The 144,179-nt window shown below is 39.2% G+C and overlaps 2 protein-coding genes and 1 pseudogene across 18 annotated transcripts; all 3 read left to right on the forward strand.

The window, feature by feature from the left end:
* Nucleotides 1–8,913: 8,913 nt before the first annotated feature.
* LOC148872179 (uncharacterized) lies at nucleotides 8,914–64,598 on the forward strand. Of its 7 annotated transcripts, none has more exons than XR_016107533.1 (6): nucleotides 9,069–9,820; nucleotides 26,343–26,492; nucleotides 35,865–36,152; nucleotides 36,397–36,585; nucleotides 36,669–36,799; nucleotides 63,518–63,701. XR_016107533.1 is itself a non-coding variant. In XM_088971220.1 (5 exons), the coding sequence occupies exons 1-4, from the start codon at nucleotides 9,595–9,597 to the stop codon at nucleotides 36,756–36,758; spliced, it is 798 nt and encodes a 265-aa protein (XP_088827346.1). In that variant the 5' UTR covers nucleotides 8,953–9,594; the 3' UTR covers nucleotides 36,759–36,799; nucleotides 63,518–64,598. The 7 variants fall into 7 exon arrangements, 5 of the variants coding, with proteins under 5 accessions (XP_088827348.1, XP_088827347.1, XP_088827346.1 ...); XR_016107532.1 differs by having other exon boundaries at nucleotides 36,669–36,793; XM_088971220.1 differs by lacking the exon at nucleotides 26,343–26,492 and having other exon boundaries at nucleotides 8,953–9,820; nucleotides 36,397–36,590; nucleotides 63,518–64,598.
* LOC148872180 (uncharacterized) lies at nucleotides 37,808–66,086 on the forward strand. 11 transcript variants are annotated; one of them, XR_016107529.1, is made up of 6 exons: nucleotides 37,817–38,521; nucleotides 43,802–43,820; nucleotides 62,616–62,763; nucleotides 63,528–64,037; nucleotides 64,278–64,466; nucleotides 64,548–64,999. XR_016107529.1 is itself a non-coding variant. In XM_088971216.1 (4 exons), the coding sequence occupies exons 1-3, from the start codon at nucleotides 38,206–38,208 to the stop codon at nucleotides 62,761–62,763; spliced, it is 483 nt and encodes a 160-aa protein (XP_088827342.1). In that variant the 5' UTR covers nucleotides 37,817–38,205; the 3' UTR covers nucleotides 62,877–62,995. The 11 variants fall into 11 exon arrangements, 4 of the variants coding, with proteins under 4 accessions (XP_088827342.1, XP_088827343.1, XP_088827340.1 ...); XR_016107531.1 differs by lacking the exons at nucleotides 62,616–62,763; nucleotides 64,278–64,466 and adding an exon at nucleotides 65,454–66,013 and having other exon boundaries at nucleotides 64,548–64,861; XR_016107526.1 differs by lacking the exons at nucleotides 43,802–43,820; nucleotides 62,616–62,763 and adding an exon at nucleotides 65,454–66,013 and having other exon boundaries at nucleotides 64,548–64,861.
* Nucleotides 66,087–70,578: 4,492 nt separating this feature from the next.
* LOC148872181 (wall-associated receptor kinase-like 22 pseudogene) lies at nucleotides 70,579–72,052 on the forward strand (annotated as a pseudogene).
* The last annotated feature ends 72,127 nt before the right edge of the window (nucleotides 72,053–144,179 follow it).

Here is a 144,179-nt window from a genome sequence, read left to right on the forward strand (position 1 = left end):
AGTAGGGTTATGTGAGCACGACTTCAGATTGTTTCTTCTAGCAAAAAAAACAATATCAAGAACAATTCTTGATCACTCCAAGAGGTAGAGATCAAACTTTGTAGGGCAACAAGAACAGAGGGAGAATAGGATAGTAGAAAAGAAGTGATCTTTCTATAGAATTTGCCCCCTATTTATAACCTTCCTTGGATCAGCTTCCTAATCCAATTATGAATGAGTTTCTTGATTCAAATCTAATATTTGGATTTGGACTCTCAAGTGGATAAGACTTATCTTGTCCAACTACTAATTCTAATCAGATTATAAACCCAAGTTCGCCCATTTAATTAAAACACTTAAGCCTAGTTCGAAATGTGCCTTAGGCCCATTAAGTTGTACCACTCACTTTACCCTTTAAATGTTGGATAGTCTGGCTCTCTTTGTATGGTGTAGGACCCTATCATTGATCTACACATCAGCCACATGGGTTCAACCCAGTCTTTGTTACAAGGTATGACCAAATTCACTGTACAACACAGTGAACCCCTGAGTCCATCAGTATGGCCTCTTAATGGGTCCAATATTTACACTAAATGATCATTGGGTCCAAGGACTATGGGTAGATACAAGATTAATCCATCAGGTATAACCTTCAATGGTCTTACACTTAACCTCTCATCCCATAATGATCAAACACCGCCCGACAAGAAAGAAAATCTCTCTTGGCTGCAAGGTACAGTGTTGCACTCTCTACTCACATGGATATCGAGATTTAAAACATTTTGTGAAGTCATAATATATATGTACATCTCTATATAAATATATTTTGCAAAACAAATCTTAACAAGTTTGAAATCAACTGCCAGTAGTTAAGGTTTCCATCAGAGAGAGTGCATTCACCGGTCATCCACTTTGTCCGACAAAGGGGCTGATTCTATCACTATGATCACCCATTCAAATGAATTCTCAGACTACCCCAACATACCCAAGTTTTGACCCTTCTAAGGATCTCACTGATTGGCATATCAAAGGCAGCCCAATCCAACACCTAGTGAAGTACCATAATCGAGTGTAGGGGTTAGGTGTAATTTTCCAATTTTGCCTATCTGTCTCCAAGGTCCGAGGCATAACTCGAAAATGGTCCGATTCAGAGTTTTAATGAAACCCATATTACATGTGCTTTGGGTCTTACCCTAGCAGTTGAGACAAGCCACCCCAACCTTCTTGGCAACACATTAGTGTCAGCCTTGGCAGGATATACCTCCCCAGGTTTATCCATCGGTTGTGAAGATTCTAAACTAGCACGAGTTTCATAAGTGTCCAATTTAAGAGTATTACATAGAAAACACACCATAATAATAAGAATCAATTATGCACTTTATTCATTTACAATAAATGCAATAAGTACATCAATCTGATTGGAGCTAAGGGCATAATTGTCTAACATGCTTAACAATGAATGTTTATGGAGTAAAAACAAGAAAAGTTGTCATCAAAGGGGGCATGGGACACATTGGCAAATGTTGGACAAGGATTCTAAAACACCTTTTTCTTTCAACTTTTATCTATTAGTAAATGGATTGTTTTTGTTATTTTGGTCCCGATCTGCAAATCCAATTCCGTAATGACTAGTTAATTCCATTAGTGTATCAGGGTGGTTAATGTTTCAAAATTTTGGGCCATTTGAACTTCAAAAGAACAATGATAGGACACAAGTTTCAAGTTTTTGTAAGGCTTTTAAGGATTTATTCATGAATTGTTGGAAAATAATAAAGGTAGATAGAACTTATCGGTAATCACTTTCCAAACTGAGAACTTGCAGGAGTGTGGTGTTGCAGAACTACGACACTGAGAGGAGGGCTGAGTTGTGCCACTTGGTCACTCTTCTTAAAACCACATTAGCCCCCTACAGTGCAGCTGGGTAATCACAAATTGGTTACTATGATTAAACAGCCCACAGGCCACTAGTAGGCATGCACTCACTTACCAGACCTTCGCGAACCACAGAGAATTGATGATCTGAAAAACCAGAGAAGAAAAGGCAGTCGAATGAATTGTGTGAAAACTGTGTCAACCAACACTCCTTTTATATAGAAAGGGAGGAGAGATATTCTTGAAATTTTGAATCTCCCTCCAACATGAATCATGTTCAAAGATTAGATAATGTAGTACTAATATCTCTGAAGTAAGATGCAAGGTCACCTGAGTCTTTATGCATGCTTAGTGATGAAAGGATACTTAGGTTTGCACATCAACAGAAGCATTATCAATCAAGAAGGTTCACAAGAAAAAATTTCATTGCTCTTGACAAATTTCCAATGGCCAACTTTGCTTGCTTTTTCTGTGGGTGAACCTACTTGCTTTCTCCACTGGATGATGATTTGGTTTAGGCATGGGAATGTGAAAGAAGAAGAGAAATCTAACTAGGGTTAATGGGTAATACATTTTAAAAATACTTTGGGGGCATTTTAATAAATCTATATTTAAATTAATAGATATAAGTGTAAAATTGGTACTTTTAGAAAACAAACACATTAGGTCAAGGCTTTGATGATGGAAAGGAGGTAATTGCATATTTTCTCAAAATTACATGGGGTATTTATTAAAGGGAAAACACAAGGGAGATTTTTACGATTGGAGGTTTCTACCTTTTTCCAAAGTAAAACCTGGATCTCATCAACTTAGGGCCATAGTATCAAGGCGGCACTGAAACAAGATGTGTATAATAGGTTACAATAGGGTTTTAAAAGTAGATACCAATAACACCCTTGAAGGGAAGGGAGATCCATCATATGGATGGCCGAACCATGCAGGGTGGCTGGGCGAAATTTGAAAAAATTTCTTTCTCCCTTTTGAGAATCATATTCTTAGTTTTAGAAAAATTGTATTTTTCAAGGATCGTTCTTGAAACAAACCGGATCATATCTGAAACCAAAATAAATGGAGGGTATACCTGATAAGGAATCCACAACGTAGCTCTCAAGGTAGGTATTCATGCCCAAAGAGGGTACCAAATCCTACCTCCACTGAAGATGGCACAGTTTGAGATGAAGCAGGATTAGCAATGCAGTCCCTCCACAAGAACTACAATCCTTCAGCAAGGATCAAGCAAGGGAGGTGAGCATGAATTTAGATCTGATTTTTCTTGCAAAAATCATAATCAAGATCCAATCTTGATCAGTTCAAGAATGGAGATCGAACAGGGTATATGGCGGCAAGAGCAGAAGGAGAGGCGAAACTGAAAACAGCGTGTAACCTTTTTGCAGTTCGCCCTCCTCTATTTAAATAGATCTTAAAGAGCTTGACTCCTAATCTGATTAGGAGTTTCCTAATCCAAATCTTTATTTGCATCTAAACTCTTTAAGTGGATAAGACTTATCCTCTTATCCTTATTTGATGATCCAAACCCATATTTAAACCTAGATTTTCCCACATTGATTAATCATATTTTTCTTGGGCCCTAGGCCCATTAAGTAAGTGGGCTCACCTCCCCTTTTAATTGTTGGCTAATTTGGCTCTTTGTATGTCATGGGACTGTAAAACTGATCTCACAAAAGCCATATGGGTTCAGCCAAGCCTCTGTTACAAGGCCTAACCGAATTCACTATTGTACACAATGAACCCCTAAGTTCATCAGTATGAGCTCTTAATGGGCTCAACATTTACACTAAATGGTTATTGAGTCCAGCCACCTTATGAAGGCCCAAGGACTATAGTTCTTAAGTGAGATTAGCCAATCAGGTATAAAATCCCTAAATGGTCTTACACTTAACATCTCAGCCCATAATGATCAAACATTGCCCGACAAGAGAGGACCTCTCCCTTGGCTGCAAAGTACAATGTGTCACTCTCTGCTCGGATGGATCTCGAGAATTAAAACCTTCGCAAACCATTTCCATAAAAACATAATATACATATATTGCAAAACAAATCTCAAACAAGTTTGAAATCAACTATTGGCAGTTTAGGTTTCCATCATAAAGAGTGTTGTCCCCGATCATTCACTTTGTCCAACAAATGGGTTGATTCTATCATTATGATCACCCACTCGGGTGAATTCTCAGATTGCCCCAACATACCAAATTTTGACCCCACTAAGGATATCACTAATTGGGGTTAGGTGTAATCGAATCAAGGGGTTAGGTGTAATTTTCCAGTTTTTGCCCATCAGTCTCCAAGGTCCAGGGTACAATTGGAAATTGGCCCGGTTCGGTGTTTCTAACAAATACACACTACATGCACTTCGAGTCTAACCCTAGCAGCTGAGACAAGCCACCCCAACCGAATTGGTAGCACATTAGTTTCAAGCTTGGCAGGATAAACCTCCCAGGTCTATCCAACAGCTGAGAACATTCTAAACTAACACGAGTCTCATAAGTGTCCAATTTAAAGGTAATTACACAGAAACATACCAGATATAACATGAATCAATTATGTGCTTTTATTCATTTATAATAAATGTCAAATGTACATCAATTTGATTGGAGCTAAGGGCATACAGTATCTAACAACTCCCACTTGCACTTAGCTCCAATCGAGTACAAGCGGGAGTCTCATACTGTCTAGATGTTTCTCAAACAATTTTTGTGTTAGTGGCTTTGTCAATGGGTCTGCCACATTCTCCACTGATGCTACCTTCTAAATCTAGACGTCCCCTTTACCAACAATCTCCCATAGTTTCAGTGTTGTCACACAATAGTGGAATGGGTGATATGGTAGGATTCCAAATTCTAGAATGAACCACTTCATCCATTAGGCAGCCTCACTTACGTTAATGTGCTTGGCTTGGTTCATGGACTATTTTTCTTACTACATAGGACCCCATCGTGAAGATGTAACCAGATGTAGACATTTTATCATCTGGGTCTGAGTAGAAGTTGACATCAGTATACCCTAGGATCTGTAGTGAACTATCATCGAATACTAGACAAAAATCTTTTGTCCTTTGAAGGTATTTGAGTATGTTCTTTACAACTGTCCAATACTCTAGTCGTGGGTTTGATTGATATCTACTTACCATACTCACGGCCTGAGCAATGTCTAGCCAAGTGCACAACATGGCATACATGATGCTCCCTACAACTGAAGCATAGAGAACTTCTTTTATGTCCTCAATCTCCTCAGGAGTCATGGGAGACATACCCTTGGAGAGAGTGACTCCGTGTCTGAAAGGGACAAATCTCTTATTGGAGTTCTCCATGTTGTATCTTTTGACAGTTTTTTCAATGTAAGTAGACTGAGATAATCCTATTATCCTTTTCGATCTATCTCTATAGTGTCAAAGTCCCAAGATATAGGAGGCTTCTTTAAGATCTTTCATGGAGAATTGCCGTGAAAGCCATACCTTCACCATAGTTAACATTCCTACATCATTCACAATGAGTAGAATGTCATCTACATACAGAACCAAGAACGTAACCTTATCTCCCACTACCTTCCTATAAACACAGGGCTCATCCGAATTCTGCTCAAAGTCAAACTATTTGATGGTAGAGTCAAATCGGATGTTTCAACTTCTAGAACCTTGTTTAAGTCCATAGATGAATCAGTTAATTTTACACACCATGTGTTCCTGACCCACAACAATGAAACCTTGCGGTTGTTGCATATAGATATCGTTAGTAAGATCTTCATTCAGGAATGCAGTTTTAACATCCATTTGCTAAATCTCATAGTCATAGTATGCTATTACATTTAGCAAGATCCTTATGGATTTAAGCATAGCCACTGGAGAAAAGGTTTCCTCATAATCGATTCCCTCTTTCTGAGTAGGGCTGTTCATAAGAAGACCAAATCGACCAACCCGGTCCAACCCAACTCGAGTCGGCTGAGTTTTCTTTAGCGTCGGTCGGTTTTGAATTTCTAAAAATCATAAACTGATGGGTTAATTCGGTTTTGATTTCCACACATGAAAACCGAAACCCAACCGACCCGAACCGACTTAGTTCCTAGTTGGTACTTAGTAGTTAGTACCTAACTTAGTTTCTACTTTCTAGTTACTTATAGTTTCTACTTTCTAATCTTCTCTTTAGGAATTCCATTAATGGCAAGCATTGCAAGACAATAAATTCCATTAATGCCATTAATAGCTTCTTGCATTTTTTTGGAAGGTTTAAAGAAAGGATCCTATTCTCTAAGGTCTTTTATACCAAATAGGTAATTACAATTAGGTGTCTTTTTTACTTAGATTAGAAGCCTTCTTAAAAATTCTAAATTTTAGTCTTCTTTTTCTAACACAATTTGACTTTATCTTTTCTTGGTAACTTCTAACTTGGTCCGCCCTTACTTCCTTAGCTCCTCAACTCAAGCATTCAAACCAACCCAAACTGACTAGGTCAGTTTTGCCTAACACAAGGTCGGTTTTGTTTTCATTTTCAGGCAACTCGACCAAGTCTGGTCGGTTGGAAAAATAGCAGTAAACCGACCCAACCCAACCCATAAACAACCCTATTTCTAAGTGTACCCTTTGCTACAAGATGAGCTTTATCGATCTCAATCTTCCTATCAGGGCCCTTCTTCCTCTTGTAGATCCATTTGCAACCAAATGCTTTCATCCTAGGGGGTGGGTCTACAAGAGTCCAGACCTTGTCGGTTTCCATCGAGTCCAACTCGACTTTCATGGCATCTACCCCAGTATGCTAAAAGGGAATACTCCAAGCCAAGTCTATCCCAGCTCCAATACTTAGGCAAGAGGACTGCCCCAAAGGCAACCTCGGACGGAACCACCTCGGGATACCTCCAGGAGCTCGCTACAAGGCAGCTTGCTATGGGATAGCTCGATACAAGGTAGTTTGCTATTGAGCGATGTGGCATTTTCAGGAAGCTTCTTATCTGACAAGACCGTACCCGTCAGACTGCACCACGTCTCCTGACTGACGGTGCAGTTCCTGCCAGCCCAGCAGACCGCACCCACGTCTCTCGACAGGTGGTGGCGTGTCTGTCCTTTTCGAGTCATGTCTCTCATCTAATTGGGCAGTACTCTGCAACGGTTACCTGTGCAGCCCTGGCAAATAACGGCTGCGTCAGAGGGCCAGTGGTGGTTACACCCGATTTGACAAGAACATCTGTATTTAAAGGCCCCAGTTTCGAAGGGGCAGAGGTAATTGAATTGAATTGATCTAGCGCTATCTGCACTCTTAGCTCTCTTTGCATCCTTTACAACTCTCTCAAGTGTTCTAACTTAAGCATCGGAGTATTCCCACCAGGTGAGCTCCCCGGGAATCCTTCACCTTCCTCTTCTCAAGTACTGTTCGTCGCTAGCTAGGAATGCTTGGATCGCGCTGCATCATAACCATTTTAACTTTAGACCTGAAATGTTTGTTTAACTATTTAACAAATTATTTATAATGTAATTGGTAAAAATAATAAATAATTAAATATTTTAAAAAATTGAGAAATTATTAATTAATTAATAGATATTTAAAATAAATAATTGCACAAATATTAATTAATTTTTATTATAACTATTAATAATTATTTTTATAATTAATTTCCTAATTATTTTTAAGATATTAATCATTAATTAAATAATATATTTTAAAATTTTTAATAAATTATTATTTTAATTAATTACGAAATACATAATTGTTAAATTTTATTTAACTAATTAATCATATAAATTACTTAATAAATAATTTAATTAATTAATTAAATAACAATGAAAAATAATAGTTAATTAATTTAAAATATTAATAATTAATAATAAATTGTTAAATAATCTATTAAATAGATAATTAAATAAACAATGATCAAAATTTCTTATTAATTAACATTTAACTTATGAAATAGTTAATTTTTAATTATTTAAAATAATGAATTAATAATATTTTAATAATTAATTTTTATTATCAATTAATTATTTCTAATAATTACTTAATTAGTTATTAATTAATTAAAATAATAAATTTTTAAATAATTTAATAAATAATAAAATAAAATTTCTAGATAATATAATAATTAAATAGATAATTAAGTAATACATAAATAATAGTAGTAATAATAATAATAATAATAATAATAATAATAATAATAATAATAATAATAATAATAATAATAATAATAATAATAATAATAATAATAATAATAATAATATGTGAAAGGAAGAAGCTTTTGGGGTTAATTTATGGAAAACAAAAGAGTGAAATTAGTGAAAAACAAAGAATGATGTAACATTTAATGTTGAAGTGAAAAATGAAACCCAATGCTCTTATTGCCTTTGAAATAGCCTACCTAGCTTGCAAAGGACGATTTTATATTAGATATAACTCAATGCAATGTGCTCACATAGAGATAATAAACTTAATAAAAGAAATAAAAATGAAAATACCATTTGTGCCCCTAATGAATAGGGATGTCAATGTGTTGGGTTAAATGGTAAAGCTAGCTTAATCTGACCCTATAGGGTCGGGTTAGGGTTTTGATCTTTTGATCCGAGTTGGGTTCAGGGTTTGATTGATCTGCTCCACCAGGTCATGATACCTTGCATATATATCAAGTATTCTTGCAAATTTTTGACTTCTAACTCTATAGGCTTAAAGTTTATAATTTATTTATATGTTGATTTTGATTTCTTCTTTTTCTAAATAAAAAAAATAATACCTTAGAATCTATAAAACAATTTCCTTACTTAAACTAATATATTTTAGATATTCAAAATATGTTAAAAAATACATTTGAAATTATATGGGTCAAGTCGGGTCAAAATCGGATTTAACCCCATAAGATCAAATCGGGTTCAGGAACCATATATTTTTATGTCAGTCGGATTCGTGTTGGAGTGCTGGAGGGTCGGGTTAGGGTTGAGACAAACCCGTTCCAAACCCGACCCGTTGACATCTCTATTAATGTTCTATTTTAGGTTACTTCTAATAAACCCCATGTCCCCATGTCCTTAATGTCCTTAAATTAATAAACCCCATGTCCCCATGTCCCCATGTCCTTAAGGCTTAAACAATTTTCCGTTTAGATGATCATGATCCTATGACAAAACGAACTTTTTAGTGGGAAAACAATCATGGGCCTGCAACTTGTCGTTGTTTATCTGTTTAGGTAGTAAGATGACGAAACCCGATGTTTTTGGAGATTACCCTATTCGAGGTCCGGCCGGGCAACGGCGGCCCGGTCAGAAATGATCAACCCTAGTCTCGAGTCAGCGATCGGTTGAAAATAGTGGGAGCAACGAACAACAGGCCACAGAGCAGAGCAAATGGCCAAATCTTGTACCTGTAAGGCTGTAAGCCTGTAACTAGACGGAAAGTCTAATAAACAACACCCTTTCTTCTTCTTCCTTTTACCAATGATAATACCTCATTCAGTCGTTTCTTTGTTTTTCTCATCTTGGATTCCTTTTTAAACGAGGAATAGACGAAACGCGAAAGAACACGTAAATAAGTTGCGAGAGGAGAAAATTTCATTACGTCTTTCATCCGCGTCGTTTTTCTGTACCCTAATTCTTTTAGTAATTGAGTTCGTTGTTCCTTCAGACCATGATTTCATTGTCTTCATCTCTATGAAATTCTCTGCAAATAAGGTCTTGTCTGGCAGAGCTGTCCCTAGTTTCTTGACCATTTCCATTCGCACGGCAGTGGAGGTTCTCGGGCTCCTGATTCATGTGAAATGGCGGACCTGGACGAGGGCATGGGCAGGTTGACGGCATCACCGCTGGAGTTCGCTGATGATTATACATCAGCTCCTCCTACTTCTACTGCCTCGTCGTCATCTGCTTCTGCTTCTTATTCGTCTGTTGGTTCTGAGAACATTCGAGGGGTTTCTAGCTATGCTATCAATCAGGGCGATCAGTTCCTCAAGGAAGCTGTGCAGAACCCTGGCGAGCATCTATCGAGTAAGTATCCTGCCTATTCTTGGATTTGTAGGCTGAAGACCCAGTCGTCTTTTACGAACCTATTTGATTTTGTTGGTTACTTGTTGTAGATAAGGATTGGGATTTACATGATGTAATACTCTGTTTTATACATAAGGTTCCTATCATCTATAGATTAAGAGAACTATTTGTTCTTATAATAACTATCTCTTGGATGCGAGGTAATGAGATAAAAAAATTTGAGCCTGTGTAGTATATGTTGTTAAAATTAATAAATTAGGACCATCGTAACATTAAGTAGGGAGTTGCGTATATTTTCTACAGGCTTCATGGGGTAATTATTTAATTGTTATAGTGAGGTGTTTTTACTTTCGCTCATCGACATAGAAGCATGAGTTGAGAAGGTGATGCTATGATTACCTAACCATGAAAGTATTTGGGGGGGGGGCGGGATTTGCAAGTCTAACGATTTTGTATTTATTTTAGAGTGGGGAAGGGTGCAAAAAAAAGTGTTGGCACTTTGGATGCTGTTTTCTAGTTTCTTTTGTCATTTTGGATAGGACTATTTGTTTGATGTGTGTATATGGCGTATTACTTCTGCATAGAACTTAATAATAGAAGGTGAATAAATTGATTGGTTCAGATTCTTGTAGAAGCAAGAGCAGGGTTTCAAAAGTAAACAAAATCCAGAAAGAAATGAAAAAAAAAAAAGATGTATAGTTTGGTGACTTGGTCTAGAAAGTAAGAACAGAGGAGGTTAGGAGACCAAATGAGAAGAAAAGGGAATATAACACAGATGAGATAAAGAAGAAAACCAAATAAAATAACAACAACAACAACAAGTCGACAACAACAACAACAAGTCAACAATAACAACAACAATATGAAGAATACAAGGATATATGGAAAATATTGATTTCTTTTTTTTTTTTATATATTTAATCTTTTACGTTTTCTGAATGAAGTACTGAAGTTCAGATAGTTTCAGTTAATGATTGGTTCACACCAAGTTGAAACCCAGCTTGGCATCAAAATGTGCATGGATGATAGCAAGATTTTGAGAGGGAAGCCCTTTGAACATGGATTGCAGCACATCCCAGTCCTATTTGTAAAACATCATTTGGAGTTTAGGGCTTCGTGCTACCTCCATGAGGCTGTTCTTTGTGTTGACTGTATCACTAGAAAAGTAATTGGCAATTGATCAATTAATCGAAGAAAGTATCTTTCTTTTTTTTGATAAGTAATTGGAGAAAGTCTTTGTTTTCATTCAATATCTGGTCATACAGTGAAGGGGAGAAGTAGAGAAGAGAAAGGGAAGAGAGGAGAAGAGAAAGAATGTTTATTTATTTTTTGAGTGCCAAAATCTAGGCTGGCGGTGCCAAATTCTTTATTTAAATGAGGACATACAATTATAGTTCTGCTCTTGGCAGCCCAGACTATTAAAAGGAGCATAAAGCTTCAAGAAATGAACACAATGACAAAAGTTGGGCTGTATATGTCAATCATGCTCAACTTGCCACAAAGTTCATTGTGCCACAAATAAGGAAGACCTCTTGTGAGAACATCAGCTAGTTGCTCCCTAGAGTTAACATAGGGAGTGCAGACTTCATCCTTATCAAGCTTCTCTCTCATGAAATGCTTATCTACCTCAATGTGCTTTGTCCTTCTTGACAGTGTGGCCGGCTAGAGATAAGGAGAAGAGGTGAGAAAAGAAGAGAAGAAGAAGAGAAGAGAAGAGAGGAGAGAAGAGAGAAGGTTTGCAATGTAATAGTACTGGCGGCGCCAGTCTTTATTTTACTATATATAGGCGACAGAAATAACAAGGGAAAAGACCCTTGTGCCCCTGAGTACAATAACAAACATAACAGAAATAAAAAAATGAAATAAAAAACATTTTAATTTGCCAAACAGGCCCTAACATCTGCAACTAAGTTGTTTTAACATTATTCTAACACTCCCCCCCAAGTTGGAGCATAGATGTCGATCATGCCCAACTTGTCACACAGATCTTTGTGCCGCACATGATGAAGACCTTTGGTGAAGATATGTGCAAGTTGCTCTTTCGAGCTGACATATGGTGTGCACACTTCTCCACTTTCAAGTTTCTCTCTGATAAAATGCTTGTCCACTTCAATGTGTTTCGTCCTGTCATGCAGAGCTGCATTAGTAGCAATATTGATGGCAACTTTATTGTCACAGTAGAGTGACGTAGGATTGCTTACTACGAAACCTAGTTCACCTAACAGATTTCTTATCCACATGATTTCTGCAACCCCATGAGCCATCGCTCTATACTCTGCTTCAGCACTGGATCTAGCCACCACACTTTGTTTTTTGCTTCTCCATGTGACAAGGTTTCCTCCTACAAAGGCACAATAGCCATTGGTAGACTTTCAGTCATTGACTGCTCCTGCCCAATCTGCATCAGTATATACTTCCACTTTTAAGTGACTGTGTTTATGGAACAACAAACTAGCTCCAGGAAACTTCTTGAGATATGCCAAGATCTTCTCTACAGCCTCAAAGTGAGTTGTTCTCGGGCTGTGCATGAATTGACTAAGGACACCCACTGCATAGGCAATATTAGGTCTGGTCATAGACAAATATAGAAGTCTCCCCACGAGTCTCTGGAACATCTTTACATCTTTCAAAAACTCTCCCTAACTGTCTCCCAGATGGTGATTAGGTTCAATAGGTGAATCAGATGGTTTTACCCCCAACTTGCCAGTATCTTTTAGTAGATCTAGGACATACTTCTATTGGGAAATAATGATGCCCTTGTGAGAGCGGGCAATTTCAATTCCAAGAAAGTATCGTAAGGGGCCTAGGTCCTTCATCTCAAATTTAGTGGCTAAGAATTTTTTTGGTTTCTAGATTTCAGCCTCCCAATCTCCTGTGATCACCATGTCATCCACATACACAATAAGAGCTGTAATTTTACCTTCACCTCTTTTCACAAACAGGGTATGATCTGACTGGCATTGTTTGAATCCCATCTGTTGGACTGCTAAATGGAACTTACTAAACCAAGCCCGAGGTGATTGTTTCAACCCATATAGGGACTTTTTTAACCTGCACACCTTTTGTTCACTGCCTTTGGCACAGAACCCTGGGGGTTGGGTCATGTACACTTCCTCTTCCAAGTCACCATTCAAGAAGGCATTCTTGATGTCCAATTGGTGAAGATCCCAGTCAAGATTTGCGGCCAAGGAAAGGAGAATCCGGATAGAGTTCATCTTCGCTACTGGAGAAAAAGTCTCTGCATAGTCCACTCCATATACCTGTGTGAAGCCTCTTGCTACCAGTCTAGCCTTGTACCTTTCAACAGTTCCATCAGCTTTGTGTTTCACTGTGAACACCCACTTGCACCCCATTGGTTCCTTCCCCTCAGGAAGATCTACCAACTCCCAAGTACCATTTTTGTGTAAGGCATCAATTTCTTCCTACATTGCATCTGTCCATTCAGGTTTTGACAAAGCTTCTGCCATGGTCTTAGGAACGGGGACACTATCCATTGAAGAGAGAAATTCACGGTACGAAGGTGAAACATGCTCATAGAACACAAAATTAGAGATAGGATGATTAGTGGTACAAGATCTAACACCCTTTCTCTTAGCAATAGGAATATTAAGATCATTGGTGACAGAGGAATCAACATTTAAAGGGGCAATGGGAGCAAGTGTACCTGGCTGATGAGACGGATTTGCCTCGGGTGAATCCGATGATGTTGATTGCATAGTGTCCGGCTCCACGGCTCTTGAACTCTGCTGGCTCTTATGGCAACGATGAAAAACTCGGAACGGAGGAGGATCGGGTAAAGGAGGTAGTTGAATCTGAGTCGTCACCTGTTTCTCCTCAACCCTACTCTCCCCCTGAGGAGAAACCGAGAAGAACGGTTGACTCTCAAAGAATGTGACATCAATGGAAACATAGTACTTGCAGGCAATGGGATCATAGCAATGATACCCCTTTTGAGATGGAGGGTAACCAAGAAAAACACAAGGAATAGCCCGAGGGTCAAGTTTACCACGAGTAGGTGACAAGTTGTGGACAAAACAACGACACCCAAAAACACGCATCGGAATGGTGGACAGCGGGGCTGTAGGGAACAAGAGCTGATGTGGGGCCTTATACTCTAGTAGCCGAGAGGGCATGCGATTGATGATATATGTCGCACACAATACTGCATCCATCCAGAACTGTTTTGGCACATTCATATGAATCAACAAGCCACGAGCAACTTCGAGAAGGTGACGGTTTTTTCGTTCAGCCACACCATTTTGTTGGGGTGTCCTAGCACAAGAGCTTCGCTGAAGTGACCCACTCGAAGCAAAGAACGTCGTGAGATCACTATGGAAATATTCCTTTGCATTGTCCGACTAGGAGATATGAATTTCCGTTTGGAACTGAGTGAACACCATGCGTTGAAAATCTTTCACAATTTGTGGCACTTCATCTCGAGATCGCATAGGGTAAACCCAAGTGTATCGAGAATAATCATCAATCAAAGTAACAAAATACTTATAGCCAGCCGTAGTAAGTAGAGTAACAGGGCCCCGAACATCAGAATAAACAATATGAAATGGAAATTCAGATATTTTATTTCGTAAAGGTAAAGAACTTCTACAATGCTTACTCAACTAACAAGTTTGACACTGTAACTGACTCACTGACAAGGACTCAAACAACTTTGGGAACATAACTTTTAACGACTCAAAAGAAAGATGACCTAAATGACTATGCCATAAATAGGCCTGACTCTCACTCGACGAACTTGTGGACTCAGTCGCCCTAGACCAGCATTATTCTCCAACACGTAGAGATCATCCACCATGCTTCCTCTACTAATCGTCTTCCCCGAGGTCAAATCCTGAAGCACACATGAAGACGGAAAAAAGGTGACTGAGCAGTTCAAAGAGTGAGTAAGACTACTAATGGACAACAAATTAATAGGTAATTTCGGAACATGTAGGACATTAGGAAGAGTAAGGCCAAGTGGGAGAGATATGGTGCCTCGGCCAGCTATAGTAGAAAAAGAAACATTAGCCAGTCTTACCTTATCTCTCCAAGAGAGAAGGTTATATGTCTGAAACAAATTTGACTTACCAGTCATGTGATTTGAGGCTCCGGAGTCAATAAACCAAGGTGAATCAGTAGTATGAGATGACACATAGAAGGCTGTGGTATTACCTGATGTAGACGCAAATGAGGTAGGAGTAGGCCCAAAATCCACTTGGCGGAGAGTCCTACCATACAATTCCAAATATTCACGGAAGGAGTTGATAATATCTTCCTTAGGGTCAAAATCGGGATGTCTCTCTTGAGTTACGAAAGGACTAGTCTCTGTCGATGCCATATTAACTGAGTTATACCTTTTTTGATTCTGTTGGCTTGGTTTCTTGCCCTGATCCGGTGCTGACTTCTTACCCAAATCCTGTGCCCATTTAGGTTTTCCATGGAGATCCCAGCATGTATCTTTTGTGTGTCGTGTCTTCTGGCAGTGAGTTCACCAAAGCTTGCTTTTATCTTATGATTTTTTCTGAGTGTCACCCCTTTTAAAGCCACCTCCGACATTTATATCTGAATTTCCTCGGACCGCTGGGGCAACTGACTCCCCTTCTACACCATTCATCACACTTCTTCTGCTTTATTCTGACTGCACCAAGGCATACACCTCCTGGACTGATGGCAACTCTTTGCTACCCAAGATTTGTACCCTGATGGACTCATATGATGGATTCAGCCGTAGGAGGAAGGCAAACACTCGTTGCTGTGATACAAGTGACTTATAGGCCTTTGCATCTTCATCACACTTCCAATTCACATTCTGATAGTGATCAAGTTCTTTCCTTATTGATGTCAAATCAGAATAGTACGTCGAGAGACTCCTCTCCCCCTGCTTGCAAGTAGAAGATTCAGCTTGTAGTTGATATATCTTGGCATAGTGTCTCTGTTTTGAATAAGTGGACTTCGCTTGTTCCCATATCTCACAAGCAGTTTCAACCCACATAAAAGTCTTCCTTACTTGTGGCAGCATTGAAACCAAGAGCCAAGACATCACCATACTGTTCTCCTGGTTCCACCTATCATGCTTAGCACTTCCATACTTCGGTTCCTTTACTCTCCCATTGATGTATCCTATTCGCCCCCTAGCAGTGATGTAGAGTTTTATTCCCTTAGACCACTCAAGGTAATTCAGACCATCAAAGGGAATGACAGCCATGGGAAAGCTCATATCCATTTGCCCACTCACTCCATTGTGGCTCCCTGAGATCTCTGAAGTAGCAGAATTCTCAGTCGACATGGTCAAGCAGTTAATCAGTCCCAAACACCGGACTTAGGACCCCTCCTTACTCCACAAAACAATGCTCCACTCTGTTCACACCCACACACTCGGGTTTACCAACCAAATTGAGCACAAACAGTACCAAATTCTAGACAAAAACTGAGGTAATGTTCGACAGATTTAGGACCTGTATAGTTTTAACAGTCCTCACCTACCAGAATTCCAAAATGTCTAACAACCACTAATCACTAGGAGAGATCCTTTTTACTTATAGTCAACTCAAACCATTGAGAAGACAGGTCATCCTTGACCTACAGTTGTCTTAACACATGAACAGGATCACACGATCCAAGAAAACTGGGGTTACATAGGGTTTTCACTCAACAAATGACCAAGGAGGGTAAAGAAGAGAAAAATAGGGAGAACTGTACCAGTTGTAGCTATTCTGTAGTCCAGAATCAGATTTCTGTTCTGCTAGTCTGTTCGATCTATTCTTTGGGTTGATCGGTCTTCTCTTGACAGTAGGGTTGATCGATCTGCTCTCTTTTAATCAGCAATTCCACTCTGATACCATCTTGACAGTGTGGCCGGCCAAAGATAAGGAGAAGAGGAGAGAAGAGAAGAGGAGAGAAGAGAAGAGAAGAAGAGAAGAGAGGAGAGAAGAGAGAAGGTTTGCAATGTAACAGTACTGGCGGCGCTAGTCTTTATTTTACTATATATAGGGCGACAGAAGTAACAAGGGAAAAGACCCTTGTGCCCCTGAGTACAATAACAGACATAACAGAAATTAAAAAAAACGAAATGAAAAAACACTTTAATTTGCCAAACAGGCCCTAACATATGCAACTAAGTTATTTTAACATTATTCTAACAGTCCTATCATAGAGAATAGGATTAATCGCAATGTTTATGGCTGCTTTGTAATCACAATAGAGAGACATGGGATTGTCAACAGTGAACCCAAGCTCTTCTAGCAGATTTTTCAAACAAAGTACCTCAGCCTCTCCTTGTGCCATAGCTCTATACTTAGCTTCAACACTTGACCTTACAATCACACTTTGTTTCTTACTTTTTCATGTCACCAAGTTTCCACCCACAAAAGTACAATACCCACTTGTGGATTTTCTATCATCCATAGCACATGTCCAATCAACATTTGTATAAGCTTCCACCTTCAAATGATTATGTTTTCTGAATAGCAAACCAGTTCTTGGATACTTCTTTAAATACCTAAAGATACTCTCAACAACCTCCAAGTGTGGAACCTTAGGTGAATGCATGAATTAGCTTAGAACCCCAACAATATAAGCAATGTTAGGGCGTGTCATAAACAGATATAACAATCTTCCCACTAACCTTTGAAATTGTTTCACATCCTTAAGAGGTTCACCATCACAATCACCTAGTTTATGATTAACATCCATAGGGATATCAACTGACTTTGCACCTGGTTTGTCTATGTCTTGTAAAAGATTCAGGATGTATTTTCTCTGAGAGATGAAGATACCCCTTTGTGAACAGACAACCTCAACCCTAAGAAAATACTTTAGGGGTCCCAGATCTTTCACTTCAAATTGGGAGGCTAAGAGCTGCTTCAACTTTTGTATCTCAAAGCCCTAGTTCCTTGTAATGTGATGTCATCCAGATACACTATCAACATTGCAATATGCTCTTGACATCTCTTAGCAAAGAAAGCGTGCTCAAATTGGCATTGTCTAGACCCTACTTGCTGAATTGCCATATGAAACCTACTAAACCATGCTCTAGGAGATTGTTTTAAGCCATATAGAGATATTATCAATTTGCACATCTTATTTTCACTTCCTTTTGGATAGAACCCCGATGGTTGAACCATAGACACCTCCTTTTCCAAATTACCATTTAAGAAGGCATTTTTTACATTAAGTTGGTGCAACTCCCAGATAAGATTTGTAGCCAATGATGGAAGAACTCGAGTCGTACTCATCTTTGCCATTGGAGCAAATGTTTTATCATAATCAAAACCATATACTTGAGTTTATCCCTTTATAACACTTTCGGGTATGGGAATACTATCAACAACATACAAGAAGGCATGGTAAGAGGGAGAAATGTGGTCATAGGATACATAATGGGTAATGGGGTGTTTGGTAGTGTATGGCTTGACCCTTTTTCTTTAGGCAATAGAAATGTCAAGATCATCTACAATTAAAATGGGGGCAGAGGAATCAACAGGGATAAGGATATTTGGTTCAGTTGGACTTACCTCTTGGGATTTTGATGGTATCTGTTGCTTGTTTAAGTACATTCATATGTAACATCAGCCTTTGCGCTACTTCAAGAAGGTGTCTATTCTTTTTTTCTTCCTACAATACCAATCTATTGTAGTGTTTTTGCACACGAACTCCGATGAAGTGATTCATCTCAAGGAACCGCTCAACCTAAAAGCTTAAGCTATTAATTGAGGTTCCTAAATAGGTTTTTATTCTCTAACATGCCCCCTCACGTGAAAGCCATCGGGCTTGAAGTATGGACAAGCACAGGCCCACCCATACCTTGTGCTGAAATTTAATTAATTATAATGGGGCAACAAGGATCGAACACTAAACCACTTGGTCAAACCTGGCTCTGTTACCATGTTTTCATTCAAGATTTGGTTGTAGAAAAAGTGAATGTTTTTGGAGTGCCAAAATTTGGGTTGGCGGCATCTCATTCTTTATTTATATTAGTAATAAATAAAAGACATACAATTACATTTATGCCCTTGGTAGCCCAAACTATTAAAAGGAACATAAAGCTTCAAGAAAAGAACACCCTGACAACATTGTTACTCTGATAATAGGCTGACAACCGTCTCTTTATATTGTAGTCATACTGTCCTCTGTTTCTTAGTGATGTGCAATCTCTACATTTTTGCATTGTAGTTTTATGAGGTGAGGCGATGTTTGATCTTATCTTGTTTTCTTACATTGCATATTGGGTCTTCTAGGAGTTTTCTTTGAAGTGAGTATGCTATTTACTAAATGTTTGATTGTTCAAAAAATTAAGAATTATTTGGTAGATTGTTAAGTCCTTAATTTTGCTGGACTAGGAGCATGTTAATATGTTATTAAGCTACTCCCAATTACGGCTTAAAGAAAAAAAAGAAAAAAGGGGCTTTCTTTCCAACCTAACTTTTTATGCCCAGTCAGTCCTATGGATGGGCTGAAATAATTTAGCAAAGAAAGGGGCCTGTGGTCTAGTTTAGTTTAATGGGCCTACAGTAGATCCCATTTAATGGGACGGTAGGCCCTAAAATATTTATTTGTGTTGATTAATATTTTTGTGAGGTGTCCCACTTATTTATAAAGGGGATGCCACTTGTCCTACTCTAACAAGAGGGCTATTTTCCCTCCTTTAACCACTTGAGGGGGGGGGGGACACATGTCACCCTAGGGAAGAGAGTTATTTTCCCTCTAACCACTTAAAGTGGGGGGACACATGTCACCCATAGTTGTCAAGGTGGCGCCTAGGTGACAAGGCGCCCTTTGAGGCTCGCCTCGCCCAATCGCCTAACAGTTTTCTACTTCCTACTATAAAATACTTTTTATTCATTTTTTTTAGATTATAATTATAAAATAGACATTATTAAATTAAAATAATCATTTTGTGTGTTTTTATACTAATTTCTTTTTATTATTTTCTTATTTATTAGGGTTTAATCAACACAAACATTGCTAAATGCTGTATTGAACCCTCAAAGACTTAAAAACCTGAACCAATAAGTAAGGAAGAACTAAAAATTTTATCTAATCAGCACATTTTCCTCTTCCATATATTCTTCTTTTACTTCTTCTTCTTCTTCTTCTTCTACTACTACTACTACTACTACTACTACTACTACTACCAATACTTTTTATTTTCTACTTTTCCTATAACAAAAATAAGGGTTCAGCCCCTATATTTTTTGAATTTTATTTTCCTTCTTCCTTTTCTTCTCATGAATATGTTGATTTTCTATACTTTAATATGGAATTTATACTTTTCTTATGAAAACCATGAATAATTATTAAAGAAATATGGTTATGGTACCTAGGGAACTACTCTAGGATCTATTTTTTAACATAAAAAAATCCATTGCCTAGGCGACTAGGCGACTAGGCGCACCCCAGTCACCTAGCCTCGCCTTGGCACCTTGAAAACTATGATGTCACCCTAGGAAGAAGGATTTATTTTCCCTCCTTTAGCCACCTGAAATGGAGGGGCACATGCCACCCTAGAGGAGAGAGTTATTTTTTCTCGTCTAACCACTTTAAGTGGGGGGACATTTGTCGCCTTAGGAGGGAAGAGTTTTCTTTTTCCTCCTTAACCCATTTTAAGTGGGGTGAAACTTGGCACCACCTAAGAAGAGAGGAGTGGGGAGTTACTTAACCACCTCCCTCCACTATATAAACCCATCTCCTACAAGGAGAAGGGGCTAATGCCATTTTGTTGGCTAATGCTATTCAGTTGATAGAATTTATAGTAACAAGAGACAAATCTAAGGAGAAAGAAATGAAGATTGTGGTGTGGAAGAAAAGGAATAAGAGGAGAAAGAAGAAGGTAGGGTTGCAGTATTCCTCCTCCACCTCTTCATTATGACACTCCTACAACTTCCTCTATTAGATCTATGTCTTTCCTTATATTCCTTTCACACTTTCTTTCCTTATTGTTATTATTTTCTTTTTTTCTTTCTGCTCGTCTCGTTTTTAATCATATGTGAGGGAGACAACCATCTACAGCCTTGTTCATGAAATTTAGTTGATTATGGTTCTTCATAGCATATTAACCTATGTGTGAGGGGGAAAACCATCTACGACCTTGTCCATGAAGTTTGGCTGATTATGATTCCTCACACCATGATAATGCACACAACTACAATTTAAAGGCCATTTGTAGCCTTATTGATGAAATGTGACTATTTATGATATCTATTTTCTTGTTATGTATAAAAAGTTTATTTATATTTGCTGGCTTTCTCTCAAACAAAGAGGCAATATATACCAAAATTTTCAAAGGAAAATTCTGTAGAAAAATGATACTTAGTAGTTTCATTTGCACTTTTGAATTAGAATCAAAAGGTTTTCTTTGCCCCTAGCAGAAATGTAATTAAGGGAATATCTACGTGATTTCTTGAATGGGGCTTACCCAAATAACAAAAAAACCTAGTTATTAGTCTAATTGGGTGAATTATGTAATGCGAGAAATTATATTAAAAGAATTCTTTCCACTAACATAGATGAACCCTTTTTGTGAACTTATAGAGGATTGGTAAGAAAGGAGTACGGGTTCTCTTTGAGAATAGGTGTGGATCATAGAAAGCAGTGATTGGTTTCTGTTTAATGCAGCTGATTTCTTGGGTTTCATAAGCAAGAATTTGAAAGGATTATCTTTTATATAGCTCCAAAGGTAGGATGGGATCCCTTTTTTGCATCTTTTGAAAAATGGGTGCCACTATGATGTGGAAAAGATATGATATCTGAAAAGCAACTGACCAATAAAGTGGAATCATAAACGTGGTAGCAAATAAGGGCATTTTTATCAAAATTCATGGATGGGTTTTGATTGTCAAAACTCTTTCCATACCATATCTTTCCTGCATCATAGATTTACCCTTGAAAAATGCCATTTTTGGATATTATAGCATAGCTTTTGTTTTATATGCTATTGATTGCAAGGTTTATTGTCTCCTTTTCTATTATGTAAAGAATATGCAAATCCATGTTTTGAGGGTCCTATTCTTTTTTCTTTTTTTTTTTGTGACGAAAAGGTAGCGTATTTACTTAATAAAACACAGGTATTACAACAAGCACCTGGACAACCCAGTGTAGGAACAATGTAACCCCATTCTGGACTAGGAAACATTACAAATCCCACAGGCCTTTTAAGTTCAGCAGCAGAAAAGTATTCTGGTTCTTGAACTCATTTACAACAGATTGTCCCAATCATAGCTGCAACTGGAAAGTGAAGTGCATCTGGATTTTCTCTAGTCCTCTGAACCAAGAAGGATACCCATGCAAACTATTTGCATTTTTCTCAGTCAAATCCTTTGCATTCAATTATGAAGTCCCTTGGTGATGGGGACCAGTCCAATGAGAAAATAATCTAGTTGAAGATGACAAAGTAACTTATAAAGCAGTTGTCAGGTGGACAGCTTAATAAAACACAGGTATTACAACAAGCACCTGGACAACCCAGTGTAGGAACAATGTAACCCCATTCTGGACTAGGAAACATTACAAATCCCACAGGCCTTTTAAGTTCAGCAGCAGAAAAGTATTCTGGTTCTTGAACTCATTTACAACAGATTGTCCCAATCATAGCTGCAACTGGAAAGTGAAGTGCATCTGGATTTTCTCTAGTAATCTGAACCAAGAAGGATACCCATGCAAATTATTTGCATTTTTCTCAGTCAAATCCTTTGCATTCAATTATGAAGGCCCTTGGTGATGGGGACCAGTCCAATGAGGAAATAATCTAGTTGAAGATGACAAAGTAACTTATAAAGCAGTTGTCAGGTGGCTTAAGAATAATGCCTTGGGAACATGGACTTACAGATACATACTAAGAGATTAAATCTTTGACTTCAGAATTGAATTCTACTTTTATGTAGACTCCAAGAAGTGGGAACATGTTGGTAAATGGTTTGGCCAGGCAAGGGTTAAATGGGGAAAATTTGTATTGGGGAGAGATTCTAGGGGGAATCTGTTGATTATTGTATTTTACACAGCAGTCCTTGTCCCTTTATCTGAAATAATCAATAAAGTTGATCTTTGTTACCGATCAGAAAAAAAAAAAGATGACAACGTAACTTGCTGCCATCCCCTTGTGATATACTTAACAAAGAAGGCATCAAAGATAGGCATAGGTTTGACCCAATGCCCACCTTTATTGTTATATTCTCGATCAAGACTACTTAGTATGTTCTTCTTCCCTAAAAATTCTTGTATTCCCTTCCTTCCAAATGGGAAAAAGCACAATTGCTTCTGTGCATCTCATGAAATCTTTCCTCCTCTCTTAATTGGAGATAAAAAAAGTGTCCTTGTAAATACTTTTCCCAAATACTAGGGAGCTGTTCTCATGTATCCAAAAGGATGCAAATTTACCAAATAGAAGAAGCATAAGGGTAGTAGATTAATAAATGAATGGTAGTTTCACCACTTACTAAGCATATAAAACAAATATGGAAGGAAATGAACGAGCTAGGTCTCCTTTTTTGAAGGACCTCAGCAAGTATCTTCTATTTTTTAACTTCCCAACAGAAAACCCTAACCTTTAGTGGAGTTGGTCCCTTCCAAATGTCTTCGCCTATAAAGGCCTGAGGAGGTGAACAAGTTTCCAGAGTTGTTTGAAAGAAGTTGGTGAATCTCCAAAATTTACCAAATAGCAGAAGCATAAGGGTACTAGATTAATAAATAAAGGGTAGTTTCACCACTTACTAAGCATATAAAACAAATATGGAAGGAAATGAACCAGCTAGGTCTCCTTTTTTGAAGGACCTCAGCAAGTGTCTTCTATTTTTCACTTCCCAAGAATCCCAACAGAAAGTCCTAACCTTTGGTGGAGTTGGTCCATTCGAAATGTCTTTGCTTATAAAAGCCCAAGGATGGGACACTCATAGGAAGTACCTTCTAGTAGATGAATGATTTCCATGGCTAGGGTCATTTCATGTTCCCTTAACTCTCATATAAGTCCACATCCCAATCTGACCTCGAATTAGAAATTTTGACACCTTTAGTGACTTATATTTTTATTCTGTAGAGAACACTGATGTGGGCCCCACAGCTGTGGTCCCCACTGTGTTCGTAGAACAGTATGTGTAATTACTTGTTTCAGTCATGTTAGTGTCAGTTGGTGGTCAGTTTGTTATTTCAGTTATTTATTTCAGTTTTTTATTTGCTTTATTTGTCATGTAAGTAATGAGGGCAGATCTGTCCTTTTCCCCTATGTACTGAACATAACCTATAAATACTAAGAGAGTGGCGGCGGCAGATCAATCAGAATCTATCCCTTCCTTCAAACCTTTGTGTTCTCTAGTTCTTCTCCTCTCTTTTCTTTCTTTCTCTTACTTTTCTTCTACCTTTCCTAATCTGAAATTTATTAGGATTCAAGGCTGATTGTAGTCTTGATCGCCCACTTGGTATCAGAGCCTATCTAGGGTTTCTCATGTGAGTCTAGTCCAGCCAACCACATGAGAACTATCTAGGGCTGGAAGTTTATGAAGAAGTGTTCGTTGGCTGATTCTTGGAGGTTACCAGAAGAGTTTAGTAGCTGTTGAAGACTTGCCACGACTTGCAGAGTATTGGTAATTGGGAAGAATCAGAGAATGCTAGGGTTCAGGCAACCTTGGAAGGTAGCGAACAACATTCTCTGGGTAAGTCTTATTTATTTTCTAGAGATTGCTATCGGTCAAGATAGGTTGGACCTATCTAGGAGCGACCGAACTGTTTTAGGGTTTTCTCTCTATTCTAGGGTTTGACATTAACCGTGCAGCAAACCTAACTGTTGGGCCGAACTCTTTTATCTTCTTGGAAAGTGCTTGTTTTAGGGTTTTCTCTTAGAGGTGATCAGTTTTAGGGTTTCACATTGACCCTATGACGCTTGGAAAGTGTGGCTGAGCACTTATTTCAGACCTACGATTAAAACTCTAATTCTGTTCCAGCATCTCAAATTGCTATCTAATTTGGTTTCAGACCTATTTTTTGGTTTCAAGCTCTTTTAGGGGGTGAAAAACTTGTACGGACTGCTTGGTACTGTGATTGCCGATTGGTTTCAGATCAGATTTACACTGGTTTCGTGCATATACTGTGATTGCCGATTGGTTTCAGATCAGGTCTGCATTGATTCCATACTGATTTCTAATTGTGATCGACTGTCCAAGTGCTGTTTTCTGTTGTAGTAACCGTAACAGTTCGTAACTACTGATTCTTGACCAAAGATGGAGTTTAAAAATCAGGGAGAAGGTAGTTTTGGGAACAATAGTTATGGTAGTATATCTGAAACTGGGTTTCAAATTACAACTGTGAGATTTGATGGGTCAAACTACTTGGAATGGGCCCAATCAACCATGATGGCTATTGGGGGAAGGGGAAAACTAAGCTACCTCTTGGGAGATGTGAAAGAACCTTCCAAGGAGGACCCAATGTATGCCAAGTGGGTTCAAGAGAACTACTTGGTTATGGCATGGCTGTGTAATTCTATGCAGTCACATATCAACCGAAATTACTTGTTGGCAAAGACAACCAAGGAGATATGGGATGTTATGAAAGAAACCTATTCCCAACCCCTTAATGTTGCCAGAGCTTATGAACTGAAGTGTGAAATGAATAGTCTTAAACAAGGAGAGAAACCAGTTTCTGTCTACTTCTCTACCTTGAAATCCCTGTGGCATGAGATTGATCATCTAGAGACTCTTGAGTGGGAGAATTCCAAAGATGCACAGACTCACAGAAAGCAAGTCGAGACAAATAGGGTATTTGAATTTCTGGCTGGCCTGAATTCAGATTATGACATTGTGAGGCAACAGATATTGACCAGAGAGAGTGTGACCCTCTCTCAAGCATACTCCCTGGTGCATAGTGAAGAGACCAGAAGGAAAGTCATGATGCAACCTCAACCCCTTTCCCCAGCCCTGGCGGCTGTTAAACCTAAGTCAGGGGTGATCCAGAAAGGGACAGGAAGAAGGAAGATAAACGGGACCTGGTATGTGAACATTGCAAGAAACCCAAGCACACAAAAGATACTTGTTGGAAGTTGCATCCTCATTTGGTCCCAACAAAACTGAGAAATAAGAAGGGTAATGCTCATGTGGCTGTGAATACTGATTTAGCATCCTCATTAGGCACAAAAGGCACACCCCTAGAGACCTTAGCTGCGGTTCGGGCTGCCCTAATACAGTTGGAAAAGGAAGTTGGGAGTTCAGCTTAGCCATCTCAGTCACCTTCAGCCCCTGCCACATCTGCATTTGCACATTCAGGTACTCGAGCCTTAGCCTACCATGCTTCAGCTCCAGGTAATACTGAACACTGTTGGGTAATAGATTCAGGTGCATCCGACCATATGACTAGCTTGTCGTCATTGTTCACTACTTATCACATCTCCTCCAGTAGAGATAGAGTATCCATTGCTAATGGGATACTATCTCTTTATCTTCTGTCTTGCATGTTCCTAAGCTTGATATTAACATGCTTTCAGTTAGTAGTATTACCAAACATATGAACTGTTCAGTAACCTTTTTCCCTAACCGATGTGTTTTTTCAGGACTTGGAACGAGGAAGGTGATTGGGACTGGCCGTGAGACGAACGAGATCTATCTGCTCGAAGAGAGTTCTCGTTGGAAGGAGCCAGTGGATAAGAAGTCATTTGTTTCTCAGTTTGTGAGTCTGGTTATGCTTTGGCATAATCGATTAGGTCATTTATCTTTCCGATCCTTGAAGAGTCTGTTTCCTGCTTTATTTGAGTCTGTTGAGTTGTCAAAGTTGAGATGTAAGAGTTGTGAGTTTGCCAAACATTGTAGAACATCTTATTCTTTGAGTAATTAAAGGAGTCATAATGCTTTTGATATTGTGCATACTGATGTTTGGGGGCCATATCACATCTCTTCTATGGGTGGGTACAGATATTTTCTGTTGTTTGTTGATGACCATACCCGTTTTTCTTGGGTCTATCTTATGCATTTTTGAGATGAGGTTCCCGCTTTGACCCAAAATTTTCATAAGATGATTCTAACCCAGTTTGGGGCCAAAATCAAAGTTCTTAGATCTGATAATGCAAATGATTACTTTGCTAAGCCATTGACCTCTTACCTCCTTAATAATGGAGTTATTCACCAGACACTTTCCCTCATACACCACAACAGAATGGGGTTGCCGAAAGGAAGAATAGGCACATCTTGGAGTTGGCTAGAAGCATTATGTTTACCTCCAATGTACCTATTCGCTTCTGGGGTGATGCTATCCTCACGTCAGTATATCTCATTAATCGGGTTCCTTCCCGGGTTCTTGATATGAAAACCCCTTTTTCCCTTCTATACCCAAACGAGGAGTTGTTTACCGTTCCCCTTAAAACCTTTGGTTGTACTTGTTTCGTTCAGCTTCTCGTGCCCCATCATTTCAAGTTTGAACTTAAGGCCTCCAAATGCATTTTCCTCGGTTGTGCACAAACTCAAAAGGGTTATTATTGCTGTTATGATCCTGTTTCAGGGAAGAAGTTTGTCTCCATGGATGTCACATTCTTTGAGGAGACACCCTATTATCCTAGGGTTTCTCCTCAGGGGGAGAGCAGTGAGAGTAGGGATTTGGGTCTCTTTCCTCAGGGGGAGCGCAGTGGGAGTGGGGCTGTTCCTTTACCTATTCCATTGGGTGATGAAGGCTGTAATAGTGAGGGTGGTAAGAGGGATCAGGAGTTGAGAGTCATCGGCAGGTGATGCAGGCAGGTTGATCCCAGTCATCGGCAGTCCAGGCCAGCTTCAGTTCCTTCTGCGGCTCCAGATCCAGGTATTACAGTCCCAGGGCCCATTGAGACACCTTCCACTGTTGCCACTTCCCCTCCTGCGGATGACCTTGACCTCCCTTTTGCCGTCCGTAAAGGGAAACGACATTGCACCACATTTACAACTCACTGCATTTCCTAGTTTTTATCCTATGATCGCCTATCTCTCTCCTACCGGTCTTATTTCACTTCCACTGCCAATGTCCCTATTCCAAGAACAGTGCAAGAAGCCTTATCAGTTTCAGAGTGGAAAGATGCAATGCAAGTTGAAATGGATTCCTCGTTGAAAAACAATACTTGGGCGCTAGTTGACCTACCCAAAGGAAAAAAACCAGTTGGATGTAGATGGGTATTTACTGTGAAGCATAATGCTGATGGCTCCATTGAAAGGTACAAAGCCCAACTGGTTGCAAAGGGGTTCACCCAGACTTATGGTATAGACTACTTGGAGACCTTTGCTCCAGTAGCCAAGATAACCACCATCCGAGTTTTGTTATCCCTTGTAGCAAGTCATTCTTGGTCCTTGTTCCAGATGGATGTTAAAAGTGCTTTTCCGAATGGAGACTTACAGGAAGAGGTCTACATGCAGTTGCCTCCTAGATTCTATGATATAGAGACAGGTAAGAAGGTTTGCCGACTGAATAAGGCATTGTATGCTTTGAAGCAATCAACTAGAGCCTGGTTTGATAGATTTAGACTAGCCCTTGGAAAATTCGGTTATGTACAGGCCCAGTCAAATCATACACTGTTCATTAAAAGGGTGGACTCCTCTCTGACCCTGCTTGTTGTATATGTGGATGATATTGTAGTGACAGAAAATAATAATAGTGAGATTGAGTCCCTCAAATAGCTCATTCATCAAGAGTTTGAGGTGAAAGATCATGGTGCACTACGGTACTTTTTGGGTATTGAGGTTGCTAGATCTAAACAAGGGATCTTTATCTCTCAGAGAAAATATGTTCTAGATCTGTTGGCGGAAATTGGAAAGTTAGGTGTTAAGCCTGCTGATACACCCATTGAACAGAATCACAAGATTAGTGCAGAGGGCGGGGAGCCTCTTGAAGACAAAGTTATTTTCCAACGGTTGGTTGGAAAGCTCTTATATCTTTGCCTCACTCGGCCAGATATCAGTTATGCAGTTAGTGTTGTCAGCCAGTACATGCATTCCCCTAGAACTACTCATCTTCTTGCGGCAGAGAGAATATTAGCATACTTGAAGAGATGCCCGGGTAGAGGTATACTGTTCAAGAACAATAATCATATGAAGGTGGAGGTCTATACAGATGCCGATTGGGCTGGGAGTGCTGATGACAGGAAGTCTACCTCTGGATATTGTGCCCTTGTGGGAGGTAACCTTGTCTCTTGGAGGAGTAAGAAGCAGAGTGTTGTTTCCCGCTTTAGTGCTGAAGCTGAATACAGGTCAATAGCTAACGGAGTGGCTGAAATCCTATGGTTGAGATCACTACTTGAGAGTTGGGTGTTGATTATGAGAAGCCCTTGATGCTGTATTGTGATAATCAAGCGGCTATTAATATAGCCCACAATCCGGTGCAGCATGACAGAACTAAGCATATTGAAGTTGATCGACATTTTGTGCGAGAGGGGGTCTCATCACAAGAAGTGTCTCCTGTATATCACATCCAACATGCAGCTCGTAGATATCCTCACCAAGGCTGTACCAAGGAAGAAGATAGAGGCAGACCTATCCAATTTGGGAATGATGAATATCTATTCCCAACTTGAGGGGGAGTGTAGAGAACATTGATGTGGGCCCCACAACTATGGTCTCCACTATGTTCGTAGGACAGTATGTGTAATTATTTGTTTCAATCATGTTAGTGTCAGTTGGTGGTCAATTTGTTATTTCAGTTATTTATTTGCTTTATTTGTCATGTAAGTACTGAGGGCAGATCTGTCATTTTCCCCTATGTACTGAACATAACCCATAAATACTAAGAGAGTGGCGGTGGCAGGTCAATCAGAATCTGTCCCTTCCTTCAAACCTTTGTGTTCTCCAGTTCTTCTCTCTTTTCTTTCTTTCTCTTACTTTTCTTCTACCTTTCCTAATTTGAAATCTATTAGGGTTCAAGGCTGATTGTAGTCTTGATCGCCCACTTATTCAAAGAAATGGCATAAATACTAGGGAATTTCTCCTTTAATGGCATTTCCTCCTTCCAAAAGTTTTCCTAAAATTTAACCTTCTTAGCATTTGAGGCATCATGATGAACCTAAATGTGAAAATCATGAGGAATTACTGAAAGTGATTTCCAAAGAGAGGCAAGGGGCTTTGAAGTCCACCCTTGCATCCCATTCATTAGGTGGATTGTCCATAAATGCTTTTAAGAACAACATACCATAGCTTATTAGTCCATAATGGAAGTATCGACGACCACTTACTGGGTAACAAAATGTTTCTAAGCACCATCTTGTCCAAACCCAGTACCCCAATTATCTTCTTCCCATACACTTTGTTCCACTTATTTTAGATGAGTTTATTTTATTCTCCAGTTCTTATATAAAGTCTTTGTAGGAAACTGTGGACCCACATTAGTGTACTCATGTGACAGCCTGAGTTGTACTTAGATTTAATTAAGTCATTGATTATGATCAACTTTCCTAGTAGTGTTAGTTTTAAACTTATTCATCTTATCTAGGATTAGTTTTTAATGATCTTATCTTGCCATGTAAGTATTAAAGTTCTTTTACAATTAGGAAACTATGTATATAAATTCAAAGGGTGGGGCGGCTGTTTTATCACACCAACCATTCTCTTTTCTCAAAAGTCCTTCCATGAGTTCTACTTCTCTATCTCTTTCTCTTCTTCTCTTCTCTTCTCTTCCTTTTATTTTCTGTTCAAAATCTAAAGAATATCTATAGTCTTGTACAACTACTTGGTATCAGAGCCAAAATTAGGACTTCTCATGTGAGTTTGATCCAGCCGACCACATGAGAATTGCCTAGGGCTGGAAGAATAGAGAAAAAGCTCTCTTCGGCTGATTCTTGGAGGTTATCTACAACAGCATTCCAAAGATTGGACCGAATCTTCGATAACCAAGAAGAATCAGAGGAAGAGAAAAGGATCAAGATCAGTCCTTGATCAGTACTAGAGGTGGTGATCAGTATTTCAGAGGATTTCTGTTCAAGATCAGTTTTTTTTTTCAAGACTAAAGGATCAAGATCAGTCCTTGATCAAGACAAGAGGCGGCAATCAAAATTTCAGAAGATTTCGGGTTCAAGATCAGTTTTTTTCTTCAAGATTGAAGTCGATTATCAAGATCGGAGTTTCTCAGAATTTTCTGGTAAGTTTTCAAGCTTTTCTTGAAATCGGCAGCAAGGATACCTTGATATAAGAGGTACGGTTAAGAAAAAAATCCCTCCTTTTTGTATTCCTTTTAGGGTTTAAGAGAAAACCCTCATGTTTCAGGGCTGGTATTACTTCAGGGAGGTAATCAGATTTGTCTCCCTCGATTTCTTTGCTCTTTGGAAGATTTAGGAGACTGTTACAGTTGTTTACTGCTATCAGTCTCAATAGGCCGACTAGGGTTTCTGAATCAGAACCCTCCATCTAGAACCACTATTACCTGTTACAGACCCAGTAGGCCGATTGGTACAACAATTAGGAAGTATTCTAATTAATAATGGAGATTAAAAGCCAAGGGGAGGGTGTTTTTTGGGGCTGGTTCAGGTAGCATGATTGAAAACACCTTCCAGATTACAACCGTAAAGTTTGATGGTTCAAACTACTTAGAGTGGGCCCAATCAGCTATAATGGCCATTGGCGAAAGAGGAAAATTGAACTATTTGTTGAGAGATATGAAGGAACCAACCAAGGAGGATCCCACTTATGCTAAGTGGATTCAGGAAAATTATTTGGTGATGACATGGCTGTGCAACTCTATGTAGCCACACATTAGCCAAAATTATTTATGGCAAAAAAAAAACTAAAGAAATATGAGAAGTTGTGAAAAAAACCTACTCTTAGCCCCTCAATGTTGCTAGGGCTTATGAGCTGAAATGTGAGGTTAAAAATCTCAAACAAGGAGAGAAACATGTCTCTGTTTATTTTTCAACCCTAAAATCTCTATGGCATGAGATTGACCACTTTGAGACAATTGAATGGGAGAGTCAGAAAGGTGCACAAACTTACAGAAGGCAAGTTGAAACTAACGGAGTATTTGAGTTCCTGGCTGGTCTAAATTCTGAGTATGATATTGTAAGACAACAGCTATTGACAAGAGAAAGTGTGACTCTGTCTCAAGCATATTCCCTAGTGCACAGTGAAGAGACTAGGAGAAAGGTTATGTTACAGGAGCAGCCTTTCGAATCTGCCCTGACAGCATTTAAACCCAAGTCTTGTGATAAGGAAAGGGATATGGAGAAATAGGCTAAAAGGGACTTAGTTTGTGAACATTGCGAGAAACCTAAACACACTAAAGACACTTGTTGGAAGTTGCATCCACATCTAGTTTTAGCAAAACTCAAAAGCAAAAAGAGGAATGCCAATATGGCTGTCAACATTGATAGTGCAGCCTCAACGGCCTCAAGAGGCACTCTAGACACCCTAATTGTTGTCCGAGCTACTCTGACACAATTGGAAAGTGAAGTTAGTAACTCTGTTTCATCTTCTCAGCCACCATAAGCTCCTTCAACCTCATCCTTTGCTCAGTCAGGTAATCGGGCCTTAGCTTGTCATGCTTCAGCTCTGGGTAATACAGAACATTCTTGGATAATAGATTCAGGAGCATCTGACCATATGACTGGCTTGCCATCACTTTTCTCTACCTCTCATTTATCTTCTAGTAAAGACAAAGTGTCTGTTGCTGATGGATCCCTTGTTCCTATTTCTGGCAAAGGAGACATCAAGTTGTCTGGTGCCATTTCCCTATCCTTCGTCTTGCATGTTCCTAAACTTAATACTAACTTGGTCTCAATTAGTAGCATTACAAAAAAAAACAGAATTGTTCAGTAACCTTTTTTTCCGGATCGATGTGTTTTTCAGGATCTGGAGACAAGGAAGGTGATTGGGACTGGCAGTGAGACAAATTGAATCTACCTACTTTGTTTCTCAGTCTGTTGTTCAGGTGATGCTTTGGCATAATAGGATGGGTCATTTATCCTTTCATGTTTTGAAGAGTTTGTTTTGTAGTTTATTTGAATTTGTTTAGATGTCTAGCTTGAAGTATGAAAGTTGTGAGCTTGCAAAACATTGCAGGACAACCTATTCATTAAGTAATAGCAGAAGCAATATTCTTTTTGAAATTATGCATACTGATGTTTGGGGACCCTATCATACCATAACCATGGGGGGGTACAAATATTTCCTGTTATTTGTTGATGACTATACTCGGTTTTCTTGGGTTTACCTTATGCGTTCTCGAGATGAGGTTCCTGCATTAACCCGGATCTTTCATCAAATGATTTTAACCCAATTTGGGGTTAAAATTAAAATTTTTGGATCCGATGATGCAAAAGAATATTTTGCAAACCCATTAGCCTCCTACATGCTTGATCATGGGATTATCCATCAGAGTACTTGCCCACATACACCATAGCAGAATGGGGTTGTTAAAAGAAAGAATAGACATATATTGGAGGTAGCTAGAGGCATTATGTTTACCTCAAATGTGCCTATACGTGTCTGGGGGGATGCTGTTCTTACAGCAGTTTACCTCAAATGTGCCTATACTATGTATATAAATTCAAAGGGTGGGGCGGCTGTTTTATCACACCAACCACTCTCTTCTCTCAAAAGTCCTTCCACAAGTTCTACCTCTCCATCTCTCTTCTTCTCTTCTCCTCTTCTCTTCCTTTCTTTTATTTTCTGTTCAAAATCTAAAGAATATCTGTAGTCTTGTACGACTACTGTCTCTCATGATTTTCCTCTTGGGTTTTGGTTAGCTTCTTGCTTTGGTTAGCATTTTCCCACCAAACTAACAGGCTTGAAATCCTCATGGGATCACTGTTTAATGGGACCCATGATTAGAATTTACTGTTTTCATTATTTTTTTATGGTTTTTGCATTTAAGTTTTATTATTCATTTAGTTTTGCCATATGGATATGGTTTTTATATGGGACCTTGTTCTAATGAGACAGTCATTGATGAATTTTGAGTCCTTAGTATCTTTTTATTCTATGTATGTGGAACCATGGTTCACAATATCAGTGATATTTGGCAAAATTTACCCTAAATACCCCCATTTTGCTATATGAAAATTTCCAGGAATCATTTTTCCCTAATATCTTTGAAATTTTGTTGATATGTTAATGGCATTTCAGCTTTCATTGATAAGACTATATATTTAAGGTTTAAAGTTTTGGAATATTGTTAATTTTTAGATATTCCACTAAAACCATCATAATTTGGGGAATTTGTGATTGGATCATTGATTTACTATTTTGATATGATTCGCTTACTAAGTCATTATAGTTCAAAAGAACAAGAAAAATGGAGATACGGGAAGAAAGAGATTCACAATTTTTTTTTCAGATAAGGAAAGAACCACAGAAAACCTAATAGATTTTATACTTTCAAGGGTTGCTCATTGGCTGAAATCAATGGAGATATTCTCTGAATTCTCTATGGCAGATTTGCTGAGAAAGTGGAAAGAGGTTGCTACTGCTGCTATGTATAAGAGGAACTGTAGTCCCACTTGGACCCCCCCTCCCGCCGGATTCATAAAACTGAATTTTGATGGATGTAGCTTAAGGAATCCGGGGCCTTCTGGGATAGGGGGTGTTTTCAGGAATGAGGAGGGGTATATTACTGCCATGTTCTTTGGGCCAATTGGAGAGGATGACTCTCTTAGGGCCAAAATTCTAGCAGTTCTTGAAGGAATCCAAAGAGCAAGAGAATTAAGCATCAGATGCTTAGTGATTGAGGGGGACTCAGAGGTGGTGATTGGGTGGCTGAAAGGAGATATCAGTGGCTTGTGGAGCTACAGCAATGAGAAGAAAAAACTTAATTGGCTGTGTAAGGACTTAGAGGTGTAATAAAGCTGGGTGAAGAGAAGTGCTAACTCAATGGCTGATGGTTTAGCTAAGCAAGGGGTGGCTAAGGATTCTTTGTTTTGGGCACATTTTTAGTATTTTTTTGTCATTTTGATGTTGGGGAGTTAGATAGTTTACCTCCCCATTTTCTGTAATTAATTTTCACAAGTATTATTTATTAATAAAGATTTCTGTTATTGATAAAAAAAAAAGAACAAGAAAAATGCATATAACTACAAAAGAGTAATCTCAATCTAATCGAACATATAATAACATAAAAGACAAAAGTCAAAATGGCAAGTAAGTTACATATCTAATGAAGACTTGAAGAGAAGATGGCTAAAAGACTAAAGGGGAGACAGAGAGAGATACCTGTTAAAGTCTCTTACCTTTCTTCTATTTGATTTATTTAGTTCTTTGCTATGGTTTTTTGAGCCTTAAATTTGCAATTATACTTCTAATAATTCCTTGGAGGTCTATTAACCAATTGCATGTTTCTAGAAAACTTTCTTGATTTTTTAGATTTTTCAAATATCTTAGCGAAACTAATGAAATATCTCTGAAATTTCTCTATACGTACATGGTGTCATCGATATCAAAATTGTGAATCATGCGTGGGACCAAAAACACCTGGATTTAAGCACCACAATGCAACAACATCCATCGTGTGTATTTATCCCTTTTTTCTTATGTATGTTTATGAATTATAAGTTTAGCCAATATATAGAGTCATGAATCAAGATCTACTTAGCGAAAGATGGAAATGCCTCAAGACTATGTGGAGCCAAACTGCCTCACCTCTAATTGAAGTCAAAGGCTTAGGTTTTAGGTTTCACACTTCAGGAGGCCCTTTATCTTTTGCCACATCCCCCAATTTTTACCTGGCTTATTGCTAAATTGGGGACTTGATTTGAATAGTTTCTACTTCTTCAGGCTTAGGCTCTTTGGTAGGGTGTTTTAAAATTTAAAATATGTTCAATTCAGGCCTGCCCAAGTTTCTCGCATAAAACTCATGCTCCTATGTTTAATGAATATCCTTAAAGTTATCTATTTATTTATGTTTTACATGCCAATTTTAATTCTTTTGTTGTTGGGTGCTTGGGATCTAGGTATTGATAGAGTTTGTTGTTGTAAGTTTTTTGTATGTGTGTGGGTATGCATAATCTAATTTTAGATTATCCACTTTTAGGCATTTAATTTGCCTTTATTTATTTTCATTTTTTGGAGTTGGATTAAAAATTTGGAACTTACAATTCTGTTTACTTTGTTGATTATCATGCACAACCACCATGCACAACCACCAGTTGGCATATGCAGTAATATAAAAACTAAAAGTTCTAGAACTGATGCACAAAGAGAAAGACGAAGACTGTTACAACGTATACGTCGTCAAAAATTAACTGACGAGGAAAGAAGAAATTTACTTGAGCGGAGACGCCAAAAGAAATTAAATGAGCAGCAGAGAGAAAGCCATCGAATAAGAAATAGATTGAGATATCAATCTCTGACAGATGAACAAAGAAAGCGTATAAATGAGGCTAGGAGGAGGCGGAGACATGCCCTAACGGCTGAAAAATCTCTACCTAGCAAAGGTAATTCTTTTTGTTTGTATTATCTTTCTTGTAAATATTGTATACTAACATCTCTAATTTAGCAATATTTATGAATGGATCAAATTTAAACAAATGAAGAGGACCATAACTCTTTAACTTCATAAATACAAGAGATTTCTGATCGAACATAATTGGAACCATCTCCACCAAATGATTGGATCTTTTCTGTTATTTTTTACTTTTTTTATGTGAATAAATCTATTAATACTTAAGGCATATATAGGCGAAATACAAATTTTGCTAACCGAAGGAAGAATGCGCTTAACTGAATTACGTCGCTACGCTCGGTGTACAACTCATCCCCCAATACAATCTATAACTATGGAAAATTGTATTGGGGATCAACAGATTGGACAAGAAGTAGGTATTAAAAATGGTGGTATATCTTCACAGATAGAAGGGATGGTTGGAGGTAAGGTACGCTCTTAGCTAGTTTATCTTATCTATGATATTTTTCTACTTAGGATACTACTAATTTTACTTTTTCTTTTGTAGAAAATGTTAATGCTATTAATGCAGCGAACAACATTGGAGATGAGATTCAAACATGTGCATCATGATGGAAAGATCTTCATGGTTCATTAAGAGGATATTTTGATTCAATTTCTCGCAGGCTTTTAGTTAAGGTTCTAACCCTCAATGAGAGCATTAATTTGATCAATTAAGAAATTGCTTGGTAGATTGTAAATTGCATAATCTTTTTATATGGTAAACAATGTAAATTGCATAAGAAGTTGAAAAAGGGTGTCTGTTGCTGCAGCTTTGGTTTTGTTTTGTTTTAGTTGGGGGGTTTATTCTTTATGTATTCTTTTTAATCGTTAGTCTGATCAATTGACCGATTTAATCGTTAGTCGAAGCTGGGCATTCTGGCCAATCTTGATCTCTCTATATAAATAGACAACATTTGCATATAGTTTGGTAGTTTTATGGGTGCATGCTGATGAATCACTCATTAACCCCACCGCGAAGAGGGAGAGAGAGTAGTGTGGTGGGCCAGTTTGGATTTCTAAGAAAAACCGGTGTTTTCAGCTGGAGTACTCGGATGGTTGGATTAATGACATGGTCATAATCCTGGTTCTGACTTGCCGTTAGGGCTGCAATTGATATCCATTTACCTGAGTTTGAATCCGTTTAAGAGAGATTCAAATTTCATCAGTTTGAAATTAGATCGAATCTGGATCAATGCGTTATTTTTAACCTGTCATTGACCCAGTTGGTGGGATGAATCCATAGCGTTATTTTAAACCTGTCATTGATCCAGTTGGTTGGATAGGTGATCCATTGATTCCATTCACAATTATAATTCGGGCTTTATCTTTCATTGATCCAGTTGGTCGGGTAGATGATCCATTAACAATTCCAATTCCGTCTTTCTTAAACCTAAAGAAATCATTGACTTGATCAAAGATTTTGACCTTGATGGAAGGACCATCAATCCGATTGACCCATTCATCACAGGTTGACACGTTGACCCAGATGGCCGAATTACTTACCAGAGGGAAAAAGGGATTCAATGTCCGGGTCGGGTTTTCTAATTTGAGACAAAATTAGCGTTCTCCTGGAACCGGGTCAAACGGTCGGATCTCCCGAGACGGCGATTGGTTGAGATTCTTGAGAAACTGGAAACGTCAGTTGATCAGTGCGCTTTTCCAAATCCTGTACCTGCGCGCAATCAGATGGAAAGTCTAATGAACACTTTCTTCTTCATCTGTATCGATGAAAACACTTCTATCAGTCGTTTCTTAATGCTCATCTTAGATTCCATTTTAAACGAGCAATAGACGAAAGAACACGTTATGTAGATGCTGTGAGAGAGATAAAGAAAGAGAATTACATGCCATTATCATCTTACTATATCCTCTTTCATCCGCGTTGGTTTTCTGTACCCTAATTCTTCTAGTTCGTTATTCCTTCTGACCGTGATTACGTTTATCATCGTCCCCATGGAATTTTCTGCAATTAGGGTTTGTCTGGCAGAGCTAGCCCGAGTTTCATGACCCTCTCCATTCCCAAGCCCTAGAATTTTCCGGCCATGGAGGGCTCTGTGGAGGATTTCGGGGCAGCTGATTCATGTGAAATTGCGGATCGAGAAGAAAGCATCTACAGGTTGATGATCTCCTTCCAGGAGAATTCGACGACGGCACCACCTGTGGAGTTCGCCGATGATTCTGCAGTACCTCCTTTTCCTACTTCTACTGCTTCTTCCGTCTCGTCGTTTTCTGCTTCTGCTTCTTCTTCTTCTTCGTCTGTTGGGTCTGAGAAGATTCGAGAGGTTTCTGACAATGTTATCAATCAGGATGATCAGTTCCTCAAGGAAGCTATGCAGATTCCTGGAGAGCAGCTATCGGGTAAGTCTTCTGTCTATTATCTGATTTTTAGGGTTAAGCCCCAGTCATTGTTTAAGAACCTTCTTGATTTTGTTGGTTTCCTGTTCTATATAAGGATTGGGAATCTGGGATTTATATGATGTAACATGTATGATTCCTGTTGCTGCCTAGGATGGGCTAGGGGCAACACTGTCAATTCGCTTCCTAGCCGAGGTGTGGCCAAGTAGTCCGAGGCTTGGGTTGGCTGAGTGGTGGTAGGTCCGTCTTGCGAGGAGCAAATGAGAGAGAACGTCAAAGGCCTCGGGTGAAGATCTGAGGCAGAGACTCCCATAGTCAAGTTAGTTCGAGTGCAATACCAGGTGGATGAGGCCTGAGGTGGGAACACTCAGACGAGGCCACAAGGAAATTGGAGAGTTCTCAAAGTTCTTGGGTCTAGATTCCAGGTGTTTACCTTGAGGGGGTTGCCCCCTATTTATGCTTGAGGCTGCTAGGAGGTAGGTGGGCTCGGACGGTCAGGATGTTGTCCTTTCTTAGGAAGCACATCCATCTGAGGCCGCCGCGTGCAGTTGCACCATTGGCTCCGAGTCGCGTGACGACCTCTGCTTTGTGCGCCCTTATTGGATCCGTTCTGAGCGCCGCTGCCTGCCACATGCGCCTGCTACTAGTTAGGGTAAGGTGTGCTTACATCATTTGCCCCTCTCCCGAGGCCATGGAGGGGGTCCGATCTATGGACCTCGGACGTCGTTGGGCCTTCTTGATGAGGGCTTTGGCTTCACCTAAGGAGAATATCTTGCCTTCAATGGGGAGCGCCGGGAAGCTTCCTATATCGAAGGCCTCGGCTTGTTGGAGATGGACTTGGTGCTGCCTTCAAGTGTCCTTCGCTTCCCAGAGCCTTTGCTTCCAAGAGACCTCGGCATTCCTTTTTTCCTTAGAGCCTTCTAGACCTTGTCTTCTCTAGGTAAAAGCTTCTCTGCCACAATGTCTTGCTCAGACTCCGACCCTAAGTGTTACGAGCTCCCAGACCTTTCAGGGGCTAGTTCCTACCGGTCCCCATCACTAGCTAGTGACAATGGAGGCTCCTCGAGAGTCGAGGTCCCTATGCCGAGGCCCGAGGTCGAGGTGTTGAGTTAGAGGGCTGCCTCCATAGGTGCTGAGAGCAGCCGAAGGGGCGATGAATCTCCTCATGAGAGTGTTGGATCAACGAGGCCACCAGAGGACGAGGGATCCCCTAGTGTTTTAAAAGTGAAAGGCACAAGGCGAGGCGTGTGCCTTTTTGAGGTAAGGCGCACAATTTAAAAAAAAAGCTAAAAAATAAAAAAAGTCAAAAAATTCAAAAAATGCCAAAAAATTCAAAATCAAAAAATTATAAAACATAATATTAATAAAAATATAAACTTAAATTTTAAAATAAATGTTTTAAAAAACCTATTATCTAAAATTAAAATACATAAACATAATATGTAAAGCATATTCAGATGAGAATTTAAAAATGAAATCAAACATATAAAACATTTTCAAGCATATAAAACCCATAATCTCTTTTTTCTCAATTAGATCAAGTAGCTAATGTGACATATTGCATTCCTAATTCTATGAGCCACCTTTGTGCCACACCCCTCGAGACAAGCCCGAACAAGTCCATGTTAGAGTCTTAAGTTCTGAGTTTTCACACAAAAAATAATGATTTTATAGTTTTAATTGCTTTTAAGAAGATATTTTATTAGGATGAATGAATGGACAACATTACCAAATAGGGGGTTCTCGAGGGGCGTGGCACGGGGGTCCGGGATAGCCGCTAGACTCAAAAAAAGGAAAAGCGTCAAATTTTTAAAAGGCGCACACCTGGGCTAAGGCGCAAGACGCACTAGGCGCACGCTTGGGCTAAGGCGCAAGACACACTAGGCGCATGCCTGGGCTAAGGTGCAAGATGCACTAGGCACACTAGGCGTGCGCCTTTTGAATGGGTCGCGCCTACGACCTGGGCGAGGCGCCTACCCTAAAATGCGCCTCACCTGTGCGCCTAGGCGTGCCTTTTAAATCACTAGGATCCCCTGCGGTGGTTGGAGGGGAGGAAATCCCTAAGCCTAGCCTGAGGACGGTGGTTGAATATGCTGCCCGAGGGGTGACGATCGATTGTCTCCCTCACTCGGAGTTAGATAATACCCTTGACTTCAAGCAGGTGTAGACCTTGGGTAGGAAGTACTACATACCTCGATCTTACAGGCTTAGGGTCCTTGACATCGGTGATCGGCCGTGAACACTGGAGGAGGGGGAGATCTGTGTTTACCAGCACTTCTTGGAGTTTGGCCTTAGATTTCCCCTCCATCCTCTCATCCCCGAGCTGTTGAGGTGGTACGACATATCAATTAGCCAATTAGCCCCCAATGCCCTTAGGACTATCCTTGCCATGCTGGTGGTGGCTCGGCTTCGGGACGTGGAGTTGACCCAAAAGATCTTCCGTGCCATGTTCGTGCCGAGGCCACATCCTATTGAGGCGGGTATATACTACTTTCAACCTCGGAGAGGCCGGCCTGTAGACAACCCTTCGTCTGTACACAACTGGAAGAGCAAGTTCTTCGTTTCTTGTCCCGAGGGTTGGCCGCTTAGGTCGGCCTGGGGGAGATGCACTTAACTGTCGAGAAGTCCAAGCCTTTACTTTGGGACGATGAAGTCGATGTGATGACCCACATTCTCGTGTTGGGGACGATTCGACCCAAGCCCCTAGTGGAGGAGAAGCTCCCTTTAGTTTTCGTTGGGCTCAACCCTGCATGCCTCGGTAGGAGTCCTGCTGTCGGCTTTTAACATGTCGGTCTTTCACTTTTTCTTGAAAGTATTGACTCTCATATTGCCTTCTTGTAGAGATGCCGATTGACGCAAAGAGGTTACTGCTAGATAGGGCCCAAACCAAGAAGAAAGCACCGGGTGAGGGTCAGTCGGGTAGGCAGACACTGAGAGGGGCTGCTCCTGCCGAGAGGATGCCCTGGCCTTATGCTCCAACTGGCGCGGGGGCCAACCGAGGTAAGAGGCCAGGCGAAGGGAGCCGACAACATGAAACTGGCCAGAAGAGGCCAGCTGATGCACCTCAACCTCCTCTGGGAAAGAGGTTGGTGCACAAGGACCACCCAGTCAAGGGTAGTTTGCGATGGAGAGAGGCCGTTGTTGTGCCGAGGGGGCTTCCGACCAAAGGGCCCGCGACGAGGCCTTCTTTTGCTCCCCCTTCTTCCTTAGGGCCACTAGAAGAAGGGGAGTTGGTTACACAGCGAATGTTTCGCCCCAGTGGCCCGTCCGAGAGGGGGATTCCCTTGATACCGTGAGGGTCAGGAGAGCACTAATTAAGGGAGTGATCCCTCAGGGGGATTGACTGGCCATGATGAATGGGGGCCCCCTCAAACTCTGGGACCACGGCTTCGACCATTTGGTCGAGGTATGCTCTTCTTCTATCGTCGCTCCTTTTGTGTGTTGTCTTTCTTTTTGGCTTTATCTTGCTGATGGGGGTATTTCTACTGCAGGTCTGTCGGTACTACGTCGTCTTGGGTGACCAAGTCGGGCTCCTCCTTGATCGTTTAAAGAAAGTCGAGGAGAAGAATGAGTAGCTCGCGGTGCAGGTCGCCGAGGCCGAGAGTAGTTGGGACACCTCCGTCTCGGTTGCAAACGACGGGAGGGAGGTCTGGAAGATGTTGGACGAGGACCTCAAGGCAGAAAAGGCCTGGACTGCCGAGCTTCAGGAGGCCTTGAAAAAATCAGAGCTCGAGTGCGTTCGCTTTGACGAGGCCTCGATGGCGGCTTAGGCGAGGGGAACGGAGGCTGAGTAGGAGGTGAAGGATGCCGTCACCATCTGGAAGATGCTGGAGGAGTACTAGCGTTGTCTTGCTGACTACGAGGCCGACTCCTATCTGTGGAGAGAATCGAGGACACCAAGCTCGAAGTGCTGAGGCTGATGCCCAACTTCCCAGTGGACGAGTTGAAGGTTCCCTCAGATGTTGAAACTCTTTCTCCTGAGGGCCCCATTGCTCCTACTATCGAGGTCCTTGTTGCTCCTGCAGCCGCCCAGGACTCTACTACTTTTGCTGCCGAGGGTGGTGCATAGGCAGCTCTTTTGTTCTTTTTGCTGTCTCTTTCTTATAGTTTTGTTTATCTTTTTTGTAAAGGGCCGAACCTTCCCATCCAAGGCCTTATTTTTGTAAGATCTGAAAGAGAACACTTACTGAATTATACTTTTTGCATATCTTGTGCCTTTGTTGCTTCTCTCTCTTTCTCTTTCTCTCTTTTGTATATGAGGGTCTATGCCCCCTTCCAGGAGGTCACAAGTAGCAAAAGGTCATCATCCGAGGTGGCTTGCCATTTAGTTGCTCGCCTAGGAAGTTGACTTTAAGGAGATCGGCCGAGGTCAAGCTAAGGCGTCGAGGTGATCGGGGCCCCTTACCTCTTTGGGAGGAAAGGGAGGTGAAGTCCTTAGCTCTCTTGGTTTGCTTTTCACCTTCATAAGGTGCTGGCTAGAGGAGATCGGGGGGAGCGGCCAAGGTGTCAGGGCTGCTTCCCTCCTGAGCTTTGCCTCGCTAATTAATTAAGCACAGGGTTGTGCTTAGTATTCATGGCTGTTTTGTCTTTGGTTGGGATGTTGGGGTATCTCATCGGGCTACCTAAACAACACTGTGGAAGGCAATACGTGGTGTCCTCCCCAAGTTCCTTCAATTTGTAAGGTATGATACTTGCTCTAGAAATTTGGTTCTTTTTTGGGAAGACACTTGGGTGGGTAATCAACCTCTAAAAGACCTATTTCCTTCTCTGTATGCCCTTTCCCTTTATAAAAAGGAGGTTATCTCTGTCTTTCTTCCCCCTCCAGTTTTACCTTTATCCTTGAACTAGGACTTTGGTTTTCGTAGGGGCTTAAGGGAGGAGGAGCTTGCTTGTGTTACTGAACTTCTATCCATTCTAGAGAGTGTTTGCTTGGACCCCTCTTCTCCTGATAAAAGGGTGTGGACTCCTAGCCCAAGAGGTTCTTTCACTTGTGCATCCTTCTTCAAATCCCTTTCTTTGATTACTTCTTTTGAGTCTTTCCCAGTGAAAGAAGTTTGGACAAAGCTTGCGCCCCCCAAACAAACATTCTAGAGAGTGTTTTCTGCTGGGAAGTGTACCTTGGTAAGATTACTACTTTGGAGCACTTTGATTAAAAAAAACTTTGGAGAACTTACAAAAGAAAAAGCTTTTTATTTGTTTGTCCCCAAACTAGTGTGTATGTATTTGTTTGTCCCCAAACTTACAAAAACTTTGGGACTGGATGTTTGTTTTGTTTGGATGTAGGTGGAATCATCCAGCGGAGGTAAAATCATTATTCTCACCAACTACCTTTGCTTGCCCAACAAAAAGAGGAAGGAGTACGTGGAGATGTTTTAGAGCAACCACCCTATGGACAATTTGGGAAGAAAGAAATGCTAGAATTTTCTAAGATAAAGAGAGGTCCTTTACAGAAGTGAAGAAATGTATCCTAACCAGGACTATCCATTGGCTGAAATCTTTGGCTTCTTTCAGCTCTTTTTCATTTTATGACATTTGGAAAATTGGGCCACAGTTGCACACACTTCGGTTAGAAAAACCAGAGCCACTACAGTTTGGGTAACTCCCCCAGAAGGGTTTTTTAAATTGACTTTTGACAGAAGCAGCCAGGGTAACCCAGGACTGTCTGGCATTGGAGGAGTATTGAGGAATGAAAATGGCAACATCATATCCTTATTCTCAGGCCTGATAGGGATAGGGGACTCTACAAGATCTGAGATATTGGCTGCAGTACAGTGAATTAAGATTGCTAATCAACTAGGAGTGGAGAACCTATTGATTGAAGGGGATTCTAAGGTGATTGTGCGCTGGCTGTCAAATCCAGACCAGTTAAAAAAAAAAAAAAAACAGTCCCATCACCAAGTTGTATAAACTGTTCACAATCTGAAATTTAATAAAATACATGTTTACTGATAAAAAAAGCAAGAGGTTGTGAAAAGAACTAGCTTTAGAAGCTGTTCCAAATCAGTACTACATTTGAGCCCAAAACATTTGTGTTCTATGTACCCCTTGCTTGGCTAAGCTATCTGCTAAGTTATTAGCAGTCATCCTCACCCATTTCACATGGATTAACTTGTCCTGTGACAGCCATTTGAATTTTCTGAATTCATTCCTCAAATGCCATGCCACCCCTCCCCTTTAACCAGCCACTTAACCACAGTTTTTAGAATCTCCCTCAATAATCAGCCTATTAATACCCAGTTATTTTGCCTTCTCAACCTCAAAAACTGCAGCCAAAAACTCTGATCTTGCCACATCACCCTGCTCCACAGGGCCAGAGTATAAAGCAATTATGTTCCCCTCTTCATCCCTAATGGCTCCTCCAATACTTGAGGGGCCTGGGTTACCCAAATGGCTCTCATCAAAATTCAGTTTCTTCCTACCATTTATTGGAGGAGACCAAACCTCAATAGATCTTTGTTTTGTAGTTCAGGATGCAACAATGATACCCCAAGCTCTGAAGAAATCTTCAATTTTGAAATCCGAAAACAGCTTCAAACTTTTTTCCCAATGAGCTACTTTCAATGCTATAATTTCAACCAAGGCTTCCTTACTTCGTTCCTTCTTTTCAAAAATTCCTGCATTTCTTTCCTCCCACACAGTCCAAATTAGTACTGCTCTAGTGCATCTCCACAAGGTCCTACCCCTCTTTTTTGTACAGCTAATGCTAGTAGGGCTAAACAAACCCTCCGACCTATCAGGAGAAGACCAATTACATCCAAAGATAGAAGTAAACCAACCACAAAGAAAGCTAATAAACGGGCAACAGATAAGAAGACGAAACACAGTTTCACCATTCAACTTGCGAAGAACACACCAGTTGGGGAACAAACACCAATTTGGTCTCTTCCTTTGAAGTGGATCAAAGGTGTTAATGCTTCCAATAAACACTTCCCAACAGAAGGTGCTAATTGTAAGGGGAATGGGAGAAGAGCAGATTTCCTTGACTGGGAAAGAATAGGAAGATTTCTTCTCATAATTAAACACAAAGTGATTGACACTACATTGAGCCATCTCAAAGTTCTTTAACACCTCACTAAATCTACCAAACTAAGCATGCGGAAGTTGTCTTTCTCAACTTACACACCTTACTATACTCCTTGTGAGCAACAAACCCTAGTGGTTGCTCCATATAGACCTCTTCAACTAAATCATTATGTAAAAGGCATTTTTGATGTCATGTTGAAAGAGTAGCTTTAGTGTATTGGTAATGTAAGTAAAAAGAACTTGCCTCTTTTGAGTAAGCAGCTTTGGAGCTTCCTATTGGACAATGAAATGCTATGGCATAAAGTTGTGATTAGTATTCATGGACTATCAAGGAATGATTGGGATGCCAATATTTTGCACAAAGCTAACTTGGTTTCACCATGGAAAGCTATTCCTATTATCCTTAATTTCTTAATCATGTATTGTTTGGCCTTTGGTAATAGGATTAGGTTCTAGGAGGATATCTGGATTGGGGAGTCTCCTTTGAAAGATGTGTTTCCTTCTTTGTTCATTCTCTCCAACCTTAAAAGAAAGACTTGTGTCTGAGTTCTTTCAGTTTTATCCTTTATCTTCAGGGCTGAATTCAAATTTGGGCTTAACAAGGAATCATGTATTGTTTGGCCTTTGGTAATAGGGTTAGGTTCTAGGAGGATATCTGGATTGGGGAGTCTCCTTTGAAAGATGTGTTTCCTTCTTTGTTCATTCTCTCCAACCTTAAAAGAAAGACTTGTGTCTGAGTTCTTTCAGTTTTATCCTTTATCTTCAGGGCTGAATTCAAATTTGGGCTTAACAAGGAATCTTAGAGAGTCTAAAATTTCTTTTGTGTCTTAACTCGTTGAAACTTTTGGATAATTTAGTTTTTGATGACATGTGTCTGAGTTCTTTCAGTTTTATCCTTTATCTTCAGGGCTGAATTCAAATTTGGGCTTAACAAGGAATCTTAGAGAGTCTAAAATTTCTTTTGTGTCTTAACTCGTTGAAACTTTTGGATAATTTAGTTTTTGATGACACAGTAAGGGATAGTCGGGTATAGTCACTACCTCTTCTTCTTCCTTTCCTATGAAAGAAGTTTGGTGTGTCTCTATCTCCCCAGAAGTTGGTGCTTTTTACTGGGAAGTTTTTCATAGCTGCATTAATACTTGGGGCTTGCTACAAAAGAAAAGACCAAAATTGGTTCTTGTTCCATTATTGGTGCATCTTGTGCATGTTGAATGGTGAGATTGCTTTCTATCTCTTAATTTCATATCTTTTTGTTTGTTGTATTTGGGGATGGTTCTCTCTTTTTGGTTGCAGGTGGAACCCTCTCGTTGGTTTGGACAGGATGTTTTGCCCGTCGTTTTTGAGAAGAACAAAGAGAAGTGGCAAAACTATGTGGCGATGTGCAAGGGCTGCAAAGGGAGATGAATCAATAGGGAGTGATTGGATGTTCGAGTTTTAATTTGGGTTAGAAGGGAATCTAGTTACAATTGAAGATAGAAAGCTGATGGAGGTTGCATAAAGTGATAAAGTGGTGAAATTAATTGAAGTGGGCCCAAATTTGGATTGAACCAGCTTGAGTGGTCCAACTAATTTGCTGGGTCCAGTGCAGGGAGCACATGTTCACTTAAAAAAGCATGTGGGCCAGGAGTGTTTATAGATGGTTAAGGCAATGTGTTGTCATTCCTAATTGTTTTCTTTCCATCCAGGAAAGGGCTTTGGGGTGTTCTCATCCTTGGCAACCTTCCCAAAATAATGGTACAAGGTTTGCAGAGAGTGCTGAGTTGGTGATTGTTGAAGGTGTGAAGAGCATTAGTGTCTTTTGAGACATCAATCATTTTAGAACATGGTATTGTCAACCCTTTGGATTGGTGTGACGAGGCTGAAGATAGAGAGCAGGCGAAAGAATCAGAGAAAGGAAAGTATAAGGGAAGACCAAGTAGTTGTCTCAGGGGTTTCCCAATAAGATAAAGATAAGGATCTTGAGTTTGGGGGAGGTATCTTGCAGTTAAGGGAAGGAGGTTTAAAGAAGGATACAGAGGAAATCATTGGGGGGCTAGAAAGATCTGAGATGGTGCTTAAGGAGGGAAATTTAATTGTGCTGCTTGATATCTAAGGAAAAGACCTGGAGCTTCAGAGGGAAAAGCAAGGGGTGAGCCTGAAGGTTTTGAAAGCAGAAAGATGGGGGGAGAAGAAAAGGACACAGTAGGTATTTGTTCAAAGATTTTAAAAGGAAAAGAAATTACAGAACATGTTCAGCTTTAGAGAAGAGTAAGAATGCAGTGGTAGAAGACAAGGTGGAAAAGAGAAGAAAATGAAGGTGATTCAAGCGATGAAAAGATTACATTGGATTAAACCCATGTAATTGAAAAATCAGTTGATTTGGAAATGGTTGTGAATATAGAAGTTGAAATATGCAAATCGTATCTTTAGGTTTACTTGTCCTAGGGGGTGAGGGTTGTGTTAGGAAGATGTTCAAAGAGTTGGAAGAGAAATATCCTATGCTGGTTAAGGAAAATGATGTAGGCCATGAAGAAAAGTACTCAATTTGAGAAGCAAGTCAATATGATTAAAGATCATCTGTCTTGGCTGTAGCTGTTAGGAAGAAGAATGAGGTTTCCGTTACAAGCCAATTTTTTGAGAAGAGTTTGGTGTTAGAATTGGAAAGAATCAACAAGGAACTTGAGGATGTGAAGAAGCTTAAGAAGACCTCTCTTGCAGTTAGTAGATTTAGAATGAAGAGGAAACACCGAGATGCTCTTAGTTCAATTGCCTTTTCTAGATTGAAAGGGGCTCTATTTAGGATTTGGCCGAACAGGAAGTTTTGAATCCTAGTAGGATTTGGCCAAACAAGGCAATCTCCAATTAAGGGTGAACCAGTGGGTCAACCAGGGGGGCATCTAGCTTAAGTTGTCACGTGAGCGCCCATATTAGCACTCATAAGCCTGCAGAAATGTGTGGGCCCATTTTCTAGAAGGAAATGATCCAGTTAATTTGTTTCCACTTGGCCCATCTGTCAAATTGGCAAATGGGCCAAGTCTAGAAGGCCCATCAGCCTTAAAGGCACATGATCACTTAAGTAGTCACATGCCAAAGGGCCTCCTTTCAATAGACACTAACTGTGGTCTATCTTCTTCCTCAAGCCCTGCGAATCAGACCATCGCAATCCCCGAAGTGTTAGACGCAATCAGTTAGAAATGGAGAAGGAAGACAACTCCAAGGAGGAGGATTTTCTTCAAAGTCTAACACAGACGACGCAATCAGCCTTGGTAGTGTCGATCTGCAGCTGTCAATGTCGATTTTAGAGGATGAAAGCTTTCACACAGACTTGCTTTTCTTATTAGATGATGCCTTGGTGAAGGGATGGAATATCCATTCACATGGACGCCCAAGTCTTGCGGAAGGGACTGGGCGAATTTCAAAAATTTCTCCCATCTTTGCAGGGAATCGAATTCCCTATTTTAGAAAAACATATTTTTCAAGGATCAATCTTGAACCATGAACCAAACCAGATCTGAACCAAAAGGAGTAGGAGGGAGGATGTACCTGATACGGAGAATTAGAATCTCCCAATGAAGGTGTTCACATCCAAGGAAGGATCCAAAGACTGCTCCCACTGAAGATGGCGCAGTGCAGGATGGAGCAGAATCAGCAATGTTCTTCCAAAAGAACTTGACCCTTCGCAAGAATCAACAGGATGGCTTGTGAATACAGCTCCAATCAATCTTTTCCCAAAAGATTGGTATCAAGATCAAATCTTGATTACTCCTGTAGAGAGTAGGAGATCGAACTACTGGAGGTGGCGGCTGCAGGAAGGAGGCGGCAAGAGAGTATTCGCAGGGTGCAGAATTCTCTCTTCTTGTGATTTCAGCTCTGAAGAGAATTGAACATCAATCTCTAAAGGCTGCCGCCCCCTCCTCCTTTTATAGATTTAAAGGGATCAGCTCCTAATCCCATTAGGAGCTGCTGATCCAAATTATATTTGGATTAGAAGTCCCTTTAAGTGATAAGGAAGAACCCTTATCTTATCTGCAGATCAGATCAGCCATCTCCTAATCTAATTAGGAGGCTTCCAGATCTAAGTGGATAGGGTCTTGGCCCAATCCTATCAGCTGATCCATCTCAGAATTCGCCCCCTTGAATTGACTGATCAAATCAACCCAGTTCGAAATGGGCTTAAGGCACATTTAAGGTTATGTACTCACATAGCCTTCCAAACTGCTGCTCACTTGGGCTTCCTTGTATGGCATGGGACCCAAACATTGATCTACACATCAACCACATGGGTTCAGCCCAGCCTTTGTTACAAGGCCTAGCCGAATACACTGTTATGGACAGTGCACCCCCTGAAACCCATCTTATGGGCTCTATGGGCCCAACACTTACCCTAAGTGGTCCCTGGGCCAAGCCACCTTGTAACACCCAGGGACTGTGGGCAGATGCAAGATTAGCCCATCAGGTATTATCCTCAATGGTCTTACACTTAACCTCTCAGCCCATAATGATCAAACACTGCCCGACAAGGGAGGACCTCTCCCTCGACTGCAAGGAACAATGTTGCACTCTCTGCTTACATGGATCCCGGGAATTAAAACCTTTTGCAAATCATTTCGAAACCATAACATATATATGTATATCTTTATATAAATATATTTTGCAAAACAAAATCTCAACAATTGAAATCGGCTGCCGGTAGTCTTGGTTTCCATCAGAGAGAGTGCATCCCTGATCATTACATTTGTCCGACAAAGGGGCTGATCCTGTCACTATGATCACCCACTCAGATGAATTCTCGGACTGTCCACATACCCAGGTTTTGACCCCCGCTAAGGATCTCACTGATTGGTACATCAAAGACAGCCCAATCCGACACCTAGTGTAGTATCATAATCGAGTCTAGGGGTCAGGTGTAACTTTCCAGTTTTGCCCATCTATCTCCAAGGTTCAGGGCAATACTGGAAATCTGGTCCGGTTCAAAGGTTCTATTAATCCTACATTGCATGTGCTTCGGGTCTCACCCTGGTAGCTGAGACAAGCCACCCCAACAATTGGCAGCACACCAGTGTCAGCCTTGGCAGGACAAATCTCCCTAGACTTACCCCAATGGCTGTGAACATTCTAAATTAACACAAGTCTCATTAAGTGTCCAGTTTAAGGGTATTACACAGAAACACACCACTGGAACATGAATCAAATGTGTACTTTATTCATTTACAATAAATTCATAATGTACATATTTCTGATTGAAGCTAAGGGCATACAACTGTCTAACACTTGGGCCCATCAAAAGATGTCTAGGAGGAAGTTTTACAAACTCTTACGTCACCAAAGTTGGCGGTAAATCCAGCAGAGCCTACAAAGGAAACACAGGGGACACTTAACCCCGAGCCTATTCCCTTTTCAACAGAGCAACACACTCTCTTCATTGAATCAGAGGAACATGAATCTTTCTGTTCACAGAACATAAATTCAGCGGTTAGGGGACAAAATGCTAAGGTGGATTTGGATGTTACAATTAACACAACTTTAATAGAACCAAATACACTTCCACTTTCTCCTCAGACACAAGGTTTGGCGGCAGCCCCTGATTACATTTCTGGGACTTTAGAACCTTCGTCCTTGACCCATATATGGTATAGGTATGTTTGTTCATTTGGGTTTTGGTACTGATGTGGGTTTTGTGCTTGAAACAGGTATCTCGGCTTCTCAAACGGAAAGAACAACTTTTAGAGGGGAAGGTGTGGGCATAGCTAATGGTTGTGTTGAAAAGGAGAGAGAGATTCAGTTGAGAAAAAAGCAAGAGGAGGAGTTAGAGAGAATTTGGAATCTAATATGTGCTCTTCTTAAGGAATACACACAAAGGGAGGGGTTGAGTGTGGTTTCTAAGAATGTTGACAAAAACTATGAAAAGGAGGGGGGAGAGCTACTCTTGAAAAAATTGCAGGAGGAAGAATTAAAGAGGATATAGGGGCAAATTTGTGAACTATTGGAGGAGTACAAGATCACAGAGGATTGAGGAAAACACATATGAGAATCGAAACCCAAAAAACTGTCCAAGCACCCGGGGAGTGGGAAATAACACAAAGAAAAAGAAAAGAACTGAAGTAAAGAGGCTGATTTCAGATATAGAAGGGGACATTTGAGTTTAGTGGCGGAAGGGGAAGAAGAAAGACTCCCAAGTAGGAACCTTTAACCTTAGTTGGGCTCTAAAATTTTGTTTCCCATGAAAATCATCAGTTGGAATATGAGGGGCTTAGGGAGCGCAAGGAAAAGGAGGTTAATTAAAGATCCGCTCAGAAGGAATAGGCCTGATATAGTGATGTTACAGGAGACCAAATTAGTCGATTTTGACAAAAATGGGCCAGAAGTAGTCAAGAGGAATAAGTTGGGCCATTGCATCCTCTTGGGGGGCTTCAGGGGGTATTGTCACATTGGGTTGAAGAGGATGTTGTAGAGGCAGAGGAGGAGTTAATAGGAAACTTTTTGGTGTCTGTAAAGTTCAAGTCGGTGAACGATGGTTTCGTTTGGGTGTTGACCAATGTATGGCCCTAATATCTATAGAGAGGAATGAATTTTGGGAAGAGTTATATGGAATCCAAGGGCTATGGGAGGGTCCTTGGTGTTTGGGTGGCGATTTTAATGTATTACGCTTTGTTAATGAGACAAATAACCCCCAACAGCTCATTACAACTAGTATGAGAAAATTTTATGATTTTATTAATTGTAGTGAGCTTAAGGAGCTTCCTCTTGTGCAGGGCCTTTTTACTTGGTCTAACTTCCAAGAAAGCCCAACTTGCTCGAAGCTTGATAGATTCCTTTTTAACGAAAGTTGGGAAAATCATTGGAGAGACTTGCTATCCAAAGATCTACCTAGAGTTACCTCCGACCATTGTCCCACTGAGCTAGGTCAAGAGCCATTTAGGGTGGACCCAAACCCTTTAGATTCGAAAATATGTGGCTGACACACCCAGATTTTGTATGAAAGATTGAGGAATGGTGGAATCAAGATATGAGTGGGGTGAAGTGGAAAGGGGTAAGGTTTCATAAGAAGTTGAAAAGCCTAAGGGGGAATTTAAGAGAATGGAATAGGGACCTTTTCGGGAGAATAGAGGAACAAAAATCCAATCTGACGACCCAAATAGAGGACCTGGATGAGAAGGAATCTCAACGAACCATGAATACTCAAGAAAGAGAATTAAGGTGGTGGAAGTTGAAAAAGGAATTAGAGGAGGTTCTTTTGCAAGAAGAGATATCTTGGAGGCAAAAATCTAGGCATCAATGGATAAAGGAAGGGGACAGGAATACCAAATTTTTTCATGAGATGGCCAATGGAAGAAGAAGGAAAAACTTGGTGACTAAACTTGAAGTGGATGGTGTGGAGTTGGAGTTGGCTGGGTTGGATTGGCCTACACTGTCTGAAGAGATGAAATTGTGGTTGGAAAGGAGTTTTGAGGAGGAGGAAATACGACAAACAGTTTTTTCAATGGATAGATCCAAGGCACCAGGGCCAGATGGCTTTACTATGGCTTTCTTTCAAGACTGTTGGAAAATAATTAAAGGAAGAAGAAGGTGGCGACAACTTGGGTTCAGAAAGATTTTCGATCATAATCTCCTCTTACTCCCTTAATTCTATTTCATTAAGTTAAACTTTAGTAATTTACAGAGAAGCCCCTAGTTGAGCAGAAAATTAAAAAGACATAACATAAGAAAGAATAAAGCCCAGATTAAGGCCCATTACAGCAAAGAACATAAAAGATAAAAAAGGATAAACAGCTTATGGGGCCATTCGGCCCATCTTCTCTATACTCTCCTCAAGCTGAGCATAGATGTCAATCATGCCAAGCTTGCCAGTATCATGCTGAAGTTTAGCCTTGGGAATGCCCTTGGTGAGGAAATCAACTGTCCTTCAGAGGTGATGAAAGGTAGACACACTTCTCCAGAAGCCACTCTTTCTCGAATGAAGTGTTTGTCAACTTCAATATGCTTAGTTCTGTCATGTTGCACTGGGTTGTGAGCAATGTTGATGGCGGCCTGATTATCACATTATAACATCATTGGCTTATTATGCTCAATACCCAGTTCCTCCATCAAGGATATAAGCCACAATAGTTCAGAAACTCTATGGGCCATGGCTCTGTATTCTGCTTCGGCTGAAGATCGAGCTGATTGTTTCTTGCTTCTCCAAGAGACAATATTACCTGCCACCAAGCTACAGTACCCAAAGGTAGATCTTCTGTCATCAATGTTTCCGGCCTAGTCAGCATTTGTGTAGGCTTCAAGTTTCATATGGCCATGCTTAGCAAATAGAATTCCCTTTCCAAGGGAGCCCTTCAAATAACACAAAATCCGCTCTGCTGCTGCCATGTGAGTATCCCTGGGACCATGCATGAACTGACTGATGCAATTGAGAGCATATGCAATGTCTGGCCGAGTCATGCATGGATAAAGAAATTTTCCAAGTAATCTCTGGAAGACTCCCTTATCTTCTAACAATATTCCATCTGAAGCAGAGAGTTTATGGCTCATATCGATAGGAGTAGCAACTAGTCTAACACCCATCTTCCCTGTTTTAGAGACAAAATCAAGAACATACTTTCTCTTAGATATAAGGATCCCATCCTTGGATCTAGCAACTTATATGCCAAGAAAATATTTCAATTCCCCTAGATCTTTGATCTCAAACTCTGTATGAAGGAAAGATTTGAGATCATTAATCCCTGAGACATCATTACCAGTCTCAACAATATCATCAACATACACAATCAGGTAAACGGCCAAGGATCCTCTCCTTTTCACAAAGAGGGTAAGATCAGACTGTGTTTGTACATAGCCAAAGCTAACAAGGGCAGCCCTTAACCTTTCAAACCATGCTCTAGGGGACTGTTTGAGTTCATAAAGAGACTTCTTCAGCCTGCAGACCTTTCCTTTCATATCTGTTTCATACATCCCTGGAGGAAGAGACATATAGACCTCCTCATGTAACTCTTCATTCAGAAATGCATTCTTTACATCCAGTTGATAAAGTGGCCAATCTGAGTGTGCAGCCAAAGATAACAGAACTCTCACAGTAAGTCATCTTGGCAACAGGGGCAAAGGTGTCCAGATAATCAATCCCATATGTCTGTGTATAGCCTTTTGCAACTAGCCTAGCCTTGTACCTTTCAATGGTGCCATCAGCATGATATTTGATAGTAAAAACCCACTTACAGCCTACTGGATCCTTCCCTTCAGGCAAATCAACCACTTCCCAAGTGTCATTCTGCTCTCATAGCATCCCTCCATTCTGGAATATTAAGAGCTTTTGACACAGACCTGGGAATTGGGTTAGAAGCAACAGAAGAAAGGTAGGCAAAATATGAAGGAGAGAGCAAACTATAAGAAAGGTGTTTGGAAATGCAATGTGCAATACACTTCCTTTTTCCTTTCCTAATAGCAATGGAGATATCAAGGTCTAGGAAGGATGGCTCCAAAGGGGCTGTAACAGTACCTGTTGTCTCATCTGTAACCGGAAGTGCATGAGGCTCATGTGTTGTAGGGGAAAGAATCTGCTCATTTCTGGTTCTCTGCCAGTGGTACAACCTGGGATTAAAAAGAGGGCGATGAGGTAAATGAGGAGGAATAGGAACATTGGAATGAGAGTGAAGTGACTGATCCTCTCTTGACTCATTTGAAGGAGGAAGAGACTCAACAAAAGACTCAACTGGGACAGGATAAGGAAGAACAAACACCTGTGACAAATCCTCCCCCTTTGGACAATGTCTCTCCAGAGAAGAACCATAAAAGGAAGAAAGCTCATCAAAGGTGACATCCATTGAGACACACCGAGTGCTAGTCTTTGGATTAAAGCAACAGTAACCCTTCTGTGTGGAGGAATAACCAAGGAAGATACACTTGTGGGCTTTTGGTTCAAATTTATGTCTCTGCACACTTGGGATATGTACATAACAAGTGCAGCCAAAGACACGAAGAGGAATAGGAAAAAGATCCTTGTCCGAATGAAGAAGACTGAAGGGAGACTTAAACCCTAAAACCCTGGATGACATACGGTTTATAAGGTAGGTAGCAGTGAGAACAACATCACCCTAAAATTTTGTAGGGACATGTGAGGCAAATATAATACTTATTGCAACTTCAACAATATGTCTATTTTTTCTTTCAACAACTCCGTTCTGTTAACCCCTAAATCAGTGAGATAGCAAGTCAGGTATTTCTCAAAATATTCTTTTTTCATTGTCGGATCTGAAAATTTTAATTCTGGTATCAAACTGGGTTAGGACAAATTCATGGAATTGCCTCACAAGTCTGGGAACTTCATCACGGGACTTCATAAAAAATATCCAAGTGAACCGAGAAAAGTCATCAATGAGCAAGATAAAATATTTGTAGCCACCCATAGGAGGTATGTGGTAAGGCTCCCACACATCAGAGTGCACAATATTAAAAGGAGAAGAAGATCTTTTATTACTCAGAGGATAACTGTTTCTACAATGTTTTGATAGTTCACAAGACTCACAATGAAGATTGGACAAACTAATTCCCTTAAATAGTTTTGGGAATAAATGACTTAATGTAGAAAAAGAAAGATGACCCAAACGAAAATGACATAACATGACTTGATTGATGGACTCTGTAATTGTAGACCCAAAAGCAGTTTTTCCAGGTTGCTCATGGCACTGTCCAGGAGTATCCAACAGATATATTCCCTTCGCCTCACGGCCACTCCCAATCACCTTCTGAGACTCAAGATCCTAAAAAACACAGTAGGAAGGGAAGAATGTTACACAACAGTTTAATGACTTAGTTAGGCTACTTACAGATAACAAGTTTGTATTTAGTCTGGGTACATGAAGAGCAGAAGGAAGAACCAAGGAGTTTGTAGCCTTGATGGTTCCCTTGCCGGAGATAGGGGCAAGAGAGCCATCGGCTAGGGTGATTTTCTCATGTCCAGGAAGTAAATCATATGAAACAAACAAAGTAGAAAGGCTGGTTATATGATCAGAAGCACCAGAATCAATAATCCAAGGGATCCTATGATTACCTGAAATGGTTGCATGATTGGCAGAAGCCCGTATACCTAAATGAGCAAATGCAGAAGAGATTGAATTTCATGGAGGGTTGGAAGAAGAGGTCACACCCTCTAGGTGACTGATCATCCTCCCAAGCTTTTCATATTCTGCTTTCATAGTTGCTAACTTCTCACTAGCCGTCATCTCTTCAGTTTGGTATCTGTCACTATCTGGACTAGCAGCAACATTGGCACTCCCTGCCTTTATATTATCAGACTTCTTCTGAAACCGAAGTGGTAGGAGCTTAGGATGCAATTTTCAGCACTTGTCTTTAGTGTGTTTTGGCTTTTTATAGTACTCACAGATAATCTCTTTCTTCCTTGAGCTACTTGGAGCCCCTGCAACCCCCTTGGGTTTCACTCCCATATTAGCAAAGTGATCATTTAGACGAGCCCCTTGGACCTGGACAAGTCTTCTGCTTTCTTCACTACTTACCAAGGCATATGCTTGAGAAAGTGAGACATTATCCTTGGATAAAATATTTTGCTTTGTAATGTCGTACTCTGGATTTAACCCTGTCAAGAACTCAAACACCCTGTTTCTCTCAACTAGTTTTTTGTAGGTCTCAGCATCATTAGTGGTGTCCTAGGCTACAACTTCTATCAAATCTATTTCTTGCCGTAAAGACTTTAGTGTTGAGAAGTATACAGCTAATGGTTTCTCCCCCTGTCTCAAATTCTTCACATCACTTCTCAACTTGTAAACCCTGGCCACATTTAATTTTTGGGAATAGGTTTCAGCAACACTATCCCAAATTTTCTTTTATGAATTCATCCACAAATAGTGCTGACTAATCAGTGGTTGCATTGAATTCACAAGCCATCCAATAACAGTATAATTTTTTTGCATCCACTTTTCATATGATGGATCATCTTCCGGAGGCACTTTTTTGTTCCCAGAGATAAAATCCCATTTGCCTCTACTACAAATATGAATTTTTACTGATTGTGACCAAGCCAGAAAATTAGTTCCATCCAGCTTGACTGTGGTCATAGCTAGTAGAGAGTCTACAGAGGCTCCCGGAACTTGTCCAGATTCAGTAATATGCTTGTTTTCAAAGTCTGCGGAGTTCATCTTCTTAAATACTTCAAAAAATGATTTCAAACAACTTCGAATAACAACAAATGAAGACAAAACAAAAACTGTGTTGTGAGCCAACCTCTATGCAGCCATATCAGTAACCTGCGTCACACTTGGAAGCTGGGAGAAACAGAGAAAACTCAGTCGCTCCTTGTAGACTTCACAAAACACCAATCCACTTGATTCGATCTTCAAGAAGAAGAATGAGAAGGCCTTCAGTCACTGAGCGCCCAGGTCAAAATCTTTGTGGGGCCCGCAATCAGATTTCTCCAAAAAATTAGGGTTTCAGGCAACACACTTGAATCAATCAAAAGGACGACAAAACCAGTCCCCTTCTCTCCAGAAAACACTAACAACTGGGCTGAAGTAGGTTTCTTTAACTATTCATACGATTCAGTTCTCCATCACACTGTGTATGGGAAAAAAAGGTGAAAAAAAGGGAAAAACGAGCCTGCTCTTATACCAAGAAGAAAAACATCCTTTTGAGAAGAAATGACCGTTTAGAAAGTTGCAAAAATTCAAAAGAAAGTAGCAGAAATCAGAGTTCAAGAGGAGAGAAGAAGAAGAAAAAGAAGGTGGCGGCAACTTGGGTTCAGAGAGAGAGATTTTCGAACATAATCTCTTCTCTTACTCCCTTAATTCTATTTCATTAAGTTAAACTTTAGTAATTTACAGAGAAGCCTCTAGTTGGGCAGAAAATTAAAAAGACATAACATAAGAAAGAATAAAGCCCAGATTAAGGCCCATTACTGCAAAGAACATAAAAGATAAAAAAGGATAAATAGCCTATGGGCCATTCGGCCCATCTTCTCTACAAAGGAGACTTGTTAGAAGTTTTCAAAGAATTTGAGGAACAGTTTATCATTAGCCATGGAGTAAATGCCACTTTCCTAGCCCTGGTCCCAAAGAAGAAAGAGGCCAAACATCCCAAAGATTTTAGGCCAATCAGCTTGATAACAACCATGTATAAGATACTGTTAAAGGTCTTATCTTTGAGGATCAAAAAGGCTCTTCCTCGCATCATAAGTCAAGCTCAAGGTGCTTTTGTTCATGGTAGACAAATAGTTGACCAAATTTTAACAGCAAATGAAAGTGTGGAAGAGATGAGAAGATTGGGTAGGCAATGTTTTGTTTGCAAATTGGATCTTGAAAAGGCCTATGATTTAGTGGATTGGAGTTTTCTACTAGAGGTGCTCAGAAAGTGTGGTTTTGGGGATAGATGTTGCAAGTGGATAGATGGTTGTCTGACGTCTTGCCATTACTCAATTTTAGTAAATGGAGTATTAAAGGATTTTTTCCCTGCATGTAGGGGCTTGAGACAAGGTGATCCATTGTCCTCTTTCCTTTTCACATTGGTTGTTGATGTTTTTAGTAGACTTTTGTCAAAAGCAGACACAGTTGGATTGATAAGAGGATGGAGATTAGGAAGAAATCAAGTTCCAGTTACCCACCTTCAGTTTGCAGATGATATCATAATCTTTTGTGAGGGATGTGATTTGTTGAGGGCAAGAAATCTAAGAAATCTAATAACCCTCTTTGAGAATGTCTCAAACCTGAACTAAATCTTGAGAAGAGTTGTGTGGTGGGGCTAAATGTGGAGGGAAGGGAGTTGGAGTCTATTGCTGCCTGCTCAGAATGCCCTATTTCTGCTTGTACCTTGACCTTCTAGGACTTCCCCTAGGTGCAAATCCAAAGGAAAGTAGGTTTTGGATCCCGGTCGTAGAGAAGTTTGAAAAAAGGCCAGTGACCTAGAAAAGAACTATATCTCTCTTGGGGGTAGAATAACTTTGATTAGGGCCACACTCGGAAACTTACCCATCTACTTATCTGCTTTCATGATACCTATTAGGGAAGCCAAGAAGATAGAAAAGTTGATGAGGGATTTTTTGTGGGAACCAGGTGCAGAGAAAAAGGATCATTTGATTAGATGGGAGGTGGTGAGTCGAAGCAAGGAACAAGGGGGCTTAGGGTTAGGGAACCTAGTAAATAAGAATGAAGCTCTTTTGGCAAGTGGTTATGGAGGTGGCCTCTGGAAGAGAGAGATTGCGGCATGAGGTGGTGGCTAGTATCCATGGCTGTTCTGAATCTGGTTGGGATGCCGGGATATCTCAACAAGCCATACTCACTACACCTTGGAAGGCGATTTTTGGCATCCCCCCAAAATTTCTCAAGTTTGTAAGGTATGATGTCTACAATGGTAATTCTGTGCTTTTTAGGGAAGATGCTTGGGTGGGCAACCAACCATTAAAAGACCTCTATCCCTCCCTTTTTTCTATTTCCCTCTATAAAAAGGAGCCTGTTTTGAGGTTTCTTTCTCCCCCCATTCTCCCATTGCCTCTTAATTGGGACTTTGTGTTCCGTAGAGGGTTGAGGGATGAGGAATCAGTTTTTGTCTCTGAGCTCTTACTTTTACTTGATTCTGTTTGTTTGGACCCTCCTAAACCAGATAGAAGAATTTGGTCTTTGACCTCGAATGGCTCCTTCTCTTGTTCTTCCTTCTTTAAGTCCCTTTGCTCTACCCCTTCCCCTTTGTTGTTCCCAGTTAAAGAAGTCTGGTCAAGGCCAATTCCATATAAAATTGTTGGTTTTTGTTGAGAAGTGTATCATGGTAAAATTAATACTATGGACAATGTACAAAAAAAGAGACCTTTTTCATGCTTGTCCCCCAGTTGGTGCATTTTATGTAAAGTGTAGAATGAGGACTGTTATCACCTATTGATTTCTTGCTCTTTTATAGTAAATATTTGGAATTGGGTTTTTATGCTATTTGGGTACAAGTGGAACCTGCCTCCTGAAGTAAATCTACTTTTTGATCTGTCTTTTTTTGGTTGGCCAACAAAGAGAGGGAAGGTAATGTGGAAATGTATTAGGGCAGCCCTCTTATGGACCATTTGGGAGGAAAGAAATGCCAGAATTTTCTAGGAGGAGAGAAGCATTGCTGAAATAAGGGATTGTATACTGACAAGGGCAATCCTTTGGCTAAAAACTACTGATCTCTTTGTGGATTACTCTAGTGATGACCTTCGAAGGAGTTGGGCAGCAGTGGCCTCCACATCATCCAAGAAAAATAGAACACAAGCAGTTTGGTTACCCCCTCCGGAAGGAGTTGTGAAATTGAACTGTGATGGGAGCAGTCAAGGCAATCCAGGACCTTCGGGTATAGGAGGGATCTTGAGGAATAAGGACGACAACATTCTGTCCTTATTCTCAGGTCCATTGGGTTATGGAGACTCTACAAGGGCTGAGATATTAGCTGTGGTACAAGGACTACAGATTTCCAACCAACTTGGAGTGACTAATTTGATAGTTGAAGGAGACTCTAAGGTGATAGTGGGATGGATGTCGGACCCAGAAACTGTTGTTTGGGGATATAGGGACATCATCAAAAAAGTCAAATGGCTTACGAGCACCATGTCAGTTAGCTTTTAATGGGTTAGTAGATCGGCAAATGCTTTGGCAGATTCTTTAGCTAAACAAGGGGCTTCAAGAGGTTCTCTGTTTTTGGCTAATTTGTAACTGCAATCTGAAAAGAGTTGGATTTGGAACCACCTTTAAGGGGAGGTAACACCTCGTGCCTCCTCTTAGGGTGCTTCATGCTTGTACTATTTCTATCTCTATTTAATAAAATACCATTCATTCATAAAAAAAAAAAAAGTAGAGAACTCCCAGTTTGGCTTTTTTGGTGGTTGGTGGCTTGTCTGCTTCATTGGCACTTATTGGGTTTTCAGGCTTCTGATTGTTTTTTCTTAAATTGGGTTCTTTTGGGTAAAAATATTGGGTTTGGGTATTATCTGGAGTTTTCTGTCATGAGGTTTACATGCTTAGGGTCAGTTTGTTTGGTTGTGGTTGTTTGTGCCTCTTGTTATTGTTATTTTCCCTGGGATAATTGCCAAGAAGGGGTGGGTAGGGTCTGGAGTTTCTCTTTCGGGTGATCTCTGGTCACTTGTATCAGTTTCTTCTTCTTTTAATAAATTTTATTTTATCAACAAAAAAAATCATAGGGTCCCAAAAGGTGCAGGCTTTAGGTTTACCTCCTAATGGGAGACCAAGGTAAATAGTTTTCAAGGCGTCTAGGTGATTCTGGGCGACACTGGGTTGCCTAGTCGCCTAGGCTGGACCAAATGTTTGTGGTATCAAGCACCATGAATGCACTGCAAAAACACCCAGTGTGTAATGGTCCATTTTTTCTTATGAAGGGTTATACATGGAGTCATGAATCAATGTACTTGGGAAAGATTGAAATGCCTTGAGATTGTGGAGCTAAACTGCCTAACCTCTAATTGAAGTCAATGCTTAGGTTTGTTTATGTTTCACACCTCAAGAGGCACATATCTTTGGGAGAATGACGGTTCAGCTCAGGGTCAGAATTTCTAGGCCTAAAGTACAGTTAGGGTAGGTGCCAGGTCAGAATTGATGCCAATTCACGGGCGGGCTTTGGTGTACAGAGTGGGGTTTTTTGGCATTTTGAATGTTTAGCTCTGCAGTTGAATTCAGAAATCTGCATTGGGCCTGTCCGTACTTTTCTGCATATCTTTTGCCTCATAGCCCAATTTTCACCTGTATTATTAGTAGTGTTAAGTGTAAACTCGGTTATCAATTTGAAGAGTTAGGCCCTGTTTGGCATGCATTCAGAGAATCATTTCTGGTGATTCTTCTGATTCTCTGGATGATTCCCTTGCAAAATCTAGCGATTCTGCTAAATGAACTTTTTCACTTAGGATGAGAATTTCTCATCCCGTTATTTTCTGTTACATCCTTTAAGTAAAACGAACATGTATGGTCAAAGCACATGTGAGAGAAAGGGCATACTAGTAATTTCTCACAAAAACATAATCGGACTCAAAAAACCCGAGCACCCTTCATTCTTTCATCGTTCTTCGTTGTTTCTCTGGTTGACATCTCTCCTGTTCAACGGCACAAAGAATCTTCTCAGTTGGTGATTGATCTCTCAGGTACGATGATTGTCCTTCATTTTCAATATCAGAAAAGCCCTTTTGTCCCTACAGAGTCTACAGACCATTCATCCAAAAACAGAGAGTGATGTCTTCTTCTTTTGCAGCAGCATATACCCACACCCCAACTCACCTTGCCGGTAAATAGGTAAGTTTATACGGTCTCTTCTCCCGTGGTTATGATATGCAATCTTCTCTGTTTTTTTTTTTTTTTTTTTCCATTTTTGTTACCCCCTCTAACGAACTCTGGATTTTGAACAGGTTTGAAATCCAATTTTGGACCTGAAAAACTTGAGGCTCTGAGTTATGGAATTTCTGGTCTTGTGTTGAAAAGCGATATAGCTTTGCTGATATAGTAGTTATTCTTAGTTTGAAAAACAAAAGCATACATTGTAAGCAAGTTACCACATTTGGTTTAACGTATAACAGTATAAGTGAGTTCCCTTTCAGTTCCTTTCTGAAAGGATTCTGAGAATGAGAATCCCCAGAATTGATGCCAAACAGGGCCTTAGAGTTCCATTTCTTAATGCTTGGTTGCATTTGCAGACTCATGCTTTAAATAATACCTCTATCATACTTGTGCCCTGTATTCAAATTTTCTTTACTATCTATATGCTAGTTTAAAAATCTTGTCATTAGAATCTGTGTTAATATTCTGAATTTTTTTTTGGAGTGAAGATCATTCAATTTATCTACTTATTTATCTTTTATTTGCCATTTTTTTTAATTCTTTTGTTGTTGAGACCTATTCATAGATCTTGTTGTTGATTTTGTGTATGGGTGGGTTTGCATGGACTAATTTTAGATTTTCCACTCATAAGCATTTAGTTTGCCTTTATTTATTTTAGTTTCTTGAAATTAGATTTTTAAAACTTGTAACTTATGTTGTTTACTTTGTGGAGAATCATGCAGAACCATCAATTGGCATATGCAACAATATAAAAACTAAAAGTTCTAGAACTGATGCACAAAGAGAAAGACGAAGACTGTTGCAACGTATACGTCGTCAGCAAATGACTGATGAGCAAAGAAGAATTTTACTTGAACGGAGACGCCAAAAGAAATTAAATGAGCAGCAGAGGGAAAGTCATCGAGTAAGAAATAGATTAAGACATCGATCCCTGACTGATGAACAAAGAAAACGCATTAATGAAGCTAGAAGAAGAAGGATGCAATCATTGACAGATGAACAAAGAGAGTGCATAAATGAAGCTCGAAGAAGAAGGAGACAATCCCTTACAGCTGAACAAAGAGAACATGTAAATGAGGCTCGAAGAAAAAGGAGACAAGTATTACATGCAAAAAAAGAAGAATGGGAAGTACATAACGAAATTAATGGACCATATCAACACGATGGTAGCTCTTTAAGATTGCAAAGCATAGTAGGGTTAAATATGTTAGAACAATCTCGTCCTAACGAAGGTAATTCTTTTTGTTTTTATATTTTTTACATAATTATATTATATAAGACATAATTTAGAGACATATGGGGTTGTGTGAAATTTGACCAAATGAAGTAGATCACATCTCCTCAATTTTTAAAGACAGAGGTTTGTGATCAAACATTATTTGAACCAACTCCACCAAATGATTGGATATTTTCTATTACTTTTTACTTATTTTTTATATGAATAAATTATTAATATATAGACATATATATAGGGGCAATACAAATTTTGGTAACTGAAGGAAGAATCCGCCTAACTGAATTGCGTCGCCGTGCTCGGTGTACAATTCATGCCCCAATGCAATCTATAAATATGGAAAGTTGTATTGAGGAATAAAATATTGGACAAGAAGTTGGTATTAAAAATGGTCGTATCTCTTCACAAATAGAAGGGATGGTTGAAGGTGAGATGTGTTCTTAACTAGTTTATCTTATGTTTAATATTTTTGTAAGGATATTGCTAATTTTACATTTTCCTTTTGTAGAAAATATTGCTATTGATGCAGGGAATATATTAAGAGATGAAATTCAAACAACCCATGTGCATCATGATGGAAAGGCCTTCATGGTTCATTAAGACAATATTTGGTTCATTTTTCTCTTGGTTTAGTTAAGATTCTAACTGTCAAGGAGACCGTAAACTTGATCGATTAAGAAACTGTTTGGGAGATTGTAAATTGCATGATCAAGAAGTTGAAAAATGAGATCCATTGCTGCAGTCACCGCTCCATTCAAGGTGGCAAGGTTCTCTAGGGGTTTTCTTGAAGGATCCAATCATTCATTATGACTTGATAAACAGGTTATTCTTGTATTGTATTTTCTACATTCCTCTTGTATATGTTGATACGGTTTTCCAATTCTTGAACCTGATTTTTGGTTGTTTAGATTGGGTTTCTGATTTATAGGATATTGGGTCTTCAATTGTCATTTGATCCAATTTTCACCTCCCTTCCAAAATCTTGACCAATCTTGATAACCTCTCTTTCTAAGCAGGCACTATTACGGGTGCTTATCAATCCTTTTATATAAAGAACTCACTGTTTACGGAGAGTTGATTTAGTTGTCCATTGGAACCTACCAATGATTAGGTTACTTTCTTAAAAATATTATTTTAGGACTTAAAATTTATATAATCAACAAGAGAATGTATTAATTTCCAATCATTTTCTTTCAAGTTGGATTGAATAGATATTTTATTATCTGCTACACTTTAAGATTGTAGAGATAGGGGGTGATGGGGACATGTTTATATTGTTCATTGTTTGTTTCTTGTATTTTTTCCTGGTTTTTTTTTTTTTTTTTGCTTGTATGTATTTATATTTTTCTTGTTTCTGAGGGAAATAATTATTCTTTCACAGTATTTAGAGTTAATATAATTTGTTCTTTTCTAGGTGGATGAATAGTGACACCCGATTCAAACCAGTGTCATTTGAATTGCTCTAACATGGTATGAAAAAAAGTTCGATCTCATTACCTGTGAAGACAACTTTCATTCTTGGTTATTAAGATTGTGATTAGGGTCTTCAAATCGACCTATTGGAGTTGTTATAGGGTTCTCTTTGTGATTGTTTCAATCAATGCAAGGTGAACTACATTTGTTTTGGGAATGCCCTTTGAATCAATGTTTTTGCAACCTTGATTGGGCTATTGGGGTTGAGATTTTGCATTTTGGGTTGCCCAACATTTTTTGACCTGTAAAATCTTGTGGAGTTTGAATCTTGGGTTGCCTAACCCCATTTTTTGACTTGTAAAATCTCGTGGAGTTTGAATTTTTCCTGAAGGAGTTCTGGTTTGAAGTTTGAACAAGAGGAGTTACTTTCTGTTAGAAGAGGATGCCCCTCTTCTAAATTTGTTTTGAAGGGTTTTGATCCCTTTCTTAGTTCGACAGGTTTGAGTTTTCTACCTTTTATGGGCTTGGAATCATTATAGTACTTGATTGTCAGTTATTCCTTGCTTTTTTGTTGTCTTGTTTCTGCTATTTTGTGATGAAAAAGTTAGATTTCTTACCTGTCAACTTCGACAGAATGAAATACACACTGGAAATTTCACTTTGAGTTTTGTGTAGAAGCCAGGGAAGGGGCTCTAAGGTATGGTTGATGTTACAACTGGCAAGGTGGATAGTAATCAATCTAAAATTACAAACAAGAATTTCTTTAATTCTCATTTCAAACTATCCCAAAGTCATTGATGGGCCCCAATTGAGAGGAACGACTCATACGTTCGGTAAGGGACCTGATCGAGTTGAAATTATCTCCTATGATCCAAGAGAATATTGGTTCATAGAATATAGTTAGCTTTAATTGGCATAAACCATTGTGAGAAAACAAAAAGCCAAGGAGCCTCTTGTACTATGGAGTCGGTGACAACTACCACCATGAATTTTCATGTGATAAAGACATTCCTGAATTTTCACTTTGCAACAAATACCCCTGGCTGTTATGTCAAATGACAATGCATTAAATTATCAAAATACTCACCTCAATTTTTTCTTATTTTATTTTACTTGCACTTTTCCTTGAGTCTATGCTTGGTTTGAAGGAAAAAGTAGGGAAAGGAAAGGAGGAAAATCTTTACAAATCTTGTATAGGTTTTCTTGGATTTCCCTTCATTTCCCTACTCATAAATTCAAACCAAACCTAGCGTAAATTCGTGTTTCATTTCACTCACACAAATGCTTCTCTTCACCTCAAAATATAAAAATTATCCACTCCAATAAATTAAAAAAAACAAATGAAACATTAAATTGATATTTATTATAAAAAATTTTTTACTATTTCATCTGATTATTAAATTATTAGCGGTGTCTACTTTTGTCTTAAAGTGGCATTTCCATCATAATTTGAGGGCAAAAATGACTTAATTCTTTAGGGTCTAAAATGATTTGTTTTTGACAAAATTCAAGGGCTGTCTGTGCCAAAAGTCCCTTTTTTCAGTACAAGAGGAACTATATCTCCCATAGGGTGAAAGTGAGGCTCTAAGAAAAACTTACAAGCTTCACATTTAGCCTTTCAAACTAAAAAATTCCATATTTTGCAATTGAATCTGGATCTAGCAAGGAAGCTACCTAGGGGGTGCCAATTGGATCGGATTTGGTCCAATATGATTCCATTAAAAATATACTAGGTCCAATCCAAACCGATGAATACTTTGAAAGCATTTTGGACCACTTCAATTCAATGTCCAAACCAAGGTTCAAAGTATTGACACGTATCGGCCTGTATCGACCAATACGTATCATTTCGGGACTCCTCTAATACGCTCATATAGTGGGTGTATCGGGGGTCTGACCGGTTCAGGGGGTGGAGGAGCCCTAAACTGGCCCCCTTGAACCAGTTTCAGAAAAAAAAAAAGTAATAAAAAACAGTGTCGATTTGCCCGATATGTCCCTACCGGCCTATCGGGCATATCGATATTTTGTATCTTGGTCCAGACCATCCAATATATTCAAATTGGTTTTAATTTAGATTTGTTCCAATCCAAACCTGGTCCATTGATACATGTATTCTTATCTTTTATCAATGGACTGGATATTTGTTCAATTTGACCCAATCTAATATAAATCCATTATGGATGGATGGATTAGGTCCAATCTAATCCAATAAATACTTTGAACCATTAAATTTGGACTAATCCAATTCAATATGTTTTATTGGTCCATCCAATTCATCCAAATTGATTTTGATTTGGTTGGGGTCCAACCCAAAATTGGTCCACTAATACCCTTAGGGAACCCGATCAGAACGGCAATTTCCCTGCTTTTATGATGTTCCAAGAAAGATTTCATGATCCAGACAGAAAAAATGAATATGACTAAATTGCCTACTGTAGAACGAGTTCAATCAACCCCCCCTCACAAGACTGTTCCCCACAACGTTCCACAGCACATCCCCTGCCGTGTATTGGGAATACATCATTATCGGAAGATATTCCCAATACACGGCGGAGACGTGCTGTGGGACGTTGTGGGGGGCTGATGGGACGTTGTAGGGGGCTGATTCGTTCTCCTGTAGAATCCAGATTAAGTACTTGAAAGCTACTATAAAAGGAAATCTCTAAGATCTAGAGACTCACAGAAGCAAGAAACAACTGAGACAACTTAATCTGAATAGGGCTGAGCGTACTGGAGATTTCCATATATTTAGAACCTTAGCACCCAACATTAACCTCCATATATTTAGGAATGAAACAACTGAATAAGAACGTTGGGTGGATTGCTCTCGAAGAGACTGAATGAAGTCCCATCAGATGGATTTCAATTGACTCAATAAGAGTTGGAACTAAGATCCAGAGTAATCTAACAATATTGGCATCTATATGAATAAAAGGTTTTTAAATAAATAATTAAATAATTTTTTTTTTATAAAAATAAAATAAGTAGATAATAATTTAAGAAAACCAAGTGAGTAATTGATTGTATATAAAAGTATTGCATGAAAATAACCATTGGATAGATTAAGCGAGGTCATATGGCCACTTTTCCATCAACTACAACTCTATTCAAGTGCAAGTGGGATGATATATGTGCAATTTAATATATACGCATAGGGAGTTGGGGATTATTTCATCATTGATTAATAGTTTTATGGTTGATTGGCTTTAGCAGATGCCAGTAAGCTTTACGAGCACCTATGTGCACTTATCCCCTTCAGAAGGGGCTTGAGTCGGTTGACCGGTAAGTTTCAGTGTTCTACAGATAATCTGCGATTTTTCAAATAAGGTCAAATGGACGTCAATTTTTTTCTATAATTATTTTAATGAATTTGATCTCGAAAATCTACAACATTGTAGACTGTGGCGTTGACGTGGGCAAGCCCAGAGAAGCAAGCTCAAGGCTTTTATTTATTTATTTATTTATTTATTTGGTCGTCCAATGTGAGTTTGAACCTTTCAATCTAATGAATGTTTTGAATTAATTTGGACCGGTCCAATTCAATGTCTGAACCTTTCAATCTGTTCAAACTTATTTTCATTTAGATTAGTTTCAACTCAAACCCGATCCATTGACATATATATATTCTTATCTTATATCAATGGACTAGATATTGAATTAATCCAACCCAAACCAATATAAATTTGTTATGGATGGACCAGGTCCAATCCAATCTAATAAATAATTTGAACCGGATTGGTCCAATCCAATATGTCTTATTGGTTCATCCAATTCGTCCAAATTGATTTTGAACTGAATGGGGTCCAATCCAAAACCAGTCCAGTTTGAACGTGATGGCTAATTCAGATTAGAGGTTAGGGGTGAAACTTTTGCAAATTAGGGTTGGGATTTTGCTAAAATTTTAATGGGCCTAACCCAAAGGCTGACCCCAAAACAGCATAAACCGTTAACTCAGTCCAATCCAACTCGCACCCCTATTTAGGGGTGATCATTTCAGCTTGGTCCAGCCCGGTCCAACTAGGAAAAACTGGTCTTGGACCTGGGTTTTTGTTTTCAGGCCCAGGTCCATGTATGTTCAAATATTTTATATATAAAGTATATAATATGTATGTATATATATTATTTTATGTTATTTTATAATATGATATTTATACACATATTGCCTCAAAAAAAATTTATACACAAAATTGTATATTATAAAATGTATAAAATAAATTTATATGCATATTATATGTTATTTAATGTAAAATATTATATAATTGCATCATTTAATATAAAAAAGACATAGGCCGAGAATTATACAAGCCTGTCCCAGGATTATGTTTCAGGCCCCTAAACCTGGGATAGTTCAGGCCTGGACCTATAGGCTACAGCCTTTAATACAGATGCATAGCCCAGCCCAGCCATGACCAATGCAGATTTCTGAATTCCACTACAACCTATAAACATTCAAAATGTCAAAACCCCCACTCTATACACCAATGCCCGCTCATAAATTAGCATCAATTCCGCCCTGGCACCTACCACAACTGTACTCTGACGTGACCAATGATAATGCCCATGACAATCACAAATACATGGCACCCACAGCCATTCAATAAACACTATGATTGGCATTGTATGTAGGGATGCATGCCAGGTAGGCTGGACTGGGTTTATGGTCAACCCAGGCCCAACCCTAAGATTTGGATCTATCGCTCAAATTATGATCAAGTCCAATCTTCCCAATATGAACACAATCAGCCCTGAAATTTGATGTATTTGAGTTGGGCACGAGCCAAAACCGGGCTTGAGTTGGTCAATGAGACCACTCTAAAATTTGACACATGTATATATATATATATATATATGCATTTATCCAACTATGTGTGCATATGTGTATGAATATATGTAATATATGAGTGTATATAATTGGGCTGAGTTCAGGCTATTTAAGTGTTAGGCCTGGGTCAACTTGAAAAATAGAAATGCCCAAAATCTTGTAATCAATTAAGTATTCACCTAAATTGAATCCCTAATTGAGAAATAACATTGATTTCACAGCCCGCTAAACAGCTATCTTCAGCTAATCCAAATTAAAAAAGAAAATATGCATTGAGAGAAAAAAAAGTAAGGAAAGAGTAAGAATGGAGAGTAACACTTAGTACTGGTCTAGGTCTGGGTGGAGAGTGGAGACGGTCCCCAACTGATATGAATCAGTCCAAAGGACCCAAAGTCCCAAACCAGACCATTTAGTATCCTTATTAATCTCAGAACGAGTCCCAGCCCAGACCTGGTACCAAATTTATGTCCTAGGTTCTTATACTAATATTATTTTATTCGCATTTCCATTTTCACTTATTTGTCCTCTTACTGTTGTAATTTGTGACTCCTTATCTTCCATTGATTTATGCAGGTACAGGTATAGGTGTTGTAATACTTCTTGTTGGTTATTGGTTGTACCAAGTACTAAAGAAAAGACAAATCAATGAACGCAAAGAGAATTTCTTCAAAAGAAATGGTGGTTTGTTATTGCAACAACAAATCTTATCCATAGAAGGCAATGTTGAGAAAATAAAGGTTTTTACGGCAGAAGAATTAGGAAAGGCAACTGATCAATACAATGAGAACAGAGTTTTCGGTCAAGGGGGACAGGGAACAGTTTATAAAGGTATGCTATCAAATGGAAGGATTGTGGCAATCAAAAAATCAAAAATACTTGATAAAAGTAAATTTGAACAATTCATTAATGAGATAGTCATCCTTTCCCAAATCAATCATAGGAATTTGGTTAAATTGTTAGGGTGTTGCTTAGAGGCAGAAATTCCTCTACTAGTCTATGAATTCATCTCTGGTGAAACACTTTTCTATAATATTCATCATAGAAATGAGGATTTTTCATTGTCATGGGATAATCGCTTAAGAATTGCCACTGAAGTTGCAGGAACAGTTGCTTACTTGCATTCAGCCGCTTCCATACCAATATATCATAGAGACATAAAGTCTTCAAATATTCTCCTAGATGACAAATATAGAGACAAGGTTGCAGACTTTGGGACTTCAAGCTCAATTGTAATTGATAAAACCCACTTAACAACAATAGTGCAAGGAACTTTTGGATACTTGGACCCTGAGTATTTTCAATCAAGTCAATTCACAGAGAAGAGTGATGTTTATAGCTTTGGGATTGTTCTTGTGGAGCTACTAACAGGGGAGAAACCAATTTCTTACACTAGACCTACAGAAGGGAGAAACTTAGTTACATATTTTATTTCTTCAATGGATGAGAATTGCCTTTTTGAGATTCTTAATGCTCAAGTTGTAAAAGAGGGTGGAAAAGAGGAGTTACAAGTGGTTGCCAACCTTGCAAAGAGATGCTTGAGTTTAAATGGAAAAGAAAGGCCAATTGCTTCAGAGCTTGAAGGGTTGAGGAGGTATGAAGGATTCACTCAATTTCAAAGGAACATTCAAGAGGTGCAATTCATCATGGATGAGCCATCAAGTATATGGGGCACAAGTTCACCTTCAACCGGATGTAGAAGTTTAGAGAGTGGTTTTGCATTACAACTAAATGAACAACCACTGCTGCTTAATCCATACTCTCTCAATCAACTTAAGTAAGAGGTGTGTATCGGAAAACCTTGATTTATTGTTCTTAGAATGCATGCATGGCTTGACATTGTATACACATAATGCTTCACATGCATCATGCAATTTCTCCTGCTTATTCCTCAACTGTACTTTTCTGAACCACACCCATTCTTTTCTTAGGGCATTTTGGTGTTGTAACTTGTAAGGCGGCATTTAGTAGCGCTGAATCCATCTCCGAACCCTACAAATTTTGATTTTTCAATGGTTAGAGGTCATTTGGTTGCATCTCCAATTGAATTGATTCTCTGAATGCTGATAAAACTCTAAATTCTTCAGATGCAAAGCTACGGCCAAGCGCATTCGGAGGTGGCAGGTGAAAATCGGTTTCCACCCATTCCCTCTATTATTTTGGAAAACCCAGAATTTCAAGGAGAGAAGGCCCAATCGTCATGTTTCTCCCTCCTCTCCCTCCCTCTCTTCTTCGTTTTCTCATCCCATAAAGCATTTTCTTTTGGGAAACTTTTATATGATGTCAGAAACTAATCATAAACTGACAAATTTGGTTAACCAGACCTTTTGGTTCAATTTCATTGATTTGGTTTGATTTTTCAGTTTTTGATGAGCACTCCATTAAAGTGTTTTACTCAAACATGATATACCATGACAAACTTAATTAGCCATGATAGAGTTAAATAACCTACTTAACCTTAATAAATCTAATTATTAATTTAACACATATTTAACCTTAATCTATATAAATTAAGTTACCTATTTAATTTTAAAACCTTAAGAAATATGATTAACTTAATTAGCCTAATTAGCCTCAATTATAGCTAATTTAATTAAACTAAGTAAGCAATTGAGGTTAATTCCATTCTAACCGGCCAACTTAATAAATACTAATGTATTATCATAAACTTAATTACCTTTAAGTGACTTAAGTAACCTACTGAATCCTAATTATGTCAATGAATCTTAGTTAACCTATTTGATTATAGGTATCCATAGTCAAAATACCATTTAACCAACCTACTTAATTTATTTAACCAAATTACCCTACGTTAACATAAAACATAGTTTGGAAGTTTTAGGGTTAGGACAAAGCCTAATACTTAAACTAGCAATCTGACGATCTCAAATCTATTCAAGGTAAAAAAAATCTATTCAAGGTAAAAACTTTGCTTATATAACATCTGGCCACACATTGGAAGTGTCTCTTATACATGTGTGTTAAATTTATGGGAAGATGTTTTCAATGTTTCGATGTATGATTGGAATCTCATGCTTTCAAAGTATGTAAAGAGTTTTTTCTTACGTGGAATCCTATCACCCAATTGAGCCGAACCCATCCCAACCTATAACTTATTGATGACATCATAGATTTACCTTATATATAACAATTTTATATTTTGATAAATATATAATATAAAAATATAATCTATGTCTATATATATATATATATATATTAAATAAATTGTATTTAAAGAGCCAAGTTCAAATTCTAGCGCAACGTAACTTTTGATTTAAATATTTAAATTAAACATAAGAATAATGAAAAATTAGTAAAAATCAAATTTATCTAATGATAATAAATATTAACAAAATAATGCTTGGGTGGATTTAATTTGATTTGGTCCAATTAAGGATGTCAGAAGACTCCCTTCCAAAATTTTGCTTAACAAAGTCCATGCATCACATACATTCCAATTCATAATAATAATAATAATAATAATAATAATAATAATAACAATAATAATAATGTAATATATTTAGAATACTTGAACAAGTCCAGCCTTACCCCCAACAATTGTTCACATGGTTTAATTCAACTCAATGACCGATTATATAACACTATAATTTGATACAACTTTGACATATACTTGATCATTAGACTGTGTATGGATGCAAATATGTAGAGTGTAAAATGATCCGTATAAATCACAAAGTTGAGTTAGTTTTGCATCAATAAATTAACTTTCTTAACAAACAGATTTTTAGTTGTAATGGATGTAAATACGAATTCCAATAAAACATATGCCTTTCTTATCAAGGGGTTGTTATTATTCAATCCACTCCTATAGTAGAGCTAAGATTTTTAGGGCTGGACTGAATCCTGACCGTGAATTGATGCCAAATTTACGGACAGGATGCGGTTTATGGGGGGGCTACTACTAGGCTAGGAGGTGGCTGCCATTTCAGATTTGTGAAGGGGAGTACAGTGTACTTATCCCTTTTATATCAAAAGTCCACTTAAATGCAAATTTACTTCTTTTTTATTGATGTAATTTTACATCTTATTATCAATGTAAATATGCATTGAAAAATGTATTTTCTGTCATTTGTCAATGCATAAATATAATGTTGCCAAACACAGGTAAAAGACAATTAGAATGCAAATTTACCCTGAATCAGTTTACACTCCTTTTTCAATATTGTTTCCAAACTCAGCCTTAGAGATTATTTATAAGAGTTGTGTGCAAATCACCTTAATCTGTATACTTGAATTGTCGTAGGCTAAATACAGTTTGGCAAGAATAATCATGGCAGATTTGGGGGTTTCTGAATAGGGGAGAGCAGTTGTTTGAGTGTGTATTTAAGTTTTTGTTTCAGATGAAGGAATTTGGGAGCGAGAAGAGCTTCTCCACCAATGCTTAGTAGCCTAATTTGTAGCCTAGTTTCTAATTAAGGGATAGAAGTTGCTTATATCTTCACCGGCAAGTCGGCGTGGACGTCATATATATGTTGGGTCTACGTCCAAGATATAATTTTTAAAGTGGGGCCTGGATTGGGTCTACGTCATATATATGCTTTTATACTTTTTAGATGTGCTGAATAGATAAAGTTGTTTGTATTGGACCAACTATTCAATATTTGAAATTCCATGATTTTATTATTTTATCCTTAAAACACACTATTTGATAATTTTGAGTTCAATTTGTACTATTTCATATGAAATAATTTGTGAATTTCAAAATAATATTGAAATAATATGAATAAAAAATAAAAAATTAATAAATAGTAATTAACACATTTAAAATTACTAAAAATAATTGATGACTAATAAAAAATATTAAAGTAATTAATACTTAATAAAAATTAAAATAATTAATAATTAAAAAATAACACAATTAAAATAAAAATATAATTAATAATTAGTAATTTACACAAATAAAACTTAAAATAATTACTAATTAATTATTAATAATTAAAAAGTAACACAATTAAAATTAATAAAGATAACAAATGAATAATAAAAATAATTAATCGGTTTTAGGGATTGTTGATCATCGTTCTTGTTGCGAACGCTGAATAGGGCGGCGGTATTCCCCCCTCCTTTCTCTGGTTACTCTCCCTCTAAATTCTCTCTCTCTCCCCTTCTTCTTCTTCTTCTTCCAAATGCCCAGATCTGCTATTCATCTTCTTCCTCTTGTCATCGAACAGGGAGTGGTGGGGAACTGCGGTGGTAGCTCTATTCAATTTGCTTCTATCGGCTGATCCTAGCAACATCAGTTGCTCTTCCTGGAATCGCACTTGCAAAGGAGGATGTTCAAAGCTGAGGCAGATTGGTCGATCCCAAAATCCCAAAATATAGTGGAGAAAAACAAACAAATAAGTAGATTTGATTTGAAGAATAGGGAGTAGAATGTAGACTTGAGTTTCAAAGCCTAAAGAAAATAGTAGAAAACAAGAGGTAAAATGGAGATTTGGGTTGAAGAACATACCTTCGAGAAAAGCTTGATGGTGGTGAGCTCTTTTTGCCGGGTTAAATGAGGGACAACGCGGAGCATTTACAAAATTGTAGAGGCCTATTTTTGTCTTTAAACGTGGTCTGAAATGCATCTGACTGCGTTAAGAGGTTGGTTGACCTCTTTCGATTTCAGATCTAAAACGGAGTTTTGAACCCATAATCAGGCTGGACTCTTAACGTGCATAGCATCTGAAAAGCAGCCAGAGGTCTAAAAAGAGTTATCAAACGCACCCTGTCTCTATAGGTGCTAACTTTATTGGTTATTCCCATAAAACATAATTGACCAATCATAGTTCTCATTTTCAATTTATTTCAGCCAAACCTTGAAGTGTAAATTTGATGGGGTCAAACCGAATGCAACCCAGTCCAATCGGAAAAAGAAATAGGTTGGTCTAATAATAGGTTAAATATAGGGATAGAAAAAATGTCAAGCCCGTACATAAGTCACGTTGGGTATGGTTTGATGCCTTGGGATCAATTCCAAGGTTTTAAAACCGGACCAGATAGCTAGGGAACCATTCCGGGGATTGGTCCCTGGGTCAAATGGTTTAATCATTTGTTTTGCACGGATGGCCTGTTCTGACTTAAAAAATAAGAAAATAAATAATAGTAAAGGATCAAAAACTGTTCTCCAAGTCGATGGTTCAATGGTTTGATTGCTTAGTTCAGCGGGCCACTGATTAAATCAATGGTTTTTGGCCTAAAAACGGTTTTAGGATGAAACAGACCAGTTCCTTATTTTTTTTTTCCAGTTTGATTTTGAAAACCATGATCAATTCCATCCAAACATAAACATTAAGGTTGTGTTTGGTTTGAAAGAAAAGGTAGGAAAAAGAATAGAAAGAATATTTTTTTATTTTTTCAAACCAAACACAACCTAATTATGATTCCTTTTTTTTTTTTTTCATTTTGGTAGTTATTAAAACAACATTGAGTCTTATGCATCTCCTGTTTATAAAGTGGTTGGCCTTACATGAATATGCTGGTGTCTTTTCTCAGTTTCTGCACATGTTTCTAAATTTATTAAATAAGGTTGTAACCTAATCAATCCAACTTAACCAACGTAACTTATGATTCAGTTGGGATATATGGTCAAGAGCACCACAAGATCAAGGTTGGGCTTGCTTAGATTAGGATTGAGGTTTTAAAACTTTAGGTTGGACTAGGGTTGACAACAGCCCAATCCAATCTATCTAAGTTGCATTCCTATTTTATAATTGGGAAAATTCTTAATTAGTGCCCTGTACTTTGGGCCTATTGTCACAATGATTCCTGAACTTTAAAACACGACAGTTTAGTACCCGAACTTTCAAAATATGTCAATTCAGTATAGGAATGGCAATAGGGTGGGGCAGGGCGGGAAATAGGAGCCTCTCCTCATCCCCACCTTCATGAAAATCTCCATCCTCATCCCCATCTCCACTAACAGGGACAAGGTTATCCCCATCCCCATAACTTTTTATAATGTCAACCATTTTGTTTTTTTTTATTTAAAAAATAAAAATAAAATATTTAAAAGTTACAATCATATTAGAAAAAATTCAAACATATTCAACCATATTATTTTTAAAAATATTAATATATAGATGCATGTATAGATATGATACATATATGTGCATGTGTACATATATACATATATTAGTAAGGATCCCATAGGGTGGGGGATTGGAGTCCCTGTGGGGAGGGGAGTGGTCTCCTCGTCCCTGCCCCATCCCCACCAATGGGGATGAAAATTTCCCCATCCCCGTCCCCACAGGGGAAAATCATCCCCATCCCCACCTCATTCGGGGTCGATCCCCATGGGGATCGGCGAAATGGTGAAATTAGACATCCCTAATCTAGTATCTATCATTAACCAATTGTTAATAAGTCATTAAGTGTCATTTGAAAAAGATACAAATGCCCTTTAAGTGTCATCTAATTTTCTTTATTAACCATTCAAACATTAGCAAAAAAATGAACAGTCATTGCCTCTTCTATTCAAGAAAGTTTGGGTCATGTCTCAGTGAGCATTCTAGTGACCCCAACTTTCTTAAAAGGAAGAGGCAAAGATTTGAGACTGTTCATTTTTTTTCATTGCTTTAATGGTTCATAAAGAAAATTAGATGACACATTTTGAAATTCCACTTAACAGTTTCTAAACAACTAATTAATAGTAGGAACTAATTTGGCACATTTTGAAAATTCAGGTACTGAACTGTCACATTTTAATGTTTGGGGACCAAACTGGCATTAGACCCAAAGTATAGGGTACTAATCGAGAATTTTCCCTTCATAATTTTTCTCCTCTTCATGATGGTATTGCCTTTGGCATCTTATTTGTACTATCTATCAGTTCTTTGCTACATTAGGGAATAAGAAATAGAAGGCAAAGCATACACAAAGTAAAATTCTTTCAACAAAATGAAGGGCTTCTACTTAGACAAAAACTTTCTTCACATGATGCAACTATAGAAGTTGCAAGGATATTTAATGAAGAAGAGCTCAAAAGGGCAACTAACAATTATAACGAGAATCGAATCCTAGGTCGTGATGGCTATGGTACAATGTATAAAGGAATTTTTCCTAACAATAAGATAGTTGCCATTAAGAAGTCCAAAATAGTTGAGGAAAGCCAAGTTGAACAATTCATCAATGGGGTGATTATTCTCTCTCAGATTAACCATAAAAATGTAGTGAAGCTTTTAGGGTGTTGCTTAAAGTTCGAAGTTCCACTATTAGCATATGAATTCATTACTAATGGGACCTTGTTAATTCCATCATATTCATGATGAGAAATACAAATCTTCAATTTCATGGGACAAATGTCTAAGAGTAGCTGTAGAAGCTACATCCGCACTTGCATATATGCATTCTTCCGCTTCTCCTCCACAAGATTCCCTTTCGATGGTTCCGATTGTGCCATACCAACACACCTGTTACCCGATTAGACTCCATTATATGAAGCAAAGCTGTTTATCATCCAATCACACCAAATTTTAGCCCTAATTCCTTCATTTTACCATTCATCCATTAGAGATTTCATTTGAACACATTTAATACAATGACACTTCTCAAACGAAAAACCTATGATCCACAAGTTCCCAATATGATCAAACCCTCACAACAGTCTCATAATTCAGATCCATGCACTCCACCAAGTCAAACTTAAAAATTCCCTTAATTACGGATCCTTCAACCCAAGATTCCATTTCAAGCCCTCTCATTGGTCAAAACACCCACGACATAGATTCCATAAATTCCAACACCTTTAAAATCACCAGACACTCCCATTAGATCCCACATATTCCAAAATATCCACGGCCCAAATTTTAGACACAAAAATCCCCATTTCGCCCTTCATATGCAAAGATTCTGAATTGACCACTCTCGTTACTCATTACACTCAAAATCTTAGATTTCGATCGTGACACCTCTCCCAAGACATTCAAACCTTCCCAAAATATTCAACAACCACTTGATTGAATACGCATCAAATTTTAGACCTCAAAATGTCCATTTTACCCTTCGTACACAAAGATTCTAAATTGACCACTCTCGTTGCTCACTACACTCAAAAGCTTAGATTTCGATCATGACACCTCTCCCGAGACATTTAAACATTCCTAAAATCTTCAACAACCACTTGATTGACCACCCACCAAATTTTAGACCTCAAAATGTCCATTTTGCCCTTTATCCAAAAAGATTCCAAATCGATGGTCCTTATTAGCCACCATTCTCAAAATCATAGATCTCCATCATGATAGCTCCCCCAAGACGCTTAAACTATACTAAAACCACCATCAACTTCTTGATCAACTATCCATCCAATTTCAAACCTTAAAATACCCATTTTGCCCTTCGTACACAAAGATTCTAAATCGACAATCTTCATTAGCCAATATTCTCCTAATCCGAGATCTTCATCGAGATACTCCATCCAAGACCCCGAGACCTCCACCAACTTCCCGATCAAAATCAACAATCCTCGTTGGTTGTCACTCTCCAAGTCTAAGATCTTCACCGAAACACATTATCTAGGACCTTCAAAAGCTACCAAACCCTATCAAAACCTCCTGGTTGATGATCCATCATGTTTTAGACCTTAAAATGATCATTTTACTCTTGGCTTAAAAAGATTCCAAATGGGCCATCCTCATCGCCCAATACGTCCCAAATTCAAGATCCATCATAACACATCATCTGACACTTCCAAACCCCATCAAAACCTCCCGATCGATGATCCATCACATTTTAGACCCTAAAATAACCATTTTACCCTTAGCTTAAAAAGATTCCAAATGAACTATCCTCATTGCCCGATATGCCCCAAATTCAAGATCCATCATCACACATCATCTAGCACCTTCATCGACCTGGTAAACTTCAAGCCTTAAAATTACCATTTTACCCCTCATCTATAAAGATTCCAAATCGAGGGTTCTCATTTACTACTACTCTCTCATTTCAAGATCTGCATTGCAGTACACCCTCTAATACACCTAGACCACGTAATCATCTTCCTAGACACCCGAATAAACCTTCCTCCATTTTTAAACCCTGAATCACCATTTTACCCTTCTATTAAGAAAAAATCCTGATTCGATGACCCCTATTGCTCAATACACTCCAAATCACGATTTCTTACTCGGACACACCTCTCGAGGCCATCAAACCCCATCATTGCCCTTTTTATACACCTTAGAACCCTCTTGGAAAATTTCATTACAAAATTCTCCATTTTACCCCTCCATCTATGTAGATTCCAATTCGTGCGATCTAGTTAGTTGAGAAAAACCCTAATATCTTGAGTTTTAATCTCAACCCTTGAATCTTGCACACCAGGCCCCTTAGACTTGCCTTTTCATTACAAAAACCCCCTACACATCTTCAATTAGGACCCTACACATTTTGGAAAATCACTTAAAGCCTCCACTAAACCTAAAATTAATCCTAGCCCTAAATCTGAGCCCCCTTGCTTCTCCACCCTAGGACTGGCCTAACCCTCACTTCCAAACCCCAAAACCCTAAATTCTAAAACCATAGCTGCCACCTATCCATTCACCCCTCAAATTCAAATTTTAAATTTAAAACTCCCCTCATTCTAGGCATTAAAGGGAAGGAGACAAGGAGAGCAAATCAAGGGGAGTTGTCCCCAAGCCTATTAAATTCGGTTTAGGAGGAGGAGCCAATGAGAAAAAAAGGAAAAAGAAAAAAAGGAAAACTGAGAAAACTCTAGGAACCTTTTCACCCTTAGATTAGCATCAAAACATCTCAACCCTCTATCCTTTCCAAACCTTAAAGAAACCCTAAGAGAAACCCTAACTAACCCTTTCCTTTTTAGTTCAAGCCTAATCAAACTAGACCTAATTTAGTTCTAATGAGACTAAACTATCCCAACTGAACCAAACCAAACTGGCCCTATCCCATTCGATTTAACAATAAAAAATAATAAAAAAAAGAAGAAAAAATCTACACTAAAAAAAAACCAAACCAGCCAAGAGAAGGGCGTTTTTTGGGGGATTCTCTCCCAGACTTTCCTCCTCCCTCCCTCACTCCCTCAAGCTCTCACCATCGAATCCATCCATCTTCTTCATCCTTTCTCCCTCACTCTCTCAAGCTCCCACCACCGAACTCCACCTTCCTCCTCTCCTCTCCGCCTTCTTCCTCCACCACTGAACCTACCCATCTCCATCTCTATCAACCTCTACCAACACAGCACCACTGAACTCTCCCTCTCATTGTCTTCTTCCAGCTCTTCTTTCACCTACACCCCAATTGAAACGCCACCATCAAATCTCCATGCCCCAACCAAAAACAAAAGAAAGAAAGGTAAAAGAAAAATAGAAATGGATCTCCATTCGGCTGGAAAAGAAGAAGAAGAAGAAAGAAGGAAAGGAAAGGAGCAAGTCCATTCACCATTTTCGGCTAAGGTAAAGAATCCATTTCCCTCTATCTATCTCTCACCAAAATCCCTCTCTTTCTCTCTCTGATATCCCTCTTTAGCCTTCTATTTCTCCAATTGAAATCCACTCACCCACGCATCACCCTCTTCTTCATACTTCTCAACCCCAAACAGAAACCTAGCTCCATCAAAACCCTAGTTCTATTAACCCCAAAAGAGAACCCTTTTTCTTCCTTAAACCTTCTCCCTGCCCCATCCCCACCAATGGGGATGAAAATTTCCCCATCCCCGTCCCCGCAGGGGAAAATCATCCCCATCCCCACCTCATTCGGGGTCGATCCCCATGGGGATCGGCGAAATGGTGAAATTAGACATCCCTAATCTAGTATCTATCATTAACCAATTGTTAATAAGTCATTAAGTGTCATTTGAAAAAGATACAAATGCCCTTTAAGTGTCATCTAATTTTCTTTATTAACCATTCAAACATTAGCAAAAAAATGAACAGTCATTGCCTCTTCTATTCAAGAAAGTTTGGGTCATGTCTCGGTGAGCATTCTAGTGACCCCAACTTTCTTAAATGGAAGAGGCAAAGATTTGAGACTGTTCATTTTTTTTCATTGCTTTAATGGTTCATAAAGAAAATTAGATGACACATTTTGAAATTCCACTTAACAGTTTCTAAACAACTAATTAATAGTAGGAACTAATTTGGCACATTTTGAAAATTCAGGTACTGAACTGTCACATTTTAATGTTTGGGGACCAAACTGGCATTAGACCCAAAGTATAGGGTACTAATCGAGAATTTTCCCTTCATAATTTTTCTCCTCTTCATGATGGTATTGCCTTTGGCATCTTATTTGTACTATCTATCAGTTCTTTGCTACATTAGGGAATAAGAAATAGAAGGCAAAGCATACACAAAGTAAAATTCTTTCAACAAAATGAAGGGCTTCTACTTAGACAAAAACTTTCTTCACATGATGCAACTATAGAAGTTGCAAGGATATTTAATGAAGAAGAGCTCAAAAGGGCAACTAACAATTATAACGAGAATCGAATCCTAGGTCGTGATGGCTATGGTACAATGTATAAAGGAATTTTTCCTAACAATAAGATAGTTGCCATTAAGAAGTCCAAAATAGTTGAGGAAAGCCAAGTTGAACAATTCATCAATGAGGTGATTATTCTCTCTCAGATTAACCATAAAAATGTAGTGAAGCTTTTAGGGTGTTGCTTAAAGTTCGAAGTTCCACTATTAGCATATGAATTCATTACTAATGGGACCTTGTTAATTCCATCATATTCATGATGAGAAATACAAATCTTCAATTTCATGGGACAAATGTCTAAGAGTAGCTGTAGAAGCTACATCCGCACTTGCATATATGCATTCTTCCGCTTCTCCTCCACAAGATTCCCTTTCGATGGTTCCGATTGTGCCATACCAACACACCTGTTACCCGATTAGACTCCATCATATGAAGCAAAGCTGTTTATCATCCAATCACACCAAATTTTAGCCCTAATTCCTTCATTTTACCATTCATCCATTAGAGATTTCATTTGAACACATTTAATACAATGACACTTCTCAAACGAAAAACCTATGATCCACAAGTTCCCAATATGATCAAACCCTCACAACAGTCTCATAATTCAGATCCATGCACTCCACCAAGTCAAACTTAAAAATTCCCTTAATTACGGATCCTTCAACCCAAGATTCCATTTCAAGCCCTCTCATTGGTCAAAACACCCACGACATAAATTCCATAAATTCCAACACCTTTAAAATCACCAGACACTCCCATTAGATCCCACATATTCCAAAATATCCACGGCCCAAATTTTAGACACAAAAATCCCCATTTCGCCCTTCATATGCAAAGATTCTGAATTGACCACTCTCGTTACTCATTACACTCAAAATCTTAGATTTCGATCGTGACACCTCTCCCAAGACATTCAAACCTTCCCAAAATATTCAACAACCACTTGATTGAATACACATCAAATTTTAGACCTCAAAATGTCCATTTTACCCTTCGTACACAAAGATTCTAAATTGACCACTCTCGTTGCTCACTACACTCAAAAGCTTAGATTTCGATCATGACACCTCTCCCGAGACATTTAAACATTCCTAAAATCTTCAACAACCACTTGATTGACCACCCACCAAATTTTAGACCTCAAAATGTCCATTTTGCCCTTTATCCAAAAAGATTCCAAATCGATGGTCCTTATTAGCCACCATTCTCAAAATCATAGATCTCCATCATGATAGCTCCCCCAAGACGCTTAAACTATACTAAAACCACCATCAACTTCTTGATCAACTATCCATCCAATTTCAAACCTTAAAATACCCATTTTGCCCTTCGTACACAAAGATTCTAAATCGACAATCTTCATTAGCCAATATTCTCCTAATCCGAGATCTTCATCGAGATACTCCATCCAAGACCCCGAGACCTCCACCAACTTCCCGATCAAAATCAACAATCCTCGTTGGTTGTCACTCTCCAAGTCTAAGATCTTCACCGAAACACATTATCTAGGACCTTCAAAAGCTACCAAACCCTATCAAAACCTCCTGGTTGATGATCCATCATGTTTTAGACCTTAAAATGATCATTTTACTCTTGGCTTAAAAAGATTCCAAATGGGCCATCCTCATCGCCCAATACGTCCCAAATTCAAGATCCATCATAACACATCATCTGACACTTCCAAACCCCATCAAAACCTCCCGATCGATGATCCATCACATTTTAGACCCTAAAATAACCATTTTACCCTTAGCTTAAAAAGATTCCAAATGAACTATCCTCATTGCCCGATATGCCCCAAATTCAAGATCCATCATCACACATCATCTAGCACCTTCATCGACCTGGTAAACATCAAGCCTTAAAATTACCATTTTACCCCTCATCTATAAAGATTCCAAATCGAGGGTTCTCATTTACTACTACTCTCTCATTTCAAGATCTGCATTGCAGTACACCCTCTAATACACCTCGACCACGTAATCATCTTCCTAGACACCCGAATAAACCTTCCTCCATTTTTAAACCCTGAATCACCATTTTACCCTTCTATTAAGAAAAAATCCTGATTCGATGACCCCTATTGCTCAATACACTCCAAATCACGATTTCTTACTCGGACACACCTCTCGAGGCCATCAAACCCCATAATTGCCCTTTTTATACACCTTAGAACCCTCTTGGAAAATTTCATTACAAAATTCTCCATTTTACCCCTCCATCTATGTAGATTCCAATTCGTGCGATCTAGTTAGTTGAGAAAAACCCTAATATCTTGAGTTTTAATCTCAACCCTTGAATCTTGCACACCAGGCCCCTTAGACTTGCCTTTTCATTACAAAAACCCCCTACACATCTTCAATTAGGACCCTACACATTTTGGAAAATCACTTAAAGCCTCCACTAAACCTAAAATTAATCCTAGCCCTAAATCTGAGCCCCCTTGCTTCTCCACCCTAGGACTGGCCTAACCCTCACTTCCAAACCCCAAAACCCTAAATTCTAAAACCATAGCTGCCACCTATCCATTCACCCCTCAAATTCAAATTTTAAATTTAAAACTCCCCTCATTCTAGGCATTAAAGGGAAGGAGACAAGGAGAGCAAATCAAGGGGAGTTGTCCCCAAGCCTATTAAATTCGGTTTAGGAAGAGGAGCCAATGAGAAAAAAAAGGAAAAAGAAAAAAAGGAAAACTGAGAAAACTCTAGGAACCTTTTCACCCTTAGATTAGCATCAAAACATCTCAACCCTCTATCCTTTCCAAACCTTAAAGAAACCCTAAGAGAAACCCTAACTAACCCTTTCCTTTTTAGTTCAAGCCTAATCAAACTAGACCTAATTTAGTTCTAATGAGACTAAACTATCCCAACTGAACCAAACCAAACTGGCCCTATCCCATTCGATTTAACAATAAAAAATAATAGAAAAAAGAAGAAAAAATCTACACTAAAAAAAAACCAAACCAGCCAAGAGAAGGGCGTTTTTTGGGGGATTCTCTCCCAGACTTTCCTCCTCCCTCCCTCACTCCCTCAAGCTCTCACCATCGAATCCATCCATCTTCTTCATCCTTTCTCCCTCACTCTCTCAAGCTCCCACCACCGAACTCCACCTTCCTCCTCTCCTCTCCGCCTTCTTCCTCCACCACTGAACCTACCCATCTCCATCTCTATCAACCTCTACCAACACAGCACCACTGAACTCTCCCTCTCATTGTCTTCTTCCAGCTCTTCTTTCACCTACACCCCAATTGAAACGCCACCATCAAATCTCCATGCCCCAACCAAAAACAAAAGAAAGAAAGGTAAAAGAAAAATAGAAATGGATCTCCATTCGGCTGGAAAAGAAGAAGAAGAAGAAAGAAGGAAAGGAAAGGAGCAAGTCCATTCACCATTTTCGGCTAAGGTAAAGAATCCATTTCCCTCTATCTATCTCTCACCAAAATCCCTCTCTTTCTCTCTCTGATATCCCTCTTTAGCCTTCTATTTCTCCAATTGAAATCCACTCACTCACGCATCACCCTCTTCTTCATACTTCTCAACCCCAAACAGAAACCTAGCTCCATCAAAACCCTAGTTCTATTAACCCCAAAAGAGAACCCTTTTTCTTCCTTAAACCTTCTCCCTTCCAATAGTCCATCTGAACCTATCCTCTATCATCATTCAATCTAAGAAAAAAAAAAGAAAAGTCTCAATGCAACCTTGGAGAAGTAGTCCCTCTACCCATTCGATTCAAGCAAGGTTCAACCTCAAAAAGAGACGCCAACAATTTCAATCACTTATCTTGTAGTGTATGTCGAAAGGCCACAAAGAGGTGAGCCCCTCACCTCATCATTTTTTATTTTTTATTTTTGTTTTATTTTAGTATATTTTTTTTTGTTTTCTTGAATCTTCTTAATGCTCTAGGTGTTTTCTTTATTTCATTTCAGCATTGATTTTTTTTTTTTATTGGAGGATGTTTGTTATTTTTTTAGTTAATTTATTGGTGACTTGGAGTATAAATTATTAAAACACTTTGTTGACTGATTTTGATAACATTCTATGTCATTTATTAGTTATTTAACATAATTATAATCAATATCATTGCTGAAATTTCTTCTCTCATTGTATTTAAATTCAGATTTGTCTAGTTCAATGAATATACATATTGAATCCTTTTTTATTTGAATGTTAGAATACATGCATAATAGTATTTCAGCTCTATGTTAAATTCTAGTTCAAGTTAGTTTTTCTATCTTGTTTACTATTTTGTTTTGTCTCCTTATTTTATTTTGTTTTAAATCATGTGTAGATTGTGCTTAGTGAGCCCTAAGTGAGGTGGTTCATAGGGGATTGATTCCCTTGTGTTTTGATTTTTTTTCATTAGCATAGTAGGAATGAGGGGATCCATAGATAAAGAAGGAGGATGCATGTAGTTTCCTAATATTTTGCTCCTTTAAGGGTTTTCCTCACCCAAAAAGAGAATGAAAGGGTTGAATCACTTGGGAAACAAGCTCACCATGACTATCCTTTTTGATGGGCAAGGTTGCTAGAAATCTTATAGATTTTTGTTTTCTTTTGTTCTGATTCTTTCTATACCGAATTAGGGGAACGGTACTATATGTTGAGTATGAGAGAGGGATGCTTAACACCTTCCCTCTCTCCCATATAAAGTACCTAGAATAGCCTCTTTTGAGATCACATGAGAGTCTTGTTTTGTTTCTTGAACTCGGGAGGCCGATCACTCCCATGTGTATGGATGGGTGGCGGCTCCTTACACTTCAGCCGTGAAGTGAACCCCAAACTCAATTTGGATGTTCATAGCTATTTTGCATTGTGACACCACTCATCATAACTCTGTGTATTCACTAGTCCCAACCCCGACTACTGTACAAAAGATTGTTGACAACCTAACTCGTTGGGGTTCTGATTTAAGTCCCCATGGTGAATCTCGTTGGTTGAGCAGTTTTTGGGATTGGGGCCATGTCATACTCTAGGAATATAATATAGAGTTAGAGACGACTAGGATTTATTCATCTATTTTGTCATCTACTTATGATAATGACAGACCAACTAGAACGAATCATGCCTTATGGTAAGGAAAGGCGTGACATAAATCTTCTTTTTGAGGAGTTAGAGTTTTTGATCAACACACATCCAGGCTTCCTATCATGGCAGAGAAATTCCATGGTGGAATCTGAATTGTATAGTCCGCACTGATTTTCTTGCCAGTTCGGATTTTATCAGACAATACCAGGATCTCCCAACCATGAACATGTCAAGTTTGGTGCAGTTGAAGCTTATCATTGTTGGAGGCCTCTTTTAAGAGAGGACATTGGGTCCAAGTTCATTGTGCCACTGCATCTTAGGGACCCTCAACGTTGAACCATGGCAAGCTATTCGGGTAGGTGGTATAGTGAGGTTTTGTCAATTCTATGACGACTCAAAATTGAAGTTCTAGCTAGTAGTGAAACAAACTTTTACCATGTTGATCTCACTAGGGCACAAGAAGACAAGCTTGTCATGATGAATGTTTGTGATAAAAAGGTGAAGATAGGGGAAGAAGCAAGAGTGGATGATGCTCAATCAATGACGGATGTTGTTCCACCTTCTGCCCCTTTAAAGCGCCAACAACCCAAGAAGGATGATCATGGTGAATCAGAAGGTGAAGTACAGTCGCTTGAATTCTTTAAGCATCAACAATGAGCCAGCCATGAAGATGACTTTGCTTCCAAGAGCAATAATTTGATCAAGACCTCATCATCAATGCCCCCAGTAAAAAGTCGTCTGGAGAAAAATGCTGGCCACTAAGCCTAAAGGGTCACAAAATGTACCTTCAAGAGGGACACATAACCCTATCTTGGTGGACTCTAATGATGGTAGTTCATCTTCTCACCATGGCTGATTTGCACCTATATATAGGTTCACAAGGTACAATTCCCCTTTCTTCCTCTCCCTTTTTATTTAATTGTTACTTGGTTATATCTATTGCAACTCCAAAGAAGCTGGTTACACAAGAAGCCATTGGTAATCAACAAGTGGAGACAAGCATGGGGCATGATTCCTTTACTTCTAGTGATGATGAGGATGTCAACAAGATCATGCATTCTGCATTGGAATAGTATTTGACCAACTTCATTTAGTCAATGCTCAAGGATCCTCATGATATGATGAGGACTTAGGTTGGCAAGAGGCTACCAATACTTTCTCAAGTCGTGAAGAAACGATTCCATGTGGACCTTATGCCTTTTGAGAGGTGGGTGGATGTTTTTCTGAGGCACAATGATTATTATCTAGCCCACCAGCAAGCCACCGAAGGGGGGATTTCCCTTAAAGAGAAGACTTCTAGAATGGAATCAATTGCCAAAAGCATTGCAAACCAGTTAGTGTTCCAGGTTGAGATTCAAGTAAAGTTGAGTGATGATGGCACCCAAGTAGAGACCCTCAAGAAGCAGCGATGTGAGCTGATAGAAGAGTTGTCCAACTTGGAGGATGGATTAAAAGAGTTAGAATCCACCTTTCATGATTTGCAAAGTCAAAAGGTAAACTCCATTGTCGATTTATCTACAATTAAGTTGAGGGAACAAGAACTCAAAGCAATGACCGTGATCCCTGTGGAGAATCCTGAGACTTGTAGAGTCCTTCGAGAGGCACTTAATATGAAGGCATCAAACCTTAGAGTATTTGGCTGGATTAACTTTGATTGCTTAGAGTAGGCTAGGATAGTAGATTAAATCTTTGCAAACTTTTGTAGTAGGCATTTAAGAGATATCTTGATGTTTTATTAGTCTAACTTCTTTAGAATCATTCATGATGCTCTTGCAATGTAGGATCAATTTCTTTATCTATTTTCCCTCTCGGACGTGCTAGAAATTTGTCGACACAAATTTCATGATGAATTTGGAGCACAAAAATTAATTCAAAGAAATTTAATGTTTTTCTTTTTTTTTTCGGCAGAAATGTAAGTGGGATACAAACTCTCCTTTTTTTGAAAAGAAAACCCTTTGATTCTCTTTTCATGAATACAACCCGAACTTGTACTTGTAGCTTGTCATGGAAACGATCCGAAAATCTTGACAACTTGTAGAAAGAATTTGCAACAATCAATTGTACGTACACAAGATAGGAGAATTTTCTTTCTTTCTTTTTGTTGTAAAAATTTGATGGAGCTTTTGATTGTAGCAACTAAAGGCCAGAATCCTTTTGCCGATGTGGTATAGATCTGTAATGGTTTCGGAGCTTCAATGGTTGATGATCCTCAATTCCGACTCATCTCTTGATCTTGATGCAACCATCCCTTCTTCTCCCCCTTTTTTTTTGAAAGAAATAAGAGTAGGCCAAGGAACTGAGGAGCCAAAGTGTGAGAACTAGAGAAATGACAGAAGGAGAGCTAAGGGAGGGTGAGAAATTCATCCATCTATTTATAATGTCTTCTCTTAGACAAGTTTGAATGAAGACTTGAATTCAAATTTCAAGCAAAGTGCCACTTGGCAAAGGGGTAGGGCCCATGCAGCTTTAAATCCTCTTAGTGGGCCCAATATCCTATTTTAATTTTATAGTGAGCCCTATTTACTTTACTTCCTGAGCCAAAAATTTACATATCAACAAATAACCCCGAATTTGGTGGTTGTAATTGTAATTGGCAATGCAACCACCGACTTGAAAAGTTTACACTCTAACAAGCAAGAGCAAGAATTGGTTGGGTTGTTCGTAGTCTAAACTTATGTAGACCATGAGTTTTTTTTTCTCATGTAGACTAGGAGTTTCTTTCTTGTTTTTTTTTGGGGGGGGTTTTATTTTGCTGCTCACAATTTATACTCATGTGGGCCAGGGTTCTTTCTAGGCTTTTGATTTTATTTCTCATAGTTTATACTCATGTGGGCCAGGAGTAATACATAATTTTTGTATTTGATTTGGCCGTTCACAGTTTATACTCATGTGGGCCAGGAGTGATACAAATAATTTATTTTGTGACTGCACCTTTCATGTTGCCTACGTACCCTTAGAGGGATCAAGTCATGATGTAGGTCACAAAGTGATTTGTACTTGCGAATTAGGGCTTTGTAGATAGTTTATACTCATATTCAGGAGTCTTGTAAACAGTTTATGCTCGTATCTGGGAGCATATTTGAGTTACTTTAGAAGTTGAATAGTTTACACTCATACTCAGGAGTCTTGTAGATAGTTTATGCTTGTATCTGGGAGAAAAATTGGAGTTATTTAAAAAGTTGAGTAGTTTATACTCATACCCAAGAGTCTCATAGACAATTTATGCTCATATCTGGGAGCAAATTTTGAGTTGTTTAAAAGGTTGAGTAGTTTATACTCATACTCGGGAATCTTGTAAATAGTTTATGCTCATATCCAAGAGCAAACTTTGAGTAAAGCAGTTTATACTTATGCCTAGAGTCTTCTAGATAGTTTAGGCTCATATCTAGGAGCATATTTAAATTACCTAAGAAGTTGAATAGTTTATGCTCATACTCAGGAGTCTTACAAATAGTTCATGCTTGTATCTGTGAGCATAGATAGTTTAGGTTCATATCCAGGAGTGAATTTTGAGTGAGTTTTTTTTAATAGATAGTTTAAACTTGTATCTAGGAGCCTAGATAGTTTAGGCTCATATCTAGGAGAAAACTTTGAGTGTTCCCCTTTTTTATTAGATGGTTTAAGCTCATATTTGGGAGCATAGATAGTTTAGGATCATATCCAAGAGTGAATTTTGAGTGAGTTTTTTTTTTTTCTAATAGATAGTTTAAACTCGTATTTAGGAGCATAGATAGTTTGGGCTCATATCCAGGAGCGAACTTTGACTCATTTTCTTTTCGTGTAACATGTGACTATGTGCACAGCTACACATCCTCTAGAAAAGAATTCCTTTTGTATGTACTTTTGTAGAGTAATTGGAAGTCGAGGGACTTGTTTCAAAACTTCATTAGTTACCACTCTCGGTGGTTGGGTAGCAATATTCTTGCCTTGTCTTTTCTTGCTTTTGGGGGGTTTATATGGTTGAACCTTTCTTTTAATTTTCTTTGATTATCCTCAAGGTATAGTGGATTGGTGTGCCACATGATGCTCCCGGCATGTAATGATGATCCAATCATCTTTTGAGAGTGATGTGGTAGACCGGGGTGAAGGAATTTCCTTGGGACTTAAAGCTTGTGCTTTCGCTTGATTAGTACTACCACTAGTGTATGGCAACAAGTACAAGGGTCACTAGGGATTTGTGTTTGATTTAGTGATGCCCTCGGTGTAACTTCATAGATGACAGGACGATGAGGGCATTGGAGAGTTTCAAGTTCAAATGATCCAAATGTAGCGGTTGTCATGTTTGAGGTCACTATGTCCTCACTTGGATCTAGTTCGATCACTTGTGACTTAGCCAATTGCATTATCTTGTCTTTAAGGACAAAACATTTCTTAATTGGGTGGCTAATTACCCGATGGTAATGGCAATACTTTGGGTGATCAATTTTCCCTTCCTCTTCTGGCCGTTTACTATCAAGAAGCTCTATAAGCTTTTTAATTAGAAGGGCATCCAACATCTCTGAGACATCTGAGTCAGGGAATGGATACACCTTTGCTTCCAATTCCTTAAGAGTGTGTTTTGGATTTTCTATCTCTTGCTGAATATTTGATTTTATTTCTTTCTTGCTTTCTTTCTTCCCAATAACCTTGAGAGGGGCTATTGAGGTTGCTAGAACTTGCATCGGCCTAGACAATTTCATCTCATTTTCACCATCTTTCTTTTCCTTTACCCTTCAGAAATCATCTAGGTGATGTTCTCCGAAGGTAGCCAAGCTAAGTTCCATGTCATGGGTGCGAGTGGCCAATTCATCAAATGCTTGGGGTTTTATTTCCTTGAGGATGTAATGCAAACCCCAATGCTTTCCTTGAATACAAGTACCAATAGCTAAAGCTTCTAAGAGCTTGCCTCGATAATTGAGGTAGAGATTTCTCCACCTGTCAATATAGTCAACGACAGGTTCATCTTTTCTCTATTTTGTGGTAGTGAATTCGTACATGCTTATAGTACATTGAGTACTGTAGAAGCAATCCAAGAACTCTCTTTCTAATTGATCCAACTATCGATTGATCTAGAAGGGAGGTCGGTGTACTAGTCAAAAGCATTTCCTTGTAGAGATCATACGAATTGCTTTACCATTAAATCACCAAAAGTTTAGACATTATTGCATGTCTCTACGAAGTGAGCAATATGTTGCTTAGGGTTACTTTTCCCATCAAATTGTTGAAACTTCAGGGGTTGGTACGCTAATGGAATAAGCATATGATCAATGCACTCAATATATGGCTTAGTATACATTGAGGATGATTGTGAGACACCTCCATACTAAGCACGTATTGTGTCAGCTATCATGTTTTGGAGTTGTTGCACTGAAAGAGAGGCAACCGAAGCATATTGGGCATCCCATATGTTAGTACGTTCTGGAAACTCCTCTTAGGGAGGGTTTACTTGCAGGGTGAACCTTGGTGGGTGTGAAGGCCCCTGGTTGGATGTCGTTGTTTGCATTTGTTCCATTCGGTTCATGAGGGAAGCAATTTGAAGGTCCTTCTCTTCCACCGTCTTTGTTAATTTAGCGATGGTTGCAACCATCTTAGCAAGTTGCTCTTCCATTGTAGCTCCTGCCATCATGACGGGTGCTACTGAAGTGTAGGAGTGTGTCTGCATGTAATCAGACCGTCCAATCGTAGGAGAGTTGAGATGGGAGCCAGACCTTGAGCTGATACTCAATTCCACGCCCGACATGGGCATTCCTCCACTTGGATGCTTTAGTGGATTTGTTATTACGAACTCTTTCATCGGGGTTACCCACTTTGAATTAGCGTCCTTTGCCGTCATCAACCGTGAAAGTCCATCTTTGGCATTTCGGACTTTTGAAGGAACCCATTGAGTTCCATAGAAGGCAAGAGTTGTAACCATCTGTGAATCCCTGGACCTTGTAGTAAGGCGGGTGATTGGTCTCTCGTAGTTGGAGGCTAAAAATGCATTTGAGCCGGATGAACTTGAGCTATATGTGGCATTTTTTCTTGTTCCCAACGAAGCTTGAAACGGTTTTCTTTGGAGCCATGTGTCCAAACTACTTGAAAAAACAAACTTGATGTTTTGACTTGAGAGACGAGAGGAAAGAGACGTCCCATTAGGTGTGGTAGAAATTTATCGACACAAATTTCATGCTAAATTTGGAGCACAAAAAAAATGCGGACAAGTCCAAAGAAATTTATTATTTCTTTTTTTGCAGAAATGTAAGTAGGATACAAAGTCTTTTTTTTTTTTTTTTTGCAAAGAAAACCCTCTGATTCTCTTGTCATGAATACAACCCAAACTTGTACTTGCAGCTTGTCACGGACCAGATTAGAAAATCTTGACATCTTGTAGAAAGAACTTGCATCGATCAATTATACGTCCACAAGATAGGAGAATTTTCTTTCATTTTTTTTTTTGTTGTAGTAATTTGATGGAGCTTTTGGTTGCAGCAACTCAAAGGTCAGAGTCCTTTTGCTGACATTGTACAGAGTTGTAACAGTTTCAGAGCTTCAATGGTTGAGGAGCCAAAATTCCGATTCTTCTTCTCTTGATCTTGGTGCAGCCATCCCTTTTTCTTCCCTTTTTTTTTTGAAGAAATAAGAGTAGGCCAAGGAATTGAGGAGCCAAAGTGTGAGAACCGGAGAAAGGACCGAAGGAGAGCTAAGGGAGGGCGAGAGCTTCCTCCATCTATTTATAACATCTTTTCTTGGACAAGATCGGCTGAAGACTTGAATTCAAATTTCAATTCAGCCATCTTGCATAATTAATAGGGGCCCACAAGATTGATGATTTAGTAAGCAAATTATGATCCTATTTAGAAGCTAATTAGGAAATGGGTTGGGTTTGTCCCCCTATTATTTAAAGCCAAGTGCCACTTGGCAAAAACGTAGGACCCATGCAGCTTTAAATCCATTAACCAACCACCATCTCTTTCTTTGTTAGATCAATTAAACCTCTCAATTGCCTTTTAAATTGAATCCAATAAATCCAATTTAAAATTTTTCCAATCTATCATCTGATGAAGGGTGATATGGCCCGGCCATGACCAAGAGATGACAATTCAGCCTGACAAGTTTAGTTCGCAGTAATTGAGCTCGGGTATTCAGTCACCTCGGCATAAAGGCTGCCTCAGCTTTAGGCTTACCTCGGTGCAGGGCCACCTCAGCGTAAGTCTCACCTCGGCATCGAGGCACCTCAGTATTCAACCTAGTTCGGAACTAAAAGACCGAAGTACCAGTTCAGAACCAACAACTTGAATCACCATGTAACCGACTCCCGCGTAACCAACTCCAGAGGTCTCTCCAACGGATCCCGAATCCCTCGAAATCACGATGAGTTAACCGACCCTGACATTTTTGGGATCACGATAAGGACTTATCCTGACTCCGCTGGAATCGGAAGTGAACGAGATAAGCCTTACCTATATACTGCTCCTTCGGAAGCGGAACAAACTCTATTTCCACATCCCAGATATCCCGGAACTCTTTTGTGTGCCCCATGACTACTCAACTATATAAAGGCTCCAACCCCGATGGCACTAGGTACGCGTGATTTTTCTGCTCTCTAGCTCTCTAGCTCTCTACACTCTAAAAGCTCTTCAGCTCGCATCAGATTACTAACTTAAGCATCGGAGCGACCTCACCGGGTTAGCCACCCTGGGTTATCTAATCTTGTCTTGCAGATTCATCTAGCTCACCGTTCAACTAGAAGCCAAATCACCCTCCAGCAGGGAGCAGTCAGATCGCGCTACATCAATTGGTGCCATCTGTAGGAAGACGACCAAAAAGCCATCTTCACAATCAACAGCTTTCCACTGAAATCAATGGCATCTTCCAGTCACGCCGGGTAGAGCAGTGAGATGAACGCCTCTAGGGGGAAACCTCAGCTTCCATCAGTGTACATTGGTCAGTTCACCATATCGTTTACTACGGCTGGGGTCCCAACACTGATCATGCCACCAAATACTACACAAGTGAACACCCTACTCCCTCCAGTGGTAGGCGCAACCTTCGCTGAACTGTCTGTGGTTCCCCTCGGAGTCAGACAATCCTAGTTCGATGACCTGGTGCACTGTGTGTGGGCCATCCTGGTCCAAATGCAACAGGTCCAATAGTTCCAGCAATACCAACAGTATATGTTCTACCAACACTACCAGCAGCAGTTCCCTCCATTGCCACAAAGCCTGCAGTCGGTTCCACCCCGGCACCCAGCAACTCAGCATAACCGACCTCGCATGCAGGACACCACTCAATCTCCCCACCGAGGCGAGGAGACTTCCCAGGTCCCAGTTCCTCTCAGGAGCCAAGTCTCACCTTGCGGGAGGGAAGATGGACAGATCACTCCATTTGTTTCACAAGGCAACCTTGGAAACAGGTTCGGGGACACTCAACCCAATAGGCCCATTCTTCCTCGGCGTTTGTATCAAGAAGGCAGATCGCTTGCAAGTAACCGGTTCAGGGTTCTGGCCGTGAACTCAAGGAAAGGTCCTTCCATCCACGACAGCCAGCCCCAAAATCCCACAAGGAACCGGGAGCTACCTCGGGGCAAAACTGCACCAGAGCATGCCAAGGTTAGCAGCACCAATGCAGAGCCCATGAAGAAGCAGCAGAAAAGGCATCACTTGGCACTCTGAACTTCAGTTTAGAACAGGCAGCTCGCGAGACTGAACCAACAGGAACAAGTGAAAGGTAAAGAGGAGGCGAGCTCGGCAACCACAAAGACCGCTCCTCTACTCTCCGGGTCGTCCCCTCTATCTTCCGAGCTCTTGGCAACCCCAATGCCCAAGGATTTCAAGGTGCCTTCCCTAGATAAGTATGACAGATCTTTTGATCGTAACGGTCATGTGGACTCCTTCTAGTTCCAGATGCACCTAACTGGGGCTGACGAGTCCTTGCATGTGCATAGCTTTCTCCACCACATTCAAAGGAGTATCTCGCACATGGTATCGTAACCTCGCGCCAGGATCAATAAAGATTTGGGCATAGTTTGTAGAGTTATTCACCTCGCACTTTATCACCAATAAGAAGTGTCCGAGGTCGCAAGAGAGTCTACTTAATGTAGTTCAAAGAGAAGGGGAGTCTATCAGAAGCTACATCAAGCGCTTCAACAACACCTGCCTACAGATCCCCGACCTAGACCCAACGGTGAGACTCACGGCAACAAAAAAGGGCATAACTCATAGGGAATTCAAATGGCATGTGGTGGCCAACAAGCCAAAAGACATCCCAAAATTCCTCAACCTTGCCGACCAGTTCATCGGAACTGAGGAAGAGATGAATCAGAGGACCGACAATCCAGTAGATAAGAGAAAAAGAGATGGTGACAACACAAGTAATGACTGGAATAAAAGAAGAAAGAGTAAGTCCCCGACTAGGGGAGGAAACAAGTCTAGGAGTCGATCTCCTTCATGATCTCGCAAGTTAGGTCAGCACTCTAGAACCCCACCTATTGAAAGGACAAACTATGCACCCCTCAACGCTAAGCGAGGAGAAATCCTGATGGCTATCAAAGACTCCTCCTTTGTCAAGTGGCCTCCTAGGTTGAGGGGAGATCTACTATCACTTTCACAAAGACCACGGGCATGGTACAGAGAACTGTAGGAACCTCTGTGACGAGACCGAAGAGCTCATCTATCGCGGGTATCTGAAAATTTTCATACAGAGAGAAGAAAGAAGCCAGGCAAATCGGCAAACAGACCGATAGGGGGACTAGAGAAGGAATGCTCCCGAGTCCAGTAACAGGCAGAACGAGCAGCCGCCATGGCAACTGCCCGAGGGGAGACCGATCCATGAAGTAATCAATATGATTATTGGCGGGTCCATCATTGTGGGGTGCACTTTGGCAGTACGTCGAACTTCAATACGTGAACTAGAAAGCGAGGAGCAGAACCCGCTGAAGCGACCTCGACTTGAAGATCCTAATTACTTCATAGAGGATGATGCGCGTGGGATCCAGTATCCTCATGATGATATCCTGGTGATAAAGCTGAGGCTAAACGACTTCGAAGTCAAGCGCGTCATAGTGGACTCGGGTAGCTCGGTTGACATATTGTTCAAAGACGCCTTCGACAAGCTGCAGCTCCAGGAAAGCGACCTAAAGCCGACAGATACTCCCTTGGTAGGCTTTAGTGGCAAGGAGGTCAGACCCCTTGGGCAAGTTTCAATACCCGTGGAGATCGGCACGTGGCCAAACATAGCGAGGTTCGAGCACACGTTTCTAGTGGTCGCAACCCCCTCTCCTTACAATGCCATAGTAGGTCGGCCCATTACGCACGCTCTGCGTGTGGTAGTATCCACCTACTACCTGGCAATGAAGTTCCCTATGGACTACATAGTAGGAGTTGCACGAGGTGACTAGCTCGAATCTCGCAAATGCTACGTAGCCATCCTCAAGGGAAAAGCCAAACTAGCGGCTGACATCGAGCTTGAGCGACCTACGGAGTATGCCGAGGAGCGAACTACACCAACAGAGGAGACGATTCACATCCTGGTCTTGACCGATGACCTAGCTAAGACCCTCCAGATCGGCGCTTTGATCGAGGAGCCACTTCGCTCTCAGCTGGTAAGCTTTTTACTTCAAAATTTAGATAAATTTGCTTGGTCCGCGACAGAAATGCCCAGAATAGACTCTAAATTTTTAACTCACAAGCTAAATATCGATCCCTTAGTCAGGCCAGTTAGGTAGAAAAAACGCAACCTCGCCCTGGAACGCTGGAGGATAGTCAATTAAGAGGTCAGGAAGCTCTAGACTTCATCAGGGAAGTCCATTACCCGAGCTGGGTAACTAACCCAGTTCTGGTGAAAAAGGCCAACGATAAATGGCACATGTGCATTGAATATACCGACCTGAATAGAGCCTACCCAAAAGACTATTTCCCGCTACCCAAGATCAACCACCTAGTGGATGCGACCTCAGGGCATGAGTTGCTGAGCTTCCTGGATGCATATTCTAGTTACAACCAGATCAGGATGGACCCCGCTGATGAAGAAAAGATGGCCGGATAGCCGCTCTGAGTCGTTTTATGTCTAAGTCGATAGATCGCTGCCTACCTTTCTTTATGGCTATAAAAAAGAGTAAAGACTTTGTGGATTGCAGAGTGTCAGCTTGCCTTCGACAAGATAAAAAGATACTTTGCTAGTACCCCGATTCTGACTCGACCCGAGGAAGGGGATATCTTAAAGTTGTACCTCTCTGCGAGTGACGAGGTGGTTGGCTCGATACTGATCATAGAGGTAGATCGGGTCCAACGACCCATCTACTATGTTAGCAAAGTTTTGTAGGATGCTGAAACAAGGTATTCGGAGATCGAGAAACTAGCGTACACGCTAGTCATAGCAGCTCGCAAGCTTCGTCTGTACTTCTAAGCCCACACCATCGTCGCCTCACCAACAAGCCTATGAGACAGATCCTGCTCAAACTCGAGGCGTCTGGTAGATTGACGAAGTGGGCTATCGAACTTAGCGAGTACGACATCCGGTACAAACCTCGGACGACAATTAAAGCCCAAGCCTTAACCGATTTCATGGCAGAATGTACGTTCAGTACCACAACTCGCAATCTAGCTCAACTCGAGCACACGGTGGAAGCTTCAACCAGTGCGACACCAATCCCAGTTAGAGCTAGTCCGACCTGGGGCGAGGAGCCCTGGATCCTCCATGTTGACGGCTCATCCAACCAACAAGGAAGTAGTGTATGGATAATTTTATACAAACCAAGCAAGGTGAAGCTAGAATACGCGCTCCAGTTCGGGTTCGCAGCATCGAACAACGAAGCAGAGTACGAAGCATTAGTCTTCGGGCTCACTCTAGCAAAGAAAGTGGAGGATAAGCACCTTGTCATATGCAGCAACTCCCAGCTCATGGTCAACCAAGTCAGTGGCGAATATGAAACTCGCGACCCCGCCATGGCAGCTTATTTGGCCAAAGTCAAGGAGATACTACGCGGCTTCATCTCTTACTTCATCAGGCAGATCCTGAGATCCGAGAACGCTGAGGCCGATGCCTTGTCCCGGTTTGCTAGCACAAGCAACAACACCATGTGGATTGTGTATATAGAGGACTTACCTCGGCCTAGCATTCTCGGGGGGGCAGGAGAGGTCATTCCTGTAGCACAAGTAGAGCCAAGCTGGATTGACCCACTCATGAGTTTTCTACTTCACGGGACCCTCCCTGTAGAACGCAATGCGGCCCGAAGGAAGACACGCTCGAGCTCATCAAGAAGTGCAACAAGTGTCAGAGGCATGCCAACATCCACCACCGACCTGCTGCCGATCTCAAATACCTCACCAGCCCATGGCCCTCCGCACATTGGGGAATCGACATACTTGGTCCATTCCCGCTAGCAGTGGACTATTTTACAAAGTGGGTGGAAGTGGAACCTCTAACAACAATCACAGCCTGCAACATACAAAACTTCTTTTGGAGGAACATAGTGTGTAGCTTCGGGCTACCTCAGGTACTCATCTCCGACAATGGGAAGCAATTCGAGGACATCAAGTTTCAGAATTGGTGTGCTGAGATGGGAATTCAGAAAAATTTCACCTCGGTGGCACACCCCCAAGCGAACAGGCAAGCGGAAGTCACCAACAGAACCATACTCCGTGGACTAAAAGCTCGCTTAGCTCGAGCCAAAGGATTGTGGGTAGATGAACTGTCTAGTGTACTATGGGCCTAATGGACCACCATCAAGACTGCCACGGGTGAGACTCCTTTTAACCTCACTTACAACACAAAAGCGGTGATCCCAGTAGAAATTGAGGTTGCCTACACTACACTTGGAGGCCTACGAAGAGGAGACAAATGATGACGAGCTCTGGACCAACCTAGACCTAGTGGAAAAAGTACGAGACCTGGCATACATCTGGACTGCAGCCTACCAATAGAGAGTAGCTTGGTACTATAACGCCCAGGTCAAAAAGAGACACATCCGTGTCGGTGACCTGGTTCTTTGGAAAGTTATGGTACCTGAGCCCGGTGTTGGTAAGCTCGGACTGAAGTGGAAAGGTCCGTACCGAGTAAGACGGGTATTCGGGGAAGGTACGTACTAGCTCGAGACCTTGGAAGGGAAGCAAGTACCTCAAGCGTGGAAGGTCGGCAACCTGAGAAGATACTACTTCTAATCACCGAGCTGGAGAGAGGACTGCGAGTAACTCCCAGAAGCCCAAGGGCCATGATGTCGAGCTAATATAAGACCTCAGCACTACGATAAGTCCCAGTTGCCTCTTCGGCATGGGTAGATAAGTCCCAGTCACCTCTTCGGCATGGGCAGACAAGTCCTAGTCGCCTCTTTGGCATAGGCAGACAAGGCCTAGTTGCCTCTTCGGCATAGGCAAGTCAGTTCTCATGCTTAAGGCATAGACAGCTCGAGTACAAACCCTACGATGTCTAGCCCACATCGGCTCATAACCACAGGTTGATACCATTTGAGGTCGGGCCCGATGGCTCGACAATAAGGGATAACCGACACCAAATCGAGTAGCCCATGCACAGACAGGTCGGGTATATACCCTACAATGTCCGTCCACCTCGACGTACAATATGCAAAGTTACCCCTACTCATAGTCCAGCTCGTTAGCTCGACCGTTCAGGTAACCAACAGTTGGAAAAATTTTATTTCGCTTATCCCTGCTTGTAGTCCAGCTCATTAGCTCGACAGTTCGGGGTAACCTACACTTGGAAAAATTTTATTTTGGTTATCCCTACATGTAGTCCTGCTCGTTCGCTTGTCAGTTCGGGGTAACCTACACATTTTTACTCCTACTTGGTAGTTCGAGAGTTGTTCACACTTAGAAAATTTTTGAGTACAAGCCAAAAAAAAAAGAAATTTCCACTACGAACCGAGCTCGGAGGCCCATGGTATACAATATAGAAGATTAGGAGGCTTCTAGTCATCTCGGGGCTCCTCGCCCTTGTCCAAGGCTTCAGTAGAAGGGTACGTCTTCATACAACTCTCATCAGCATTGGTCTCCTCGACGTCATCGAGTAGGTCGCTGTCGCTTTCTACCTCGGAGTCCAGATCTTCAGCAGCTTCAGCGGCCATTTCCTTCATAATCCTCAAGGTAGTAATGGTATTGAGATCGAGCTGAGGGAACTCACGCCGAGTCAACCACCTACTGAGATTGAAGCCTTTGCGGTAGCTCGCTGTCCCCACCTCGATCATCTCTTTTCGGTACTCCTCCGAGGCCTTGTATTCCTCGATGGCCTTGACCTTGGCCTCCTCCACTGCTTGAAGGAGTATCTCAGTCTGCTCCTTTATGTGAGCCTCGAGGTTCTCCACCTCTCTCTTCAGCGTTGCCTTCTGCTCCGCGAGCTCCTTCTTCTTGGACATCAGCAGCGTGATCAACTTCTGTTTTAGCCTGTGCATCCTTCTTCAGCTGGTTAACTTCATTACGGGCCAAGTTTAGCTCTGTGTGAGCCTTGTGGGAAGAAGACTCAACTATGAGAGCCCACTTCAAATGCACCTTGGACTGGTAAGTCAAGGTGTGGATAGTGGAGTTCACCTGCCAAAAGAAAACAAGCGTTAGCACAAGAAGAGCTAAGTACAAGATCGAAGAAGTTAAGTCAGAAAACCTACCACCATGCAGTGGGTAGCCGCTCGTGCTCCGAGCTGAGCGACTGATAGTTCGGCCTAGCCAGCAACCTCCTCGGCGTACACTACGCTTTGACTCTTGAGAAAGCTATATTTCAGAGTCAGAATGCTCTGAGCTGCTTCATCACTGCCTGAAGAAGCGGCAACTACAGGGGTGACCTCCGAAGACATTGCCTCCTTGGGTGCGCGGGGCGGGGAGAGCTTCCCAATTTCCTCCTCGACCAAGTCAATCACGGGAGGTTGCTCGGCGGACGATGGCTGCTCGGGCTCTGGAACGGTAGCCGGCGGAGACTCAACGCGAGCTCTTTTCGAAGCTCGCTTCTTCTTCCCCTTCTTCATACTCCTGAAAAGTTCGGTCGTAGTGATGTCCATGATAGTTGCAACCAAAGCACAGTTAGAAACAATACCAAGATAAAGTAAAGGAAATACAACAAAGGATGACCTACCAGGACTCAGACCGGCTTGCATGACCTTATCCTCGGCCACATAGTCCACGAACCTCAAACCGAGCTCCGCCCAAGATCGGAGCGCTTCCCTTGTCTTCAGGTCCAACCTGACACCGGGGTCTTGGATGGCCACCCTCCAATGGGTCGGGAAAGGCCACCTCTTAGTGTTGCGGACCACAAAGTAACGCCTTTTCCAGGCCAGGACCTTGTTCGGGAGATCGTGCAAGAGTTTGTAGCCCGGACGTGGGGACAGGTAGTAAGTTCGCCTGTTTTTGGGCAGAACACAGGACGGGTTCTTTTTTATAGAAAGAATGGAGGAGAAGATGTCGAGGTCGAGAGGAAGGTTATAGTCGTGGAAAAGGGAGATGGTTCCTTCTATATTACGAATGGAGTTCGGGTGCAGCTGGTCAATGGTAATGTTGAAAAGTTTTATGACCTCGACTATTAAGGGGTGAAGTGGAAGACGAAGACCAGCTACAAGCTGTTCCTCGAAGATCACGATCTCGTCGTGACCGTGCTCCCAAGGGAAGTTACCTAGGGGAATACTGTAGACTAAGTCGTTCGGAAGCCTATACCGAGCTACTAGGGACAGGAGCCTGTCCACCGTCATTGTCGATGGGCCAAAGTTATCTGGCTACTGACCTCGATGCGAGGTGGAAGCCAGATCACCTGAGACCTCTCGCTTCCCCTGGGGTGATTCCACCTCGAGAGGATCGCAGACCGCATCCTGACCCGAAGTAATTTCTTCGGTAGGGTGATCTATGGCATGAGCCGAGGTACCCACCTTGGCTCCAACGGATCCACCGCTCCCATCTAAGAGACTATCAAAACTGAAACTAGACATATGGAAGACGCGGAATCGGAAAAGAGAGCTAGGGAAGACTTACCAAAAGAAAGACCGAGGAGAGGAAGACGATCTTGAAAAGACACCGAACTAAAGAGACACCGAGCTAAAGGACTTGAGCGTGACCTCAGACCGAAGGCTAGCGAATTTGTGGTGAAGAAAATGAGTCTCAGGCCCCCTATTTACAGCCGTTGTGTTTGAGAATCAACGGTCGAGATCAAAGTGATCCAACGGCTCCTAGGAAAACCGGCTGTGCAACCCCCGAGGTTGAAATTGGTTTAGGGCGTGTTTTGACGTCTGCGGAGTTTATAGATGGCGTGACATCCGCGCGTAGACTAGACGCGACCTAGGTTATTCCTGGTTGAGCCGGGCGGCCGAACAAGTCCGACCAATGATTCGCCCGGCAAGCCGCCTGGACCTCATGCCAAATCCACCTGGACTCATCATGAACTCCCCGCACCGGGTCGAGACCCCTGGCTCGGGGAGTTGGGGAAATTGATGAAGGGTGATTTGGCCCGACCTAGTAAAAAGGGGACAAGTGGACATGACCTGACCAAGAGATGACAACTCATCCTAACAAGTTTAGTTTGCAGCAATTGAGCTCGGGTATTCAATCACCTTGGCATAAAGGCCGCCTCGGCTTTAGGCTCACCTCGATGCAGGGCCACCTCGGCATCGAGGCACCTCGGTATTCAACCCAGTTCGGAACTAAAAGACCGAAGTACCAGTTCGGAACCAACCACTCGAATCACCACGTAACCGACTCCCGCGTAACCAACTCCAGAGGTCTCTCCAACGGATCCCGAATCCCTTGAGATCACGATGAGTTAACAGACCCTGACTTTTCCGGGATCACGATAAGGATTTATCCTGACTCTATCGGAATCGGAAGTGGAACAAGATAAGCCTTACCTATATACTACTCCTTCGGAAGCGGAGCGAACTCTACCTCCACATACCGGATATCCCAGAACTCTTTCGTGTGCCCCACGACTATTCAACTATATAAAGGCTCCAACCCCGATGGCACAAGGTACGCGTGATTTTTCTGCTTTCTAGCTCTCTAGCTCTCTACACTCTCAAAGTTCTTCAGCTTGCATCAGATTACTAACTTAAGCATCAGAGCGACCTCGCTGGGTTAGCCACCCCGGGTTCTTTGATCTTGTCTTGCAGATTCACCCAACTCGTCGTTCGACTGAAAGCCAAATCACCCTCCAACAAGGAGCTGTCAGATCGCGCTACATTATTATCCGATGACAAATTTCAATTTGTGATTTCTTTTCTAATTTGATATCTTGTATAGGGTCGATGTATTTTGGAGATCAAGTGATTAAAGGCTTAAGCCTATCACTTTCTTAATTTGCATTTCACTAAACCTTACCAGTATCTCCTTGAGCTTAATGGGCCAATGTACTGGTTCCACCTAAAAATACATCTCCCTTTAATAGGCCCAATAGCTTATTTCGATTTTATAGTGGGCCCTATTTACTTTACTTCTTTGTCCAGAAATTTACATATCAACATATCTTGTATAGGATCAGTATATTTGGAAATCAAGTGATTAAAGGCTTAAGCCTATCACTTTCTTAATTTGCATTTTCACTAGACCCTACCAGTGTCTCCTTGAGCTTAATGGGCCAATGTACTGGTCCCACCTAAAAAAACATCTCTTTGTGGACTTAATAGCTTATTTCGATTTTTTACTGGGCCCTATTTATTTTACTTCTTGGGCCAGAAATTTACATATCATTAGTAATGGATGGTTTTGGGCTCATCTTGATCAACTCCAAGGTAAATCTTCATCTGTCCAATCCATGACCAGTCTCATGAAATTTGACATATTTGGGTTGGGCTCAGGAGTGGGCCAGAATTGGGTTGGTTGGTGACGCTTAAGCACGCCTATTGGGCCCAATATATTTAAAAGTTGCACTAATTATTTAGCACAACCCTTAGCATTCCTCCATAAATGGAGGCTTGGGAAAAAACCCATAAAACTGCAGGATTTTTAGAAAAAACTTTGGCTGTTTGTAAACAGTTTGGGCTGTTTTGGGAGCCTCTGCATATAACACCTTAACTAATTCAGGTCCTTATTTGTCTTTTCAACTAAAAAATATTATGTGTAAATACTTTATTACCCACACTCATTATGAGATGTCATTCATAGTAATCTTCCAAATGTAGACTTGTGAGCAATGGGTTGAAGTGCAAAGACAATATCAAAAGCGAGCCCATTCAAAGAGAGTATGGCACTTAGACTATGTTTTCAATAAGGACTGAGGTATTTGGCCCAAATCAGCCCCAAAGTCAGCCATGAAAATTATATCTTGTAAATACCAGGGGGAGGGAGCTTTAAATCGCTCCTGCTAGTATTAGCCCACATATGTTCTTCATTTCAGAAATGAAATGTTTTTTTGACAAAATCATCAAATGTTTTGTCTATGGTGACTAATTTTATTTGTTTACAATGTAATGACAACCCTTCATCCGATGATTGGTTTATGTTGCTTCCTGGAATGATTCGAGGGCAATAATGTAATTTGCTTTCGTTATTCGAGGACTGTTGTGGCTGAGGGCTGATGAGGATGTCACGTGTCAGCGTGCCTTTGGGCCTGCCTTGTGTGCCTACCCATATAAATACAGACTCCTCTAACAGACACATACAACTACCCATAACCCATTATCTTACGTGACTAACCATGACACTCTCCCACTATTGACATTCCCATAAATAAGGAACAAATTACTAACAAGTTTCACAACTGGGCCACGTGGCTCTCCACTACATGCATGGCCCAACAACTAACAGAAAAAAAAATACCCACTACTTAATTCTTCTAATTTAAACTACCTTCGAATAGTGGGCCCACTAATGGCCCATTAATGGGTCCGTGACATGGGTTCTTTCTGTTAACTAGCTCAAGTTAAACACCTCTTAGAGTAGGCAGTGATCATTGCCCTATTTTGTTTCTCATATTAAGTCTGTAAGAGAAGAAAATTCTCTTAAAAATTTGAAATTATGTGTTCGATCCAGATTTCGGCGAGGTCCTGACCAACTTATGGACTGATTCTTCAAGTCACTTCAAATCCTATATTTCAAAAGTCAATCTGTCCAAAGGGGGTGATCGAAGAAATGATTTTAAATTAATTAAATAAATTTTCAATTTTATTCTTATTTTAATAAATTTTCAACTTATGTACTGATTCTTCAAGTGACTTCAAATCCTATAATTTTCAATTTTATTCTTATTTTAATAAATTATTTTTTACTTTTATAATTTTTATTTATATTAATTATTTTATTTTTATTAAATCTTAAATATTTTAATAATTTGATAATTATTAAAAAATTTTCATTGCTTCATGGACTTTATTACTATTTTCATTATTATTTTATTTTTTAATAATTTATTCTTAATTGATAATTTTATATCTATTTTTCAATTTTATTCTTATTTGAATTTATTATTTATTATTTTTTATAATTTACTCATATTTTCAATATTATTTTAAGTTTAATAAATTATTTTTATGAAATAATGCAAATTGAACAGAAAACTACCAAATAGTCTATTTTAGGAATAAAATAGTAAAATTAGGGAATTTCAAATGTTTAAGGGTTGATCCAACACAAACAAACTTATCTATTCAAAACCTCTAAAAAGTGGAAAAGCATCTATGCCTCTTTCAGATTTCAAACACTTTTAATATCTTTTTAAATTTTCAGATTTTAGATTTTAGATTTATCAAATGCCACCTAAGTGTACCATCATCAAAGGGTTTGTAGAGATTGGATTCCTTTTGGTGATAAATATAATGCATATTTTTACTCGGTTTCCTCTAATAGAAGAAGAGGGCATTAATGGTACACGATCCGGTATTCCCTACTGGCGGACAGCTCGAAAACCTAGCTAGTGAGGTCACCTAGTCGACGACGGGCTCCCAGGCCTCGTATTTCACATTCACTTGGTTCTGGTTCTGATTCAGGTCATCGAGCTGTTGGTACTAGTTTGCATTAAATACTAATATAGGGACCTGGCTGGCAACCTGTTGCTGGTGCTGGTGTTGCTGTTGTTGTTGTTAGAGTACTTGCATGCCATGCACGTGTCGTGGCTATATCCCAGCCATTGCTACGAAATGGCCTTCCCAAATTTGCATCCACAATTATTTCCTGTAGATATATTGCACCAGCTTGTGGAACTGGCGGCCATCGATCCCAGTAGGAAACACTGAGGGCTCAATTGTCTAGAAAAGGCATAGTTAGAACGGGCATTGGGAGGTTCAGTCCTAGGGCGGTCGGGATGGCAATGACTATAAAAGGAATAGCAACCTGGCCGATCATGACAACTGAGATTTCAACATTCTGCATGGGCTGGTTCTATCCCCCCAATAACTATACCGTCAACCTGCATGTTGTCATTTTTTATGGGGTTGTTGCTTGAGGATGCCATTACTTTAAGGCCTAGCTAGAGAATGGGTAATTCGGATGCCGGGTTGGTGAAGTCGCCTGGTTCAACTACAAAGAAAGAAGTTAGAATGTTCGGGTTGCTTTACCTAGAGTGGGCACTCCGATGCTTAAGTCAGCGAAGAGTGTGTGAGAGATAGAAAATAAGAGAGCTAGAGAGCTATGTGTGTTGAATTGCGCATACATTTCCTGAGGAATGAGATGCCTTTATATAGGCATACACTGTCGTGGGCTTTACGTAGCGTGTCTAAGATCACTAACTCGTCTAGTTTGGAGGTGGTCTCATGCTTGGAGGCGGAGTTTGCAAAAAGTGATAGCACTTATTCAATTACCATTGAAGCGGGCTGGGTGGGGCAGAAGTTAGTTATATTGATGTGGCAATGTGAACCCGGAAGAATTGGAGACGATAACCCGCTTGTGAGGGAGGAGGTTGTTTGTCACATCAGGTAGATCGCCACATGGGCCTCAGCTAAGTTGGCGGTAGCAAGTTGCCTCTTACACCAACTTGGCTCCTTTCAAGGCATCTATCTATAGGTAGCCCTGCTGAGGTGGGGTTAGGGAGGCCGAGGTGAGTGTGAGATGTCCGAAATGGTCCTGAAATTAATACTTACATGACACTCAGATGTCAGTTAACGGTTCTGTAGTGCCATATCACCCCACATCAGGCATGGCTGTAGTGAAGTTGACTAATAGTAATTAGATCACTGATGGGTCACATTCTTCATTGCGGGTACGTAATCATTTTATTAGGCTATTTACATATCTGATAGGGCTTACCTATGTCATATAAAATTATCGCCAAAATTATTGCAACACAGGTTATAGTCTTTTGTTTCTTCCTCTTAATTAATTAATTAGTAAAATTAGTAAAATTTAATTAATAAATTTAATAAAACTAACAAAATTAGTAAAATTAATTATATTTATAAATTAACAAGAATACTAAATTAAAAATGATTTTATTAATAAATATAGTATAAATAAATAAAAGTAGAATTATTACTAAAAAGTAAAACCGATTTATGCTACAGGTTCTTTAATAGTGATGATCTAGTTTTCACTATTATCTAATACCCATTGATCATCTAGTTTTCACTGTTGGGTTTGAACTACATTGCTTTCCATTTGGATGGTACAATTTCAATTTATGGTTGGGGTTAGAAATTATAAATTTTTATGATATAATGATTATTTGTTTTGCAAAAAAACAAAAAAAAAAATTATATTGCTTCTGTCTCTTCCTTCCCTTTAGGCTATATTTGGTTTGAAGGAAAGAGTAGTGAAAGGAAGGGAAACCCCTCTATCTTTCCCTTCCCTTCCCTACTATTTCATTCAAACCAAACACAGCCGGCCTAGTGGGTATCAGGAAGCCTCTTAAAGTTACTTTCTGAGATTCTTGCCCAAAGAATAAAAAATATGAAACTGGTCACTCACAATGGAGATGCAACTTGAATAGCAGCCAAATCAGTCAAACGAGTTTGGATCTGTTCTTCATTGCTGAGTGTTTCTCACATCAACCTCATAATACTTTTCAATCACACATCAAAAACATCTTCCATGGTTAGGTCATTCGATTTTGGTTGGTTTACAAATGGTCAAAGTGAAACTGATCCAACTTAGTTGAATTGGGAAATTTTTGAACCAAATCTGACCTAAAATACTAGAAAATTGACCAACTTGGGTCGAGTTGATCGGGTTGATCGGTTTCATCAGTTTGATGAATAAACCTAATTGAAATTAATTATTGTTATTTTTGTATTTTAAAAAATTTATTAAAAGTAGTATATAAAATATGAATAATTATTAATTATTTAAAAAGTTGAAAATATGAAACAATTATGTACTCTTATGTGTTTCTATTAGGCTACATTTGGATGCGATGTAAACAAAGAACCAATGTAAATTTTACATTGATTCGGTTTTATATGCCTTTGGAAAGAGGGTGTGATTATGTGTTTCTATCAGGTGCTGCAAGGAGTAAATCCCGATTCCAACCAAACATAACCCAAAAAATAATGCTTCACTTGTACTTGACCGGGTCATTGCAAATACAAATACAAATATGTGGCCTTATATAAAACAATACAAGAACTTAACAATATTCAAGATTTATTAATAAGAGAGGTTAGCGCATTTGTTCAACTTTTTCAAAAAAAAAAATAATAACTAAATTATTGCTGGGCAAGTCAGTACTTTCATAATGGTTATTAAATTAATATATAGATTCAACTGCTTCTGGATAAAAGAATAAATAATAGTGCAATATTCAACCCTCTGGCAAGAGCCCATGCGCACCTACATTATTAGGGCCAACTTCTTTAACAATTTTCTGTATTTGGAGAAGCACCAGGTATCTGCAGAAAAATAAGGGACCCAGTACCCACCCTTTTGTTACTTAATTTATTTTAAGGTAAGGGATACAGTAAAGGAAACATGGTAGATTCTCCTTATCATCAGAAGTCATATTAGGTGGGTTAAAGATGCGAGCCTAATTTATATATTTATATATTTTATATAAATAAAATATTTATTAATTATCTAAAATAATTAATTGGTTGAATATATATATATCTATATATATATATATATATATATATATATATATATATATATTCAAACAAAATGGTCAAGAAATTTTCTCATCTTTTTGAATTTATTATTTTTTTATTCCATGTCATTTTTGAAACAACCAATGAGATGCACTTTCCTAATAAGCTAAATAATCTCCTCCTAAAATTTCTCCTAAACTACCTCCCCCACTTTCTCCAAAATTATCTGTAATTCATATTTATCTCATAAAGTATCTCTAGTTCCTATTTATCTCCAAAATTATCTCTAATTTAGTAGAGTGTTTTTCTCCTAAATTATCTCTAATTCCTATTTATCCTCTCCCCTACTTTTTATCTATTTCTATCTAATGAAAGTTTGGATTAAAAAATTTAAGAATTATTTAAATATTCTAACAAAATTATCTAATAACTTTAAAATATTTACTAAAAACACAAAAACTATTTTTATATTTTTACAAAATATATCACGAAATTATGTACAAACAATTTCAATTATGTATTTCCGGATTATCAACTTAAGTGTTTTTAAATATTTAATAATATATAATAGATTTAAATAAATAAATTTCAAATAACAAAAAACATTAAATAATTTTTAGATTATTTAAATATTTAAATAACTAAATATTTATCATAACTATATTTTAAATAGTTAAAATAACGGAATTAGGTAATAAATTTAAAAAATTTCTTCAAAGTAGATGAATGATTATAACATAATATTGAATTTAATAATAATTTAATATTTTACAAAAAAAATCATTAAATTATGTAATAATAGTATACATTATGATTTTATGGATAATTAAATTCAATAAAGAATTAATATTTTAAAATTTAAATATTTTACAAATTATTTATGTATGTAAATAACTAAATATTTTAAATAATAAATATTTAACATAACTAGATTTTAAATAGTTAAAATAAAGAAATTATGTAGTAAATTTAAAAAAAAAAATTGAAAAGTAGAAAAATAATTATAACATAATATTGAAAATAATAACAATATAATATTTTTACATAATATTGTAAATAACTAATTTCACTTATATCAAGTAATAATTCAAGAAAATAAATTTCAAAAAAAGTAATATTTATTAATAATAATTTTAAGCTCTTAATCTGTATTTATTATATAATTATATATACTAAAGTTAATATTTATTGTATTTTAGTAATTATTTATTGTTTTTTGTTAGAAATGTATGTTCAATGATTATGTATAAATTTATTTTGTTTTGTTATTTAATAGAAAATTTTCAATAATTATTGGAGATTAAACTACTATTATTGAAATTCTTAAATTTAATTTATTGTACTTATTGTATTTTTGTTATAACTTATTGATTAATATTTACTAAAGATTAAATTATTATTTGAGATTATACTGTTTATTGACTAAGTTAATATATTTTTATTACTTATTGTATTTTTGTAATTGTTGTATTTTTTCATTATTATATTTTCAATAATTGTGTATTTTCGTTATAAATTTTTAATAATTTTTAGAAATTAAATTATTGTTGTTTATTAGAGGTGAGACTATTAATTTAGTTGAAATTATGAGTGTTCATGAGTTGGTCCGATTTGGTCGTAGGCTATTTGGCCAACCAAATTGACCTAGTCAAGTTGAGGAGTTGGTCAGCTGAAATCGACTGACCTTTTGTGAAAACTGACCTAGTCAAGTTGTATCGATTTGGGTTGATTTTTTGGTTTGGTCAGTTGGGTTAAATGATTTAAACTTAAAAGTTAAATTTAATTTTAAAAATTATAGTGCAACTATTAAAAAGTTATATTTATGATATAAAACATTTTAGACTAAGAAATATGGGAAATTTCTCAATTTGTCATATTAAAAATTATATTTAAAATATAAATATTAATATATAGCCATGGTTAGGTCATTCGATTTTGGTTGTTTTACAAATGGCCAAAGTGAAACTGATCCAACTTAGTTGAATTGGGAAATTTTTGAACCAAATCTGACCTAAAATACTAGAAAATTGACCAACTTGGGTTGTGTTGATCGGGTTAATCGATTTCATCAGTTTGATGAATAAACCTAATTGAAATTAATTATTGTTATTTTTGAATTTTAAAAAATTTATTAATAGTAGTATATAAAATATGAATAATTATTAATTATTTAAAAAATTGAAAATATGAAACAATTGTGTACTCTTATGTGTTTCTATTAGGCTGCATTTGGATGCGATGTAAACAAAGAACCAATGTAAATTTTACATTGGTTCGGTTTTATATGCCTTTGGCAAGAGGGTGTGATTATTGTTGACATAAAACTACACTCTAGTTTAGTTTTGCGTGTGTTTGGATGGAGTATAGTTTTATGTAGATAATAGATGTAAACCTCATCACCTCTAAAGTTTTACACCAATAATCGATGTAAAAACTACATTGATTTTGTCAATGTAAGACTTTACACTCTTCCATCCATCACTATTTAAAAACAACCAACATTCATAATTGGATTACACTGCTTCTGACAGGGCAGGTATAACCACCACTATCAGTCTGCCACAGCCGTTACTGGCAAGGCTGAGGTGGCACGCGCGAGGCCGTCGTTGCAGGGTACGTGCCTGTTAGGTGCGGGACACCTTTCTGAAGGTGACAGGCGCGATGCTTTCTGATGAGGGACATGTCTGCTGTCCACAGATGTGTTGGGTACGACGGTCGAGCAGAAAGCCTTCCTGCGGTATGCCGAGCTACCATTCCGCGAATTACCCTGAGTCGGGCTGTCTTTTGAGTGACGAGCTGCCCGTAGCAAGTTATGCCGAGCTGGCTGACCCTAGGTGTCCATGCCTTGGGGTGTCTAGAGATGGATCGGTGTGTTCATGTCTAGGAGTGGCTCGAGGTCCATTGGGGGGAACTCGGGCCTTTAGAGAGGTCACGTCCATTGCGCTGTCATGCTGAGTCACTGATTAAGCAAGGTCACGCCCATGTGTACCTATGCTGCGAGGTCGGGCCAAATCACCCTCCATCAATTGCCCCCCACTCCCTGTGCTGGCGGCGATGACCTAGCGCGGGGAGGTCATGACGCACCGGGTGGATTTGGTGTAGGTATTCATGCCGCTTTGTCGTGCGCTCCATCCAGCTGGACCAGTCTAGTGCCCGGTTTAATCAAAAAAGACTCGAGTCGCGTCTGGATTACGCGCAGATCTCATGCGATTTGGACTTCGCGGACGTCAAAAATGTGCTAAACCGTTTTCGCCTCGAGGAACCCGTAGCTCTGGCTATAAATAGGGGGACCCTTGGCCATTTTCTTTGCCACAAAGCTCTCGTCATTAGCGTTTGAGCTCGCATTGGAGGTCTCTTAGCTCGGGTCTTCCGGTTCGTCCTGTTCTCCCAATCTGGTTGCGTTTCTTTTGGTGAGTACCCCCCGAGCTTTCTTCCCCTTTTCAATTTGTTTCTCCCCTTTAGTTCGCTATGTCGTCTAGTGTAGATAGCCTTATTGACGAGCCCGTGGTGGGTACCTCGGCTTGGGGTGACTCCTCTGCTGCCCAACCATCCGAAGTACGGGTGGCTTCGAGTCATCTGGCGTCCACCTCCCACCGAGGACGGGAACCAGATCAATTCGGGCCTTCCATAATGACTTCAGAGAGGCTTCAGGACCTCATACAGAGGTTCTGCCTCCCTAAGGAATACTCATATAGCTTTCCCTCCGGCAACTTCCCATGAGAGCGCGGTCCTGACGAGATCGTGATCTTCAGGGAGCAACTGATAGTTGGGCTCCGACTTCCTCTTCACCCTTTGATCGTTGAGGTGTTGGTACACTTTAACATCACCATAGACCAACTCCACCCAAACATCATATGAAATGTGGTGGGGTCCATCTCTCTTTGCTTTGATCGTTCCCTCTCCATAGATTTAGACGTTCTCAGTACAATTTTGGCTATAAAGAAGAGCGCTTCGGGCGCTCTCCCCGGGCACAGGCGATCCTACTACCTGTCCCCCCGCCCAGGTTTCAAACTCATGCACAAGCTCCAGAGCAAAGTCCCAGCTTGGAAGCGGGACTACTTCGTAGTCCGGAGCAGTACGAGGTGGCCCTTCCCCACCGATTGGAGGATAGCCGTTCTAGACCCCGGTGTCATCCTAGACGGGAAGACCAAGAAGGTGATCCAGTCACTGGCTCATATGTTCACTTCTGAGGAGAAGCTCGTCCAGGCGAGCTTGAGCCCGGGTAGGTTTTCCTCCACTTCGGCTTTCTGTTCATATGTTTACTTTGGGTTGCTGATGTCGTGTTTCGCTGCAGGTCCCATGGAGGCAAAGAGAATAGACAACCAGAAGCTCTTCCACCAGATGAAGAGAAGGAAACGCATAGCCAAGAAGGCGCGCGTTGAGTCCCCGCGAGCTTCAGCTGAGCCCCAACCTCCACAGACTTCTGCCTCGGGGCCCGAGGTGGTAGCCGCACCTGTCGTCGACTTGGAAGAAGGGGTTGTGCCTAAGGGGCCTGTGGTGATGGCAGAACCTACCGTTAGGCCCATCGAGCCTGCTGCCAAGCCCACTAGACCTACTGGTGAAAGCGTTGCCGAGGCCAATGCTGCTGCTGCTGGGGCTCATCCTGCCGAAGTTGCCGCTGAGGCCTTTGAGAGTTCCATGTGGAGATGATGGCTTCCAGCTTGGAGGGTCAGGTGAGCCAAACCGTCCTGAACCCCTAGTGTAGCCTGAAGAAGAGCAAGCTGGCTGCATACCCGGGGGAGGTCAGCGAGTGGGCCGAACTCACTCCTAGTCAGCTCGGTGCCCGAGCTGCCACTCATACTATGGTGGTGAGTCTTTCTTCTCTTTTCGCCCCCCCTCTTCTTTTTTTTTTTTTGATTTCCCTCTTGACCAGCTCCCCTTTTGCAGGTGAACACCGTCATTCACACCTTGACCCTTCAATCAGATCGGCACCTGAGGCGGGCTCTGGAGGCTGAGAAATCATCTCGCGCAGCCCATACTGAGTTGAGGGCAGCTCGCTGTCAGGTCCACCACCTGGAGAGTGACGCCTTGGCTCAAAAGAGCTTCATCGAGGTGTTAATGGAAGAGAAGGGGGAGCTGGCCCGAGACAAAGACAAGCTGAGGGCCGAGGTGAATGGCCTCAAGGTCGGTCAGGAGAACTTAGGGCTCGAGGTGAACAGCCTCAAGGCTGAGTGGGGTGCCTTGAATCTCGAAGTGCAAGGCCTCAAGGAGGTGAAGGGGAAGCTGGAACATGAAGTGGGGTACCTCCAGGAAGACATAAGAGAGAAGAATGCAATCTTCGAGGGTGCTCTCGAGGAGGCCAAGACTCAGGCCATCATTGACTACGTCAACTCTTCAAGGTTTGACACGTGATGACGGAGGCTTACCGTAAGGGCTTCAAGCTTAGTCGGTGGCTGATCAGGCACCTCTACCCGAGCTGGACACGAGCGCCATCACTACTTCGCGGATCACTGACGATATCGTGCGTTAGTCAAAAGATGACCCCGATTTCGAAGATGAGGGCACCGAAGATGAAGTAGAGGATGCTGGTCCAGATACTGTCCCCGAGGAGGTCCCTGATAGAGGTGACGAGCTCCCAAAGTAGTTTGTCTCTTTATATTTGTAACTCAATCTCCTCCCTTTTTCTTTCTTGTAATCAAGACATTCTTAATGGAATTTATGTAATGAATTTTCTGCAATGTAGAAATTTTTTCCTTTTGTCAAAAGTTTGTGCAATTTATTTTTGTCGAAACGGTTATCTCACCCCAAGTTGTTAACCTGTCGAGTTGGACTTCCAAAGTGAGTGTTCCTTAACGACCATCGTGGCCCCGAACTGTTTAGTAGGGGTAGCCTCGTGTACGTCGGGGTGAGGGACATAGTAGGGAACATGCCCGACCTGTCTGCACCCGGGGTAGGTTGCCATCTATTATCCATAATGGGTCCAACTCTTTGCACGCCAGGGCGGGCTATTTGTTGTAAGGTTCGTGCCCAAGCCGCCTGCACCTCAGGTGCTGCAAGTACTTAGTTCATGCTGATGGGGTAACTCAATTTTGTATGCTGCTGAGGTTTCTTCATTAGCTCGGTGTTTCAACTCTTAGGCTGGAGGAGTAGCTTGTGGCTCACTCTCAGAGTCTGCCCATGCCATAGAGGCGACTGGGTCCTGTTGTGCCGGGGTCATATTAGCTCGGTATTCTGGCCCTTAGGCTTTGGGAGTGGCTCGTGGCCTACTCGATTCTTACAGATAGTATTGTCTTAGGTTGACAATATTCCATGCCCGAGGTACTCGTTTCCCTTCGAGGGTCTCGAGCTCGTATGTTCCTTCCCCGAGCACTCGTTTCACTCGGTAAGGGCCTTCCCAGTTGGACCCAAGCTTGCCAGCACCGGGCTCAGGCACCATAACTTTGCGAAGGACCAGGTTGCCAACGCGGAGATTCCACTTCTTGACCCTGACATTATAGTACCGAGCTACTCTTTGCTGGTAGGCTGCTGTCCTGATGTACGCGAGGTCCCTTACTTTGTCGAGTAGATCGAGTTTGGTACGTAGCTCATCTTTGTTTGTCTGATCACTGTATGCCTTTGATCGTAGTGTAGGCACTTCGATCTATGCGGGAATCACTGCTTCGGTGCCGTAGGTGAGATTGAAGGGTGTTTCTCCCATGGCAGTCTTCTCCTTGGTCCGGTATGCCCATAGAACACTGGGTAGTTCATCTGCCCACAATCCTTTAGCCCGGTCCAACCGTGCCTTTAATCCGTGGAGGATGGCTCTATTTGTGACCTCTGCCTGACCGTTTGCTTGAGGGTGTGTGACTGAAGTAAAGTTCTGTCGGATTTCCATGTCTCGGCACCAGTCTTGAAATTTGATGTCCTCGAACTGCTTGTCATTGTCAAAAATCAATACCCGAGTTAATCCGAAGCGGCACACGATGTTTTTCCAAAAGAAGTTTTGAACATTTTGGGTTGTGATCGTCACGAGGAGTTCGGCTTCTACCCACTTGTTAAAATAGTCCACTGCTACTACTAAGAACTTCCTTCCACCCGTTGCTGGCGGGAATGGCCCGAGTAGATCGATGCCCCACTGTGCAAAGGGCCACGGGCTGGTGAGATACTTGAGGTCAGCAGCGGGTTGGTGGTGAATATTGGCATGTCTCTGACATTTGTCACATTTTCTGACGAGCTCAATAGCATCTGCCTTCATTGTTGGCCAATAATACCCTTATTGAAGTGCCTTTTGGGTGAGGGCCCTGCCCCCCAAGTGCCCGCCGCACAGACCCTCATGAGTGTCGCAGAGTACGAGCTCGGCTTCGGTAGGTCGCAAGCAACGTAGGTAGGGGAGCGTGTAAGATCTCCAGTATAGCTGTTCGTCTATCATGACATATTTGGCTGCCTGGCGCTGCACCCTTCTAGCTGCATTGCAATCTGTAGGAAGGGTCCCATGTAGCAAGAAGCTCGCGAGTGGGTCAATCCAGCTTGGATCTGCTCGAACGACGGGAGTGACCTCCTCTGCCCCCTGAGAATGCTAGGCTGAGACAAGTCCTCTATGTACACAGTTCTCATGGTGATGTCGCTGGTGCTGGCTAACCTAGACAGGGCGTCGGCCTCAACGTTCTCCAACCTAGGGATTTGTCTGATGAAGTGTGACTGGAAGTTGAGCAGGGCCTCTCTGACTTGGGCTAAGTAGGCGACCATGGTCGGCTCGCGAGCTTCATACTCACCAGTGACCTGGTTGACCACGAGCTGAGAGTCGCTGTAGATAACGATGTGCTAGGCTTTTACTTCTTTGGCTAAGGCTAGTCCAGCTATCAACGCCTCGTACTCTGCTTCATTGTTAGACACTGCGAACTCGAAGCATAGCGCGTATTCCAGTTTCGTACCGCTTGGGCCATGCAGAACTATTCCGGCACCGTTGCCCTGTTGGTTCGAGGAGCCATCTACATGAAGGATCTAGGGCTCCTCATCCCAGCTCGCACTTGGCCTAGCTAGAAGAGATGCCACACTGGCTGCTACCTCACGGGGCTCAGACTGATCCAACTTGGGAGCTTCGAGCTCACCCAAACTAGGGACCTCATGCTCAACCGGCCTAGGAGCTTCGGAGCTGAACGTTCACTCGGCGATGAAATCTGCTAAGGCTTGGGACTTAATGGCAGTTCGCAGCTTGAACTGGAGGTCGTACTCGCTGAGCTCAACGGCTCAGTTCGTCAACTGACCAGAGACCTCGGGCTTAAGTAAGACTTGCCTCAAAGTTTGCCTCAAAGTGTGTATGCTAGCTTTTCCATCTCTGGGTATCTCGTCTCTGCTCCCTGTAATACTTTGCTAACATAATAGATGGGTCGTTGGACCCGATCTACTTCCTTTATTAGTACCGAACTGACCACTTCGTCGCTCGCCGAGAGGTACAGTTCTAAAACATCGCCCTCCTCGGGCCGGGTTAAGATCGGCACACTAGCAAGATATTTCTTGAGCTCGTCGAACACGAACTGACAGTCTTGGGTCCATTCAAACCCTTTGCTCTTAATTGCCTTAAAGAACGGCAGGCAGCAGTCCGCTGACTTGGACATGAAGCGGCTCAGGGCAGCTAACCTCTGAACCTCCTTCAACTTCCGGGATGGTCTCATATCTAAAATAGCCTTAATCTTATCCGGGTTGGCCTCAATGCCGCGCCGGTTAATGATGTATCCTAGGAACTTGCCCGAGGTCACACCAAATACACACTTGATTGGGTTCAGTCTCATATTAAACTTACGCAGAATTTCAAAAACAGAATGCAAATCTTGTATTAATTCATGTGAGAATTGAGTTTTGACGACCATGTCGACTACATAGCATTCTACTTTTCTGCCGATTAACGGCACAAACAATTTATTTACAAGCCTTTGAAAGGTTGCCCCTGCATTTCTCAACCCGAAGGGCATAACCTTGTAACAGTACAGGCTGAATTCCACGATGAAGGCAGTCTTTTCTTCGTTTGCCGGGTCCATCTTGATTTGGTTATAGCTCGAATAGGTGTCCAAGAAACTTAGCAACTCATGCCCTGAAGTCGCGTCCACCAAGCGGTCAATTCTGAGGGGCGGGAAGCAGTCTTTTGGGCAGGCCCGGTTTAGGTCGGTGTAGTCGACGCACATGCGCTACTTGCCGTTGGCCTTCTTTACCAGGACGGGGTTGGCTACCTAGCTCGGGTAGTGAACTTCTCTTATGAAGTCAGCTGCGAGGAGCTTCTCGACCTCCTCGTCGACCGCTTTCCACCACTCCGGGGCTAGGTTGCGTTTCTTCTGTCTAATGGGCCTAACTACAGGATCAGTATTCAGCTTGTGAGTTATGAGTTTGGGGTCTATACCGGGCATCTTTGCCGCGGACCATGCAAAAATATCCAAATTTTGAAGTAAGAAACTTACCAGTTCGAATCGTAGAGGTTCTAGGACAGAAGCGCTGATTTGAAGCGCCCGAGCTGGGTCTACCGCTGAGGTCGGAACTACGACAGTTTCTTCTGTGGGCACGGCTTGTTCTTCGCCTTGCTCCGTAGGTCGCTCCAGTTCGAGGTCGTCGGCTACCTTGGTCTTTCCCTTCAGGGCGGTGACATAGCACTTGTGGGACTCGAGCTGGTCGCCCCGCGCTACCCCCACACCGAAGTCTTTAGGGAACTTCATAGCCAGACGGTAGGTGGAGACCACCGCCCGCAGGACATGGGTGATCGGTCGACCTATTATGGCAGTGTAGGGGGAGGGGGTCGTGACCACCTGGAAGTCGTGTTTGAAACTGACCACGCAAGGCCATGTGCCAACTTCCACAGGTACTGTTATTTTCCCAAGGGGATGGACTTCTTCTCCGCTGAAGCCCACCAAAGGAGTGTCTGTAGGCTTTAGGTCACTTCTCTGCAACTGAAGCTGGTCGAACGTGGCTTTGAAGAGGATGTCGGCTGAGCTGCCTGAGTAGACGAGTACACGCCTAACCTCAAAGTCATTGATTATCAGCTTTATTACGAGCGTGTCATCATGGGGATAGTGGACCCCTTGCACATCATCTTCTGTGAAGAAAATTGGGTCTTCCGTCCTTGGCCGCTTTGGGGGGTTTTGCTCCTCCCGGGTGGCCTCACAAACTAATGTCTGAGCTGCTGCTGAAGTGCAACCCACAACAATCGAACCTCCCACTATCATGTGGATGGTCCCCCGAACTGGCCTCTCCTCTGGAGGCTGCCTCTGCGGTTGTTTGGCCGGTCTGCTACTGGACTCGGGAGCATCCTTTCCGTGCTCCCCTTGCCGACCTGCTTTATTACTATTGTTATTATTATTATTTTGTACAAAGTTTCTCAAATATCCGCGACGGATGAGCTCCTCTATCTCGTCGCGGAGGTTTTTACAATTCCTGGTACTATGACCATGATCTTTGTGAAAACTACAATACAGATTCTTATTTCTTTCATTGGGATTCCCCCTCAGACGGGGTGGCCACTTCACGTACAGGGCGTCCTTGATCGCCATCAGGATTTCGGCCCGCTTCGCATTCAGTGGAGTGTAATCAGCTCGGTCCGCTACAGAAGCTTGAAATAATTGACCCGGCTTTGCCCCCCGAGTTGTATCCTTTTTCTTTCGGCTGTTCCCTCTTTCTTTTTTCGGGCGCACCCTTGCCCTTTTGGTTGATCTCCTCTTCGGTGGCTATGAACCTGTCCGCGAGCTTTAGAAACTCGGTTATGGTCGCTGGTTGGTAGACGACCATGTGCCATTTGAACTCTTTGTGTGTCACGCCCTTCTTGGCTGCTGTAAGGCATACGACGGGGTCCAGGCGTGGTATTTGCATACAGGCATCGTTGAACCGCTTGATATATCCTCGAATGGACGCTCCCTCTCTCTACACTATGCTGAGGAGGCTTTTTTCAGTTTGCAGGCACCGTTTACTGGTGACGAAGTGGGACGTGAAGGTTTGTGCGAACTGCGCCCAACTCCATATCGACCCAGGTGCCAAGTTCCGGTACCACATGCGGGCTACTCCTCTAAAAGTAGTGGACAAGGCCACGCACATGCACAACTCATTGGCTCTTGCCAGGTGCATCTGTAACTGAAAGGCATCTACATGATCATTCGAGTCAAACGACCCATCATATTTGTCAAGAGGGGGAAGCTTGAAGTCTTTGGGCATTGGGACTGCCAGGAGTTCGGAAGACAGGAGGGATGGAACTAAGAGGAGGGGAGCTTTGACTTCGGTCGAGCTTACCTCTTCTTTGCCCCCGAGCTCGGGCAAATCGCAGGTAACAGATCGGCAAGCTCGGCGGCGGCGTCTCTGCTTCTTGGTGGGTTTGGCATTCGTGCTGCTCACCTCTGCGTTGTCCGGAATGGTGATGGCTGCGGACAGAGGGGTCCTGCTTGGAGTTTGTTGCCAGGATCTCAAACCGGTTCTCAAGGATCAGGGTTTCAAACTTCGACTACCGAGGTGATGTAGACCTGGTGAGTTGGGGTCCTCTCGACCTGTCCGCCCGCGGCGAGACCGGGGCAGCCGGTCTCTCTCGTCTGCCGTGGAGGGAGGCTTCATTTTTTGGGTGGTTTTGGGGGGCCTCACCCTGGCCAGAGGGGCACTCGTCCTGGCGACGAGACCTAGCTTGCTGCGAGGCTAGGTGCCGAGGCAAGAACTGCGGCTGTTGAAGCTGAGGTTGAGGCAGCTGGGGGAACTACTACTGATACTGATACTGGGAGACCTAGTGCAGCACATGTTGTTGATAGAGTTGAAGTTGCTGGAATTGTTGCATTTGGGCCTGCATGGCCCGCATGCACTGCATCAAGTCCTCCAGTTGATTCGGGCCGGCCGTCGGGGGCACGACCGAAGGTTCGGTGAACGTCGCTCCGACGGTAACAGGGAGTGGGGCGATGACAAGTGCCACTGTAAGAGGCACATTCAAGCTGGGGATTCCGTCCGCCGAGAGGGGGATGGTGAACTGTCCGATACAGACAATAGGAAGCTGGGGTTGTTCCCTGGAGTTATCCATTTCCGTGCTTCGTCTGACGTTTCTAGAGGAAGCCATGAGTGCTGAATTTTTTCAAGGAAGAAGAGAACTGTGAGAGCTTAGAGAGAAAGGCCTTTTGAAGTGTTTCCCACAGACGGCGCCAAATGATGTAGCATGATCCGGTCACTCCTAGCTGGCACTCGCGTGGCTCCTGAGAGGCACCTGGAACGAGAGGGAAGAAGAACTCCCGGGGGTTTTCCTGGTGGGAACACTCCGATGATTAAGTCAGTATTTTGTGCAAGAAGCAAAGGGAAAACGAAGGCTAAGAGTGATGATTGCACAGGTGATTTGAAGATACCTTGTTCCTTGAGAATAAGCCCCTTATAATTGAATTTCGTTGCCTTAGGCCCTCTACTTCTGACAGGGCAGGTATAACCGCCACTATCAGTCTGCCACAGCCGTTACTGGCAAGGATGAGATGGCACGCATGGGGCCGTCGTTGTAGGGTACGTGCCTGTCAGGTGCGGGACAGCTTTCTGAAGGTGACAGGTGCGGTGCTTTTTGACGAGGGACATGTCTGCTGTCCACAAATTTGTCGGGTACGACGGTCGAGCAGAAAGCCTTCCTGCGGTATGCCGAGCTACCCTTCCAAGAATTACCCAGAGTCGGACTGTCTTTTGAGTGACGAGCTGCCCGTAGCAAGTTATGCCGAGCTGGCTGACCCGAGGTGTCCATGCCTCGGGGTGTCTAGAGATGGATCGGTGCGTTCCTGTCTGGGAGTGGCTCGAGGTCTATTGAGGGGAGCTCGGGCCTTTAGAGAAGTCAGGGTGCCCCAAACTCGGGAGCCACCGAAGTGCCTTAACCCTGGGGAGGAGGTGTGATCACGTTCGTTGCGCTGTCATGCTGAGTCACTGTTTGAGCAAGGTCACGCCCACGTGTACCCGTACTGCGAGGTCAGGCCAAATCACCCTCCATCAATAATCAAATTTGGGGTCAAGCATAACAGTTTAGTTTTGCCCATCTATCTCCAAGGTCTAGGGCATAATTGGAAATTGGTCTGCATTTTAGTGTTTCATTTAAACATCCACTGGCTATGCTTAGGGTCGAACCCTAGCAGTTGAAACAAGCTGCTCCATCAGTTTAGCAACACATTAATGTCAGCTTTGTTAGGATAAACTCCCTAAGTCTATCCAATGGTTAAGAACATTTTAAACTAACATGAGACTTATAAGTGTCCAATTTAAGGAGTAATTCATAGAAGTATACAAATTTAACATAAAATAACGATGTACTTTATTTATTTACTAATAAATGTTTGTGTACAACAATCTGATTGGAGCTAAGAGCATACGTTGTCTAACACAAAAGACAGTTTCAATGTATTAATTATAAGTAAAACAAACAATAATTAGGTGGCTACGGGGACTTTGTATATGGGTCCATTTAGGTTCCTAACACATACTAAGACCCAAAAGATGGAGGCAAAGAGAAAGTAGACCAGCTATATGCCACCCCACTAGGGGTGTTACCTATGTGCATACATATATGTATATATAAACACATGCACTTACGTTTTGATAAATCATACACACATGCATATGCTCACATTAAATTTTGGTGTGGGCTGATTGACCAACCGGAGCCCAATAGGCTCGAGCCCAACCCAAGAGCATCAAATTTCAGTTTTAATTATGTCCATGTTGAACAATTTGGGCTTGACCTCAGGCTTGAGCCTTAGGCCCAATGAGTCCATTGCTTCCACGAGGGAGCATTGGGCACTTGAGCAATGCGTGTGTCAACTGCATATTCAGCTATTTTAAGAATCCCATAGAGTGGAAATGTATTAATAAGTACATCAACCATTTAATTAACAAATTTATCGAAAGTTTTAATATAAAATAAATAAATATTTTATAGATAATTTAAATATTTATCATAACTAGGTTTTAAATAGTTAAAATAACAGAATTACGTAATAAATTTAAAAAACAATCTGCAAATTAGAAAAATAGTTGTAACATAATATTGAAATTAATAATAATTTAATATATTACAAAATTATTATGAAATTATGTAATAATAGTATAAATTATGATTTTATGGATAATTAAATTCAGTAAATAATTAGTATTTTAAATTTTAAATAGTTTACATAATTTAAGTATTTAAATAACTAAATATTTTAAATCACAAAATATTTAACATAATTAGATTTTAAATAGTTAAAATAAAGAAATTATGTAATAAATTTAAAAAATCTGAAAAGTTGAAAAATAATTATAACATAATATTGAAACTAATAATAATTTAATATTTTCACATAACATTGTAAATAACTAATTTCACTTATATCAAGTAATATTTCGAGAAAAAAACTTTCAAAAACATTAATGTTTATTAATAATAATTTTAAACTATAAATCTATATTTATTATATAATTATGTATATACTAAAATTAATATTTATTGTATTTTAGTAATTATTTATTGTTTTTTTGTGATAAATATATTTCCAACGATTATGTATACATTTATTTTATTTTGTTATTTAACATAAAACTTTCATTAATTGTTGGAGATTAAACTACTATTATCAGTTTTTTTAAATTTAATTTATAGTACTTATGGTATTTTTGTTATAACTTATTGATTAATTAGTATTTATTATAGATTAAACTATTATTTGAGATTATACTATTTATTGACTAAGTTAATATATTTTTAGTACTTATTGTATTTTTGTAATTATTATAATTTTTTCATTATCAATATATTTTCAATAATTGTGTGTTTTCGCTATAAATTTTTAATAATTTTTGGAGATTAAACTATTGTTATTTATCGCAGATAAAACTATTAATTTAGCTAAAATCATGAGTGTTCATGAGTTGGTTCGAACCGGTCGTAGGATATTTAGCCAATAAATTGACATGGTCAGGTTTGAGAGTTGGTCAGTTGAAGCTGACTGACCTTTTGTGAAAACCAACCCACTCAAGTTATATCGGTTTAGGTCAATTTTCACAAAAAACTTAATTATTTCATATTAATAAATTATTAATTATTTACCAAAAAACTAATAAATTAATCAATAAAAATATGAAAGAATTTCTTTTAAACATTAATAAAAATTAATTAAATATAATAGTAATAAATTTAATAATCATGTAATAAGTAATTAATTTAATCTACTTGGCCAAGTAGCCAAGTAGTTCTTTCTATCATCAAAGGGGCATTCAATAGGGCTGCCCTTTTAAGTCCTTGTTTATTCTTTACTCTGAAGTGATCTCCACTCAATTATCTTTTCAATAGGACTGCACCGTGAATTAAGGGTTAGCACTCAAATCATGCCAAATCTCGCATCTGTTTTAGCAAGGAATGTGACTTTCTAATTGAGAATTTTAAAGCTAAATTATCTGATTGGATATCACAAGTACTGCGCGCCTATGGTTTCAGAAAAGATTCTAGCTTTAGTCTGCAACTTAAATCCATTTAAATTTGATTTAAAAATCACAAATATTAACAAAAATTAGTAAAAATAGTGAAACTTTAATAAAATTAGTAAAATGAATAAAATTTTATTTAACTAATAAAATCATTAAAAATATAAAAAATAATTATATTTATACTAAAAAATAATTTTATTAATAAATTTGTTTTTAAAATAACGAAACTAAAATTAAAACCAATTTATGCTACAAGTTGTTTATGTTTGGGGTTTGAAATTGTATATTTCTGTAATGTAATGTTTGCATTTCCCATCTATCTCTTCCTTTTTTCAAGACGTATCAAGTTATGGTGACCTTGGAACGGGAAGCCTACTAAAACCACTTTCTGAGCATTAGACATAACTCAAAAACTAATACTTTAATTTAACTTGGACCAAGTTCGCTTAGAGACCCATCTATCCCAGCAATAGATTAACATAATATTATATTAACTTCTAACAGGTCCTAATTAATTCCTAATTATAAAACTTTTTCCTGAAATTTGGGCCCCACCGTCCCTCCCCCCTTCCCCCCCCTCTCGCTTTCTTCCCCCTTTTCTCCTATTGGTCTCTCCTTATTTCTCCGCCTTTCATGGCCATGGATAGGGGTGGGTTTGAACAGAGTCAAGCTGAATAGCTAGATATTCGAGCTCGACTTGTCAAGGCAGCATGAGGTTTGAGTTTGAGTTGATATCGGTTCAAACTAGAACTTTGAGGTCGAGCCAAAAGCTTAGAAGCTCGAGTTTGGTTCAGCTCAAGTTCGACTTGAGAAAAATGTTTTATAAAAATAAAAAAAAATTATTTGATATTTAAAAATTAGGAATTAAATAATTAGATATTATTATATATAAAAATAAAAATATTATATAATATTTTTTATTTTATATATATTATTTTCTATAATTTTATTATTATTATTATTATTATATGTATATAACTATTCAATCTCGATTTACAAACCTCATGAACTGAACTTTATTAGGCTTGAACTAGGCTCGAAGCTCAATTAAAACCAATTTAAACCAAACTTTTCATAAACCAAATTCGAATAACTCATAAAAAACTTGATTCATGACAACCCCTTACTATAGATAGTAATCTGAGCTCATATGTATCTTTTATTAACTATTCTATAGACACTGTGGGACGTCTCGTTTTACCCTATAGGTCAACCATTTAACAAGTTAACTCAACAGCTATATAAAGGAATTATTCGAGAAAAGTTTATCACATACTCATGCATGTACCCCAACCCAAGAAAAATGGGCTTATTAGTTGACTTGATAATATAATTTCATATGACCCTACACAGAAATCACAAACAACCACATGGGTTAAAATAAATCTTCTTTCATATATAGAATATATAAATAAGATTCAATATGTACGTAGGGACAAACTTCACCATTGTTGTATGGATTTCTTCATAGCTGATGGACTTGCCAAATTGCCAATTTATTCCTCGTTTTAACCCTTTTAAAAGCTTATCTCTACACTGATGACAGAACCATAAAATAGAATTAAGCTCATATCTGAATTTAAACCCATTCAATATGTATAGCACATGGGTCCAATCAGTGATCATTTTTCCTGCACATGTTATGAGATTAAATAATGTCAAATAAAAATTAATTGTCGATGAATTTTTATAATTATTTCATTTAATTCGATCTCGATCATATACGATACAGTGCCCCAAGGAGTATGGCGTTGACGCGGTCAATAGAAGCGAGAGCAGAGCTTTCATTTGTTTTTAGTTTTTTTCATAAAATATTTATTTTATTTTAATTTTTATTTTGAAAGAGAGCTATTTGTGTTTGGATTGCTAATTTCTCAAAGTCAGCTTACAGTAATTCAGTTTGAGTTGAGTAGTTGGTCAATTCAAGTTTGAGTTTGGCAATGGCAATACCAGACTCAAGTGGCTCGCGAGAATAATGGAGCTCATAATAAAATACTGTTTTATAAATACAAATACACATTAAAATAATATAAATAAATACATTTATAAATGATTTTTATAATATATTTTTATTTATATTTTTTTAATATTAATTTATCTATAATTGTTTAACATATTTTTATTTTTAATATTTTTATAATAAATCTTCTTTCATATATAGAATAACAATAATAATGAATATAAATAGGATTCAACATGTACGTAGGGACAAACTTCACCATTGTTGTATGGATTTCTTCATAGCTGATGGACTTGCCAAATTGCCAATTTATTCCTCGTTTTAACCCTTTTAAAAGCTTATCTCTACACTGATGACAGAACCATAAAATAGAATTAAGCTCATATCTGAATTTAAACCCATTCAATATGTATAGCACATGGGTCCAATCAGTGATCATTTTTCCTGCACATGTTATGAGATTAAATAATGTCAAATAAAAATTAATTGTCGATGAATTTTTATAATTATTTCATTTAATTCGATCTCGATCATATACGATACAGTGCCCCAAGGAGTATGGCGTTGACGCGGTCAATAGAAGCGAGAGCAGAGGTTTCATTTGTTTTTAGTTTTTTTCATAAAATATTTATTTTATTTTAATTTTTATTTTGAAAGGGAGCTATTTGTGTTTGGATTGCTAATTTCTCAAAGTCAGCTTACAGTAATTCAGTTTGAGTTGAGTAGTTGGTCGATTCAAGTTTGAGTTTGGCAATGGCAATACCAGACTCAAGTGGCTCGCGAGAATAATGGAGCTCATAATAAAATACTGTTTTATAATTACAAATACACATTAAAATAATATAAGCAAATACATTTAGAAATGATTTTTATAATATATTTTTATTTATATTTTGTTTAATATTAATTTATCTATAATTGTTTAACATATTTTTAATATCATTAATATTGATTTATTTATAATTTTTAATATTAATTTATTTATAATCATCTCAAGCCGAGTTAATCTCAAATAGTCCGTGAGTATCAACTCAAATCAAATTCAAGCTAAATACATAAAACTCGAATTGAAATACACCACACCAGCTTTGTATAGTGGTCATTGGACCAGTATTGCTGGTGGAAATACTCTCTCTCTCTCTCTCTCTCTATCTATATCTCTATATATATATATATATATATAGCAAAAAGTTGTGAAATAAATCAGCTCTAGTAAGCTGACTCAGGGCCGCCAGCCTAGATTTTGGCACTCAAAAAAAAAAACATTCTTTCTCTTCTCCTCTCTTTCCTTTCTCTTCTCTTCTTCTTCCCGTCATTGTATGACCAGATCTTTAAAACAAAGACTTTTTCAATTATTTATCAAGAAAAAAAATGAATTGCTTTATAAATGCCCTTATCTATATAAATGGAAATGAACCCCTTTAAATTGTCAAGTCTTTCAGAGTTTCCTTTGGACATTTTGTTTAAAAACACTAAAAAGACAAGAAAAGAAAATTTATAAATGATTCCATATAAGTTCATTAAACATAATACTTAGATACTCAAAAATAGAAAGATCACAATTACAAGTAATAAAAAGATTACAAACCAAGTGCAGCATATGAAAACCAATATGGTGTTGGTTTATCGTATGAAAACCAATATGATAATCTACATATGAAAATTTTTATTGTATTGAGTTTTCCAATAAAAATTAAGCAATTTTCATGAATCATGATAGTCTGCATATGAAAATCAATCATGATGGTGTTGTTTTATCATATTGAGTTTTCCAATAAAAATTAAGTAAAAAATTAAGCAGTTTTCATGAATCATGATAATCTGCATATGGAAATCAATATGGTGTTGGTTTATCATATGAAAACCAATATGATAATTTGCATATGAAAATTTTTATCATATTGAGTTTTCTAATAAAAATTAAGCAAAAAAATCAAAGTTCATTGTCGGTCGCCGCTGCTCCTTGTTGCTGTTGATTACAAAAGGAAACCTGCCGCTGCAAAATCGTCGGCCACTACTGCAAAATCATTGACTGTCATTGCTCCTTGTTGCTCCTTGTTGCTGCTGATTACAAGAGGAAGGAAATCTGCCGCTGCTTCTTGTTGCTCACTATCGTAGATGAAGCTCTTTTGAGGAAGGAAATCCATTGTAGTTGTCGGTCATCGCAATTCACCGTCGGTCATGGCTGCCGCAAGTCATCCGTCGTGCTGTCGGAGTATGAGGTTTAAGGGGAAGGAAGGCTGGAACTTGGAGTGGTTACAACAAAAATAAACTTTCATTCTAACCCTAACTCGTATGGCTGGAATCAAGGGACATGAATGGCATTTTTTTGTTTTGTTTTTTTTAAATCGAACGAAAATGAATTACGCTACCCAAACTGCTGCCTGGTCAAATGGTTTAGTGGATCGATCGCCCGGATCAATGATTTTTTGACCTTTTCAATGGTTATTTAATAAATAATGATTTACAGTATAACTGGACCTAGGGTTGACCAGTTACCATTTTTCAAATCCGACCATATGGTCCGGCCCAGTTTTGGAAACCATGCTTGACCTAAAGATGAATGAAGGAGGGAGTGGGTCTCTATTACTGATGTTCTCGTGAACATAGACTGGATCCTGGTTGTTATGGGGGATAGAGGGGTCTTGAATTGGGTACTTGCCTCTTGCCCGCTATTGGTTACTGATGTAAGGTTCCTAGTTCTTGTGATGCGATCTTTAGCTACTGCTGATCGGTCTTGCTTTGCTGGTTGCGTTGGGGCTGATTTCTCTAATCTACCTCTTGCCAAGGTGGTGCGGTGCACAGACCAACTATTGGGTCTCGAGGTATGGTCTGGCCATGAGGAGTTGGGACCCGAGAAGGCCTTGCACCCCAGGGGGAGACTGGCAAAAGCTCTACTGGTTTTGAGTCTAATTCTGTTTTGGATTGTTTTGATGGAGTGGAGGGAACTCCCGGTAGTAGTAGTAGTAGTATTGTTGGTACTGCCAGAACTAGTGGATCTACTACATCTGAAGTTGCATGACCCGGAGCATGAGCTCATGGAACTGTTGTGCTCCGACCCCAAGAGGAACTACAGATGGTTCTGCAGCTGGGATGGCAGCGCTCACATGAGGCAAGGGTGCATTAACTGACTGGGTAGCAAACATCTGGCTCTGAACTGTTGATACCCCTAGCATGGAGAGGGGGATGGTGAACTGGACATTAGTCACTGAGGGGTCTCCGGGTTAAATACAGGTGGGTCCTACCCCCAGTGATGTTCATCTAGATGCTTTTTTTAGTGTTGCTTGAAGATGCCATTAGTAAAATATGCAAGGAAAGCGAAAATAATGGAGACTTAGCTTTTCATCGCGTTCCCACAGACGACACCAATTGATGGTGCACGATTTATTTGCACCTAGCTAGATGGCAGCTTGAACATTGGTCGTTTAATTAACTGATCGAACTATAAGATAGGATAGCTCAGAGAACCCAGGGTGGCTCACCAGGCATGGTCGCTTCGTTGCTTAAGTTAGTATCTAGTTGTGTGAGCTAGTAATCTTGAATGCAATAGTGTTAGTTAGCAGTAAATTACGCTTACCTTGTGTCAATGGGTTAGATGCCTTTATATAGGCGAGCTGTTGTAGGTCTTACGAAACACCTCCAAGATCTTTGGGCCACTCCGTTAAGAGTTTGTTTCACACTAGGAGGTGGACATCATGCTAGCCGATAAGGCTTATCGAATCCGTTTGATCCGGGAGGTATGTGGATAGGCCCAAAGACACGCGACGTGATCCCGTGAAGTTCGGTGATAGTTAGGTAGCTTCTAGAAGTAGGTTACGTGTCACCTTGGCAAGTTGGGTTACCACGAGCTGCTCGGTCCTCAGTCTTGGCCGAGGTACCCGAGGTGACTTGGCCAACTGAGGTGGCACAAAGTGCCAAGTAGATATCCAATTAGAAGATAGCATTCACATGTCCGCTTATGGGCAGGTCGAGCCGAATCACCCCTCATTAGTTTAGACAAGTGAGAAAGAGAGGATGAGAGGAAGAGGAAAATAGAGAAGAGAAAGAAAGAAAGGAGAAGAGAAAGGGATGGAGGAGAGAGTAGATCGCCACTTTAAGAGTTGCACCGGTGATCAGGAAAAATAGAGGAGGAGGTACCGGGAAGGTGAAGAAGAGAAAGAGAGAGTGAGAGAGAGAAAGAAAGAAAGAATAGGAGAAGAGATCGTATCGAGGAGAAACCAAATTTCCACCACTAATTCGCCGTGTGAAGAGGTTGAAGGAGATTAATAGTGCTGATTCTAAGGGATTCAATTACTTGGAAAAATACCTTTATCTTAGGAAATACCTTCATCAGATGAGTTCCAAGGTATCACTTCTCTAAGTAAAAGAAAGAAGCAAAAACAAATAGAGAAATAAATCATATACCTTAAGGTTAGGGGTTAGAAGTAGTTAGATCAAATTACAAGAATATCCTTTATATGTGTAGGGGTATTATGACCCGATGGGCTGGTTTACCCAAAATTTAATGCGGTTTGGGTTAAATAATCAAAACCTAACCCACCCTACACCTGGTTTGGGTTTAAAACAAACACTAAGGTTAGGGCATAGAAGTTAAACCAAATTACAAGAATACCCTTTATATGGATTAGGACATTATGATTGACGGGCCAAGTTAACTAAACATGCACCGAATTTGGATTAAATAATCAAAACTCTAATATGAACCTACACCCTAATAGGCCTAACCCTAACCTGACAATGCAGGGGTGAATCAAGTCCAATTTACTATTTAACTTAACTCATTGGCATCTTATACAAGATTAGACACTCTCACTAGGGTTTCTCTTTCAAAGTGGTTAGAATAACTAAACATATCTCACAAATATAATACTTAAGTTGGATTGAATTTACTTGGCTCAATTAGAAATATCATAAGGTTTTTTTAACTTTAATTTTGCTTAACAAGGCTCACGCATCAAATAGATTGTGACTAGTTTCACATTAATCCAATCCCATTGGGTCCCGGTGGGTGATTATGGGTTGAAGCAAATTTGATACAATGTAGGGTCGAAGTATTTGCACATATATTCTTAATTGATATAAATTTACTAATTCTGAGATAACCAGATTTGATTTAGCTTCTCATTTCTATTTTCGTCCATTCAGATTTTGGTTTGGGTCAGGCATATTCGATTCTATTTGGTTGGTCTAAACCCTATCCGTTACCATCCCTTCGAGAGTGTAAATACTAAATACTGATTTTTGCTCTTTTTTTTTTAAACACAATGAATATCTATATATCTATCCATCTATCTATCTATCTATCTATCTATCTATCTATCTATCTATCTATATATATATATATTAAAACTGGTCCATCCATGTCAGTATAGATCTCCTTTGAGAAAAGTTATTTATCTATTTTTATCATTTTTTATATTCTTTTATTTTCTTTTGTTTTAAAAATATAAAACAATAATCATTCCTTATCTTGATTAGATTAAACAACCAATGAAATGCACTTTCCAAAAACGTAAATAATCTTTTCTCCTAAAATTTGTCCTAAACTACCTCCCCCACTTTCTCCAAAATTATCACTAATTCCTATTTATCTTCTAAATTATCTCTAATTCATAATTATCCTCTCCCCTACTTTTTAACTATATCTATCTAAATAAAGTTTGGATTAAAAAATATTAGAATTATTTAAATATTATAACAAAATTATAGAATAACATTAAAATATTTATTATAAACACAAAAAATAATTTTATATTTTTACAAAACATATCATGAAATTATGTACTAACAATTTAAATTATATTTTTCTATGATATCAATTTAAATGTTTTCAAATATTTAATAATATGTAATAGCTTTAAATAAATAATATTCAAATAACAAAAAAAATTGAATATTTTATAGATTATTTAAATATTTATCATAACTAGATTTTAAATAGTTAAAATAAAAGAATTACATAATAAATTTAAAAAAAATCTTCAAAGTAGAAAAATAGTTATAACATAATATTGAAATTAATAATAATTTAATATATTACAAAATTAATATGAAATTATGTAATAATAGTATAAATTATGATTTTATGGATAATTAAATTCAATAAATAATTAATATTTTAAATTTTTAATATTTTTCATTTTTTAAGTATTTAAATAACTAAATATTTTATATAACAAAATATTTAACATAACTAGATTTTAAATAGTTAAAATAAAGAAATTATGTAATAAATTTAAAAAATCTGAAAATTAGAAAAATAATTATAACATAATATTGAAACTAATAATAATTTAATATTTTCACATAATATTGTAAATAGCTAATTTCACTTATATCAAGTAATAACTCAAGAAAAAAACTTTCAAAAACATTAATATTTATTAATAATAATTATAAACTATTAATCTATATTTATTATATAATTATATATACTAAAATTAATATTTATTGTATTTTAGTAATTTTTTTTTGTGATAAATGTATTTTCAATGATTATGTATACATTTATTTTGTTTTGTTATTTAACATAAAACTTTCATTAATTATTGGATATTAAGCTACTATTACTGATTTTTTTTAAGTTTAATTTATAGTACTTATGGTATTTTTGTTATAACTTATTGGTTAATTAGTATTTATTAGAGATTAAACTATTATTTGAGATTATACTATTTATTGACTAAGTTAATATATTTTTAGTTCTTATTATATTTTTGTAATTATTGTAATTATTATTTTTTTTCATCATCAATATATTTTCAATAATTGTGTGTTTTTGCTATCAATTTTTAATAATTTTTGGAGATTAAACTATTGTTATTTATCGGAGATAAAACTATTAATTTAGCTAAAATCATGAGTGTTCATGAGTTGGTTCGGACTGGCCGTAGGCTATTTAGCCAACAAATTGACTTGGTCAAGTTTGGGAGTTGGTCAGTTGAAGCTGACTGACCTTTTGTGAAAACCAACCCACTCAAGTTATATCGGTTTAGGTTAATTTTCACAAAAATTTCAATCACTTCAAAAGATTTAAACTTAAAAATTTAATTTAATTTTAAAAATTACAATGCAATTGTAGGTACATGGTGGTCACTTAAACCATCAAAACAGAGGAGGTGTCAAACTAATACTATACGAATGCTTGTAATGAGTCCATAACTCATCGCACATCTGTGATGAGTTCATAACTCATCACACATCTGTGATGGACTCATAGCCGAAACAGGTTGTGATGAACTTTGGACCCATGCGGACTTGCGATGAGTTTAAATCTATCGCAGAACTACAATGGGCTCTGAACCAGTGCGGACTTGCAATGAGTTTAAAGTCATCACATAATCGCGATGAGCGCAGACTCACCACAGATCAGAAACAAATAATAGAAACCCGTGTATTATTAAAAAACGTGCGTAACGAGACACCCCGTGAGCCTAATGAGGGTGCATAAGCTAAATAGTGACGTCACCCATGCCATGTCATTTTAAAAGGGTCATAAAAGGAAATAACACATGTGTATTATGAGAATCCTTAGATGAAAGGAAAGTTCGTCCTTGAGATATCTCATAAAAAATGTGCTGAAACCCTAATAGTGTTTCCTAACAACTGACACGAAATCCAATATTCCCTTTCCTAATGGGAGCCAAACACTTTTGGCTCCTTCCTTTCGAGACCTTGGGATCCCTCCCTATAAATAGGGGTCTAATTCATAACAAAATAATCATTCTATCACCTCATTTGCCCTAGCCTTTAGCCTACCTCCTACACTTGGCTTTCTTTTGTCCTTCAAGGAGACTCCCGTACATAGCCTAACCACCTCACTCACATCAATTATTAAAAAATAAATTTAAAAATTAGATTTATGAAATAAAACATTTTGTACTAAGAAATATGGGAAGTTTATTTAAAATATAAAATATTTATATATGTCAATGGTTAGGTCATTCCATTTTTGTCAGTTTATAAATAGCCAAAGTGAAACTGATCCAACTTGGTCGAATTGGGAATTTTTTGAACCAAAGCCGACATAGAAAACCGACCAACTCGGGTCAAGTTGATCAGGTTGGTCAGTCTCGTAAGTTTGATGAATAAATCTAACTGAAATTAATTATTGTTATTTTTGTATTATAAAAAATTTATTAAAAGTAGTACATAAAATATGATTAATTATTATTAGATATTTAAAAATTTGAAAATATAAAACAATTGTATACTCTTATGTGTTTATATTAGGTCATTTACTATAACACACCTTATAGTTTTACATATTTATTTAAACTTACCTTATAGTTTTTATTTTACTAAAATATCCCATATATTTTATAATTTATTTACTTAATCAACCTTTCATTAAGGAGTGTTTGTTTTGCCATTAGGCCTATGATTTTTTATTCCAAAAAATACCCTTAACATTTTTTATACAAAAAACAAAATTGGCCAAATATAGCCAATGGAGTGGTTGATCGTGCCTTATTAAGGGCAAAATGGTATTTTTCATTTTTATTTTCTTTTGATTAAATTTATTCAAATGATCATTAGGGTCAACACTATCATTTTCCACTATCATCTAATGGAAGATTGATTAAATCCGTTGCAAATTATAAGTGGTATTTTAGTAAAATGCTAACTATAGGGTAGATTTTTAGTAAATCCATGAAACTATAAGGTTATTTTAGTAAATGACCATTTCTATTATTTATCTGTTGCTTAATAAATCTTGTGCATCGCACAGGTCATATATATTCTAAAACACAATAGATGGAATTTTTTCTAGTTTTTGAATTATTTATTTTTTTATTCTATGTCGTTTTTAAAACAACCAATGAGACGCTTTCCTTCCCATAAAAAATTTGCATAAAATTTCTCTCTCTCTCTCTCCTCCATATGTACCCAATAACCTAAATAATATCCTCTCCTAAAAATTCTCCTAAACTACCTCTTCCATCATCCCCCACTTTCTCCTTAATTATCTCTAATTCCCTTTTATCTCATGAATTATATCTAATTTCTATTTATCTCGTAAATTATCTCTAATTTAATAGAGATTTTCTCTCCTAAGTTATCTCAAATTCCTATTATCCTCTCCCCCACTTTTTATCTTTATCTATCTAAAGGAAGTTTGAATTATAAAACTTAAAAATTATTTAAATATTCAAACAAAATTATACAATATCTTTAAATATTTATTAAAAACATAAAATAATTATAATATATTTAATAATATTCATATTATTAATAATTGAATTTATTGTACTTATTGTATTTATTGTATTTATTGTATTATTGTTAAAATTTGTTAATTATTATTTATTGGAGATGAAACTATTATTTGAGATTACACTATTTATTGACTAATTTAATACATTTTTTAGTATTTGTTATATTTTTATAATTGTTTTATTTATTTATTTTTAGTTATTTATTGTATTTTCTTTATCAATATAATTTCAATAATCATGTATTTTCTCTATAAAGTTTCAAAAATTATTGGAGATCAAAAACTATTATTATTTATATTATGCTATTAATTTAGCTGTAATTAGGAGTGTTCACAAGTTGGCTAAATTTGGTTGTAGGTTGTTTGGCCAACCAAATAAACATAGTCAGGTTGGGGAGTTGGTCACTTGAAATTGACTTACCCTAGTGAAACTAGCCAATTCAGGTTGTATCGGTTTGGTTGGTTGTTCAAAAGATTTTAACTTAAATAATTAAATTTTTTATATAAAATATATTGGACTAAGAAATATGGGAATTTTCCAACTTTTCCATATTAAAAAAATTATATCTATATATATATATATATATATATAGTTGAGTTGTACGATTTTAGTTGATGTACAAATGGCCAAAGTGAAAATGATCCAGCTTAGTCAGATTGAGAAATTGTTGAACCAAAGCCAACTAGAAATACTAGAAAATCGATGGTCGATTAGATTAGTCGATTTCATTAGTTTGATGAACAATTATAGCTTAAACTAATTATTATTCTTGTATTATAAAAATTTTTATTAAAAGTAGTATATCAATAATTATTAATTATTTAAAAAATAAAAAATATAAAACAATTATCTATTCTCACATGGTTCTATTATTTAATTTTAACTTTCACATAGGCTGAGTTTGGAAGGAAGCAGAGTGAAAACTTTATATTTTGCATTATTTTGTATGTATTTAAGCTTTAATAAATCCAATGGGTCCCATGGTCCCGACTCGCACTGCTCTCCCCCTGAGGAGAAACCCGAAAATAATAGGGTGTCTCCTCAAAGAAAGTGACATCCATGGAGACAAATCTTTTCCCTGCGACAGGATCATAGCAGCAATAACCCTTTTGATTTTGCGCATAACCAAGAAAAATGCATTTGAAGGTTTTTGGTTCGAATTTGGAGTGATGGGGTCCGAGATGCTGAACAAAACAGGTACAACCAAATGTTTTAAGGGGAACAGTGAACAACTCTTCATCTAGGTATAGAAGGGAAAAAGGAGATGACATATCAAGAACCCGGGAAAGAACCCAATTAATAAGATATACCACCGTGAGGATAGCATCACCCTAGAAGCAAATAGGGACATTGGAGGTAAACATAATACTTCTAGCCACCTCCAAGATGTGCCTATTCTTCCTTTCTGCAACCCCATCCTGATGAGGTGTATGAGGGCAAGTGCTCTGGTGGATAACCCCATGATTAAGAAGGTAAGATGCCAATGGCTTAGCAAAGTACTCCTTTGCATTATCAGATCTAAGAACTTTGATCTTGGCATCAAACTGGGTTAGGATCATTTGGTGAAAGTTTTGGGTCAGGGCGGGAACCTCATCTCGTGAACGCATAAGATAAACCCAAGAAAACCGGGTATGGTCATCAACAAATAACAAAAAATATCTGTACCCATCCATAGAAGGGATGTGATATGGCCCCCAAACATTCGTATGCACAAGATCAAAAGGACGATTACTCCTTTTATTACTCAATGAATAAGAGTCTCTACAAACTTAAACAAAGTAGGAAACAAACTCTTTAAGGACCGAAAAGACAAATGACCCAATCAGTTATGCCAAAGCATAACCGAACTCACACTCTAGGAAACAAGTGACTTCTTATCCACTGACTCTTCCCGACGAGAACTCTCCCCAAGCAGATAAATCTCATTCGTCTCACGACCAATCCCAGTCACCTTCTTCGTCTCCAGGTCCTGAGAAACACACCAGTCAGGGAAGAAAGTTACTGAGCAGTTGATGTAAGACAGAAGACAAGGAGATGGTATCCAATAGTTTGACGTCACCCTTTCCAGAAATGGGGACAAGAGAGCCATTAGCAATAGATACTTTATCCCTACCAGAAGATAAATGATAAGTGGTAAACAATGAAGGCAAGCTAGTCATATGGTCGGATGCACTTGAATCTATTACCCAACAGGGTTCAGTAGTACCTGGAGCTGAGGCATGGTAGGCTAAGGCTCGAGTACCTGAATGTGCGAAAGCAGATGTGGCAGGGGCTAATGGTGACTGCGGTGGCTGAGTTGAGTTCCCAACTTCCTTTTCCACCTATATAAGGGCAGCCCGAACTGCAGCTAAGGTCTCTAAGAATGTGCCTCTTGTGCCAGACGAGGATGCTGAATCAGTATTCACGGCCACATGAGCATTACCCATCTTGCTTCTCAACTTTGTCGAGACCAAATGAGGATGCAGCTTCCAACATGTTTCTTTTGTGTGTTTGAGTTTCTTACAATGCTCACATACCATATAACTGCTATCCCCAAAACTGCCTTTGGTCTGATTTTTAGATTCCATTTCGGTCAAGAACCAGTAGTCTCAAAATTAGGGTTACTACAGTCAAAGAATAGCACTGGGACTATCAATCACAACCAAAAATCAGTATTCACGGTATATGTGCATGAAACAGGTATAAGTCTGATCTGAAACCAATTAGCAAACACAACAGCAACAGTCCGTATAGTTTTCACCCCTTAAAAGAGTTTGAAACCGCAAAAAAACCTGAAAACAACTTGGAGAATAATCTGATATGCTGAAGCAGAATTTGGGTTTCAATCAGTCCTTAAAAAAATCCTCAACCGCACATTTTAGGCAATACCGTACAGATTAGACTTGTGGTAGGGTTAATATGAAACCCTAAAACTGATCAGTGCTGAGGTGAAAATTTAAGAAGAGCTTCACAGGTAGATCACAAGGCTCGGCCCAGCATTAGGGTTTGCCGCAAGATTATTAGGGTTTGCAGCAAGATCAATATCAAGCCCTAGAGTAGAAGAAAAGAACCCTAAGGCAGTTCAGCCCAAAAGTTGGGTTTGCCACAGGGTTAAGACAAAACCCTAGAGAACAGAGAGAAGAAAACCCTAGAATGATTCGGTCGTCCTTTCTAGATAGGTCCAACCTATCTTCTCTGATAGTACTTCTCTTAGAAAATAAAACAACTTACAAGAGAATGTTGTTCGCTGCCTTCCAAGGTTACCTAAACCCTAGCCTTCTCTGATTCTTCCTGTTCACCAACACTCTGCAACCGTGGCAAGTCTTTAACAATTGCTAAACCCTCTGGCGATCTCCAAGGATCAGTCAACAAACTCTACTTTCTCAGCTTCCAGCCCTAGATGGTTCTCATGTGGTCGGTTGGACTAGACTCACATGAGAAACCCTAACCTTGCTCTGATACCAAGTAGACATTCAAGACTGCTATCAGCCTTGAACCCTAATAGATTTCAGGTTCGAAAATAGAAGAAAAAGTATAGAGAAGAGAGGAGGAAGAGAAGAGAGAGCAGTAGAACACAAGGGTTGAAAGGAGGGACAGAATCTTAATGTTCTGCCGCCACCACTTCTATTTAGTATTTATAGGTTATGCTAATTACATGGAAAGGGCAAATCTTCCCTTAGTATTTACATAACAAATAGAACAAAATAAAGCTGAAATAAATAACAACTGAAATAATAGATTAACCACCAGCTAACCCTAAGATGATTGTAACACATTCTACCCTACAAACATAGTGGGATCATAGCTGTGGGGCCCCCATCAGTGTTCTCTACAGGTACAATTCATAAACTCTACATGTTTCCTTCACCTAGCCATAAACTCTATGTATGAGAAATGAGAGACAATGCGATAAATAATATGTGGGTTTGTTTTGGTTTTTTTTTTTTCAAAAATTTTAGGTATGATGAAGAGTAAAAATGCCCTTTTTATAGTCACAAGTATATTTATTTAAGCCTATTTAAAAAACATAGGGTTATGTTTAAGTTAATTTAGAAAACTTAGGGTATGTTTAAATCTTTTACCCAAATTAAAACCATCTCAGGTTTTAATTATCCCTTAATAAAATCCATCATTACTCAAATAAAGCCCTCTCAAGCATTAATTGTTTCTAATAAAATTCATTATTACTTTTCATGTCATAGTTGTTTTTAATAAAATCCATTATTACTCTCTCTCTCTATATATACATATATATTCGTCCCCCCCAATAGTCAATGCTTGTAACATTTTCCCTTCACTATTATCCTAATTTTCTATTAAATTTCTTTGACTCTCTTATCCTTTATTCTCAGTTTGGAAGGAGTACAAATGCAAATTTGTAGAGTGTAAAACCTTATATTTTTTATTATTTTGTATGTATTTGCACTCTACAAATTTACATTTATACTCCTTCTAAACTGAGCCTTAGGCTTTCTCTAATACAGTAGGGATTTAAAATTAATTGATTGAATTAAGTTAAAGGCCAAACCAAAACCAAACCTAAAATAGACCTTAGCCAAGATTCAACATGATGCCAAAGTACAAAACCCAAATAGGGGTGCAACTTGGGTTGGGAATTTGATAAATTTTCAATGGTCCCTGAATACCACATTCCTGAAATCAGAGCCTAATCCCGATTGGAGTAAAAAGTGATCACCCCTGTCCTAAAATCAGAACCTAACCAAATTTCTACAAAATCCCAGGCATTGCTTGGATTTAATTAGTTGATAGTTTAGTAAAATCAAACACGAACCCCTAAAACAAATATACCTCGCTGAACCTATTTAGCGAATGTGATTTTCAAAGTGAAACCTAATTTGGAAAAGAAAATAGTAGACAAAACATTAAAAAAATGTGTCCAATTTCTACAAGTCTATTCAATATATCTGCATCAGAAAAGAAATGTATCTGTCGTTATAGATAAATTGAAAAATAAAATAAAAACCATTTTTAGATGGAGCCCATTCAGAGAAAAAGGGAGAAGGATCAAACACCACATTAATACCCCTAATATCCTAAGAAAAATAGAAAAAACAAGAATAATATAAGATTAGGTGGTGGTGTTTCAAAAAGATTGGATTTGGTTGGGTTTACTTGAGCAAGAGAGGAACTTATACTAGTAAGGGAGGTAAGAAAGAGAGGAAAACATTGTGCTGTAATGGGTCGGGAGTGGATGGTGAGACTAGGGCTGACAATCTTTTTCCCTAACCCATTTGACCCACCCACCTTGGAACCCATCCAATCTATTGGTGGTTCAATATGGGTCGAGTGACCCATTAGGGTCAGTAGAAAAGGGTTAGGGTGGGTTGGGTCGAGAGTACCCATTAGGGTCAAGATGGGTTGGGTCAAAGTCAACTATACTTGCCAAATCTCAAAAACAAGAAGTTGTAGTGATTCAAACTCATGCCTCCTACAGTGGCAACATCTCATTAAACTTCCAAACCACTATTCCACATTTCATTTTGAGATTAAAGGTAAAATAAAATAGATTTTATTAACTTTCGAGTTCACATGCAATTTTATACAAAAGCAATTTCACAAAAGCAATTTTATGAAAAAGACTTATGAAAGCATTTTTATAAAAGTACTTTTATGAAAATAGTTTTCCACAAAAGCACTTTTATAAAAGTACTTTTTGAAAAACTTTTATGAAAGCATAAAAGCACTTTTACAAAAATTATTTTACACGAAGTACTTTTACGAAAGTGCCTTTACAAAAATAATTTATAAAAGTACTTTTACAAATATAAAAGTACTTTTATTAAAAGTACAAGAAGCCACTATTTTTTAATGGTGGAGATTACAAGAAGCCACCATTTTTTAATCTATAGCTTCATTTTGCCTACAAAAATGAAAAGCCACCATTTTTTGCATTGTTTGGGCATCTATTCTATTGTACAGGAAGTAGTCAGGAAGGAAAAGAAATTCTATCTTGAGGTTTCGTACTTCACTTGAATGATTGAATCATTTTATTGATGTTGGTTTATGTTTGTGGTCTTGTGGGTTAGTGGGACTTCTTTACCCCTCTGTATTCCTCATATATTTTTTCTTTCTTTTTAAATGCATCTAGGCACAGTAATATTTGAGCTATTCTCTCATCCACTTGAAATTTCCAATTTCAAGGTTGATGCATATAACTTTAACACTACAAAAGATGGTCCATTTTATATTTTATTTAGCATTGTCGTTTGCTTGATTCCTTGGAAATGGCTTTTCAAGTAATAAAACTATATGAACACATTTTGTAGAACAAAAAATACTCAAGATGAGAGTGATTCAGGGTCATAAGTGCAGATAACATGCACAACCAAACCCACAAAGAAAAGAATAGTCTACTGGTGACTCAAAAGTTGTTGCCATGAAGGTTTCATGTTGAGAATAGGTTTAGCTAGGCAAGCAATTGAGGGTAAAAACAACAGATTCAAAGGCATCATACAAGCAGTTTTGCAGAATAGATGCTCTAGCTATCATTGCCAAACCTATCTCAACAATGTTTCAATTCATTCAGCAAAGCCATTTTGTTGGTTAGTATGAAGATAGGATTTACAATGAGTAATATACTAGTTGAATGAAAGGGCCCAAGTAAAGGTTGACGCTTTGTACTACCATTAGTTTAACAATTTTTCAACTTGATTTTTTAAATTGAATAAATAGATTAAGCATTTAAGATTTTCTTTTCATTGGGAAAAATCCAAATGAACTTGGGCTCGATTTGGAAAGAGTACAAATGCAAATATGTAGAGCGCAAAGCCTTATACTTTGTATTATTTTGTATAGATTTGTACTATATATATTTGTACAATACAAATACATAAAAAATAATAAAAATATAAGGTTTTGCACTCTATACATTTGCATTTGTACTCCTAGGCTCAGTTTGGAAGAAGTACAATTACAAATATGTGCAGTGCAAAACCTTGTATTTTGAATTATTTTGTATATATTTGCACTGTACATATTTGTATTTGTACTCCTTCCAAACTGAACCTCAGTAAAAAAATCCACAAAAAG

This window comes from Nelumbo lutea, chromosome 2 (genome assembly GCF_056320005.1).
Source record: "Nelumbo lutea isolate HS-2025 chromosome 2, American lotus-T2T, whole genome shotgun sequence".
NCBI classification, from domain to species: Eukaryota; Viridiplantae; Streptophyta; class Magnoliopsida; order Proteales; family Nelumbonaceae; genus Nelumbo; species Nelumbo lutea.

What these genes read in the sequence shown, in the direction of transcription:
- LOC148872179 (XM_088971218.1), top strand. Translation starts at nt 9,595, where the DNA reads ATGGCGGACCTGGACGAGGGCATGGGCAGGTTGACGGCATCACCGCTG. An exon ending in GCTTTGGCATAATCGATTAG is followed by an intron (nt 26,493 to 35,864) that starts GTCATTTATCTT and finishes CACAACCACCAG; the next exon opens with TTGGCATATGCAGTAATATA. An exon ending in AAAATCTCTACCTAGCAAAG is followed by an intron (nt 36,153 to 36,396) that starts GTAATTCTTTTT and finishes AGGCATATATAG; the next exon opens with GCGAAATACAAATTTTGCTA.
- LOC148872180 (XM_088971214.1), top strand. Translation starts at nt 38,206, where the DNA reads ATGGAGGGCTCTGTGGAGGATTTCGGGGCAGCTGATTCATGTGAAATT. An exon ending in TCCTGGAGAGCAGCTATCGG is followed by an intron (nt 38,522 to 63,527) that starts GTAAGTCTTCTG and finishes AGAATCATGCAG; the next exon opens with AACCATCAATTGGCATATGC. An exon ending in ACAATCTCGTCCTAACGAAG is followed by an intron (nt 64,038 to 64,277) that starts GTAATTCTTTTT and finishes ACATATATATAG; the next exon opens with GGGCAATACAAATTTTGGTA.